The sequence below is a fragment of the Nomascus leucogenys genome, chromosome 19, assembly GCF_006542625.1.
Source record: "Nomascus leucogenys isolate Asia chromosome 19, Asia_NLE_v1, whole genome shotgun sequence".
In the NCBI taxonomy this organism is placed as follows: domain Eukaryota; kingdom Metazoa; phylum Chordata; class Mammalia; order Primates; family Hylobatidae; genus Nomascus; species Nomascus leucogenys.
In genome coordinates, this window is record NC_044399.1 from 1,283,163 (window position 1) to 1,412,451 (window position 129,289).

The 129,289-nt window shown below is 50.7% G+C and overlaps 1 protein-coding gene across 1 annotated transcript; it reads right to left on the minus strand.

The window, feature by feature from the left end:
- Window positions 1-45,883: 45,883 nt before the first annotated feature.
- PXDN (peroxidasin) lies at window positions 45,884-115,019 on the minus strand. Its single transcript, XM_030800562.1, has 24 exons — window positions 114,817-115,019; window positions 108,037-108,648; window positions 105,798-105,869; window positions 104,742-104,813; window positions 100,538-100,609; window positions 97,037-97,108; window positions 96,617-96,688; window positions 93,163-93,332; window positions 89,904-90,021; window positions 86,638-86,807; window positions 79,168-79,440; window positions 77,879-77,995; window positions 76,526-76,684; window positions 75,006-75,118; window positions 73,733-73,889; window positions 67,952-68,060; window positions 67,181-67,338; window positions 61,751-63,254; window positions 57,904-58,038; window positions 56,659-56,867; window positions 52,741-52,858; window positions 52,336-52,471; window positions 49,405-49,518; window positions 45,884-48,325 (listed from the first exon to the last, which is right to left on the minus strand). Exons 1-24 carry the CDS (start codon window positions 115,017-115,019, stop codon window positions 48,206-48,208), a joined length of 5,055 nt encoding a protein of 1,684 aa, XP_030656422.1. The 3' UTR covers window positions 45,884-48,205.
- Between the last annotated feature and the right edge of the window lie 14,270 nt (window positions 115,020-129,289).

Sequence of the window (129,289 nt, forward strand, 5' to 3'; positions counted from 1 at the left end):
AGAGCACTTCTCGGGAAGTAATCACCTTGGATCTCAGCAGCTGCACAGAGATTTGGGTGAAGGCCATCCCTTTCTGGCCCCAGGTCCCCTGCATAAAGGACTGACTCAGCCTCACCTGTCCCTAGGATGAGCCTGGCTGTCCCGGGGAGGTGAGGAGCCCCACCCCCTGCAAATGTGGAGGCCGGGCACACCATAGGTGTTTATTGGAGAACCTTTCTGCCTCCTGGTCTGCAATCAAGAAGATGCTCCTTAGCTCACTAGCTTCACGGACAAGTTCCAGAAGAGGAAGACCAGGCCCCCCAAGCTATCAAGGTGCCCGCGGTGACACCCAGCTCCTCCCCCACCCCCTTACTCCCAGGACGCTTCAGTCCATCTGGCTGTGCCCTGGCTGCAGCCCCGGCTCTTGGCCTCTCCTGGCTGCCACTTCTCCCTGGAAAGCTGAGACCTCAGGACTGGGAGTGGAAAACAAGGAGAAAGAATGTGGAGGTGGAACTTGGCAGAGGGCGAGGCCTGCCCTCCCTGTGGTCATCTCTGCCCAGCAGGCTGCCCTCCCCGCCCAGATTCCTATCCAGGCTAGCATCCCCACCCCTGGCCCCACCCACAGGGGCCTCCCTGGAACCTGCACTGTGGAGACTGGGGGAGACCGAGTGGGGAGACCAGGTGGGGAGACCAGGGTGGGGAGACACAACAGAACAGGGCCACCCCATCCCCAGGGAATCCTGGAGCTACACCCTGAAGGTGCAGCTTTTATCCTAATGGGCTGGGCTCCCACACAGATGTGGAGGCAGCACCGCCTGCAGCAGCCCTTGTCAGTGGCCATGGAGAGCCTGTCCCTCTGTCCTCCCACCCTGTCCCTGTCCCTACCCTGCCCCTCTGTCCCCACCCTGTCCATCTGTCCTCCTGCCCTGTCCCTCTCTTTTCTGTCCCTCTGTCTCCACTCTGTCCCTCTGTCCTCCTGCCTTGTCCCTCAGTCCCCACCCTGTCCCTCTGTCCCCACCCTGTCCCTCTGTCCCCACTCTGTCCCTCTGTGCCTCTATCCCTCTGTCCCCACCCTGTCCCTGTCCCCACCCTATCCCTCTGTCCCTCTGTCCGAACACTGTCCCTCTCTCCTCCTGCCCTGTCCCTCTGTCCCTGTCCCCACTCTGTCCCTCTGTCCCCGCCCTGTCCCCGTCCCCACCCTGTCCCTCTGTCCTCCTGCCTTCTCTGTCCCCGCCCTGTCCCTCTGTCCCCGCCCTGTCCCTCTGTCCCTATGTCCCTGCCCTGTCCCTATGTCCCTGCCCTGTCCCTCTGTCCCCCTGTCCCTCTGTCCCCATCCCTCTGTCCCCACCCTGTTCCTCTGTCCCTACCCTGTCCCTCTGTTCCCACCCTGTCCCTCTGTCCCTCTGTCCGAACACTGTCCCTCTCTCCTCCTGCCCTGTCCCTCTGTCCCTGTCCCTGCTCTGTCCCTCTGTCCCCGCCCTGTCCCTGTCCCCACCCTGTCCCTCTGTCCTCCTGCCTTGTCCCTCTGTCCCCGCCCTGTCCCTCTGTCCCTGCCCTGTCCCTCTGTCCCCGCTGTGTCCCTCTGTCCCCACCCTGTCCCTCTGTCCCTCTGTCCCCACCCTGTCCCTCTGTCCCTGCCCTGTCCCTCTGTCCCCATCCTGTCCCTCTGTCCCCACCATCCCTCTGTCCCTGCCCTGTCCCTCTGTCCCTCTGTCCCACCCTGTCCCTCTGCCCCTGCCCTGTCCCTCTGTCCCCCTGTCCCCCCATCCCTCTGCCCGTCCCTCTGTCCCTGCCCTGTCCCTCTGTCCCTCTGTCCCAACGCTGTCCCTCTCTCCTTCTGCTCTGTCCCTCTGTCCCCGCCCTGTCCCTCTGTCCCTTTGTCCCTGCCTTGTCCCTCTGTCCCCGCCCTGTCCCTGCCCTGTCCCTCTGTCCCCACCCTGTCCCTCTGTCCCTCTGTCCGAACACTGTCCCACTCTCCTCCTGCCCTGTCCCTCTGTCCCTGTCCCCACTGTCCCTCTGTCCCTGCCCTGTCCCTGTCCCCACCCTGTCCCTCTGTCCTCCTGCCTTGTCCCTCTGTCCCCGCCCTGTCCCTCTGTCCCTGCCATGTCCCTCTGTCCCCACCCTGTCCCTCTGTCCCTCTGTCCCCGCCCTGTCCCTCTGTCCCCGCCCTGTCCCTCTGTCCCCACCCTGTCCCTCTTCCCTACCATCCCTCTGTCCCTCTGTCCCCACCCTGTCCCTCTGTCCCGTCCCCCATCCCTCTGCCCCTGTCCCTCTGTCCCTGCCCTGTCCCTCTGTCCCTCTGTCCCAACGCTGTCCCTCTCTCCTTCTGCTCTGTCCCTCTGTCCCTTTGTTCCTGTCCCTCTGTCCCCGCCCTGTCCCTCTGTCCCTGCCCTGTCCCTCTGTCCCCGCCCTGTCCCTGTCCCTGCCCTGCCCCTCTGTCCCCACCCTGTCCCTCTGTCCCTGTGTCCCAACGCTGTCCCTCTCTCCTCCTGCCCTGTCCCTCTGTCCCTGTTCCTGTCCCTCTGTCCCTGCCCTGTCCCTCTGTCCCTGCCCTGTCCCTCTGTCCCCGCCGTCCCTGTCCCTGCCCTGTCCCTGTCCCCATCCTGTCCCTCTGCCCCTCTGTCCCTCTGTCCCCACCCTGTCTCTCCATCCCCACCCTGTCCCTCTGTCCCTGTGTCCCAACGCTGTCCCTCTCTCCTCCTGCCCTGTCCCTCTGTCCCTGCCCTGTCCCTCTGTCCCCACCCTGTCCCTGTGTCTCTGCCCTGTCCCTCTGTCCCCCATCCCTCTGTCCCCATCCCTCTGTCCCCGTCCCTCTGTCCTCGTCCCTCTGTCCCCACCCTGTCCCTCTGCCCCTCTGTCCCTGACCCGTCCCTCTGTCCCTGCCCTGTCCCTCTGTCCCCCGTCCCTCTGTCCCCACCCTGTCCCTGCCCTGTCCCACTGCCCCTCTGTCCCCACCCTGTCTGCTCTGTCCCTCTCTCTCCTCCTGTGCTGTCCCTCTGTGCCTGCCCTGTCCCTCTGTCCCCTCCCTGTCCCTCTGTCCCCTATCCCTCTGTCCCCACCCTGTCCCTCTGTTCCCACTGTCCATCTGTCCCTGCCTTGTCCCTCTGTCCCCGCCTTGTCCCTCTGTCCCCACCCTGTCCCTCCATCCCCGCCCTGTCCCTCTGTCCGTCTCTACTCTGTCCCTCTGTTCCTCTCTCCCCCATCCCTCTGTCCCTCTTTCTGTCCCCCATCCCTCTGTCCCTCTGTCCCTGCCAGTCTATGCCCCATGCTCATGGATTTTCCTCACAGGAACTTTCATTTTCACACAATGAACAAGCGAATGCAGCTCTGGGTGAGGGCAGGGCCCCACCTCTCAAAAGGACAACTCAGTCCTTCCAAAGCCTTCCATGGCCCCCACCGGATCCTCAGCCTGGAACCCTGGGTCAACAGTGCTCCCCAAAGCTCTCCAAGAGAGGCTGCCACCCCAGGGCCTGGACAACACCGCCCATTCCCCCTGCACAGATCTTCGCCGGCCAGAAGCCACCCTGGGCTCCACTTGGCTCCTGGACATGAGAGCTGGGCAAGGCCTTGAAGAGGCTCAGTCTGTTTCCCTGTCACCTACACCTGTGTCACCCACGTCACCCACACCCGTGTCCCCACACCCATGTCACCCACACCCGTGTCACCCACACCCATGTCACCACACCCATGTCCCCACACCCATGTCCCCACACCCACACCCGTGTCCCCACACCCATGTCACCCACACCGTCACCCACACCCGTGTCCTCACACCCATGTCACCCACACCCATGTCCCCACACCCGTGTCCCCACACCCGTGTCCCCCACACCCACACCCATGTCCCCACACCCGTGTCACCCACACCCGTGTCCCCACACCCATGTCACCCACACCCGTCACCCACACCCGTGTCCTCACACCCATGTCCCCACACCCGTGTCCCCACACCCGTGTCCCCACACCCGTGTCCCCCACACCCGTGTCCCCACACCCGTGTCACCCACACCCGTGTCCCCACACCCGTGTCCCCCACACCCGTGTCCCCACACCCGTGTCCCCACACCCGTGTCCCCACACCCGTGTCCACCCACACCCGTGTCCCCACACCCGTGTCCCCACACCCATGTCCCCCACACCCATGTCCCCCACACCCATGTCCACCCACACCCGTGTCCCTCACCCACACCCATGTCCCCACACCCGTGTCCCCCACACCCGTGTCCCCCCACATCCGTGTCCCCACACCCATGTCCACCCACACCCGTGTCCCTCACCCACACCCATGTCCCCCACACCCGAGTCCCCAACACCTCCAGCTCCAGCCTTGCTCAGCACCATGGGCTACACTGTGGCCTCTGGTCCCCTCGGAGCTCAACTGTACTTGGAGACGGCCCATGAGAGGAGGGCACACAGAGGGCATAGAGGGGTCCACGTGAGGACACAGGGGAGGGCCCTGCCCTGCCCGCAGCCCGCAGAGAGGCCCAGGAGGACCCCGCCCTGCCGGCCCCTAGTCCTGGACTTCCCGCCTTCAGAACTGCGAGGAAGTAAATTCCTGTGGTTCAATCCAAAGCCTGTGGTGTTTTGTCATGGCGGCTCCAGCAGATTAATACACATATCACATTAGATGTTACTATCAGGGGCCACAAGGCCAAGGCTGGACCCTTTATGACGAGGAGCCTGGGGGTGTGGAGGAAGAAGCATGGTCTGACGGTAGGTGGCTGAGCCGGGTCACCCCACAAATCCCCCACCCGGTGCCCCAGGCCTGCGCAGACCTGGGCAGAGCTGCTCGGCCCTTCCTTGGCTGAACAGAGCCTCTGCCTGTAGCCTGTGTGTGCAGATGCGTCGGTCTCCAGCGCCAGGGAGCGGCGTGTCCGTGACAGAGCAGACAGACCACGCAGGCCCAGTAGGAGGCGCCTGGTGGGTCCCATTTAGACACCCAGTGTGACTGTAACTGCTGGGTCTATGCTGATGTAAACTGCAAATCTCAGAAGAGTCCTGCAGGAGGGGCACAGACCACAGACATTGTGAGAACAGACAGCAGCCTGGCTCAGAGGGGACAGCTCAGAAGCCCAGGGTCTGGAGAAGGCAGGAAGTGCCAAGGGCCTTCCCAGGGGAGGGGCCCAGGCAATAAGGGGCTGTCCTTCTGGCCACAGCATCAAGTTGAACCAGCCCCGAAACTATATATAAGACAATGGAACCAGGGTGCCCATGTCAACCTGAAAACACAAACCTACTGGAGGTTCATGTGCTGAAGCCTGTCCAGCAGGGACCCTTTGGTGAAGAGTCAACCTAATGACGCCTCTCTCAGGGGTGGCAGTGAAAGGTGCTGTGGTCTCTGCCTTCAAAGACCCTCTGTCCTGCACCTGCAAGGCCCCTGCACAGAGCAGCTGAGAGGTCCCCGCTGCTCCAGCCACTGGCAAAGCTTCTGGTGCCCCTTCACTGCCCCAGATTTGCTTTGTAAAAAACCACCAACAGCAAATATGTTGAAAAAATCGCAATCCCTAGTGCCAAGTCTGACTGCCTGTGTGCAGAGAATTCTGAGGCTGGATTGGAGTCTTGAGTGAAAAACCCACAGAGGCAGATGAGAAATCTACTTTTGACTCTAACAAAGGTTCGTTGAGAATTTGCCACGTTCCAGACACTGTGTGAAGTGCCAGAGATCTAGGGGAGAACAATTCGAACTCTCTCTTCTGAAAGCATAAATTTCAGACAGAAATCCAGACAAAAACAATTTGTGGCCATTTTCTTTTTTCTTACTAATAAGGCCTGTGTTTGCTATTTCCCAGGCAGCAATTTGCACGTCTGAAAACCTGTCTTTCTCAGTCCCTGTTGCAGACAGGAATAGCCCATGTCATACTCTGGCAAGAGAGAGGTAGATGGAAGTTTTGGGGTGGGGTGGCTATAGACTGTCTTAAAAGGGGGACAAACCCAATCAACAGGCACCACTTTGCTCTTGGACCTTGTCTCTTCCTGCTGCTTGAAACGAATAAACAATGGCAGGAGCTCCAGCAGCCTCCATGACGACATGTGCACAGGGCCCAGTGCAGCAGAAACATGGGCCTGCCAAACCAGCCTGACACTCCCACCCCCAGATTTATGAGTGAAAAATGTATGTTTATAAAAGTGACTGTTCCTGGGGTTTCTATTGTAATAATCCACTCTCCTTTGGGAAATCAGCAGCTGAACTCAATCACTACCGTAACACGAGTAAACAAATAAATCAGCAGATGATTCTGCTTGGCCTAAATGCTGCAGAGGAAATGACCAGGACACAGAGCACAGAAGCAGGAGGAAGGTGACCAGGACACAGCACAGAAGCAGGAGGAAGGCAGCTTGGACCGGAAGGTCTGCAGGAGGAAGGATGCCAAGCAGGGCTGTGCAGATGGTGAGGGCCCAGCCGCAGACAGGCTCTCCAGGCAGAGGTCTTGGCAGAGCCAGAAGTTCTGAATCCTATCCAGCCACGTGCCGCCTGAGAAAGCTGCGTAGACTAGATGGCACCTCGTGCATGGCAGGGAGGTCAACGGAGTTGGAGTGGGAGAATCCCACAAGGCAGGGGCTTGTAGATCTGGGAAAAGATTGCAGATTTTATTCTTTAAGCAATAAGAAGTCACTGGGGCGCGTTGAGAGAAAATGAGCTAGCCCAGGGGCTGCCCCTTGAATTCTGGCTGCTGTGTTGGCCGGGATACCTGCTAGGTCTGCGGATGCAGGAGGTGCTGCTGCATCTCTGCCCTCCCTGCACTGGGAGCGGGCACTCCCTCTTTAGTTACAATGACAAATAACGGATCCAGGCCTGTCCAGTGTCCCCTGGGGGCACGATGCCTGCAGCTGAGGACCACTGCAGAATGTCTTCCGTAAAGAGAGGAAAGTCAGAGAAATGGCAGAGTGGAGGCAGGGACACTGGGCAGGTGCGGGGGCAGAGAACGTGGGGAGAAATGCAGATGTTCAAGATGCATCTTGGGGAAAATCCTGTGGAATTGACTGGTATGTTACATTCTGTGGTTATTAAGGGGACAAGCCTAAAGGCACCTCGGAGGCAGGCCTTGTTCCAGCCACATTCCATGGCCAGGCAGGGACTGCCTTGTGGGTGCTGGATTGTGAATGGGTCACATCTGTCATTTCCGGCCAGGTTAGGCCAGCTAGGCCGGTTGCCCACTGTGCACCTCTCCGGCCTTTGCAGAAGGAAGCCCAGTCGGCAGGACTCAGCTCCAGGCCAGGGACGGAGCCCAGGTCCCGGCAGACACGTGGAGGAGCATTTTCCCTGCGAACGCCCAGCCTGAACAGGAGGGAAAGACGGGGGAGCAAGCCTGCGGTGCGTGATGCTCGTCATTTATTTGCCGCAGCTGACAGCACACGTCCGCTAACCTGACAAACACGGACCCTGACCTCTAACTTCACACACGCGCCCAGGCTGAAATGAAAGCACCAGCCGGGGCAGGTGGAGGGCTGGAGGCGAATCCAGAGGTTCCTCGCAGGTACGTGGTGGCGACCCACTCCTCGGGTTTTCACAGGGAGACGTCAGGTAGTGGCTGGGCCTGAGGCTCGGGGGCCGGGTCTGGGCTGCAGAGATGCTCGGCGCATCTCCGGCTTTGCTGCGCCAACAAGAGCATTGCCTGCTGTATCCCCCGCGTCCTCATCCCAAATCCCAGATGAGGGCGCTGTGGCCTTGGCCACCCCCACACGGCGCCTGGGCTCGCATCTGGGAGGCGGTTTTCCTGCTGCACCACCAGGGTGCCTTGGCGCTGGGACTACAGGACGAGAAGCCAGCCCGGCCCGTTTGTGCGAGCGCGGCCCCTAAGCCCGCAGGCTGCTCTGCTGACCGGGGGAGAGTGGGAAGCGGCCTCCGGGTTGGTTCCCAGTGGTCCCAGCTGGGGGCAGAAATTCCATCTGTCTCACAACAGATGAGTATTCTCAAGTGTGGGAAAGCAACACAGACCAGAAACTTATCAGGGGGAGGAAAACTCCCCCTGATAAGATGCAAAGGAGCCGAGAACAAAAAAAAATTGGCCCAAGGAGCAAGCCCGGTTCAGGATAATTTCAGGATAAACTGCCCCAGCTATTGGCAGATGTTAAGAAACACTTCCAAGAACTCGAGGGCAAGACACACCAGCCTCCTAACAGAAACAGCACCCCTGCCCAACCGCACGCTGGAAGGTTCCAGAAGACCTTGGCAGGGCCAAAGACGTCAGTCAAGGTGATGGATAGCTCAGATAATCAATATTTCCCATCAAAAGTAGCACTTAGTAATAATTCCACATTCATGGGGATACTTTGGGCACAACTGGAGAAAAAGCCTTTGAGTTTCCTAACACTCACTATTGCCCACGAAATAGACATCACATTAAATGCAGTAAAAGAGCAAAAAAAAAATGGCTGGGCGCGGTGGCTCACGCCTGTAATCCCAGCACTTTGGGAGGCCGAGGCAGGTGAATCACGAGGTCAGGAGTTTGAGACCAGCCTGACCAACATGGTGAAACCCCATCTCTACTAAAAATACCAAAAAAACAAACAAACAAAAATTAGCCGAGCGTGGTGGCGGGCGCCTGTAGTCCCAGCTACTCAGGAGGCTGCGGCAGGAGAATCACTTGAATCCAGGAGATGGAGGTTGCCGTGAGCCAAGATCACGCCACTGCACTCCAGCCTAGGTGACAGAGCAAGACTCCATCTCAAAAAAAAAAAAAGCAAAAAATTAAAATGGTGGAGGGCAAAATAATTTAAAAAGTGAACAAACCTAAATGACTAGTTAGTTATTCTAACAGAAGGCAAACGTCACACTGTTATTACACCTTTCCTGTAAAGAAGCTATGCTCCATTGCGGTGAAAAAATGTGCCTGTGGTTTATAAACACAATAAACCTTAAAATGCAAAGTGGTGCCATGGCCTTCACGTCAGTATCCCTCAAAGTGTCTAACTCCCCAGGTGACGGTTCCAGGAGATAGGGGCCTCCGGGAGGTGATGAGGTCATGGTGTGGAGCCCCATGGGTGGATCTGTGCCCTTCTAAGAGGCCCCAGAGGGACCCTCACCCCTTCCCCCAGGAGAGGTCTGTGAAATAAGCAGTCCCACGGGACCTTGGTCTTGGACATCAGCCCCCAGAGCAGAGACGAGTGTCTGCAGCTCATAAGCCCCATCTGCTGTGGTTGTCACAGCTGCCGAGTGACCAAGGCAGGTGACAGAGGAAGCTGGATTCGCTGCACATCTGCTCCGTCCAGGCCTCTCAGGATGCCTGCAGCGTCCCTGTCCTCTGGGAAGAGCTTTTGCTATGAGGAAGAGCCCTGACACTCCAGCATGTGCTTTGCATAAAAGCTGCTGTCATCTTACAGACTCCACAAGTGACCAGCCCAGCCGCAGGCACTGACTCAGGCCGCCAGGTTGCTGCCCCTCCCTGGGGCTGTGGGCAGGCATCTGGCCACAGAGAATCCTGGACTCACTGCCAAGAGCCAGGTGCTGCCTGCTGGGACCCGCCAGGAGTCCTGTTCCCAGCCGAGCAGTGGGGCCTGGCGGAGGGGCCCAAGCCGATGGCAGGGAGAAGCAGAGACGAGGCCTGGGCCCCCACTCCCATCTCTGCTCCTTTGAACTGAGGTTTTGTCACTGGCAATAAGGGTTCTGACTCACACATCTGCTAAGTTGTGGTTCGGGCACTTAACATTTCATCTGAAGTTTTCTGAATGTCAGCCAAAGGCTGTCAGCTCGGCATCTAGAGCCTTTGAAGTCCGTAGGAATCTACAAATACAAGTTGTAGAGAAAGGAGGTCCAAAGAGATAAAGTGTCAAAGGACATCATAGTAAATGGTCTCAAACAAAAACCTCCAAAGACTGTTTTCCCACCATGGTACACTGACTCACAATGAACAAGAAGAGAGGGAATGTTGCTGAGCTTGGTGCTTCAGAAACGCCTAGAAAGGGAGAGGCTCCTGCTGGTGGTGCTTGAATCGAGGGGCAGCTGCTGCAGAGAGGTCCCGAGGGCTGGCCGCCATGCAAACAACCGCCGGGCTGAGCTGAGACCTGAGACACAAGGTCCCCTTGCTCCACGAGCACCCGGCGACCCGCCCCTGCACGCCCCAGCGCTCCTGGGCTGGAAGCCGCATCTCTCCAACCTCTGCCTTCGTCTTTTATTCTCATCCTCAAACAAGGCCTTCTGGCCTGCCTCCCTCCCACGGCCACCCCAGCCCCTTCTCATTCTGCTCTTCGCGAAGCCGCCAGAAGGTCCTTTAAACTGTGAGTGCTTCAGCACGGTGGGGTCCTCCCAGGCCTGTGGCACAGCACCCAGTGCCCCCAGCACACAGGCCCAGCCTCAGGCCCTGCACCAGGCTCTGCTGCCCCCTGGTCTCCCACCCCGCAGGCTAGCGTCCAAGACCTCAGCTCAGCAGACACTTCGCCCTCCAGGAAGCTTCCAGAGCAACCCTTGCTGCGAGCTTCCTGCCCTCTTCTCCTGGACACGCTGGGCAGCCCATCCCTGCACCTGAGCCTACTCTGTGATCAGGAGAGACATTTTTGTTTGTCCTACTGACCGGGGCAGACTTCGGGGTGGGGACAGTGGCTCTCGTCCCTGTGTCCACAGGGCTGCACACAGCAGGCAGGGGGCTGGCAGCCTTCCCGGAGTAGGGGCCCGTAAGGGAGGAAGCCCCCCGGGGCTCTGTGCAGGGCCCAGGGACAGAGCGCACGGCAGCACTGAGCTGCAGCCTCCGCCCAAAAGACTCATGTAAACACAGGCACACGGCACAGAGCACAGACACCTGCATGCATAGGCACACACACGGGCCATGGACATGCACACACAGAAACCATAGATGCACACACACATACAAACACACCACAGATGTGCACACACAGATCAGACACACACATGCAAACACACCACAGATGCATGCACACAGATCAGACACACACATGCAAACACACACACCACTTATGTGCGCACACAGATCAGATACACACATGCAAACACACACACCACACACGCGAGCACACAGATCAGACACACACATGCAAACACACACACCACAGATGCGAGCACACAGATCAGACACACACATGCAAACACACACACCACAGATGCGAGCACACAGATCAGACACACACATGCAAACACACACACCACAGATGCGAGCACACAGATCAGACACACACATGCAAACACACACACCACAGATGCGAGCACACAGATCAGACACACACATGCAAACACACACACCACAGATGCGAGCACACAGATCAGACACACACATGCAAACACACGCACCACAGAGGCACGCAGATCAGACACACACAGGCAAACACACACACCACTTATGTGCGCATACAGATCAGATACACACATGCAAACACACACACCACAGAGGCACGCAGATCAGACACACACATGCAAACACACCACAGAGGCACACAGATCAGACACACACATGCAAACACACACACCACAGATGTGAGCACACAGGTCAGACACACACATGCAAACACACACACCACACATGCACACACATGCATACACATTCACACAATCACAAACACACACACATGCAGAGATCATACGCATACACAGAGATCATACACACACAGATCACAGACACACGCATACACATGCGCACACACAGATCATATACACACAGGTGCACACGCACACACACAGCCTCCTGCCTTCCAATCTTCCTTTTCATGACGACCTGCAGCGCTAAGAGTCGGGGAGGTGAAGAGAGGCCTGCAGGACGGGGTGCAGAGGGGAAGGAGGGCACTGCCACTGCCCTGGGACACAGCAAGCCGGAGGCAACCACTGCCCCAGGAGCGGGAGGAGGTCCCTGTGGGGTCAGGGCTGAGAAGCTGGACACCAACAGTGCCTTTGGTGACGACCGCAGACACAGCTGTCCTAGGAAAGTGGGAAGCAGGCAATGTGGAAAACAGGCCTTGCTGACTCCTGGCCAAGGAGGGAGGTGCCGGGCAGCTGGCGATGGACACAGAGCACCCTCGAGTCTCTCATGTCCCAAACCGGGCTGGGCCCACAGCAGAAGCTGAGCACGTGGAGGCTGCACCAGGCACCAGATCGTACGCATACACAGAGATCATACACACACAGAGATCACAGACACACACGTGCAGGCACCAGCTGCGTGCCCCTGCACACCCTCTGGGCTCCCTGTTCTCGGCAGCATCTCTGGTGTCGAAGCTTCCCCTGAGTCTCAGAACCTCCAGGTGTTCCCTGGCCTGGCCCTGGGAGATCCCGTGATGCCTCCTCTGGTCCCCACTCCTCAGGGCTTGTAGGAGGCATTGGAGAGTCTGCATCTGAGCAGGTCCATGCTGTCAGGCTCCAACAGAACGAGCATGGATTTGCAGGCAGAAGCCCGGCTGTCAGCCTCGCTCGGTGAACTTAGAAAAGTCGTTGGGCAAACGTAACCTCAGAATCTCCTGAAAATGAGGATTGTCCTCAAAGTTGTTGACTAAAATCAGATCCGAGTTTACTAAGCCCATCAAGTTAGTTTCACTGGCTCATAAAGTTAGGCGAAGGCCGTCTGGGGGGTGGATGCGCCCTCCCAGGGCTGGCTGTGTCCCTCTGAGATGGAGCCTGGCACCTGGCTCCAGGCTCACTTTCCTAACTATGTAAAGAAATGGTCTCATCTCACCAGAGGACACCAGGGCCCCTTTCAGATTTGGGAAGGGGGCTTGGGAACTGCCTTCTCTGCTTCAGTAGGCGGTGAATCTGGTGAGCATCTCATTCCAGCTGCTCAGGCCATCAGCTTTGGAGCCTTTCTTGGCCCCTCTCTTTCTCTAATAAAGTTCACTTAACCAGTTAGAAATCATGCTGATTCTACCTTCAAAACTACAGTGCACGATTGTGGGGACTGAATCCCACAGCATTTCAGGGTGAGCATTAAGGAACAAGACACATTGTATGAGGCGAAACTAACAAGAGTCAGGAGGAGAAGAGAGGTGCTGTGGCCTGTCCCCCATCCCGTGTGGCCGTGGACAGTGTCTCCTGGCCAGAGGAGTTGCCACCTCCCTGATCCGGTACTACAAAGTCTCTTGGCAAAGACGTGGGACCATGGGGACAAGAGAAACACAAACAACAGTGCGATTCCCGTGTCTTCAGTGAGCTTGGCTGCAGCCCTCCTGGGGAGAAGCTTATTCTCCAGGCACCCAGGATGAGGCACTGGCTCAAGGTCACTCGCGATAGCTCTGCTCATGGCCTCTGCCCTCGGCTCCGTCACCAAACCCAAACCAGGGCGTTTCATTCTTTGGCTTAAGATAACAAAGCCTTCCTTCTCCACCTGCAGGATAAGCCGCAGTCTTCACAGTGGCCTGGGACGCCCTGGAGGGCCCAGTTGTTCTGTGCCCCGGCCCCTCTTCTTCCTGCTGCTCCCTGCTCACCCAGCTCAGGGGTCTCCCTGCCGCGGCCTTTGCCTGCCTCTTCCCTCTGCCGGCAGGTCTCGTCCACAGCTCTGTGCATGCCACGCTCCTCCGATCCCCCGACCACCTTGTTTAGCACCGCACCCAGCTCACCCCACCACCCTCCAATTCCCTGGGGCTCTCACCCTGTTCAACTTCTTTTTCCATAACACATATCATCTTCCAGCATTCGATATGATGTTCTTATTAATGATGCTTATTGTTAACTGATTGCCACCTGTCCCTCCACACCCACCTGACTAGAAGAGAAGTTCTCTGGGACAGGGTCTCTGTTTTGCTCACTGAGGCATCGCCAGTGCCTAGAGCATTGCCCTGAAAATACCAGCCCTCAATAAATATGTGTTCAAGGAATGAGAGATTGGACAAGTGCTGACTGACACTCCTGCATGTCAGGAACTGTGCTGGGCCCTGGGATGAGAGCTGGACTTTAAAAACAATACTGTGACTGGATGAGCCGCGGCCTGTGCCCTCAGGAGCCCCTGGTCTCGGGGAGGCATGGCTCTGTGTTGCTCATGAGGGTGGGGCTTATTCACGGAGCTGGGCCTGGGCCCCCTGGGGCCTATTCCTCCATCATCTGCTGACCATTTCCAGCAAGGATGGTCCGCAGTGTCGCATCTGCTGATGAACAAGCAGGGGAAGCGCGCTCTGTGTGTGTCAGACTCTTCCCAGATGTGGAAGATTTGCCTTTCCAGAGAAAACCCGGCTCATCAGCCTGCAAACCACAGCCCTGCAGGGATCCACAGGGCCCCACATCTGGAGGTGACGTCATTGTGTGTGTGCCCCCTAACCCGGTGACGTCAGGCCTGCTTGGTCCAAAGTCCAAGCCATAGGTGACCTGCCATGACCTCCTTAGCCGTTCTTAGGGAGAAGCCGTGACCCCACATGAGACCTGGAGATGGAAGAGGCAGGCTTAGGGCTTAGTCATTTGTTTACCAGGGTCTAACTAAACATGGTGCTGGGGAAACAGGCCAGAAATCCGAACAAGCCTCCTCCCGGCTTCCTGTCCAACGCTCCACCCGGAGGTGCCCCGAGGCTCCCAGACACTGCCCGTGGTGCCAGCTCCCTTCACAACTGCCCAACGCTCCACCTGAAGGCTCCCAGACACTGCCCGTGGTGCCAACTCCCTTCACGACTGCCCAACGCTCCACCTGAAGGTGCCCTGAGGCTCCCAGATGCTGCCCTTGGTGCCAACTCCCTTCACGACTGCCCAACGCTCCACCCGGAGGTGCCCCGAGGCTCCCAGACACTGCCCGTGGTGCCAACTCCCTTCACGACTGCCCAACGCTCCACCTGAAGGCTCCCAGACACTGCCCGTGGTGCCAACTCCCTTCACAACAGCCCAACGCTCCACCTGAAGGCTCCCAGATGCTGCCCTTGGTGCCAACTCCCTTCAGGACACTCGTTCCTCCACCTCCACTCGGGGGAGCCTCCTGCACTTGCCCTGGTTGTGTTGTGAGGCTTGGATTACAAATGTAAATATGCACATACAGAGAAGTGTCGACTACATGTGAACACACCTCTACAAATATCAGTTTATATTATAGATAATTGCATAAACATGTTCCATGTAAATATGTACTCTAAAATAATTACCAGGGTGGATAGGTAACCGTCTGGCCCAGTGCGCAGCAGACCCAGGGCCCCTGGTGCAGGCAGGAATTCCTCCTGCTCCCTGAACACCCCGGGAAAAACGGGATTCCCCAGGTGCCTTTCGAGAAAGAGGGAAGGTTTGGGTTTGCCAGGGATGGGCGCAGCCTCTTCAGCTCAGCAAAGCCAGGGAAGGCTTCACCGCGTGCTTGATTTCGGAGCTGGGCCTTCGGGGATAAATGAGGCTTTGTCCGCTGAGTATGGAGAGTGGGTGGAGGATGTCCCTGGCAGACACAGCCAAGTGTGGAAGGCCCCTGAGGCCTCAGGAAATGGAACCAGCTGGGCTGCAGAGGCGCCAACGCCAAGCTACGATGCCCCTTGTACTCATTCTTTGGACTCAGCAGATGTGAAGCAGGGAAATTGTGTAATGTGTTTTGCTTCTTAGAATGACCATGTGGGCAGCAGAGCGGAGAGTGGTTGGGAGCACAAGGTTCAGAGAGGCAAGAGGACACGAGGCAGTGGTCGGAAAGACAGGTGAGCACATTCTGCAGCGGGACAGAAAAGGTGGCATTCACTGAAATGAACGTGGGTTTGGAGGAGCAATATGAACGTAATTTAAAACGTGCAGGGATGGGTTTCTATGCCCAGGAGTGGGTGTGCAAGAACTGACCTCTGCTCTTTTTTCTAGAAGCCAACGACACCCTCCGCATGGGCGGAAACCCGCTTCAATCCCTGTAGATCCTGTCCCCGCCTTCAATCAGGGTCATGCCAGGTGCCCGGGGCGGAAGCCAGCATGAGGAGTCAGGGAGAGGGTTCCTCCCCACCCACCCGACGCAGGACGCTCTCAGCTGCCCCTGGGCCTGTGGCTTCGGGCCTCCTGGGTTCTCTCCGCTCCCTGGATAGCCCCTCTCATTTCCCACCCAGATGCTCACATTTCTTCTAGGCCAGCCTGCTCCTCGCTTGGCCCTCTGCCTCTTCTGCCTTGTACCTTCTCTTAAAGTGCTCTACATTCTCATAAGGATCTAGGCTTTTGGAAAATCACAGGCAAGCGGGAAAAAAAGCAGGACTCCTGAGCTTTGGGCCAGCTGTTTTCTCCCCTTTGGTGCTGAAGTGGAATCGGCCACCTCCTTACAAGGACGGCGTGAGAGGGGAGAGGGGAGGACCAGGAACATGCGTGAACCCGATAGAACAGAGGGGATGATGACCATGAGAATAATGGATTATTTACTGGGCATTGCGCTAAGTATCCCACAACCATGTCATTGAATCTGAAGATAATCCTAGACTATCATTATCTTTACAGACGACATAACCAAAGTTCAGAGAGGCTAAGCAGCTTTCCGAGAGTCACGCAGCAAATGGAGGCTGTGTGGAGTCTACACAGCTGAGCGCCCGCTCTGTGCTGTCAGGTCATGCTGCCCTGTCAGGTCACTCTGGGAGGTCAGCCCACCAGGCGCCAGGCGGCCGCAGGGGCCCCAGTTCAAGGCCCTTCCCCGCTCCTCCCTTGGGTCTCCAGTGTGCTGGAATCTCCGTCTTCTCACCATAACCTTACCCCATCCCTGGATTCTTCCCGAGGGCAACCCATGGGTGATATCGGTACAAAAAATGTCACCAGAAGGAATTAAGAAAAAACTTAGAACAAGATTTTAAGGAAGAAAGTGAATTTCCCACACCAAACCCCAGTATTACTGAACCACTTTTTGATGATGAGTCACCATCTGCTAAGTTCTCATCAAAATAGATTCCACAGATCCCATCTGCTGGGGCAAGCTGGGGAGACCCCTGCACCGTCCAGAGAGCCGAGGTGCTGCTCCTCCCCCAGCTCAGTGTGGTGACGCCCCCCAAGTCACAGGAGCACACGGGGTCATCGGCACACCCGGGAGCACCCTCAGCCTTGGTTGTCTGTGCCTGGGTTCACTGGATTTTCCACCAAATCGGCCAGGCTGGGGCTGCCATCGGACCCGTGCCTTCTGCACACAGATGCTGCCTGACGTGGTGCCTGACGCTCCAACGCGTCAAGTAGAGAGAATGTAACAGACGCGAGTGTGGGGTTGTTTTGATGGTCTGAATAAGCTACTGGCTTAGACCCCCTTAGGAATCAAATGTACTTGTTCTTTGTGTTTTCACTGTCAGGAAAATACATTGTAACCAGATTGGACAACAGGGTCGTCCAGCCTGTTCAAATTGTCGATAGAGGGTGTTGCGACAGCTGTCCTTCTGCCCAAGCTCTCAGTTAGTGAGCCCCCATGCCAGGGTGGAGCATCCGACAAGGGCACTGCAGGTCCTGAATGTGCAAACATGCAGAGGATACCCCCGCCGATCCCCATCCCAAAGACGGGGCCCTCCGTGGGCCCCGGGGGCTAAGCAGGGACGGCCGTGACAGGAAAGGCTGCACGTGCCCACAGAACTTTCCGATGAGCAAATAAGCCCAGACCTCTTGTCCAACAACGACATCTTCTTAGATCCCAGTCAGGAACCTAAACACACACACGCACACACACACACACACAGAGCTATAGAGCCATACAGACACAAACACACACAAAAACAGAGACACAGACACACACACACCTACGCACAGACACACAAACACACACACAGACACACACATATATAACCCACACACAGACACAAGCATACACAACCTACACACATACAAATACACAGACACACACACATACAACCTACATACAGACACACACAAACACACAGACACACACACCAACACACATATACAACCTACACACACATAGGCATACACACATACAACTATACACATATAATCTACACACAGACACACACATATACACACCTACACATACATATACAACCTACATGCAGATATACACCAATACAGACACACACACAAAAAACCACAGACACACATATACACACCTACACACACATATACAACCTACACACAAAGACATACACACAATACAGACACACACACACACACACAAAGATATACACACCTACACACACAGCCTACAAAGACACACATACAGATACACAGACATACACAAAAACACACAAAGACACAGACACACACAGACACATATACAACATATACTCAGACACACACCCACACACACACACATATACACACCTACACATACATATATAACCTACACACAGACATAAAAACCCACAAATACACACCTACACACACAAAGACACATATATAACCTATACACACAGATACACAGATAAACACATACAGTCACACACTCAATTATACACACATACACACACACAACAAACACACAAAGATACACAGACATATGCACAAACTCACAGACACACACCAAGACACATACATACACCTACACGCACACAAACACACACAGAGACACAAAGACACAAAGACCCAGATACACACACTTATGCACAGACACACATACAGATACACAGACAGCAGGTACATACTCATACACAGGCACAAAGACACACAGACCCATAGACACACAAATACACATTTTTTTAAATGCTTGTGCGTTGTTAACTCTCTGAGACTTTACGTGGACACTATTCCACGGGGTCTGACAGAGTCACCAATGTTGACACATCTCAGCTGAGAAGGGGCGAATGGACTGCTGGGCCTGCGTCTGGTACCCCCCTGGCAGACAGGACGGCTGGAAAGTGGAAGTGGATAAATGATTTTGTTTGTTCGTTTCTTCCACAAACACAGGCTGGCCACTTCCCGTGTGACAGGGACTCTGTGTGGGCCTAAGATAAAAACATCACGAGAGGCAGAGTCTGCTTCCAGGAATTGCATAGGAAGTGAGACAGAGAAGTCATTTCCCGGCGCCTGGAAGCCGCTGCGGCCCCACACGGGACAGCAGATGGGGAGACACGGCCTCCTGGCGTGGAAAACGGTGAGGAAAGCTGTCTGAGAGCGGCAGGAGGCAGTGCTGACGTCGCAGGCAGCCTGTGGCCCTGACTTGGGGACAAATAGCTCCCCCAGCCTGAACAACTTCAGCATCAACCATGTGTGGAATAGCTGTTCAACGGTCTCCACCGCAGATAATTCAATTCAGCTTAGCAGAGTCTGTCTCTTTAAGAAAGTGAAGAAGAGGGCAATATAATTTTTAAAAGTGACAACAGGCAAAACCTAGATTATGTGGAAAATACACTGGAAAGCGGCACCTCCTTTAAAGCAACGCTGGATGCCCAAGATTATTTCTGGGCATCATTCATTAGACAGGCACCAAACGCCGTCTGAGCAGCTGCCACCAGCCAGCCACTGCCCCGGGCAGAAGCTGCAGCACGTCCATCTGTCCATCCTCGGGAAGCCTCTTAGCCTCACATCTAAACACGGGGCACAACCCGGCCAAATCACCAAAACCCAGTCTGCGGACCGCTCACATTTCCCCGTGGTGTCTCAGGATGGGGTAATATGGGGGCAGCACTGGGAGAAAGTCCCGACAGCAGCGGACGCCAATCCGCGTTTCCCGCAGCGACAAGCAGGAAAAAGAGAAAAGAATTCTTGTCTGGCCACAGCCCTGCCTCATCCTCTGAGCATCAGCTTCTCCATCTGTAAACTGGGGCAGTCTGCTCCACCTGTCTCTGGGAGGATCTGTGGGAGGGAACGGCCAAGGGGCTCCGTGGAACGAAGGGCCTTCTTACAGACATCCTGCACTTAAGGTTTGCCCAGCTCACAGAAGGACCTGGCCGACCGCCACAGAGCTGAGCTGCAGACCCGGGTTCTAAGGCAGGCCTGGGTGATCCTGAGTCTAACTGTGCAGGTCTCCTTGTTCATCTGCCCACACTCTGAACTCCAGAGCGTGCTGAGTCCAGAGGACCCTGTGCCAAGTTCTGTTCAGCTCCCTTTATCACGTGTTCACTCACACTCCATTAAAACAGGGAACAACCCCTCTGCGGACTCCAAATTTCCCCCTCTGGGGTATTAAAGTACATGACGGGTAAGAGCTTGCACCAATTAATACAACAGCCCACAAAATGCTGAGGGAGGGTCCAGCCGCCCTCATGGACTGAGCGCTTTCTACACAATTCACGTTGTACCCAATCCTGGGCTACCAAGGAGTGCTTCTGACCAAATGTGGTGGGGAGCTCAGGGAAGGCTGGAGGCTCAGGCTGGAAAGGGGGGCGGAGGTACGCCTGAGTGTAAAGGACCTGAGAGGGAGGCACACCTGAGTGGGAGGTCCACGTGGGTGAGAGGTTCATCTGGGATGGGGGTCCATGTGGAGGGAGGTCCTGAAAGGAGGAAGGGCATCTGGGTGGAGGCAGGTGCAATCACAGGAAACCATCTTGGGGAGGGAGCAGAGTCAGGTCGTGTGGGACGTGGCAGGAGGCGCAGGTGCTGGGCTACACCCTGCAGTGCAGGAACAGGAAACGTGTGTGCACAGGGGATGGAAAACCCAACTGAAATGATCTTAAGTAAAAAGGGAAATGAGTCTGTTGGCTCATATAATGCAAAGCTCCCGGGGAGGCTTGAAACGACAGCTTGGTCCAGATGTTCAAAGTGTGTCTGCAGGTCCCAGGCTGTCTTCCTTTCTCCCTTGCTCCTCTCTCTCTGAAGTTTGCCATCTCTTCCCCATCTCTAGCCCCACATCTGCCCCAGCTTCTCCCCTCCACTTTTCTGCTCCTTCTGGATCTCTTTCCTACTCTCATCCTCATCGCCTTCACCTTACCCACAAGACCCCTCTCCACAGGTTGGCTCCCAGCAGATCCACATGCACGTTAACCTGAGTGTTGGCTGTCCCAGTAGACAGGGGTCTTCTGCTTCCTAAGACTTCCCCAAAAATTCCTGGATAAAAACGTGAACCACCTTTGGTGATGTGCTCTTCCTGGAGGCATGGCGGGGGCGAACATCCCCACCACAGCCACCTGGACTGAGAATAGGGGAAGACTGAAGTGTAGCTGCCAGGACACAGCCTGGCGGAACTGGGCACCCCGGCTCCAGGAGACTCAGCCAGGCATTCTTCGCAGAGATCCAGGTGGTAGAGGGCAGGGAGGGAAACCAAGGCATATCAGAAGGAACCCCAAGGAGGGCAGAGCAAGTCCGAGAATGCTCAGATCAGGCAGAGACCTTTCCCAGAGAGGGAATGAAGGAAATTTGGGGGAGAGAGGCCCTTGGGGTTGACCATGAAGGACAGGAAAGATGAGGATGGGCTCTGAGGTCACCCCAGCCACCAAAAGCAACAGAAAAGACCCCTGTGGCCTCACATCCTGTGCCCACAACAGCAGGGTTCTCTCAACCCACGGAAGTTCCCTGTGGACCAATCCAGATGTAGGTGCAATGTGTAGGCATCTGGGCAGGCAGAGAGGAAGGGAGCAGTGAGGACGCACCAGAGCTGCTTGGCCAGTCTTCTGGTTTGTCCAGGGACTGAGTGCTGCTGATAGGTGAGGCCACATTCATTTTTGAGATCTGCAGATGTTAAATGTTATTGATTTCTAAGTGCAATAAAGTTGAGTAGCACTGATCTAAAATACTTCCCCTCAGTCTGGTAGAAATACAGCCATTAGGGTTTGATTTAGAACCACCATTAGGAAGAATAATCAGAACACCAAGATCCTTTCTTTCCCGGCACAAGCAGGCTCTCAGCCATCGGGCATGTCATAATCTTGGAAGCTAAAACCCAAGCACATGGGCACTAACAAGTACTTCTGGGGAATTTTAACAGGAAACGCTCTCCCTCCCTGCCTCCACCCTTGGAGACACCACTTCTGCATGGGGGTGCTTTTCAGCTGGGGAAGGTGAGTCAAGAGTTTGACTCATTGAATGATTCTTATCCTTCCCTAGTTTATGTCTGATAATGGAGAGGGGATGATTAGTAACACAGATGCAAAAGCAGCCCTGCCTCGAACCACTTCTCAGAGACAAGTTCAGGCCAACTCTGCTCCGAACACAGATCCAGTTCCATCTCAACTCGGAATAAAGATTCCCAGTCCGGGTAAAGGGCACTCATCATCTTCTCACCGTTGCCTCTGTAGAAAGCACTTGCAAATGCACCTGCCACAGCTTCTCACCTCACACCTGCCCTTCCTCTCCCTCCGCAGGATGACACCCATCCCCTGGGCGAATGCCCCATGTGCCCTTGAAAACAGCATGTGCAGTTGTTGGGTGCAGTGTTACATGGATGCTGATTGGATCATGGGAATTGGCAGTACTTGAAGATCATCTAGGTCTTAATTTTTTTTTTCTAGTTATTTTGTCAATTGCCGAGAGAGGAGTATTAAAGTCTTCTGCTTTGTGAAAAAGTCTATTTCTCCCTTTAATTTTGTCACTTTTCATGTAATTATAATTATACACTGGTAAGTTGTGCCTTCCTGATGATTTTTCCTTTTATTACTATGAAATGTCCTTCTTTGTCTCTGGTAATATTATTTGTATTCAGTCTGTTTTATTGGTATTAACAGAGCCATCCAGTCTCCTGTGCCCAGTGTTTCCATGGTATGATTTTTACCATCTATTGAACTTCTCCCTGTGTGTATCTTTAATTTTAAAGTGTGACTCTTGAAGACAGTACTGGGGTTGTTTTTATTCGCTCAGTCTCCTTATAGTTAAATTATTTATTAATATATGTGTAATTATTAATATAATGTCATCATGGATACAATTTGGTTTAAAATTACCATTTTTTTCTGTGTGTCTGTTATGTTTTTGTTCCTCTGTCTTTCAGATTAAGTCTTTTTAGTATTCCAGGAATCTAAATTTATATTGCATTTTGCTGTATCTCTTTGAATCATTCTTTTAACAGCTGCTCTAATTATTGCAATAGACACATGTCGTCCTGCACAGTTGGCTTGGAATTATAGGACACCACTTCCTGTAGAGTGTGGAAAACCTGCAGCTGCACAGTCCTCCTCAGTGACCCTCCTGTCATGGATGTCAGGTGTTTTACATCTGTGTATATGGAAAACCACGCCAAACAGCATAAATTTTCCTTTCCGTGCTCACAAATTTTAAATAAGAGAAAAATAAGTAGTCTTTTATATTTGTTCTGATACTTACTGTTTCCACTTCTCTTTCCTCATTCCTAAATATCCAAGTTTACCCTGGCACTCTTTCCACTCATGCTGAACAAGTTCCATATGAAGACTTCCACTAGGCCAGGTCTGTTAGTGACAGATTCCCTGTGTTTTGCTTCATCTGGAACTAAATTTATTTTGCCTTCATCAGATGGATTTTTTTTGCTGGGTCAACCAAGAATTCTTGGTTGACAGTCTCCTCTTTTAACACTTTCAAGCTGCACCTTCATGTGCCAATTTCTAGAGCGAAATCCACAGTCACTCAAATCATAGCTCCACTAAATGTAACTGTGCTTTCAGTTTTAATATGAAATGTGGAACAGATGGAAACATGCTTTCTTTGAATTTTAAATTCTATGCTTACTGGCTAAGAAACACAATAAAAGTAGCTATTTTTTTTGTAACCTGTGAATATCAGAGAGACGGAGGAAGTGGTTCTTTCCTAACGTTGCTCAGCTGTGCCTGCTGAGGCTCGCCAGTGTGCCTTATTTACTGAAGCTCCTGACCACGCCCATCTGCTACAGCCACCCTGTCCCCAAAGCACAGGACACCTGCTGGCCCCTCCAGTGCAGCCCGCCGCAGCTGAGCCACCACAACTAGACCCACTGGCCCCTCCAGTGCAGCCCGCCGCAGCTGAGCCACCACCACTGGACACCCACTGGCCCCTCCGGTGCAGCCTGCCCCAGCTGAGCCACCACAGCTGGACACCCGCTGGCCCAATATAATGCAGCCTGCTACAGCTGGGCCATCACAACTGGACACCCGCTGGCCCCTATCATGCAGCCCGCCCAGCTGAGCCACCCAACTGACCCCTCCCCTCCATGCAGCCGCCCCAGCTGAGCCACCACAACTAGACCCACTGGCCCCTCCAGTGCAGCCTGCCCCAGCTGAGCCACCACAACTAGACCCACTGGCCCCTCCGGTGCAGCCTGCCCCAGCTGAGCCACCACAGCTGGACACCTGGCCCCTGCAGTACAGCCGCCACTGAGCATCACAACCACAGTTGTCCACTGACATCAAAACCCCGCATGGTCCTACCTGAGGCTTCAAGTCACGCTTCTTCACTCAGCCAAAGGTCTGTGCACCCGTCGTTCTGGCCCCCAGATTGTACTCCTTAAGATATGTGGCTGTTCCTCAACACTGGGGGAAGTTAAAGCCTGAGTTCAAAACCCATCGAGGCATAAGCTCAGAAGTCACACGAATGAAGATCGAAATGCAATATTATTACCAACAATTGATAGCAAAGAAAATGGCTTCTTCCTGGTTGCCTGGTGAGTGTTAGAATTCCCTTCCTCCACCCTGCGTCCCTCCGTCTAGATCCTGGGACAGTCCACCTGAAGGGAAGCTTGGGTCCACAGAGGTGACCTGTATTCATGATATTTGCCTCCTACCATCCAGAGAGGAGAAACAGAGACAGAACTCTTCACTGCTGAACCCCACCGAATGAGCAAGGTCCACAGCTGCCTCCTGTTACTGGGGAGGAGGAAGGATAAGCCAGGACCCCACCGAATGAGCAGAGTCCCCAGCTGCCTCCTGTTACTGGGGAGAAGGAAGGATAAGCCAGGACCCCACTGAATGAGAAGGGTCCTCAGCTGCCTCCTGTTACTGGGGAGGAGGAAGGATAAGCCAGGATCCCATCGAATGAGCAGAGTCCCCAGCTGCCTCCTGTTACTGGGGAGAAGGAAGGATAAGCCAGGACCCTACCGAATGAGAAGGGTCCTCAGCTGCCTCCTGTTACTGGGGAGGAGGAAGGATAAGCCAGGATCCCATCGAATGAGCAGGGTCCCCAGCTGCCTCCTGTTACTGGGGAGAAGGAAGGATAAGCCAGGACCCCACCGAATGAGCAGGGTCCCCGGCTGGCTCCTGTTACTGGGGAGGAGGAAGGATAAGCCAGGAGCCCATCGAATGAGCAGGGTCCCCAGCTGCCTCCTGTTACTGGGGAGAAGGAAGGATAAGCCAGGAGCCCATCGAATGAGCAGGGTCCCCAGCTGCCTCCTGTTACTGGGGAGAAGGAAGGATAAGCCAGGAGCCCATCGAATGAGCAGGGTCCCCAGCTGCCTCCTGTTACTGGGGAGGAGGAAGGATGAGGTCAGGAGTGACTTGGGAAGATGCCTTCTCAGAAACCAAAGTACAGCGGCATGCTGTGCCCAAGGTGACTTGCCTCTTGTCTTCGGGATAAAATGGAATCAGCACCTTGCCTGTGGGCACCTTCCCTGACTGGCTGCTCTCTCAGGTGGTGGCTGAGGGCTCTCAGTGCTCCAGCCCGTCCTCACCCATTTCCCCCGGATCTGCGGCCCAGCATTCCTCTCCCTTCCCATTTCTCCTCCTCAAAAGGCCATCCTCACCCTCCCCACCTTCCTCTGCACCAACGCCCCCGCTCGCCCCTCCGTGGCCCACGGGCTCAGTCCTCTCCCCACTTCTCACTGCATTGCCTGGTCTTGAGCTTCATCTTTCCCACCATTAATACCTCCAGTGCAAGGCTGTGACACAGATCCGCTCCTTGAGTAATTCTAGTCGGGCTCCTCTGAACTCTCCTCTCAACGGGGTCCTGATTTGGGGGCTTTTGTGTTCTTTTATGCAGTGTCTAATTTTATCAAAAATCCCACTAAATCATTTTAAGTGGAACCCCATGCCCTTGCTGCCTGGTCATCCTTGATATCCGACCAGTGCCCCATCCTCCCGTTGGCCTGGCCTGGCTTCTGTGGGACCCTGTTCGGTGGCTTACCCTGAAACTTCCTCCCCCAATTTTCCACCCACTGACCACCCCCTGCTCCTGGCTGTAAAACCCTACGTGTGTTTGTTGTATTTGGAGTTGACTCTGATCTCTCCCCACTGCAAACCCCATTGTCATGGTCCCTGCACCTATCCCAGTGCCCCCGGCAGTCCCATGAATATAGCCTGCCTTCCTATTTTTAAACAAGTTTCAGGATAACTTTTTTCATCAACGTTTGACAAAGAATCCGTGTTCAGTAAGTATGCGCTAGTGTCCAGTTACCAGTCTCCTTCCTACGGGCATCTCAGGGCAGGCCACTGAGGAAAGAGGCTCAGGAGAGGCAGTGATGAGGGGAGGAGATTGGAGGGGGTGGTTTCAGGGTGGAACCCAGGCAAGGTGCGGGCCCTGACTGGGGTGGGAGGACACAAGGAGACTGAGGAGGATAAGGAGTGAACAGCCTCCGTTTTACAAAAGGCTTGGAGGCCAGAGCCCCTTCCAAAGGACAAAAGATTCTGTTTTCATCCTCAAGGAATTCTGGTTTCAGGACTTCGTACCATGTTTAAAGAGGCTGGCCAAGTCCCCCACTCAGGGCATCATTTCTGTGTGAGATTTAACTGGGGGATGTGCAGAAAGAGACGTAGTTACTCTTGCGGTTTCCATGCAGAAAAAGACACCAGTCCCACCCCAACAGAGCTTTGTCCACGCCGGTCACAGCGTTTCTTTTATGATGTGTCCACGAGGCTGCCCACAGCAGCCCACCCGGCCTCGCCTCCTCCTGCTCTGTGTCCTTCTGAGGTGTCACAGGCATGGAACACACCACAGCCCATTCACTTGGGAGGCAACAACCAAGTTACCTGAGAGCTTGGGGGAAAATTACCAACGAAGAAACGCAACAAGGAGCTATGGGGTCCATTTATTAAAAGAAGAAATGCAACAGGGAGCTATGGGGCCCATTTATCTATTAAAAAAGATTCAAAACAGCAACAATGATATTGCTTGAGATGAAATCTTCTAACCTGTGCTTACCAGAATTAAAAACTATCTATATTCTAATCCACAATCAGAGAAAAGAAAACCTAAAAACAAAAAGAATCTATTATCTGATTGCAGGTGCCTTTTTGCAGTAAGGGAAACATGGGTCACTCCGAGAGCATTCCCTCTCATCGGGCCAGAGCTGCGGCTTCTTGAGGACTCCCTCCTGGAAGACAGCGCTTTGGTTATTGATATGCCTTCACATTTCACATGGTGACTTTAGCCCTCCCCACTCTGTTTGGGAGGCCCGGGGCTTCCCCATCCTCATCTCTCAAGAGGGCAGAGACCCTGTAGGCCTGAGACAGTCATGGGGGCGGAGGGAGCTGGGCCCAAATCCAGAAGCACTGGCCCTGAACCTGCCCTTCCCACTTTGCCATATTCAGCCTCAAGTCAGCAAAACCACACCCACACCTCCTGCTGGGAGAGGGAGGGACAGCTGGTCTCCCTAAGTCATCTGCTCTTAAAAGAGAGAAAGACAAAAAGAGAGAGGGAGGGAGACAGAGAGACAGACAGACAGAGTTCAGTAATTACCCATGCCTGTGAGCCAATATCACCAAATGAATAGAACAATCCCTACACAAAATCTGAGCGGATCATGAACTCCCAGGAGATGTTTTGGTAATTGAGGAGTGAACAAAGAAAACCAAGTTCTAACTGAGTTTTGAAACTGTTGGCTGGAAACGTCTAAGGAGAGCTAGCACGCTGGGTGGAGTCGCCGCCCAGCCTTCTCCCACTGGGGGTGTGGGGACCTTGTGCCTAAGCCGGGGCTCTGGGTTCCTGGGACAGAAAGGCAGGACCCACAGGGCTCTGGGTTCCCGGGACAGAAAGGCAGGACCCACGGCCCACGCAGCCACGCACACACAATGGCTCGTTTCAAACACAAGTTGCCAAAAGGAATTTTGGCTTTGTCTATGGGAACAATTATGTTTTAAAAACTGCATTTTCCCTCTGGATCTGTTCTAAAATGTCAACTTCCGTGAGTCTTTTACAAGAGGCACAGGCCTTTAGTATGAAGGCTACTGAATTTATCTCATCTTTAATAAAAGAAGAATTTGTTTTTGAAATTTAACAAGAATACAAATATCTTAATTATGTTACTTACTCTTGAAGGAATTGTAAACAAACAAAGAATGCGAAGCCTTCTACTCCTCAATTAAGTGTGACATTGATTGAAATACAATGTGAATGTTCTCACAATATAACAAATTACTTCAATCTGGATTTAACCATGCATCTCAGCTGCGATTATTGTTGCCCCCGCTGAGGGCAGAAAGGGGATGTGTTGGTAGGGTAGGGGAGAGGATGGAGAGAGCAAGAGAAAGACAGAGAGAGAGAGCGAGTCAGGCTCGCTGCCATTATGAACTGCCATCAAGTTCAGGAAATCCGCTCACACGTGAATGGCCCCACATGCAAATCAACCTGGGTTTTCCTCCAGGGCTGAGTTAGTTGGTTCTGTGACCTTGAGCAAGTCAGTTCCACTCTCTAAGTGGCACATCTTTATTGTGGAATAACAAATTTGGAAGGGAAGGGAGTGGGGCTCTACTTCCAAAATCCCTCGTTCTGGAATTGCCTGGCCTGAGAGGGGAGTGGGCCGAGGAGGGGTGTGAACCCAGGTTGCTGGGAGAGGTGAGGGGAGCAGGTGCTCCAGGAGGAGCCTCCGAGGGGAGGGCAAGTTGGGGTGGAGGAGGGCCCTTCAGGGAAGGGGCCAGGGGTGCAGAGTGCTGGGGTCTGGACCAGGAGATAGACAGTGGGGTCTCCCTCGGCACAGTTATGGAAGGCTGTGCTGCCCCTCCCCACCTCCTCTCATCATCAATGTTCTTCAAACTTTTACATCACCCAAAGGGCTCTACTGAAACACACATTGCTGGGCCCCAGCCCCAGTAATCCCCGCTTGGTAGGACAGGAGTAAGCATGAAGAAATTTGCATTTACAATCCCATTTTTAATAGCTACAAAAACAGTAAAATACCTAGGAACAGAGATAACCAGGGAGATGAAAGATCTTTGCAAGGAAAACTACAAAACACTGCTGAAAGAAATCAAAGATGATATCAAAAAATGAAAAAACATCCCATGCTCGTGGATTGGAAGAATCAATATCATTGAAATGGCCGTACTGTCCAAAGCGATTTATAGATGAAGTGCAATTCCTCTCAAACTACCAGTGACATTTTTTTTTCACAGAATTAGAAAAAGCTATTCTAAAATTCACATGGAACCAAAAAAGAGCCCGAATAGCCAAGGCAATCTTAAGCAAAAAGAAGAAAGCCAGAGACCTCACATTAGCGAGCTTCACACTACACTAGAAAACCACAGCAACCAAAACTGCATGTATAGGTAGAAAAAAGACACGCAGACCAATGAAACACAAAAGATAACCCACAAATAAAGCCACACAGCTGATCTTCAACAAAGCTGACAAAAACTATAAATGGAGAAAAGGCCCTTAATTCAATAAATAGTGCTGGAATAACTGGCCAGTCATACACAGAAGATTGAAACTGGACCCTTCCCTTTCACCATATTCAAAAATCAACTCAGGCCGGGCACGGTGGCTCATGCTTGTAATCCCAGCACTTTGGGAGGCCGAGGCGGGCGGATCACAAGGTCAGGAGATCGAGACCATCCTGGCTAACACGGCGAAACCCCGTCTCTACTAAAAATACAAAAAATTAGCCAGGCGTGGTGGCGGGCACCTGTAGCCCCAGCTACTCAGGAGGCTGAGGCAGGAGAATGGTGTGAACCCAGGAGGCAGAGCTTGCAGTGAGCCGAGATCACGCCACTGCACTCCAGCCTGGGCGACAGAGCGTGACTCCATCTCAAAAAAAAAAAAAAAAAAAAAAAAAATCCTAGAAGAAAACCTAGGAAATGCTCTTCTCTATATGAGTCTTGGCAAAAAACTTATGGCTAAGTCCTCAAAAGCAATTACTACAAAAACAAAATTGACAAATGAGACCTAATGAAGCTAAAGAGCTTCTATACAGCTAGAAAAAGTATCAACAGAGTAAACAGACAACCTACAGAATGGGAGAAGATACTCACAAATTACACATTCAGCAGAGGTCTAATATCCAGTATCTATAAGGAGCTTAAATCCACAAGCAAAAGACAAATAACCCCCGTTAAAAAGTGGGCAAAGGACATGAATGGACGCTTCTCACAAGGAGAAATACAAGCAGCCAACACATCCATGAAACAATGCTCAGCATCACTAATCATCGCAGAAATGGAAATCAAAACCACGGGCAGACACCATTTCACAGCAGTCAGAATGGCTTTTACCAAAAAGTCAAAAAGTAACAGATGCTGGTGAGGATGCAGAGAAAAGGATACACTTACACACTGTTGCTGGGAATGGAAATTAGTCCAGCCACTGTGGGAAGCAGTTTGGAGATTTCTCAGAGAACTCTTGAGTTGAACTACCATTCAACCCAGCAATCCCATCCCTGGGTATATGCCCAAAGGAAAACAAATCATTCTACCAAGAGGACACATGCACCCATAAGTTCACTGCAGCACAGTTCACAATGGCAAAGATGTGGATCAACCCAGGTGCCCATCACTGGTGGGTTAGATAAACAAAGTGTGGTACATACACACCATGGAATACTATGCAGCCATAAAACAAAACAAAATTATGTCCTTTGCAGCAACATGGATGGAGCTGGAGGCCATTGTAGTATGTAAATTAATGCAGGAACAGAAAATCAAACGCTACGTTCTCACTTGTACGTGGGAGTCAAACACTGGACGCTCACAGACACGGTGAAAGGAAAATAGATCCAGGGACCCCCAAATCACTTAGCTAAAGGGAGAAGGGAGAAGTCAAGCTGGGAACTGCTTAGGACCAACCTGCCTCCATTCTGTTCAAAGTCACTCCTCTGCTCACGGAGATAAATGTACATCTGATTGCCTCCTTTGGAGAGGCTCATCAGAAACTCAAAAGAATGCAACCATTTGTCTCTTACCTACCTGTGACCTGGAAGCCCCCGTCAGCTTCGAGTCTTCCTGCCTTTGCTTCGAGTTGTCCCGCCTTTCCAGACCGAACCAATGTTCATCCTACATGTGTTGATTGATGTCTCATGTCTCCCTAGAATGTATAAAACCAAACTGTGCTCTCACCACCTTGGACACCTGTCATCAGGACCTCCTGAGGCTGTGTCACAGGTGCGCGTCCTCACCCTCGGCAAAATAAACTTTCTAAATTAACTGAGGCCTGGCTCAGATTTTCCGGGTTCACAACACAAAGAAGGGAACAATGGAGAAGATTAGCAGATGATTTCAAAATGGTCGTCTTTCAATAACTTCAATAATTCAGGCTGGGGAGACAGGTTAGAGAGGGATCCTCAGCCAGAGTGGTTGGCTGCACAGAACAGATGGTGTCCCTTCCTGCAGGGTGGTTCCACCCCACACTTTCCCTCTGCCCTGGCTGCAATCAGGTGTGGCCCGAAAGGCAGCCCTAGAGACTGGAGCGTGGAGAGTGAGTGAGAGCTTGCTGACCCAGACTCCTTCTAGAGGAGTCACTGGAGCTGGCTGGCGTCGGCCCCTGTGCTGCCCTGGGGCGAGGTCACTGCAGAGATGCTCCCCAGGCAGCCCGTCTCCCCAGGGGTCTTCTTCCCCTGCCCCTTCAGGCCCCACAGCCGCCTGTTGTTGACCCAGAGAGTGCACCAGCCCTCGGCTGGGTTCCTTACTTCCTGCTCTGCCCATTGATCTGACGCTGTCCTCAAGCCACACAGCACCAGGGCGCTTTCGTCTCTCCTGGGATCCTGGCTGAGACCAGTTTCTTACGGCTCCCTGCAGATCGGAGTAGGGTGGAAGGACTTGCCCTGTTGCAGGTTAGGAAGCTGCCGAGCGGAAACCCAGCATCCTTGCTGAACCTGGGGTGCTGCTGGCTGATCTGGGATCCCCCAAACTACCCGGGCCTCAGAATCACCTGGGGAGGCTGCTTCAAATGCGTATGCTTGGGTCCCTCCCAAAACCAGAGTCAGAATGTCCCGAGGTGGCACTCAGGAGCGTGGGCCTTGTTGCCGCCATCCTCTCCTCCCCCTTGGTTATTTGGGAGCCCAGATCTGCCTTCACTGAGCCCTGTGACTGGGACGTGCCCTGTGACTGGGATGTGCCTTGTGACTGGGACGTGCCCTGTGACTGGGAACAAGGTCACTGCTGTAGCAGGGTCACTGCTGTCTCCCTAGCTCCCAGCACCTCTGTGACCCTGCACGGTGTGGGCGCAATGCGGCCCAGGTCCCTGTCACCCACTGCTGTGCACCAGTGATGCTGCCGTCAGAAACGGCCCCACTTGGGCACAGAGACGGCTGGAAACCCTGAACTCAGCAGTTAGGTTTGAGAACAACAACAAAAAAGAACACAGTTGAAATCCTCCAGCTGATCTTCCTCACTTTGAAGAACTTTGAACTTCTGATAAGAAGGCAGCCTGAGATCAACGACGACAGATCCATTGATTGGTCACGGTTCAGTTCTGTCCCTGACTTCTGTGTCCTTGGAGGACCTGGGCCTGGTTCAGTCTGTTCCCACTGGGAAACCTTCTTGCTGTGCAGCGAGCACCAGGCTGGCAGGTGGGGACCCTGGCCCCCGTCTGCACCCACCTGGGGGCAGAGACACAAGGCCCCCTGCTGCTGCCAGCCTGGGCTTCTCATGGGTGGTGGCTACTCACGGGGCTGTGGGCCACTCCTGTCCTCACACCCAAAGCAGCCTTACACCCAGGCCAGGCATCCTCAGTCTGGCAGAGTCACTCCCAAGGGGGCAACATTAGCTCGTGGGTGGACAAAAATTCTTGGCCATTGCAATATTTGTGATTCTCGGGAGGGCCAACACATGAACAGGTTTATAGTTCCTGTGTGGGGTCAGAAAAGGAACATTCAAAAGAAGATCTTAATAGTAGCCCCTAATGGCTGCACTGGGACCCACAGCTAATAAAACCAAGGCCTCTAACCTCAAGCTGGTCTCTTGCCCATGTCACTGGGGTTTGTTAAATATTTCACTGGCAGGTACTGGTCATAAACCTGTTTATCATAAACCTGTAGAATAAAGACAGGAGGGAACCAGTCTCCCTGTAGCCCCCACTCAACTGCATACAGAAGGGAACCAGTCTCCCTCCAGCCCCCACTCAACGGCATACTTACCTTATCGTGTGGGCAGTGCCACTGAGCGCGCATCAGAATCTCAGGAATGTCACGGCTGCTTCACTGCTTGCCTCTCCCACCTTCTGGGCCACACACATCCACCTGTTAGAAAATGTAAGTGCACGGTGCCTCACGGAGCCTGCTTTGAGGTACTCTCAGTGGACACAGAGTCTGTGTTCCTGGGCTTAAGTCCTCCAGCTTGGCTCAGAATAAATCTCACCATGACTTCCGTCAGTTCTAGTGCTTGCTACTCAGCTTTGGGTCAACAGTGGTATTATAATATTATAATTTCATTGCAGAGGTGAGGGCTTGACCAGGAACATAATGTCTAAAAATCCTCCTTAGCAGAATAATAATGAAAAAATGGTAAGGAACACTCTCGGCACACAGGCCTGTGAAAACTGGCAGGTGAAACTCATTGGCCATTCTTGGACTAGATCATGCAACAAATACATGAGAGTTGCTCACGACGTGCCAGGTGCCTCCCTTGCTGTTGGGGGTACAGCAGCAGGTGACATTCTCGACAGCTGAGAATCCTGGCGATTCCACCTGAGGCTCCTCTCCAACCCAGCGTCCAGGTTCCAGACACTTCCCACCCAGAATGTCCAAGCCCAGCCTGGTGCTTTCCATTGCAGAGCCTGGGGGCGGCAGCTCAGGCCCTCTACCCCTCACCCCCCAGTGACGTGCCATCAGCTGGAGCTGCCAGCCTGAGAACTCGGCAGCCCTTGGGTGCTTGGGAGCACAGCTCTGACATGGTCTGGCTGTGTCCCCACCCAAATCTCATCTTGAATTGTAGCTCCTATAATTCCACATGTTGTGGGAGGGACCCAGCTGGAGATAACTGAATCATGAGGGTGGTTCCCCCATCCTGTTCTCATGGTAGTGAATAAGTCTCATGAGATCTGATGGTTTTCTTTGTTTTTGTTTTTGTTCTTTTGAGACAGCATCTCACTTTGTCGCCCAGGCTGGAGTGCAGTGACACAATCTCAGCTCACTGCAACCTCCGCCTCCCAGGTTCAAGTGATTCTCCTGCCTCAGCCTCCTGAGTAGATGGGACTACAGGTGCCCGCCACCATGCCCAGATAATTTTTGTATTTTTAGTAGAGATGGGGTTTCACCATGTTGGTCAGGCTGGTCTCAAACTCCTGACCTTGTGATCCTCCCACCTCAGCATCCCAAGTACTGGGATTACAGGAGTGAGCCACTGCACCCAGCTGATCTGATGGTTCTATAAGGGGAAGCCCCCTTTGCTTGGCTCTCATTCTCTCTTGCCTGCCGCCATGTAAGACATGCCTTTCAACTTCCGCCGTGATTGTGAGGCCTCCCCAGCCACGCGGAGCTGTGAGTCCATTAACCCTCTTTTTCTTTATAAATTACCCAGTCTCAAGTATGGCTTTATCAGCGGCATGAAAGTGGACCAATGCAAGCTCCAAGGACAGGCGGGAGGAGGAGGCCATGTGGCATCCAGAAAGAGCAAAAGGTAGCTCTGCGGTCAGTCAGGTCTGACTGGGTCCCTTGCTGGATTTCCATCTTTTGTGCAGTTCAGTGATTGATGTAAAATGTCGTCAACTCAAACTGTCACGGCTCCAGCAGGGAACACACCGGTAAGGCCCAGCAGTCAGACAGGATGTCATCACACAAACAACTCGGCAATGCTGCTGATGAAATAGCCATCTCACCCTTTCTGGGGGTTACAGCCATCCTGGTCACCTTCCTCCAGTCACTCATTTCTGTCCTGATCAGTGAAGCTCCCTGAAGCAGTGACATGTCATTTGGTCAAAGGTCCATTGCCGATTTGGGGCTGTAATTGTGCTAAGTCTGGGGATAAAGAGGTGAATGAGACGCTGACCCAGTCTTCAAGGAGCATCACTTATTAAAGGGGCTTTCATTATAGAACTAAAGCTCCCTTTGCACAATGATGACCACATGTGCACCACCCTGGGTGGTCCGCAGGAAGACTCGGGTGATGCAGGATCCCAGGCAGGCGGCAGTGTGGGCCGCGGTGCACACAGCAGGCCCATAGGTCTGCTCATCTGCTTCCTGGAGTCTCTGCTAACAAGAAAAAGATCAGTGCTGTGAGCCAGTCCCAGGCGTGATGATCTTCTCAATATTCTAGAAGGCGATGGAGGGATCCGTCTTATGTGACTGCCACTTTGGGAATCCTGCATTTTAGAAGCCTTGGCCTGAAGCCTCATTTCTGTTGACAGTGCGTAGACATCCAAATGCTCTCTTATCTTTCCCCATCAAAATCTTCTCTCCAGAAAGTGCCCTAAGAAAACAAACACATGCAATGGCTTTGACCAAATGACTGTATCATCTCCCTCAGAGGAACAATGCAATGGCTGACTGTGTCTCTCTCAGAGGAACAATGCAATGGCTGACTGTGTCATCTCCCTCAGAGGAACAATGCAATGGCTGACTGTGTCTCCCTCAGAGGAACAACGCAATGGCTGACTGTGTCTCTCTCAGAGGAACAACGCAATGGCTGACTGTGTCTCCCTCAGAGGAACAATGCAATGGCTGACTGTGTCTCCTCAGAGGAACAAAGCAATGGCTGACTGTGTCCTCTCAGAGGAACAATGCAATGGCTGACTGTGTCATCTCTCTCAGAGGAACAACGCAATGGCCGACTGTGTCTCTCTCAGAGGAACAATGCAATGGCTGACTGTGTCTCCCTCAGAGGAACAATGCAATGGCTGACTGTGTCCCTCTCAGAGGAACAATGCAATGGCTGACTGTGTCCCTCTCAGAGGAACAATGCAATGGCTGACTGTGTCATCTCTCTCAGAGGAACAACGCAATGGCTGACTGTGTCTCTCTCAGAGGAACAATGCAATGGCTGACTGTGTCTCCCTCAGAGGAACAATGCAATGGCTGACTGTGTCATCTCTCTCAGAGGAACAATGCAATGGCTGACTGTGTCTCTCTCAGAGGAACAATGCAATGGCTGACTGTGTCTCTCTCAGGAACAATGCAATGGCTGACTGTGTCATCTCCCTCAGAGGAACAATGCAATGGCTGTGCATCCTGACTGCATGGTGCATCATCTCCTCAGAGGAACAATGCAATGGCTGACTGTGTCATCTCTCTCAGAGGAACAATGCAATCTGGTGTCTTTCAGAGGACTGAATGTGCTTGTCTCCCTCAGAGGAACAATGCAATGGCTGACTGTCTCTCTCAGAGGAACAATGCAATGGCTGACTGTGTCATCTCCCTCAGAGGAACAACACAATGGCTGACTGTGTCTCTCTCAGAGGAACAATGCAATGGCTGTGTCTCTCTCAGAGGAACAATGCAATGGCTGACTGTGTCACCTCTCTCAGAGGAACAATGCAATGGCTGACTGTGTCATCTCTCTCAGAGGAACAATGCAATGGCTGACTGTGTCGTCCCCCTCAGAGGAACAATCTAATGCTGGCACTACTTCAGGCATCTCAGGTCAGTGAATGAGGCTGCTCTGGGGTCTCAGGACATAGTAAGCCAGGGAGGGAGGTGGCAGAAGCCCCAGTGTACCAGCAAGGCACGCCCTAAGCAGGGGTTGGGTGGGTGTGGATGATGCCAAATGCACAAAAGCAAGGCTAATACACAAAGTTTAGGCCCCCATGTGATGGCTTGCAACTGGGCAGATTGGATGTCATGCAGCTTTGGGAGCTGCGTCCACGTGGCAGCCATAGTATGTTTGTATATTTATGGTAAGAGTTTTCCGGTCAATGGAGGTCATGGGTCTGGATTAGGGGGATTCATCACAGTGACGTCTGGGCTAGTGGAGCTGCTGCCGTTCCTACCCAGTGGCCTTGAAACCAACTCCCCTGTAGCTGACCCACAGTTCCCCCTTGCCTACAGAGTCCCCTTCTCTCCTGTCTCCTGCTGGCTTTCACCTGACACCTTTATGCTCACAGGACACACTGCTTGCCCCAGAACTCCTCTTGGACCTCTCCTCCACTTCAGGGAGTGGAAAGGAGGGTCCCCTCTTCCCCTGCAGCTCTGGGGAATCCATCCCCAACCTTGATGTGACACAGGCTGCCTGTTGAGTGCTCCATTCAGATGCGCCCCCTCTTCAGCCCTGCCAGGGGCTTCCCCAGGCCACTCAGAAAAAAACGGTCACCTTCTTTGAGGCTACTGGACCCTGCTTAGCTGTGAAGACTCCCCTAGAGCCCTGAGGCCCTTCCACCTGGGACAGGATGTCACTGTCCCCTCCAATGGCTGCCCCAGCCCTGTTCCAGGGCTCCTCACTGCCAAGAGGTTTTCTTCACTTCCATGAGGAGCAAGAAGCCCCTGTTGTGTGCTCCTGAGTGGTCCCGTGCTCTCCTCGCCACATTCATCACACAGCCCAACACGTCACTTGTCCATCTTCTCTTTCTCCATGCTCCTTAATGGAGTAGAACCCAGCACGGTCTCTACCTAGTCCACGTCTAGGCTGCCTAGTCTATACGCAGTCTATATCCGGTCAATATCTCATCTATATCCAGGCTACATCTAGTTTATAAGTACCTAGTCAATATCCACTCTACATCTAGTCTATATCTAGTCTACATCTAGGCTGCATCTAGTCTATATCTAGTCAGTATCTCATGTAGATTCAGTCCGTCTAGTCTGACGTACCTAGTCAATATCCACTCTACATCTAGTCTATATCTAGGCCATATCTAGTCTATTTCCATCTATATCCAGGCTTCATCAAGTCAGTGTCTGTATTTCATCTATTAATACAGGCAGTCTACATCTAATCTGTATGTATCTAATCAATATCCAATCTATACCTGGTCTATAGCTAAGCTATATAGGCTGCAAACCTGCATAGCTGTACCCAGTCTCCATCTAGTCTATAGTCCACATGTAGTCTATACATAGTCTATATTTAGCCTATATTTGGTCTGTATTGACCGTACACAGTCTCCAGCCAGTCTGTATCTAACCTGCATGGAGTCTCTGCCTATTTTATGTCTACCTTGGTCACAGAGCTAGGAGCTTAGAGCCGGGCTCCAGGTAGCTGAATGAACAAGTGAAGGAAGAGATGGCAAGACGAATGATCGTTGCCAACCTGGACTTGCTTACAGTCTCTGCCACTGAGCTGAGGTTACTCTAGTGCCCACTCATGCTGACAGCACGACGATGCCCCAGGCAAAGCTCTAGCTACCTCCACACACGAGACCAGGGAGGCATTTATCCACAGGGTCCATAAGACAAACAATTCTGGAGCATCCAGAAGAGCCGTTTTCCCCAGTTATCTTCACAGATGACGGAGCTGTGGCCCTCGGACCCCTGAGAGGGTGGGACCTGCTCTTTCTTGGCAGGGAAGGGGTTGACCCTGCCGGGATCTGGGTGCAGGACACGGCGACTCTGCCCAACAAACCACCGCCGCCCCTGGCAGCTCAGACGGCTGTATCCTTTTTATTATTTTTTTTCTTTTTACTGACATTTATTTTGTTCAAATAAAAGATACTGTTTTCTCTTTTTTTTGAGACGGAGTCTCCCTCTGTCACAACCTCCTCCTTGTGGGTTCAAGCGATTCTCCCACCTCAGCCTCCAGAGTAGCTGGGGCTACAGGCACAAGCTACCACGCCTAGTTGATTTTTTTTTTTTTTTTTGCATTTTTGGTAGAGATGGGGTTTCACCTTATTACCCAGGCTGGTCTCATACGCCTAAGCTCGGGCAATCCTCCAGCCTCGGCCTCCCAAAGTGCTGGGATTACAGGCATGAGGTACTGCACCTGGCCAAAAAATTCTTATTAGGTAGACAATTTTATAGCTGAAAATTGAGTTTCAAATGAGTTACATAATTTGTCTGGGCTCAAACAGCAATTAACAGGAATGGAGCTCACCCAAATCTCACGGCTTCAGGTGCATTATTTGCAAAAAGTAGACTCTGTGACCATCAGGCTACAGATTTTCACTTTAAAAAGTCACGGAGCCGGGCGTGGTGGCTCACGCCTGTAATCCAGCACTTTGGGGGCTGAGGCAGGCAGATCATCTGAGGTCAGGAGTTTGAGACCAGCCTGGTCCAAATGGTGAAACCCTGTCTTTACTAAAAATACAAAAATTAGCCGGGTGTGGTAGTGGGCGCCTGTAATCCCAGCTACTCAGGAGGCTGAGGCAGGAAATCGCTTGAACCAGGGAGGTGGAGCTTGCAGTGAGCAGAGATCGCGCCACCACTGCACTCCAGCCTGGGTGACAGAGTGAGACTCCATCTCAAAAAAAAAAAAAAGAAAAAAAAAAAAGTCACGGAGCCACTACCGAAGTAGGACGGGGACAGGATCCGCCATGATGTAGAGTTAAGGTAAGGATGGTGGAGCAAAGCTCACCTGGGCTGTGCTTGTCCCCAGGACTTGACGTCTAGCAGGGAAGAGAACTGCGCTGGGGGCGGTGGGCAGAGACTCCTGGTGAACGGTAAAGTCCGGCCCAGGCGCAGGCCTCACGGCTCGAGCTGGACGCCTTCCTGGAGATTAGTCACCGTGGATCCGGCTGTGGGCAATGGGGAGCTAGGGAGATATTTCAAGGAACAAGGATAGAGGGGAGGAGAAGACAGGCTGAGCAAACACAAAGACAGGAAAGGTGTGTTTGGAACGCCTGGGGGAACTCAGCCACTCAGGAAGGAGGGGTGCTGGGGAGGCCTGTGCGCAGGGCCTGGGGGAACTCAGCCACTCGGGAAGGAGGGGTGCTGGGGAGGCCTGTGCGCAGGGCCTGGGGGAACTCAGTCACTTAGGAAGGAGGGGCCCTGGGGAGGGCTGTGCGGCCGTTTCTGGAAGGCTCCCGCTGGGCCCAGGTGCACCGTCTTTTATAACCACATTCCTGGCCTCTGCAAGGCTTGAGCTATTAGCCACTGACCTCTAATTGCCAGATGTTCTGGGTCTGACGCGGCTGCTTCTCATCATAACTTCGTTGCCTTTACCTTCAGGCAGTGTAGGAAGTCAGGGAAGAGGTCCAGAATCTTCTCTTTTCCCTGCTGCCCGAAAGCATGAGTGAGTCTCTGTGTTTTTCTAAAAGTAACTATGGGATGTGGGGGAGGGTCTCTCAGCCTGAGGGCTCTAGGCGCAAGGCTGTGCTCAAACCACCAGGAAAGGAGAATTCAGCTCCTGTGCCTGAGCGAAGCTCTTTGATAGGAACATCTCAGGTTATCTGTACAGCAGACTCACAAGGTGGACGGTGTAATTCTCTCTGGTTTACAAAGAAAAAAAAAAGATTTGGAAAGGTCACATGAGTTGGTAAAGACCACAGAGCTAATAAATTGCAGTCATTTTATTTCAAGCACTCAGGTTCCTAAACTTACCTGATTTTGTCTTTCGGATGCGAAGCTTCCAATGATCTCTGCAATTCTATCCGTGTTTCAGGGCCAGCATGGAACAAATCAAAGTTTTAATTCAAGGTAGACGTCGTTTCTCTACATTTGGTAAAACGAAGAGAGTACCCGACTCAAGGTCAGAGGCAGTGGGTTCGAGTCTTGGGTCCAGCAGTTCCTGACGGCAGGGCATGGGAGGCAGGGCACCGAGGAGTGGCACCGAGGAGTTAGAGAGAGGCCGTGCGTGGCCACAACACAGCGTCAAACATCCTGCTCCCTTCCCCTACACACCCTGAATCATAAGAAATGATGACCAGTGGTCATTCTCTGAGTTAATTTCTGGTGCAGTAATTTTTAAATAATACAAACATGAATGTTTTCCAGGAACTTCCTCTGTAAACAGGTGCATACTAGTCACCCAGCCAGGCTCCATTCCTACGTCCTGATGAGTTTGCTTCTTGAGGACAAAACAACAAGAAAAGCAGTTTGCATGCTGGGAAGGATGCAGACAATTCTAAAAGCATGTGATGATAACGTCATAGAGTTACTTAACTTAGGGCTTTTTTTTTTTTTTTTTTTTTTTTTTGAGACGGAGTCTCGCTCTGTCACCCAGGCTAGAGTGCAGTGGCGCGATCTCAGCTCACTGCAAGCTCTGCCTCCTGGGTTCATGCCATTCTCCTGCCTCAGCCTCCCGAGCAGCTGGGACTACAGGTGCCCACCACCACGCCCAGCTAATTTTTTTGTATATTTAGCAGAGACGGTATTTCACCATGTTAGCCAGGATGGTCCACTTACAGCTTTTAATTGTGGGTTAATAATCATTAAGGAGGTATGTTTTTGATAAAACACATTGAAGATAAAATTTTCCCTATAACTTAAGATTATGCTCAAGGTCAGAAAAAAAAATAATAATGAAAATCTGAAGATTTCTATTCCTTCTCTTCCCCAAACCATGGTAATGGAAAAGCCACACCAATTTACCGTCCATATCTGAACAGGCATTGCAACTGATAAAGGGGTACACAGTCTCCTTCCGTCCTCCACAGCACCAAACCAGTAACCGCAAAGCGATTCCTGATAACTGTGGTTTCTTGGCGGTATTGTACCAGACCATAAGGGTGACATTCAGAGTTACGATGGGAAAAGGATCACTTTGTTAAGTTAGGGACACGTTCACGACATAACGGGAACGACAATGGAGATGTTAGGCTTTCAGCCTTGGCTTCCACCCTCTGGAGTCCCCACAGTTGGAACAAAGAAAACCCAGATACTGTGATGGTGAACACAGACCAAGTTACTTTTAACAAATCCCACAAACATAAAAACAGTCATTACTGGAGTTTCAGGAATCTTCCAGATTCAAACATGCTGACTGTCAATATCCCCAGGTTTGGGATGTGAGCGTATTTGTTACCGTAAATATAAATGAAAGTAAACCTAAAATGTGAAGATTTTAAGCACGAAGGCTTAACACTTAATACATGAAAACCAAAACTGCAGTGGCTGTTTGGTGCCTTTGTTATAGCCACTAGGACTTGTTAAGGGCAACCCATCAGCAGGACTGAGCTAAGAAGCCATGACGGGGCATGCTTCCTCACAGTGGTGTGCAAACCGGGGTGGATACGGGCAGGCTGGGGTATCGGGCAGGTGCAATGCTCACAGCTGTGTGCAACAGTGCATGGGGCTGGGCTGACGTTGGATGAGCTCTCATATTGTTTGGTGGCCTGGTGCAATGTGGCCAGCCCTCTAGGACCACTTTTCCTCATCTGTAATTACAGGATAATCTTAAATCCGTTCAAGCCGAGGATCCCAACTGGTCACATGGTGGGGACTTGGATAAACTTAAAGCATGTGATAGCTTAGGAATAGATGACTCTTTTGCAAATACACTTTGCTCACTCATCTATTCCATCTCCGAGATTCTAGAGTGTCATGACTAGAATTGTGGGCAGTGATAAGTTGGTTTCACAGGAAAAACTGTTGCATAAAACTCAGTGGGTGCCAATCAGATGCCTTTTGTCAGAAAACATTTGGGAAGTTCACTAAACGCATGTAAGAATCTTTTGGTGAATCCTTTGACAAACAAAAAACCACAGGCACAACTCATTTTATGCTTTGATTTATTGCACTTCACAGATACTGCATTTTTTCTTCTTTTTTCTTTTCTTTTGAGTCAGTCTCTCTCTTGTTGCCCAGGCTGGAGTGCAGTGGTGCAATCTCAGTTCACTGCAACCTCCACCTCCCCGGGTTCAAGCGATTCTCCTGCCTCATCCTCCGGAGTAGCTAGGACTACAGGCACCTGCCACCACGCCTGGGTAATTTTTTAGTATTTTTAGTAGAGACAAGGTTTCATCATGCTGGCCAGGCTGGTCTCGTACTCCTGACCTCTGGTGATCCACCCGCCTCGGCCTCCCAAAGTGCATTTTTTTTATTTTTTATTTTTTACAAATTCAAGGTTTGTGGCAACCCTGTGTAGAGCAAATCCAATGGGGCCATTTTTGTAGTAACGTGCTTACTTTGTGTCTCTGGCACATTTTCGTAATTCTTGCAATATTTCAAACTTTTTCATGATATCTGTTATGGTGATCTGTGATCAATGATCTTTGATGTTACTATTAATTGCTTTGGGCCCCGAGTGGGTTATTCTCCCTCTCTTCAGACCTCCCAATTCCTTGAGACATAATAATATTGAAATTAGACCAATTAATAATCCTACAATGACCTAAGTGTTCAAGTGAAAGGAAGAGTCACATGTCTCCCACTTGAAATCAAAAGCTAAACATGATTAGCTTAGTGAGGAAGGCATGTCGAAAGCTGAAAATGGCCAAAAGCCAGGTCTCTTGTGCCAAACAACCAAGTCGTGAATGCCAAGAAAAAGTTCTTGAAGGGAATTAAAGGTGCTACCCCAGTGAACACACTAATGATGACACACAATAATAAGTGAGACAGCCTTATGGCTGATATGGAGAAAGTTTGAATGGTCTGGATACAAGGTAAGTCAGACACAACATTCCCTTAAGCCAAAACCTAACGCAGAGTAAGGCCCTAATTCCATTCAATTCTGTGAAAGCTGAGAGTGGTGAGGAAGCTGCAGAAATAGATTCTGAAGCTAGCAGAGGTTGGTTCTGAGGTTTAAGGAAAAAAGCCGTCTCCACAGCATAAAAGTGCAAGGAGAAGCAGCAAGTGCTGATGGAGAAGCTGCAGCAAGTTCTCCAGAAGCTCTGAGATCACTGATGAAGATGACTACACAAAACAACAGATTTTCCATGTGGACAAAACAGCCTTCTATCGGAAGAAGATGCATTCCGGACTTTCATAGCTGGAGAGGAGAAGTCAATGCCTGGCTTCAAAGCTTCAGAGGACAAGGTGACTCTCCTGTCATGGGCTGGCACAGTTGGTGACCTTAAGTTAAAGTCAATGTTCATTTACTTCTGAGAATCTTCAGACCTTTAAGATTTATGCTAAATCAACTCTGCCCGTGCTTTATAAATGGAACAACAAAGCCTGGATGACAGCACATATGTTTATACCATGACTTACTGAATATTTTAAGCCCACTCTTGAGAACTACTGCTCAGAAAAAATCAATTATCTTCAAAATATTATTGCTCATTGACAATGCACTTGGTCACGCAAGAGCTCTGATGGGGATGTACAAAGAGATGAATGTTGACACAACATCCATTCTGCAGCCCATTGATCAAGTTATAATTTTGACTTTCAAGTAAGAAATCATTTCATTAGGCTGTAGCTGCCATAGATAGTGATTCTTCTAATGGATTGGGACAAAGTAAACTGAAAACCTTCTGGAAAGAATTCACCACTCTAGATGCTATTAAAATATTTATGATCCATGGGAGCAGGTCAAAATATACACACTAACAAGAGTGTCTGTTAAAAAATGTTGATTCCTGCCCTCATGGATGACTCTGAGGGGTTCAAGACTTTAGTGGAGGCAGTAACTGCAGATGTGGTGGAAATAGCAAGAGAATTAGAAGTGGAGTCTAAAGGTGGGACTGAATTGCTGCAATCTCATGATCAATCTTTTTTTTTTTTTTTTTTTTTTTTTTTTGAGATGGAGTCTCACTCTGTCGCCCAGGCTGGAGTGCAGTGGCAGGATCTCCGCTCACTGCAAGCTCTGCCTCCCGGGTTCATGCCATTCTCCTGCCTCAGCCTCCTTGAATGGATGTGGAGTTGCTTCTTGGGGATGCGCAAAGCAAGTGGTTTCTTGAGATGAACTCTACTCCTGGTGAAGATACTGTGAACACTGTTGAAATGACAACACAGGATTTAGAATATTCCCTAAGTTTATGTGATAAAGCAGCAGCAGGGTTTGAGAGGACTCCAATGTTGAAATAAGTAATTCTGTGGGTAAGATGCTATCAGACAACATCCCTTGCTACAAATAAATCTTTCATGAAAGTAAGACTAAACCAATGCGCTAAGCTTCATTTTGTCTTACTTTCCGAAACTGACGCAGCCACCCCAACTTTCAACACCCAGCACCCTAATCAGTCAGCAGCCATTAACACCAAGACCCTTCACCAGCAAAGAGATTGCAGCTCACTGAAGGCTCAGATGATTGTTCACTATTTTTAGCAATAAAGTATTTTTAAATTAAGGTACATTTTTTAGACATAATGCTTTTGTGCATGTAATAGACCATAGTATAATGTGAACACAGCTTTTATACGCACCGGGAAACCAAAAAAATGTATGACTTGCTTTGTTGAGATAGTCACTGATTGCAGTGGGCTGGAACTGAAGCCACAATATCTCCCAGCTATGCCTGAATTTATGTCGTTTGACATATAATTTTGCACACCAGAAACAGATATTAAGTGTTAATAACAAAAAGCAATAGGAATGTTTCAATGCATTCTGCATATTATTAAAACAAGATACATACGGTTAACTTTTGCTAGTTTTGCATTAGGCATTTGATTTAAATTAAAATTGGTATATGGCATTCATTCCCTCGTGACAGAAAAGCACCTAATCTGTCTTTTGTTGCTTGAGGAGCGTTCATCCCAAGTTCATCAACATTCCATGAAAGCAGCTCAATTTCTCGTTCTAATTTTGAAATGATTTGGCAATTTTAACAATATAATATTTAATTTTCATTAATATTTCATTTTTCTCCTTACATAGACGAGTAGTATTTTTTCCAGGCCCTATAAAGATGCCCTCAGATCCATTCCAGTTTCCTTTAAAGCAGCATCCTCTCTCCCACCCAACCACAGCCTGAGGGGCTCAGCAACTGTCACATGTCATCCCGACTTCTGGCCCCAGAGCCACACATGGCTCAGGCCTGGAAAGGGAGTGTCGGTCTTCCGTGCACTGTGCCCTCCTGACCTGCACTCTTGCTTCTGGAGAAGCATCTGCCCATCACAGACACCTCGGTGTGTGAGTTGCTTGTACATCCCTCTCTGACAAAGGAATGTCCTTCTCCACAGCTCAAAAATTCCAGGAGACAAGGGCATTTATTTGCCACAGGTTTTTCCCAAGAGCTCACTCCCACCTGCCACAATTCAGTCGGGTTAAAGCATCCCGGCTGCTTCGGAAAAGGAAGTCAACTTTATCTCATATCTTTATCTAATACCTTATTTTTAGTAATTTTTTCACATTTAGTCACAAAATGATTAGTGACTAGGACAGTTCTGGGGCTTCTTCCTGGACCTACCTCCTTCCCTTCTCAGGCTTTTCATCTCACCTGGAAAAGTTTTAGCCTCACGTACTGGTTTCAGGTAAAAAAAATAAAGCCATTCTCCATTTGAAAATGTGACCCATTTATTTGAACTGAAAGGCATCATTACAAAGTGCAAACATTTCTTTGGTAATGAACTGGATACAATGGTCATAAAAAAGGCATTTGGCTGTCGGAGCAGTTAGAAAAGTAAATAAATATGTACATTCCACTCCTGTCACAGCGACCCCACACAGTGGCTGCTAGACACGTTCACCCAGGCACTGCCCGCTGTTCTGATTACAGAGAGTCTCAAACTGGTGATTCCGCAGACATTTTGGCTTGAATTACAGAATTTTTTTTGGTAAATCACAGTCAGCTTCCCCCTTTGGCTTAGACAACACAATTCCTTGTGACTGGCCCAGACCGCACGTTACGCGGGCGGCCACGGGTGTGCCGCCTCAGCACTGAGACCGCAGAGGCCGCCAGGGCACGTAAGAGGCACAGAACACTCCCAGAACCCAGCATCTGCTGTCATCTGAGTGCCTGAGCAACTTACATAACCATCAGCTTTTAGACGAACTTACACATTTCCTATTTTACAGAAATCTCTTCCACAATTTGGTCACTACATTTGACTTGCTATTTCAAAAGAAGTCCACATGTCATGAAACACCAACCAATTTTTATCAATCATTTACCAATATGAGGCTAAGAAGTCAAGACAACCATTTTTACAGATAAAACACATGAATCCAATGACCTTCCTCTCAGCTGAAATGCTGCCTCCGCCACAGCAACTTGGCCGGCTCGTGCTGGAAGGGTCTGGGCGTCTCTTTGGGAGGATGTGCACCTGGAACACGGGTCGTGCACAAATCACACCAGGCACTGTATGCGCCCATCCTGTCAGAAAGAAGCTGGCCTCCCCCACCCCATGGAAGCCATGACGCCATACCCCAGTGCTGGACACCTGCCACCCTGAACTGAAACGGCCCGTGACGTCAGGGGCTTCCTCCTCCACCACCTCAGCTGGGCCTTACTGCGGGCAGGTGGCCCGGACCTTGGTGCCTCGTGTGCCCAGCACTGTGCCTGGCACACGGTGGGTACTCAGGTCAGCGTGCTGCACTGAAGCTGTGTGTTCGGGGAAAGGTTGCTCAGAACACAGATCGCTTTGCATTTGGAGAACAATGGAAGGTTTTGGTCAATTAAAGAGAGACCATGAGGTATGAGAGTTGATTTTCACTGACTTCTAAAAGAACTTTGCATAGTGGAAATGGTTTCTGTGTCACATCTAATACCTAAAAAATGGACAAAATTTCATAAAACATCATGCATTTTAAAAATACAAATGAGGTATAGGGATTCTTTTTTTTTTTTTTTTTTTTTAACGCACTCACACAACCTGAAGTTAGACAGTTGCCAACACTTGAGCTCCTCCTCCCTTGGGAAGAGCCATCCGGAGGCGGCTCTTGTTCAGGAAGTGGACGCAACCGGGGCCGGCTGGGAGCGGCGTTGTCAACGCACACGCTTGGCCCTCGGCAGGTATCAGATACACAATGGGATGAAGGAGGATTTTCACATTTGGTTCACAACTAGGCAGTATGTATGCAAGTGACAGCTGAAAGCAAACCTGTTTCTAAATGTGGCTTATGAATGTTCTAATCAAGTGTGGAAGGAGCTGACACACGGAGAGTCACAGGCTATACAGCTGCTTCGAGCAGCGGGAATGTTTGTCTTGGGATTAGATGCTGACGTGTGGTGAAATGTTACAGAGAGTCCAGAGGAAGGAGGAGCTCGGAGGTTCCCAGGGAAGAGGCCGGGGGCTTGCACTGCACCCCCAGACAGTGTCCCTGTGAACACTCTCATCAAAGGTTCTGTTCCATTTGCCAAACACCAATTTTCTTTTTAAACATAGCTTGTGATGGAACCCCGATTTCGGTGAGCCCCTCTGGCAGCTCCGAGACTCACCCCATCTGCGGGTGACAGGTCTGCTGGCTCCTGGCATCCGAACAAGGCAAGGCTGACATATAGAGGTATCCTGCTTTATTTAAAAAGAAATGGTGTTGGGAGGCAAAATCAATTTAGGCGCCTAAATGATTCAACTGTGCAATTTAATAGTAGCACCAATTTTTCATTTTAAAAGAATTAAATAAAAACCTGAGAAGTCTAACGTGAAGCTAGGACTCCTGCCTGCTTCCTTTCGGGCACCTGCTCTGCCTCCTCCTCCGCAGATGCTCCGGTTGGAAGTCTCCTGCACTGCCTTCTGTAACAGCACCAGCTGGACGTTGTCATGAAATGTCACGAGTTCTGGGTGTTTCCTGGTCTGCAGCCTGCAGCTCCCTGCCATCGGCCACCTGATCTCACGATGGCATAGCAGACAAACTCCAAGGAGCCTCCCAGGAGCCTAGGGCTTTTCCTCCGCCCTCTTCTGTAAGCAGACTGGACAGCAGGCCCCTGGGATGTTCACAGGGACAGCACAGGTGGCAGGGGGGCAAGCTTCCACGAAGCAGGTGACCTGCCCGTCCTGGAGAAGAGAGACGGAGCACACCCTGTCAGCTCTGGGATGGCCTTCAGGTGAGCGCAGCCTGTCAGCTCCGGGACAGGTGTCAGCCGCGGCCATGAGTCAGGCTTTGCCCCGAGGCCCCTGCCTTGCCTGCTGTGCTTGCCCTGTGGGCATGGGTTTTGTGGTTCTCTGAGGATTTCATAGTTGCAGACAGGTACGAGTTAATGGGAGCCCCCATAACAAGTCTCCCTGAGGCTCCCGTCCCACCCTTCCATCCATGCCCACGGTCCTCTCACCCTGAGGGCCAAGACCACCAGCTGGGCACATCCTCCCACCTCCCACCTGGATCCCCTCGGACTGTGTCTGGGGGTGGGCGTTGTCACGAAGCAGGATGGGACTAGAGAGAGGGGGGAAGGGACAGGGCTTTGCTCTTCCCTGGTCTGCCCTTCCCAAACCTGACCAGCTCAGGGACACTGATGCGCCCTCTCCCAATGGCCATGGCAAGTGAGGTGCCCGGGCTGGCCCGCTGTCCTCACCATCCTGCCTCCTCACACTATGCCCCAAACTTTCCACGAAGCCTGGTTCCGGCCAGACGTCTGTCCATTGCTGGCACCAGGGCACCCTCCACCTGCCACCAGTCTCCCTTCTGCAGGGACCCCAGTGACCTCTGTAACACCCCCAGCCCTGATGGGAGATGGGACAGGGCCAGTGGTGGGCAGGTCAGTGTTTACCCACCAGCTCTGCAGGGAGGAGCTGATCTGCCCCATTCATGGGTTTCCATGGCATGAGTATTCCTGCCACAGCTGGTGGGAGGTGAAGCCAGTACACACAAGCAGCCCCAGGTGGCCCTGCACAGAGTAGGGGCTGCCCGCCCTCTGTGGGGTGGACCATGCTGAGGTTCTGGGCCTCCTAGCACGTCCTCTGCACAGAGAGCTGGGCTTGCCTGGTGCTTCTTTAGGAGTGAAGGAGGGATGGAGGCTGGCACAGGTGGGCGGGGAGGGGCCTGGCCCTGACATCTGGGCCACCAACCTGAGTGGTCACATGGGACTCTCGGACTTGGGTATACCTTAAGGCATGAAGACAGACCCCCCCATACTCACTTTGCATTCACAAACGGTGCATGCATCCTTTTTCCACTTGGTGTTGTTGGCGTGAGATTCACCCCCGGCATCCACGCACTCTGTGGTACTGAGCCGTGATTCAAGTTTCTTTATCTGCAGCAAAGCAAAGAACATTCATTCATTGGCCACTTCAGAGTAACAGCTTGGCTCTTGTATTAAAAGATGTTATTTCGCTGAAAATAATGCCTTAAAATAAACAACATTTGAGGGGAATATTTCTGAAGAACTTTTACAGAACCTCCAATGTCCTTATTAGACTGGCGGCGGCTGGCCAAACGCCCCAATAGAAGACGTCCCCACCAACGTGCTGTCAAATAAAAACCTTAGTCACAAAGGCGACATTCTCAGAGGACTGTGGGAGCAAGATTCAACCAGATGACAAGAACGTCCTGCACCTACACTTCCACCAGAACAAACGATGATCACTCAGAATCCCCAGAGTCAAGTCTGCCTTATTTTCCGAGTAACAACACCACTAGCTTTTCTCTGGAAGCACGGGGACCCATAACAAGGTGCCCTTTCCAACTGCTGTGCCATGCACAGGGGTAGCAGGAGCCTCCTGGAAGGGTCTCCTTCCTCAAACCCTCTCTTGCATCTTGCAGGGCCGGGGGGCAGACAGGGTGACAGTGGCCGGAAATGCCTGGGCCATGAGGTGACCTTGGGAAGAGGCCACCCACAGCACAGCTCCAAGCCGCAGCAGGGACCCTGCACTGCGGAGGGTCCAGCAATCTCCACGAGTGAGAGAAAAGTAAACTCGCACCTCATTAAAACCATCCTGATTTGGGGTTTTCCGTCCCTTGCAAGTGAACCTAAACTGTCAGTGATGTCTGAAATGAACACAAATTATTTATCATATATATCCCAATTCTTCTAATAAGCCTTCTCATAAAGCATGTTCAGCCACAGGTAAGGCTGTCTGCTTTGACCGATCAACGATGGCTGTGAATAACTTCAGCAAGTCACCCACTTCCTCATTTCAATTAAAACATCTTCTTTGATCTCCTGTCAGCCATAAGTGTGTGGTTCCCAACCTGCACAGCAGCAGTGTCTCACCTATGCACACATCATGCTGAAAAAGGTGGACGTCCCCTCACCGTACCATCTGCATTTCATAATGACAGCTGGACATCTAGGACCTAACTAGCCAAACAGTTACTCGCTTTGGGAAATGCCTCAGATACAGTTTCCAAATGAAAGCCATCTTTCCTGCATGCCTCATTCATTAGCAGCTGGCACTTAAGTTACCAAAGCTTAGAACTTTCTAGCTGAAACCATGGGAAAAAAAAAAAAAAAAGAGGGAAGCCTCAGGAACAGTGGCACAGGGGCCAGAGAGCACTTAGGGGTGGCAGCCAGGACGGTCTGCAGAGGTTCCAGGTGACCTGCATGTCACCTCTGTGTCTGCGGCTGACCTGCTTTAATTCACAGCCAGAGAGAAGCAGTGACCACGCCGGCCCATGTGCACCTCAGCAGCCACCAAGATACACGAACACCTCTGCACACACGCGGTGCAGGGAAATGACCACAGACAGCACACACCCTGTGCTGTCGCCGGCTGCAAACTCACAAGGAACATCCGCATTTCTCAGACCTAGCGCTGCCACCCAGGGAGCTGCCCGTTCATCCTGAGGGTGGAAGGGAAGTCCAGCATTGTGGACAGAATCAACAACATGGGAGGGCACAGGGCGTTGGTATTTGCAGACACAGGTGGGGTGGCTGGTCCCCCTCTGCCTCTGCTCTGCTGTCCAGGGTCACCTGTGCACAAGGCCTGCCCTGAAAGACCTTGGGGTTCACAGACCCCCCTCCCCAGTGGACCCCCCAGGGCACCCAGGCCCCAGCACGGACCCCAAGGGTCAGCCTGGGTTTTTCTCAGCTTCTCTCCTAGTGCCAGGGGGAGCTGAGTGAACACTGCATGCTGTCCACTTGGGCAGCTGCCAGGGGATGTGCACCCGGTCTCTAGGCTGCAGAAGGAGGAAGACCTGCCACGTGTTGTCCACTCTGACAGCTGCCTGAGGACTTGCACCTGGTCTCTAGGCTACAGAGGCAGGAGGACCTGCAGATGCATGGGATGAGGGGGCAGGCAGAGGAGCAGTCAGGGTACCTCTCCCTGTGGCTGGGGGTTACCTTGGGGCTACACTAGGAGATGACGGAAGTTTCTCCCAAACCTAAGGGCTAAGAGTCCTGTGAGTAGGAAAGGAGCTGTGTTTACAGATTAAACGTGCTGCAGACAGCCAGGACCTGCTCACCCTGGGAATCGCATCCACACCAGCGGAGTGAACGCACTTCCTTTCATTTAGCCGTAGATCTCAATCTCCACCCCCTTACGTAAAATCCCAGAGATAACCCCCACCGCAGGCTCTGGAGAAAGCAGAAGTAAGTTCCCGGGATAGGAAGGAAAGGACAGAACTCATTTCCACAGAGCCCCAGAGAAGAGCCCCGTCTGAAAATCCCTGTGGTCGTACCACAGACACCAGGACGTTCCGCACACCCGGAGAGGCTGGATCAGGCATGGAGGGCTGACCTGGAAACGCCTCCTTACCACGCCCTGGGAGAGATGATTCAGTTATTCCTGAATGAGAGGCTTAAGAGCAGGACTTCATGTTTGAACTCTCCTACAGCACCCTAATCCCGTGTTCCCTCCAGCAAGGTCACCTGGCTGGCCGTCCCACGGCCGTGACACAGATTGCCCCTGCCCGGTGACCCCCATCTGCTGGGAAACCCAGGGACACCAGTGGCACATGGCCCAGCCCGACCCAGCATGCAGAAATGACACTCCCAAGGCTCCAGGGTAGGGGTCCCGTGTGGGCAGTTGAGCAGTCGCCTGGGAATAAAGCGCTATACCCGGAAGGTTCGGGCAGGGCTATGCTGCTGTGGAATCTTGGAGGCGGGGACACAGGCCCCCAGGCACCTCACCTGTGTTCTGAGGTCTGTGATGGTCTTCTGCATTTCCAGAACAAACTCTCTGAAGTCATTTGTCCCGGGTGCATCTGAGCGTGTGCTGAAGGCTGAGGTGTTGTTGCTGAGATATTCCCCCTGTCTCCCAACACTGTGGTGAGGGGAAAGGAGGAGGAGGGAAATATAACCTCGGCAGGTCACGGCGGGTCTCATTTCAAGCCTTCCTGGGTATGCACCGCCCCTGATGCTCTGAGCGGGCAGCACAGCAGGACGCAGGCTGCAGCCTGGCCCCCAGTGCCCCGGGACGTCCCTGCCAGGACCATCCTCGCCACAAGCCCACAGCAGGATGCCGGTCCTACTGCCCGATGCCCGCGGTGCGAGGGCCCCTCTGCACATCATTTGACCTCAGAGACCACCATACCTGGGTATTTCCGTGGTCTTGTTTTCTTGGTCGGCTTGTCCTCCTGGTAGCTGAACTCAAGCGACCGTCTGCCTCGGAAATGATAGGAAAAGGCATTGAACTGCCCCCTGGTCCTACAGTCTAAAATGGAAGCACAAAGCAGAATGTCAGCTCTGAAGGCTCTGACCTCGGAGAAATTAAGCACATCCTGCCAACTATGAACAGTCCTCACTGGCTGCCCGTGGAGCAAACTGTGGCACCTTTCAGTCAGGCAACCTGGCAGCTGGTCTGCGGCTCTTACCCTCTCCTGGTCTGAGGGGCCAAGCCTCTCTCCACCTGTGCCCCAGCCCGCGTGACCTTATGGTGCTGGCCGCCCTAAGGACACTGAGGAGGCCCACCACACCATCTAACCGCACCCTCGCTGAGTTCCCTCCACCCACAGATGGAGGCTCAGGCACTCTGCCTCAGAGATCACAGTCTGCTGTTTCTGGGGGTCCCTCTCTTATGGCCAGGTGACAATCTGCACTCTGGAATGGAGTGCCTTAAAATTATGCTACACTCCTTGCGTCATACTGCCAGCCCCACTGTCAGACAAGAGGTGGCCTGACCCTGCTTCTCCTGAATGTAGCCCAAACACCTCCCTGCCTAGGTGTGGCTTCCTTCTCAACCTGTGGTGGGCTGAGAAGCCCTCAATGCTATGCCTCACCTGAGCCCCAGGTGAGTGAGGGGCCCTCAGTGCTGTGTCCCTCCTGGTCCCTGGGTGAGTGAGGGGCCCTCAGTGCCGTGTCCCCCCTGGGCCCTGTGGACACACTATCTAACGAAGTGATGGGGTGTTCGGTCTGTCTTGTACATCATCCTCACCCAAGAAAGCTGTGGCAGAGCATGAAAGTGAAGGGCAAATATGGACCTTTGCAAAATGCTAATGTCTCAGGAAGCCACTGGAGTAGAAATTCTATGAGAAGAGAAGAGGCACGTGCCGCATAAACCTCAGACCCCATGCTAGCTTTCCTGTCTCCCTTGAAGGGCGGCCGGCTCCTTCTGGTCTAGCATTTGCCTGACTGGCTGGAAAGAGTATCTTCAAGACAGAGACCTAAAGCTCCCTCTGCCCCCACAGCAGAGCCCATAAACAGTCCCACTGAATGACCCACTATTTATTTCCACAGTTAACTATACAGCTTCTGAGTAAACCCAGCTGGCTGGACCCCTCGCTTATTCCACCCACAAATCGTCTCAGGAGCACAGAAGAGCAGAGTTTCTTAAAACTCCTGGGCACACAAATACATCATAAAACAGCAGCTGCCTCCCAGACTACCGCAGCCCCTCCCAGCAACACCTGGGGTAAAGAATGAGCCTCACTGGCAGGTGGCAGGTCCACCCAGGGCTGTGCAGGTCTGGGGTGGGTCCCCGGTAGAATTACAGGGCGACAGGGAAGCAGCAGGGCCAGGACACGGTCCCAGGCACTGTGGGGTCCCTGCCAAAGCACACACCAGCCCCAACCCCAGAACTCTTTGATGGGACCTCTGTCCCTCCAGGATGGCCGTCTCTTCCTCACGCCCCAGGGCACGGCTGGGCCACACCTGCCCAGCGACCTGGCCTGCACCTGCTCTGTGCTGCCCAGGCTGGCCAAGCCAGGAGCAGGCTGGCTTCCTGGACCTAGTGCAGACCCCACACAGCACTTGTTGTAGGCATCAATGAAGTGAATGATGAAGAGTTGCAGCTCAAGGACGTTCGCTTTAAATGTGTCTTTTTATTTTTTTATTTTTTTGGGACAGTTTTGCTCTTGTTGCCCAGGCTGGAGTGCAATGGCACGATCTCAGCTCACTGGAACCTCTGCCTCCCGGGTTCAAGCGATTCTCCTGCCTCAGCCTCCCATGTAGCTGGGATTACAGGTGCCCACCACCACGCCTGGATAATTTTTGTATTTTTGTAGAGATGGGGTTTCACCATCTTGGCCAGGCTAGTCTCAAACTCCTAACCTCAGGTGATCCACCTGCCTCGGCCTCCCAAAGTGCTGGGATTACAGGCATGTGCCACCGCCCAGCCCCTAGTGTGTCTTTTTAAAAAAGTTTAATTGAAAAGTAAATAGCAATTGACATTTGGTTCTGTCAAATCTGAGTTCTGTTTTCGTATTTTTCTGCTGTATTTAGATATGTCTTTTGGGGTAAAATAAAAACAGGTAAAGCTTATCAAATATTCTCTAAGCTGTGTCAGCTGAATGCCATGCCTGGTATTTTAAGAGGGAAAAGTATCCGGAAGAAACAATGTCAGTGATTGCTTCAGGCAGCTAAGCCTCTCCCACAGTGCCCTGAGAGGAGGAGGGGCTTGTAACATGAGGGGAACAAAGACTGGCTTTAAAGATGAAGTCTTTCAAAGGACTTTGGATTTTCTTAGCAAAAGAACAGAAAACCTGGCTGTACTTCTTAATAAACAGCTAACAGGGGCCTGGTAAAGTTATCAGAAAATGGGTTTTTGTATCATTGGCTTTTCCTAATCATTTTCAAGAGCACAATTTTCTACAAACAGAACAAATTTTCTACCATGCTTGTAGAAAAGCATTTTGAATTGGATAAACCAGTGAGGATATAAAACAAAAACAAAAACAAAACAATAAAACAAAAAACAGATATAAGTTTCCAACAGATGTAATAACAAGCATGTAAATAATTTGGGAAATTGGGTACCTCACAAGCATAATTTTATTTTTTATGTGAATTCTCCTATCATATATACTTCCATGCATGTGTGTGTGGGTGGTGGTGGGGGCAGATGAGGAGGCAGATGCAGAATTAGATCACACACACCCCCCACACACGCCCCACAGGTACACACACTCCACACACAGCCCCCACAGTCGCACACAGACACACAGGCATACACTCTCTAAGAAGAAGCTGCTAAAACACAGCTCTATTATCAATGCAGATTTCAACGCTTACTAAATTACATAAGATCTTGGCCAGAACTATTACTTCAGGAAAAATGAGGTGGTGGATAATATGTGTACAGTGTCTGAACTTTGCGTGTCTCTTCTTAAACTACCAAGTGTCCACAGACACCACAAGCTCCAGAGTGCCGGGTGAGGGCGGGGTCTGGCCCCACCTCCTGGTCACGCTCACCGCAGGTCCCCAGATCCCCCCATTGTGGTGGGCACTCCACAACTTGGGTTCTAAACATCCCCAGTTTGGTATTTTATGGGACTCTGATCATAGTTTGAATAAAGCCAAAATTATGTTCAAATTAGTAACGGAAATGGAGGTTAACCAAGACTGGGAGTTAGGAATGCGAAGCAGGAACTCAGCCAGGAGAACCATCGCCGCGCACAGCAGGCCACTGACGCCTCTGCAGGGAAGACGGACCTGGCATGCCAGGGCACGAGTGGCGGGGCTGTGGGATTGATATCAGGGCGTCCCTCAGCTACAGGGCCCACCGCCCTCCCGCGCCAATCATGAGACCACCTCCTACCTGCAGGGCTCCTCACAAGATATTTTATAACAACTATCTTCAGTCATTTACATTAGAGATACTTAGAACATTCAGATTAATTTTTAAGAAAACCTGATATATTTGATATGCTTCTTTCATATTTTGATTTTCGTCTTTTATCTGGCTACACAAGTACTGGAAGCTAGACATACATTAGGTTTTAAGGAAAAATTAGGGGCACACCGTGCTGAAGTCTGGGTTTCTGTTTCTCTTAGTGTTTTAGTTATGACGAATGTTCTCCCACAGCACTGCCAATTCCTCAGAATCATCACCTTTGTTTATACTTTTGGCTCCGCAGTCCATCTCAGCATGGATACAGCACAATTTAAATCTAAAGCTCAATATTTTGTTTTCAGTTTTCAAGATTAGGATGACATCTGCAGGTAATTAAGCACCCACCAAGCAGTCACCAAAACCAGGGGTGAAAAAGGAACAGACGTGGTGCCTCTGGCACGCACCTTCACAGCAGTCCTGCCACACCCGGAGGTCCACCCTGGGGATCTCGTCACAGCTGCCGTAGCCGTGAGGGAACTCCGCCACCCTGAACACGTCGCTCTGCACTCGGGTGATGTTGTCCGCATTGTCGCACAGGATCCTGGCCAGCGACGTCTGCTTGATCTGAGTCAGCTGGGCCGGGGAGAACACCCCGGGGTTCTCATACCACAACCTGGATCCCCCAAAATGAAAGCAGGATCAGAGAAGGGTAGGAGACTCACAGGTCACCAGGAGCTGAGTTAAAATCTCCCCCTTCTTAGTTCACAGCAATACAGAAATCACTAGGTTTGATTAGGTGTCACTTAAAAATGGACTCACACACTGCTCACATCCCCTACTCCATAACAAAACCAAAGGCAGACAATCTGGTATAAAAATGACAGTGTTAGCCAGGCGCGGTGGCTCACGCCTGTAATCCCAGCACTTTGGGAGGCTGAGGCGGGGCAGATCACGAGGTCAGGAGATTGAGACCATCCTGGCTAACATGGTGAAACCCCGTCTCTACTAAAACTACAAAAAATTAGCATGATGTGGTGGTGGGCGCCTGTAGTCCCAGTTACTCGGGAGGCTGAGGCAGGAGAATGGCGTGAACCTGGGAGGCGGAGCTTGCAGTGAGCCGAGATCGCACCACTGCACTCCAGCCTGGGAGACAGAGCAAGACTCCGTCTCAAAACAAAAAACAAAAAACAACAACAACAAAAAAACGACAGTGTTAGCTCTTCTGACTAGCAAGAAAGACGATGGGCAACTTAAAAAAAAAAGCTGGTATGGCAGTTATTTCAGATCTGCTGAAATAGTTAGTAATAGGTAGGGTCTGCCTTTCTACTACATTAAAGTAATAACAGTAGACTAGAGATAAAACAAAGATCTTGCCCAAAGCCCAAACTCCTCTCAAGTCCCACAGAGGTTAAGCTGTATGGACTGTCCAGTAGGTTTACAGGAAGAGAAATATTCCTATAAATGAAGGGGTGGGAAAAGCATCTTTAAACCTGGTGTGGTTGAGTTTTGAGGCTGCAAGGACATGTTAGCCCAAGGCGGTGCACAGAAGACACCAGGGCCTCAGCGCCTTCCTCATTCTCAACCGGGGACACACAGAAGACATTAAGCCCTCGTGCCTCCCTCACTCTCAACCAGGACAGCTCTTCTCCTCTGGAGTCCCTGAGAGGGTGGCTTAGGAGCGTGCTCCCCTTTCTGGTGCACGTGCTCACCTGTCCCCATCTCGCAGGCGCTTGAACTGTGTGCTGAGAAGACACATCAGCGTGGGGCCCAGCCGGCTGCCAGGCACCAGGTCCTCCACCATGAGCGCCGGAAACAGGTCGATGTTGAGTGTGGAGCCATACAACCTAAAAGATGAAGAGAAAACTGAAATTTACCTAACAAAGCTGCACGTGGTAAAAAAAAAAAAAAATACAGCAAATATAAAAACAGTTCTTTCTATCACTATTTTACATTATTTAGAATTTTACTTAACAAAGAAAATATTTACTTCTTTGCAGCATCTCTCCACAATGCTTTAAAGGATTTTCCCTACTTTCTGTTATATATGTGAGACACACACACACAAACACATTTATTATAACAAATTTAGAAAAGCCAAGAAAACAAGGAAGAAAATTTAAGCCACACCTTTTCCTACTATTCAGGGATAACCACACTTAACATCATAATGTATACCCTTCCAATCTTTTTAAAATAAACATATCAACAATAAACTACATATAGCTAAATGTATATAGTTTATGGTTCATGTTTATTTTTAAAAGTATATACTTTTTTTTTTGAGACGGAGTCTCGCTCTATTGCCCAGGCTGGAGTGCAATGGCACAATCTCGGCTCACTGCAAGCTCCACCTCCCGGGTTCACGCCATTCTCCTGCCTCAGCCTCTCCGAGTAGCTGGGACTACAGGCACCCGCCACCACGCCCGGCTAATTTTTTGTATTTTTAGTAGAGACGGGGTTTCACTGTGGTCTCGATCTCCTGACCTCATGATCCGCCCGCCTCGGCCTCCCAAAGTGCTGGGATTACAAGTGTGAGCCACCGCGCCCGGCCAAAAAGTATATACATTTTTAAAGAATAACATTTGATTCTACTATATATTGAAAATATATTTGCCATAAAGAAAATATCTGCTAAGCAAAGACAGGGCAAAAAACTTAGGTTTATATGTTCAAGAACAAACATTTTCATTGACTTCTTCCAATTCCTCAGAAATATAGGCTTATAAGCAACATGTCACAACTTCTACTACAAATCATCTAATCTCATCTTAGAACTCGACTACGCAGCAGATGATGCCTGTTTCAACTGCTATTCAAAGCTCTACTCGATTTTTAACATATATATATTCTATAATTCTCACTGCCCTTTTCTACAAAACTCAAATCAGTGACCACCAGCTGACCCCTAGGATCAAGAGAGATTTTGGTGCTTACTGAACAGGATGCACACAGGGCTGTGTCCTCAGTGGCCATTGGTCTTACCGTAGAATAAACACAATTTCATGTAAGCTAGCATTTAGTCTTTCAAAGACAGACAAATTGTCCCTTTTTCTTCTAAGTTCAATGACATTCAGGCTGAACTTCTAGCTCTAAGATGTCCCCCGGGAGTGAAACTTGGTAAGGAGGACCCTGGCGGCATCTGGTCTGTGGCTGAGGACAGCACACTGGGGCCACCAGAAGCGTCCACACCTTTTCCCAGAGGACCCCTCCTGCCCCAGGTGGCTCCTGCTCTGGGTGCCTGCTCTCTCCTGTCCCCCACCGCTGGGAGGGACCCACCGTCACGGGGGCTGAAACAGTCACATTCCTTAGGCTCACCAGAGTCTAAAGCCTCCACCTAAATCCAAGGAGCTTCCTCCAGGGAAGAGACCTCGCAGTTCCGGAATGTCCCACAGCTGGGGATGGGCAGCAAAGGCGAGCCCAGGCCAACGCCACGCCATCCACTCGCCGTGCGGCCGTAAAACACAAAGTAGATGAGAACTACACAGTCTCTAAAGTCTGCGGAAGGCAACCCCTCTGCCCTGTGAAGTCCTCGTGGCCCCATGGTCTCCGATGGTCATGGAACTTTTCTCGTGTTTATGTTTCATTTCCCCTTACTCAGCAGTGGGCTGAGACAGGAAAACATAAAGAAAGAGACGAGGGGCTCAGTGTGTGGGTAACGTCCTTAACTTCTTTACCAGGGGCCTAGCACGCAACACAGCCGCGGTCCACCCAGCACTGGGCTCCACATCTAGCTCTTTGAAATGTTTTGAAATAAGTTTGGCAAAAGAGAGAATCAACTGGGAGAGTAATCTGTGTCAGTTTGGACAAGAACAAAGGAGGATATTTAAGCACACAAAAAACACAGACAGTTCACATCAGTCCTAATTCAGCAAAACCACGATAAAAAATTACACTGGATTAATGGACTGCACACACATTTCCAAATGCCAGTAATTTAAGAGCATTATTTAAATGAATATTGGAACATATTAAACTTAATAGGACATCATTTAGTCATAACTTACAATAAATTACAAGTAAAAAGTCACTTTCCTTTAGAAGGCACAGGTCAGATCCTAACAGGGTATGTCCTAACTTCAGTGTTAAGTAACTTAGGAGTCAACTGCAGAGTCCAGAAAATACAGGAAGACAGTCTTAAGAAGAAAGGGTTTTTCTTCTTTTTAAAACAATGTTTTTGAATGGGAATAACATGTCCCAATACACAGTGACCTGTGGATCTGATTCATAATCCAAGGACTGAGAAGAATCACAATGGGAAAACACTGATGAGCAATTATTTTATTTTTATTTATTATTTTTTTTTGAGATGGGGTCTCACTCTGTCAGTCAGGCTGGAGTGCAGTAGCACGATCTCGGCTCATTGCAACATCTGCCACCCGGGTTCAAGCAATTCTCCTGCTTGGCCTCCTGAGTAGCTGCGATTACAGGTGCCTGCCACCATGCCCAGCTAATTTTTGTAGTTTTTAGTAGAGGTGGGGTTTCACCATCTTGGCCAGGCTGGTCTTGAACTCCTGACCTCGCGATCCACCTGCCTCAGCCTCCCAAAGTGCTGGGATTATAGGCGTGAGCCACCGCGCCTGGCTGCAATTATTTTTATTTCCTTAAAATACAAAAAGCAAATAAACTGGTAGAAATAACACGAAAAAAGGTAGTGAGTAAAAGATGTGAGTATCTAGCAAAAAGGAGAGCCACTGAATGTCTCCACTTTGGGGAATTCTGAGTTAATGAGAACCCCACTGTGGCACCGAGTCCTGGGAAGGGGACTGGCTAGGGACCAGGCAGCCCTCATCCTACCCCAGTCCTAGGCCTGGGTAGTGCTGTGGTCGCTGCTTTGCCTGTAAAACTTTGCCATTTTTGCCACCCCACGTGGTCCGAGGTGCCCTAATCTACCTGGCCAGCTTTCCTTGTCTCAGGGGTGACAGCGTCCCATTTTGCCTTTGTGGCAGGACAAGGAGAACCGCACCCACAGGTGATCAAGGCTGTGGCTCAGAAGCAGTGCCATCTGTGGCAGTCATGGGCAGGTGGCCCCACAGGCCTGGGTCTGGGCGACACAGTGAGTATGGAAGATGCTACAGGCCAAGCCGTAGGGGCTGGTGGCCCCAAGGGCCGGGATCTACAGACACCAAGCTCTGCCTCTCTCTGCCCCTAATACAACAGCAGGAACCTGAAGCTGCCCAACAGCCAGAGTGTCCGTTTTGGTGTTTTCTGGTGCAAATAGTGTATTTTTCTCTGCAGTCAACCCCTCTGCCAGAAAAGTATAGCTCTTCTCTAAGCTGAAAATGCGCCACAGCTCAGCAAAGCTCCTCTCTTGGAACAAAACAGGCTGGCGGAACAGCCCTCCACTGTCCATCCACCCCTGGCTCTGCCCCTCCCCAAAACCACGCAGCCACGGGAGGCTGCAGTTTCCCATCCTGACCTTCACGGACTTGACCTTCACCTCACCTCTGCACGACACGAACAAAACTCACACACAGAGACAAATAACACACACACCACAGTTCAGGTGTTCCAGGTGCCTAGGTACACGAGCCATTCCACACAGCCTCTTCAGCTCACCTTTGCAGTTTCTCCCGGATCTCAGGGTTTTTTATCTCATTTTTCAGGTCCTCGAACGTGTGTGCTGCCGACAGGTTGCAGTAGACCCTGTAGTCGTGGTAGGGCGGGATCCCGTGGTCCCGGCCGCGCTGGATGTTGATGGCCGCCAGGTCCAGAGCCACCGTGTGTGCCATGGAGAACAGCCGCTCCGTGAGCTCCGTGTTCAGCAGCTGCGAGGGCACACGCATTTTCCCCGCCACCCCAAACAGCCCCCTGAGAAGCGGGTCGATGCCGCCCTCATTCACAATCCGGAAGGGAGAGAAGAAAGCTTTGTGAAGGGGGAGGTGACCTTGTGCAATCGGCTGGAAGTTCTCGTCCAGCCGGTAAAGCAGTGGGTTGACGAGTGTGTGGCCAAACCTGAAGGCCGCGGTGGCGAAGGCGTTGAAGATGCCAGCATTGATGCCGGGGTCGTAACCCTGGTACTCTCCCAGCGTCCTCATGCCCACCTCCCCCAGGATCTTCGGCAGCCAGTGCTGGTAGGTGATGTGCTGGATCTCCGCGCCCACGATCTTCCTGGTCTCATAGTAGATGGTGTCGCCGTCCCAGTGCGGGTTCAGCTTGAGCAGCTCCGTGGCGATGCGGTTGTGCTCGCGGAACCACAGCGTGTGCATGCTGGTCAGGCCCAGCTGCTCGTTGGCGCGGTGGTCCCCGGCCAGGAAGCAGGGGATGGGGCTCTCGTTCTCGTCCCGCATGCACTCAGTGGGCGGCCCGGTGGCGAAGGGGAGCAGCGGCTTCCCGGAGCGCTGCACGATGCCCTGCCGCAGCAGGCCGCGGTGGCTGGCCAGGTCGCGGATGCTGCGGGCCTCATGCTCCGTGCTGCCGTACACGTTGGATGCGTCGATGTAGGAGGTGAGCTGGTTGATCTGCTCCCGCGGGTACACGGAGTTCATGAGCAGCGAAGTCATGCCGCTGCCGCACACGGGGCTGGAGCGCACGAAGAACATGCAGCGGGCCCCGCTCCTGGCCCGGGAGTCATTGGAGGGGATCGTGACGGAGAAGCAGGGGGGGTCGTTGCTGCACACGGAGCTGCAGTGCTGTCCGTCGGAGAAGCGTGCCTGGCTCAGGGCCACCACCGTGGAGTCTAGGTCGTGGTCCAGGAACTGGCCCCACTGCATCAGCATGTGGGTGAACTGCTCGTCGGGGGTGACGGTCTCCGTCCCGATCAGGGTGGTGGATACCAGGCGCGGCATGGGAAGTGCATGCCCGTTGTACAGTCGGTGGGGGTTGATGCCCCGAGGGGTGTTGAAGCCATTCTCGTACACGGATTTCAGCAGGCGCTCGAAGGCGGTCAGCGAGGCGCCCCACATGGGGTGCTGCAGGTTGTTGCAGGTGCCGTCATGCGTCCGGTACTTCTGGTGGAAGCACATGTCCGAGCAGTTGTTCACGCGCCGGTGGGCGGTGCAGCCAGACAGGTTTGCGATGAGGTTCAGGTACTGCGGAGACACCAGGTCGTTGTAGTGGTAACCTGGGACATGGAGAAAAGCAAGACGGCACTCAGTTCCCCTGGAGGATGTGTGAGGGCCCGGCACCCCTTGGCACCTCTGCCGCTGACATGGGGCTATCTACCCCCAGCTCATGAAACCTGTTGTGCGCCATGCAACGAGCGCTTCCTGCTGGAAACCTGCTCACCTCCTGTTCGGTAAAACTGCTCCTCCCCTCCTCCAGCCCCAAACACAGGTATTCTCTCCACCGCCCCAGTTTCTGGGCCCTGTCTCCCTTCCCCACTTAGCAGTCTCATGGTTTCAACCAGCAGCTCTCCTCTGGGAGACCCCTAACTGATGGAGCCCGACCCACGTTGACCAGTCCAGGCTGACGCTGTTCCAACTTTAAACGCCCTGTGTAAGAGACAGTCACCACACCTCCACACGAGTGCACACCATCAGTCTCCACATGCCGCCGAGCAGGGCATTTCCCGACACCTGTCACTGCACATCTCGGTCCACTGAGGCTTCATGCGCTTCCCCCAACGTCCAGAAGATTGCCACTTCCTTTCACGCTGCCTCCAAAACGTTCCTAGCCCCTGTGCCCTCCTCTCCATTCCTCTGGCAGAATCCTGGGACTGATTTCCATGGCACTGGCCTTCAATTCCAGAAGGGCTTCCTGCCTGGTGAAGGCCATCCACAGGCCCTCCCCACAGCAAGCGCGCCCTCCCACGAGTCTCGCACAGGCTCCGGCTAGGTCACCTTCTTGCTCAGAGACCTTCCAACTTTGCCCACTAGCTAAAGAAGAAATTCCAAACATGGTACCCTGGGCTGTCACTCCATAGATGAAAGAGATCTTCCTAAGTTCAGCTCCTAGTCTTCGCCTTCAAGACACCTGCTCCAAGCAACAGCTACTCCACGTCCTGGGGTCAGACACCCTCAGATCTCTGTGTTCGCCAAAGTGCTTCCCCCACGTATTCATACATCCTAGGCCTTCTTCACCTTCCTCAACACTCCTCCTTTCCAGGCACATGTCATGCCTGCTGAAAAGCTACACATGCACACACACGCATGCTTAAATGTTTTCCACTCACACATGCACACACTCACATGCAAACATGCTTACAGAGCCACACTCACTCACGTGTGCACACACTCACAGAGTTCCAAGCCATCACTGCCTCTTTTTTCTAAAGTTTCTCCAGCCCGTTTCTGCTTGTCGAGATCACAGGTATCACTATGGGCACCTTTAAAGAAAACAAAAGACAGCCCCTTTTCTGTGGGGAAGTGGTGTCCAGAACATCCACCCAAGAATGCACAGAATGGGAAGTGAGGCATTTTCCAGGCTGGGGAGAATAAGTCAGAAACACACACCCTGGTGTGTTGGGTGGGAAAGGCCTGTGCAGGGAACATGAGCCCCGGGCTCCCCTCAGCCGCTGGTTCTGTTCTGTCTGACTTTTCCCAGAGGCTGAAAGGGTGAGCTGAAACATCTGGCTCTATTTTCACAGCTACTCTTAGGAAGTCTCACAGAATTATCAATCCTGAACATCCATAGAGCCAAGAAAGCAGAGCGCCAGGAGGAAAAGCACTTCCTCCCGAACGCCTGGCTGGGCTGCGGGGCTGGTCTCTGGGCTTTCCTCCAGAACATTCACTTTTTCCATGGCGTTAGCCATTGGTTCAGAGGCAGACCAGACCCGCCAACCAGAGCAGGTGGCACTGACCCTGGCCCCAGTTTCCCAGGACTAGTTTGCCCACATCTGTCCTCACCCCATGCGGAGTGGTCACCCATCCCGATGCTTGAAAATGCATCAAACCATGTTACTTCTCTGCAGGAAACCCTGAGGTTCCCATTTCATACAGAGCCAACAGCATATCCTTGTATTTGCTCCCAGGCCCTTTCTGGTGGAGCACAAATCTCCTTGACTTTATCAGCCCTTCCCCACCCCCTTTCCAGCCACACTGACCACCTGCTGTTCCACTGTGCCCCAACGGGCACCACCTCCAAGACCCTGCATGTGTGGTCCCCTCAGATGCTCCAGGGAGGCCCCCTCGCCCTTGTGGGGTCCCTGCTCACATGTCACCTTCGCCCACGGGGAACAGCACCCCATCCCACCCAGGGCACCACCCACCTCCCGCCTGCTGGTTCTCTCTGGGTCACTCGCTTGGGCTTCTTACGTGCAGGGGCCTCTCTGGTTTTCTGTCTGCATTTCTCTGGAAGGTCTGATCTTTGAGGGCTGAGGTTTTTATTTCTTCCGTTTGTGGCTGTAGGCCCTGACCCGGGACAATGACTGGCATAGAGGGTGTGCCCTGACAGGCAGGTGGAACGAACAAGTGAAGAAATGAGTGCCTGCATGTGCATCGAACTGCTGCTTGGGTAAACAGCAAATGTATAAAATGATTTCACATTGTTGGGGTGATTTTACTCTTTCCTTTCTGTCTTTCCCTGAGTCTAAATCTTTCTATAATTGGCATGTAATGACACACAATGGACATGCAATTCCTCACAAGGAACAACTTCCAACAGACTGGCTTTGAGGAGACGTTTCCAGATGGCTTTATTTCTGTGGTGGCGGCAGAACCCACTTGCTGGGCTGCCACAGTAATGTTTAAAGATCTGATCCTGTAACTAAATGAAGAAAGGTGGGAGTAGCAAGAAATTACACTTAGTGACTCCCTCGTCATTCTCTGGAGACGAGAACATGGCCTTTCTACCAGGAGACTGGCACCAGGGACTTGGGAAGGGGCTGGGACCCCACATGCCTGGTACCTCTCATCCTAGTCTCCCCCTGCACCTGACAAGCAGAAAGTACCCAATAAATACTTGTTGAAATAACAAAATGGGCTCTGATGCTTCTCCCCAAGAATGTGCCCGGGAGGTGAGGCTGGAGTTTCATCCATCAAGAAAAGCAAAAACATCCAGAGGCCTCCAACTCCAACACTTCCTGCCCCGCCCCCGCCCCCAGCCGTGAGAGGCCAGGAGAGGACCAGGAAGCAGGAGCTGCGGAACGCACAGCTTCACATTGGCTGGTGCTTGGGCTTCAGCACCAACAGGGCTCCAAAACCTAACAGGACGGGGCCGGCTCAGAGCAACACTCTACTCTGAAGACGGGGATAAATCACCCTACAGGTCTCAATTCCACGTCTCTTTCACTCAACACTTGAAGAACATCTTTTGCCCTAATTGTAAAATATGTGCTCATCGAAGACAATTTGGAAAACTGAGAAATTATAAAGCAGTTCTTTCATCCCACAGGGACAGCTATTGTTACATTCTCTTCCATGCTCTGTGTGTGTACGTGTACGTGTGTGTGTGTGTGTGTGTGTGTGTGTGTGTACAGAACCGTGAGTAACCAGCTGCTGCTGAAAATGATGTTTTTACATAAGAAAGTCAGGGTCCTCTATGGGTTCATCAATAGTACAACTACCAGCAAGGACAATCATGACATGTAAAGGCATCTGTTATTCACTGGGCAACGGCAAAGTGCCAGAGCAGAGTGAGTGGGGGACAAACCTCCCCCAACAGCATTTCCACACCAGCCCGAGGTGATCTCATCAGCTGGTTTCACAGACCCGGGACTCTTCAGAAAGAGCCCTCCTAATATGCATGGCACCGCGTTCCCAGGACACAACGTCACTCAGGGAGTAGGCACGCCGCCAAGTCCTCCCTTGCGGCTCATTTGTTGCAGAGGGACTGGGCTTGCATAACCCACTGGGGGCAGGTGGACCTGCTGTAGCCTGACCAGCACTCCAAGGGACTTCACATCCCCCAGAGATTCCTATTAAACCAAAGTGAGAGCGACAGGGCTGTACGGCTCAAGAGGAATCACAGTTTAAGGAAATAATTTCACAGTTCATAAGCACAGTGGGAAAGAAAATGCTGGAACTCTTCCCTAGGAATGTGACTTAACTGAGGCGTGTTCAACCCCATTACTCAGGCCATGGAGGAGGAAGAAGAGGCTTTGGCACTGACTTGTTCCGTTGAGGTCGACCATCAAGCCATGCTGCACGTGCTCCTGAATGAGCTGCAACGTCCGTTCAAAGATTTCTCCCGCCCGTGCCTGTTCAACTGTGTAAGGATCCCTCGGATACCGGAACAAGGCCAGCAAATCATTTGGAGAACGAGGACGGCTAACCAGAGTTTAGGGAGAAAAAAAGGAAGAATGAAACAAATTACTGAAGATAAAATTCATAGTACCCAAAAATATAATCATTGCTATTAATATTTCTACAGCTACTTTCTACAACGTAATGTACTATACCTTCCTCATCCGAAGTGGGAGGCAACAAAACAAAAACAAAACAAACAGACAAAAACCGGAAGACACTAAAAACAAATAATTAATTAAGTCAATAGAGAAAATCACAGATATTGCACTTCACATAAGATGCAGAAAAACTGCTTTGGAATCAGCAACATGAACAAATACACTAATGACTTTTAAACTATTTGTTTTTGCCAAATCATTTAGTCATAAGCCAAAGGAATGAGTTGAAATTTTCAAAAAATGTTTTGGTTGTGGATCATAGCCAAATTCTATTTGAAAAGCACACATCCTTCTGTTATTTCAACCCCCAGAAAACTCAGATGCCATGTTGTTCATGATTTTTAAATTAAACCTGTTGGTCATCAGATATCAAATCAAAATTTGTATACTAGAACTGCATGCATTCTTTAATCACTCCCACCTTCACCCTAAAGCTCAGTGATGTGAGGGTCAGCGTGTTCACAGCCCCACGATACCTGTCAAACAAATGTGTTCGGGTTGAGTTTATAGCTCTGTCAACAGTCGCAATCGCTTCCACGATGGAGGTAGCTACAAACGGATCTCCATTTCGACTGACGTCAGGAACTAGGAAAATACAAAGTCGCGTATTACCAGGAAAAATACTGCACAATTACTCATCAAATGATGTCTAGACACTACATCATTTAGCCACAGGGCATACTTTTCTCCAAATGTTATTTCTATTTTTCAAACCCAAACTCAAATTATTTTATCACAAATTCTACTAGAAGCTGTTTCAGACAGCATGAAAATTACAGACCTTAGCTTTTGAAATCATGTTATACCTAAGAAGAAGACAGGAAGTAGTTATAACATGAAGCATGGAAGATCTTACGCTACATGTGACAGCATGGGGGAGGCGTGGACTGAGGCCTCCCTGTGTGGCCAGCCCAGCAGACAAGACGTCTGCGGAGACACCTCAGTGTGCAGCAGATCTCGCCCATTCCTCTCACCAAAGGCCACAGCCTCCCTGGACTCCAGGATCCTAACCCACTCCCCTCTTTAAAGACCTGCTGCCTCCATGATCCCATCTTCCCACCTGTGGACTTGTATTATTACACAGGGCAACTCCCTCCTCACACACACCACACACACACAATCACATTATACACACAGGCGCACACACACCACCTACATAGAACATTATACACAGACACACACACTATACATAGCACATTCCACGCACACCACACACAGATCCATACCACACACGCACCACACACACAGCATATTATATACACGTCACATTAGACACACAAACACATACCACACACACATCACACTATATACACAGGAACACATACACCACCTACACAGAACATTATATACAGACACACCACGCCACACATAACACATCACACACACGCCACACACAGATCCATACCACACACGCACCACACATATAGCACATTATACACACACAAATCACATTATACGCACACACCACACACATCACATTATACACACACATCACATTGTACACACACATCACATTGTACACACAAACACACATACACCACACACACAAATCACATTGCACAAACACGCCAGAGGTATGCACCACTCACTGCACATTATACACAGACACACACACACCTGCCCCTCCTGACAGAAACCTGCCCCTCCTGACTGGGACCTGCCCCTCCTTACCGGATCTGCCCCTCCTGACTGAAACCTGCCCCCTTCGGACAGGGACCTACCCCCTCCTGATACATCCCACCTACATAGCACATTAAACACAGACACACGCCACACATAGGACATGATGTGCACACCACACACAGATTATATATGCAGATACACACAAAAATCACACATCCATCACACTACACTCAGATACACACCATATACACATCACATTAGACACACATACACACCAAATACAACACACCCAGCACCTTATAAATAACACACACAGAGCCCACCAAACATATAAATACACATGACACTATACACACAGATACACACCACACATACTCATCACACTATATATAAACACACACATACACAGCCACACCACACAACACACACAGACATACACACACCCCAAACACCACACAAACACACAACATACACAAACACATCAAACCAAACACAGAAACACACACACACAGAATCACACAGCTTATCTACCCCTAAAGTGACTGCCCTCTTTCTAGCTCCCTCTTGTCATTCTTTTCTGCTTAATAGTAAGTCCCTAGTTGATATTTTACCAAATAATATAAACTAATTCCAACCAACTTTTATTTTTAGTGATGAAAACAGCTCTAACCATCTCACCCAATGACATGAACCCCAATAAATCCAAAGCTGATTTCATTTTTCTTCAACATACACAATCTTTTGACAGACGCTGACACAGCCCAACACACCCTTACAAAAAAGCTTCTTTCACTTGGCTGCTGGGACACAGCCCTCTGTGGGGACCTGCTCCCTCTTGACAGAGACCTGCCCTCTCCTGACAGAAAGCTATCCCCTCCCGACAGGGAACTGTCCCCTCCTGCCTGAAACCTGTCCCCTCCTGAATAAAACTGGTCCCCTCATGACAGAGACCTGCACACTCCTGACTAAAATCTGCCCCCTCCTGACAGGGACCTGCCCCCTCCTGACAGGAACCTGGCCCCTCCTGACTGAAACCTGCCCCCTCATGACTGAAACCTGCCCCCTTTGGACAGGGGCCTACCCCCTCCAGCCTCAGACCTATCTCCTCCTGACTAGGATCTACCCCCTCTGACTGAGAACTGCCCTCTCCTGACTGAAACCTGCCCCCTGCTGACAGGGACCGACCTGGCCCCTCCTGACTAAAACTTGGCCCCTCCTGGCTGGGACCTGCCCCCTCCTGACAGGGACACGAACTCTTTAAACTGCAACCTACCCCTCCTGACTGGGCGGGGACCTGCCCCCTCCTGACTGAAACCTGCCCCTCCTGACTGAGACCGAGTCCCTTCCCGATTAGGAACCTGCCTCTCTTGTCTGGAACCTGTCCCCACCTGACAGGGACCTGCCCCCTCCTCACTGGGACCTGCCCCCTCCTGACAGGGACCTGCCCCCTCCTCACTGGGACCTGCCCCCTCCTGACAGGGACCTGCCCCCTCCTCACTGGGACCTGCCTTCTCCTCACTAGGACCTGCCCCCTCATTGTGATTTGCTTTCTCCTTGTCTCTTCTCCTGAGCACTCCATTTCAGCTGTGGGCTCGCTCTCTCTCTCTCTCTCTCTCTCTCTGGGTCAGGTCAGTCCTACCCTTGCTCTCTGTTACCGTCTCTGCATGCATCCCCTCTCAGTGTCTTTTTGCTCATCCTGCCTTGCCCACCAGGCCTCTGATGCTGGAGCTCCAGCACGGTGACCCGGTGTTCTGTCCTCTGCAGCATCTCCCTGCGTGGTTCCATTTCACACTGTTGTCTTCATATTCCCAACTTTACACCATCGTCCTGACCTCTCCCTGCAGCTCACTTCATGGCTCTCACCAGCCACTCCAGACTTTTCCCTTTTCCATGCTCAAACAGGACTCCCCCATCTCTTCTTCCCCAGGCCGGTTTCTCCCCAACTGTCTCTGGGTCTCAATGGGTGACATTGGCGGACCCCGGCAGTCACCCCACAGTGCAAGCCAACTATTGCCAGGCCCCTCAGATCTGCTACTGGCCGCAAGCCCAGGGACCAGCCCCGCAGACCCCAACTGCGGGCCTGGGTGCAGGCACTCCTTCGCCCACTTGGCCTGGCACCCTCCGCTGTCCTCCCGACACCTCGCCCCGGACCCTTCATCCACAGCCCAAGCCGAATCTTAGGAAAGTAGACCAGCTCACGGTGCTCCTCTGCTGGGAACTTCCTCATGGCGTCCCGGTATGTCTGCAAGGACAGTCGCACTCTGCAGCCCGGTCAGCACCAGGACCCCCCAAGACTGCCCTAGCCCTGTGCTCCCCACCCCCCCGGCATCAGGCTCATTCTGATCCCAGAACCCCACCCCTCTACTCTCCTGGACCAGGCTGCTCCCTGCCACTCCCCATCTCCCCGTGGCTCCTTCTGTTCAGAATTCAATAAGCAGGTGAGTGCTGACCCCCTCTGCTTCCCCCTCCAGCCCATGCTTTGCCCTGCGGTTCCTCACGGACTCCTCACTATCTGAGCATGACTGCTCATCTCACTGCTTCTTACTCATCTCTCCACCAGGATCTAACTCCATGAAGCCGAGCGCCTGGCACACCTGGCTCAGCACTGAGGACAGAGTCCAGCCCACGAAGGCATTTGCTGAACGAATGACCAAGCTGTAGCGACTATTGGTGATAACTGGGCCAACCCGAGGGCCCTTCTGAACCATCTTCTTACGACATGTGTTCACACAGAGCTATGGATGGACACCTCCAGCCTGATTTACTTCACCGCTAACAAACATCACAGGCATGTGGATTAGGTGAGCTGATTGGCTATTCTGCATATTTGAGGTATGTACACATGGACAACTCAAATGGCTGAAAAGAATTTCAGCTAGGCAGAAACCTTACTTTTTGGAGTGTATCTCAGAGCCCAAATTTACTAATTTTTGGAATGCAATATTTTTATGCCAATAGGTAGATAAATGAGACATACAATTTTATATAATTTTATGACTCTAACATTTCATTCTTATTAATGGTTTAAGTTGAATTTGTTTTTCTGTAAGCAATGATCACAGAAAAATAATCCAAAAGCATTTCTTTATCTACCTTTTTATAAAAAGAAAAGGAATCCAACCATAATATTAATAATGGTATTTTTGGGGGATGGAATTATGGGCAGAGATTAAATTTCAGATGTAATTAATTCATGTTAAGGTAGCATTTTTCACACAAAAAACAAATATTAATTTAAAATAATCCACTGGTTTCTAAGTTTCATCAACTTAATTTTACATCAACTTTACATTCCACACTCTACATATAATGGGAAAGTAAGGTCACTTAAGACTTTTCCTAAATAATTCTTAAAAGTCTTTGAGGAATTCCCTTACGGTTCACATTTATGTCAGCCATGTCCATGGCACTGAGTGGGGTCACTCTTCCTGTTTGTTAACAAGTCCCATGGAGAAGGCGGATCAGTCACAATGAGAGTGGATAAGGCAAAAATAGAGGCACAGTGGAGGCCCCGGGGACAGCCAGCGCCTGCGGGGAGTGGGGTGATGGCCAGAGGGTCCTTTACCCCGCGAAGGGGGGTTTGTGCGCATTCTCAGAGTGTTGTTAACTCTAGGGGGACAGAGCTGGAGTGGGGAACACACCTCTGATGAGGCACAGGTTTGGGTCACACCGTAAAGACTCCATGCAAAGCTAAAGGGTGTGAGTGTCACCCTGGTGGCCACAGGAGGCATGGAGAAGGGTCAGGGACACATCATGGGCATCATGGGGTCTGTGGGTTGAGAAAGAGGGGCCAGAGTGACCCAGGCCTCTGTTACAAGAACCCAGACAAGGTGCCAAGGGCCTCGGGGGAGTGGGATGGAAGTGGGGGGGGACCAGGATGCAAACAGGCAGATGCAGGCATGGAGTCAGGACGGCTCTAGGACCACCGACTGGATCTATGTAAGCTGCCTACGAGCACCTAGAGGTTCCCACTGAAAGATGCTTCCAGAGCATTCCTGGCCAAAGCCCGAGGAGAGAGAAACCGCAGCTAAGGAATCAGAATCTCCAAGCAACCACATTTGCCAAATTGTAACTGTAAAATACACCCGGTCATTTCTGGACAGATGTGGACGACCCCCGAGCAAAGCTCTGCCCAGTGGACGGGCTGCAGGGTAAGACGTTGCCCAGTGGACGGGCTGCAGAGTAAGACGTTGCCCAGTGGACGGGCTGCAGGGTAAGACGTTGCCCAGTGGACGGGCTACAGGGTAAGGCGTTGCCCAGTGGACGGGCTGCAGGGTAAGGCGTTGCCCAGTGGACGGGCTGCAGGGTAAGGCGTTGCCCAGTGGACGGGCTGCAGGGTAAGGCGTTGCCCAGTGGACGGGCTGCAGGGTAAGGCGTTGCCCAGTGGACGGGCTGCAGGGTAAGGCGTTGCCCAGTGGACGGGCAGCAGGGCCTGCAGGAGCCTGAGTGGAGGGGAGGGGCTGGTGAGCAGCCCGGCCATTCATCAGGAGAGTGTCCCCACCTGGGAATCAAGGATGCTTTGTCTTCTGAATAATTCTGAACAGCCTAAGCCAATTGGCCTGGGACCACACTAGGGGCCTGCGGGCTTTCTCTGTGGATACCATGTGGGTAGATGTGGGCATGTGGCATCTTACCGTTCACACTGAGCACCATGCTCACCGAAGCCGACCCGATGGTGTTCCGGGCCACACACTCATAGCGACCTGCATCTGCGGGGCCAACGTCATTGATGGTCAAGAATCCTTCAGGGCTGATGTGAAATTTTCCACTTTCTGTCACCTGAACCCCATCCTGGAGCAAAACAGAATGAAAACGGTATTAGAAATAAGACTAAGAAGCAGAAGTTATCTGACCTAGGGTTGGGGGAGGGGAGCCATTTGTTAGCATTTCAAATGGAGAAGCTCCCAGGCTGCGCTCAGATCCATCCAGGCCTGGAAAGGGAAGGAGACGTGGTCAATTCTCCCAATGCCAAGCTGGCGAGATAAACTCTTCCCACATCTCATTCTTCGGGAGAACAGAGCTTGATAGCTTGAGGCAAGGATGATTTTCCACAATGAGAAGAGGTACCAATGATGACTCCCTTAGACACCCGCTATGGTGGGGGCCCTACAAAGTGACCTAGGAATGTCTCAGAAACAGAGGGCACTGGCGCCGACGGCAAAGAAGGATTCAGAGGCAGACACAGAGGGACAGGTGACCTCCCAGCTGAGGCAGGAGCACGAGCAGATGCCTGGGGTGTGTGCGGCGAGGAAGGAAAGGACGCATAGATTCACAGGGCGGTGCAGGGATGCAGGTGGAGGACGGGACCATCTCCACTGAGCACTCTCCTTCCATGGGGACCAATGTGGCCGGCCCTGTGCTCCCAGGAGGGATTTCACAGAAACACAGGTCATGGTGTGTGAGTGCTACCCACATTTTCCTACTGAGCTTAATAAAAACAGCAAAAAAATGAAATAACGATGAAAACCCTTCCTTATTGATGATGAGACCATAGTTCTATAAGAGGGTTTTTCTTTGCTTTTGTTATTGAAAAGATTAAAGAAACGGAATGCTCCAAGTTTGTTTTGTTCTTATTAGTAAGGATGCCCTGAGAGTATTTTTACCTCAAGGCTTACGATCTGAATGTTTTTCTTTCTGCTACAGAAAGTCTATAGAGGAAGTGGGCAGGCGGCAGCTGTCCAGCCCATCACACCCCACAGCAGAGGGGAGGCTGGGGCGTGGGCACTGGCCCGCCTACCTTGTTCCAGGTGGTGGGTGGTGTGGGTGCCAGCCCGTCTACCTTGTGTCTGGGTGGTGGCTGGCTCGGGCACCAGCCCACCTACCTTGTTCCAGGTGGTGGGTGGTGTGGGTGCCAGCCCGTCTATCTTGTGTCTGGGTGGTGGCTGGCTCGGGCACCGGCCCGCCTACCTTGTTCCAGGTGATGGCTGGCTCGGGCTCGCCCTGGGAGCTGCACGGGAGCTGCACATTGGCGCCCACCTCTACCGTTGTGTCGCTGGGAATGCTGGCAAACACTGGGGTGACTGGAAGGCAGATGTAGAAAATCCAGGAAAATGAGTCAATTACATCAAAAAACTTCAGAAGAACAAAATCCCCTGCCCTCCATCAGGCCCACACAGGGATGCTGGGAGCTCGCAGTCAGTTTCAGAATGGGCCCTTCCTCTGCCTCCCAGCGGCCTCTGTGCAGGGCAGGGGAGCCTGAAAGGTCCCAGGGAAGATCCGCCCGCCTCCCAGGGCAAGGAGAGTAAAGCGTAACCAGTGTCTTCCCTGCTCAGAGACAGACAGCTGCAGGGCCCAGGACGGGCTGGCTGCCATGTCCTCCAGCCCCCAGCCCCTCATTGATGGTGGGGCAGTCTCAGCCATATGCTGTGCCGCAGGGCCCACAGAGGACAACAAGCTCTGGGGAGAGCCCGACTCTCTGAGAAGGAAACAGAGGGGAGCTTCCTCCTCTGAAAAAGCAGGAGCACGGCTGAGTGCCAGGATCTGGAGAGCCGCTCAGGAATCCCACCCCCACATTCTCTACACAGGCACCCAGAGTCCTGCTAGGTCAGGGACGCAAAGGGCAAACCCAAGAAACGCCGAGCCAATCTGGCGGGTCGGTCATCAACAGCCTACTGGTAACAGGCAGAGGGAAGCCCCTTCTAGAGGTCCGCACAGTCTCAGGACATCCCCAAAGGGACACAAGGAAATCCAGCCCTATCCTCCCCGCACAACATCTCTGCCTCGCTCCCCATGGGCCCCACGACAAGCTCAGGGTCTGTGGCGACATGGATTGCTCAGCTCTGGGGGCCACTCATGCTAACACTGGAGTTAGCATAGTACACCTGCAACACGGGGGCTGGGCCAGGGGCCTTCGCTCTTGCAGAGGCCACAATCAGTGCTACGCTGACTCTGTCAGGAGGGACATGAGGTTGCGGGGATTCTTCTCATTGGAGAGAACAGGCAAAGGCGACATCCAAAAAGAACAAGAGGAAGACCAGGGTCCAAGGATGAGCAGGCAGATGGGAGAGAAACCGGATTTGGCCTCATGACACATCATCTGGGGTCTGTGCCTTGGGAGCTGACTTGATTAGACTGTGTTACTTAAATAACCACCCTAGAAAGGGCAGTTAGAAATACACTTTTCTAAAATAATCTTAATTAACCAAGGGAAAAAAAAAACTAATAGATTTTACTTTAACAAGTCAGTCTTAACCAAGTTAAAAACAACCATCACTGAAAAATAAGCAAATGTTTTCACCCGCTAAAGGGACAGAAATTGAATGAGCTACTATGCAGACACCCTGGGGGCGCAAGCACAATGACAGAAATGCAGAGAGAAGAGCCAACGCTCTGTAACGAAGAGTAATACTAATGTCAGCTGCAGAATCTGTGTCTCCTGATAACCGATCTGAGAAAATCAATTCAGTCCACAACCTCCCGGCACCTACCTCTGGGCTGCACGGTCAGGTGGGCCACGACCTTCTGGGAGCCGATGATGTTGACAGCCTGGCATTCGTACTGGCCCTGGTCGTGGAGGGCAACTCCGGAGATTCTAAGTGTTCCCGATGACAGGACCAGGTGCCGCCGGTCCACGGAGAGCTGGCTCCCTGCAAGGGTATGGGTCCGTTACACTGGACACTTGGACGTATGCAGAACTCCTGCTCTCACACTGACAGCGTGATCACACAAGCTTGTCTCCACCTGGGTCAGGCGCCGAATAATTTGGCCTGGCCCTGCATAAGCAAATCTTTGCCTCCCCAGCAGACACCATGGTGATACCTGAATGTCCCCACACCCATAACTCAGAGAGAGGGGCTGACAGGGGCAGAGAACAGAGGGAAAAGCACTACACAGGGAGCCAGGAGGACATGGGGACTCGGGGAGTCCGAGGGGGGCGGATGGCCAGCTGGGAGAACCGGGGAGAGGATCGAGCGCTGGAGGTGACGAAGAGTCAAGTGAGGCCCCAGCATGTTCCTTTCGGGGATAAACCTCTCCTGTTCTCGCCCATAACTGCCTGAGAAAAGGGAAGTCCAGGGCGTGTGATGCAGGCACAGGCCTCCTCCCCAAAGACTTTCAGGAGCCCTGGGTGGGGCCCCTCAGAGGGCTGAAGGGATGGGCTGGCCATTTAGTGCAAGCTGGAGTGGCCAGGAGGTCTCAGGGTCACTGCTTGCATCCCAGGACAGGAACAGGAGGTCTGCGTAGCTCCTTCTCCAGCAGTTTCAGCTCCTGCCCTCACCCCAACCCCCATCCGGGCTGTGCCTTTATGCAGTAACGTGCCCAGCGACTTTCCCATTGAAGGAAGAAGGCTAGGACTGTAGGCAAAGAATGTGATGAAAGGTCATGACGCAGAATGGGGAGGTGACAGTGAGGGCTCTGGGAAGCAAAGTCAAAGCAAAAGCTGTTCATCTGTTTCAATATATTCCATGACTGTTTCCAGTCAAAATTCTATCCTCCATGCAAATAGATTCCTTCAAGATGCTACTTAAAAGCACATCCTAGAAACTATCTGAAACAAGGCAGGTGTGAGGGAGTCAAAGGCAGGAACCCCAAGTCTCTTCTATAATGACAGAGCTTAAGCGTTTCCTGCCATGATGTCCATGAGGGACGGCCATGCATGGACAGGAAGCCGCGGGGGATGTGCAGACGCCTCTGCATTTCCCAGTGCCTTGGTCCTGTGGAATCCAGTCCCAGCTCAGCCCTGTCCAGAACATGCTGGGGTTCCCTGGGCACAGTGGAAATGTGTGCTTCCTGTGACTGTGGCTGCGGAGGGAGCAGGCAAAGGGCCGGGGCCTGGCTCTTACCTCCCTTGGTCCAAGCGATGACAGGCGGCGGGTTGCCCTTGGCTTCACACTGGAAATCCACGGTCTGGCCCTCGATAACGACTCTGTCCTGAGGCGTCACAGTGAACTGAGGAAGAGCTTCCGGAGAGAAAGCATGCGAAACAGGACATGTAAAAGACAGCATGGGGTAAAAACGCCACCAAGAAAATGACCACAGTCTTGGCAGACACCTGACCATTAGGAGCAACATCTACAACGAAGAGTCAGAAAGAGGCAGAGGGCACAGGAGAAGATGGGAGCGAAACAGAAAGAAGATGAAGGACGGGTGTGTTTTCAGCATCACCCTGGAAAGCACACAAAGACTGTTCAACCACACCGCCAGCTGCAATGCACACGAGGCACAGATGAGGCCACACTGCAGCTCGTGGACACCAGGCCAACTTACAATGATTCCTCTCAATCCTCACCCTAGATTAATATTTGCAAATGCTTAAAAAAATGCCATCTGGTACAGCTGTGTATGATGATAGTGGTTATTATCACTGGATGAAAAACATAACTTACAGAATAGTATTGTCTGGTATGATTCCATTTTTATAAAAGTAACAGCCACAAAAAAAGTAAATCCATATAACACAGTTGCATTGCTGTACATGCAAAGAAAATCAGAAAGATTCTCGACAGATTGCCAGTGAGACAGGAAAGGGTTGAAGAGAGGCTGGCAGAAGGAAATGATTTCTCTATCTCTAATATCATGTCTACTAATTTATCTTTTGCACTTCTGTATTGTTTGAATGTTTTCCAACAAACGTCCCACTTCACAAGGATAACTCATTTTACAGTCAATTAAGCAATGTAGAAATCCATGGCAGAAGGCGTAAAACGATGAATACTCCCAGGAGATTACATCCAAAACTGATCTTAGGGAAGGATTCAAAGCTGGCTGCAAGGTGTATCAACCACCTTACTGCACACGTGCATGCATGCGTGCACACACACACACACACACACTCTCTCTCTCTCTCTCTCTCTCACTTATCTGACAGACACTCCTGCCGGCCAGGTGCTGGAGGTACAGAGACACGACAGCCAGCACACAAAGCCCATACTACAGAGCCTTCTGTTCCAAAAATCTACAAATTGCAATCATCTGTATTTAGTCCAATGGGAGTATAATGGATAAAAATAAACCGAGTGAAGTGGACAGGGCAGAAGATTGTATGGAGCGTTTGTGGGTACGGCAGTGCGAGCTGGTGGAGGGGTGAGGATGGGGCTGAGCCCTGGCTCTGGCACAGAGGATGGATACCCACCCTGGACGATGATGAACGCAGTGGCATGGACGCTGTCAAGGTTGTTGGTCGCAGAGCACGCATATTCTCCGCTGTCCTCCTGGACGACGTTCTGTATGTAAAGCCCGCCAGAAGGTGTGATGTTCACTCGCGGGTCGACTGGCAAGGGCGTGCGGTCACCTCTCGTCCAGGAGATCCGCGGCGGGGGGTGGCCTGTGGCGCTGCACTCCAGCGTGACGCTCTCCCCAACCAGCACCTCTGTATTCTGTGGCTGGATTACAAAAGTGGGTCGAGCTGTCACAATTAAACAGAAATTCTCAATTAATTTCTCCCGGTTTGAAATGGTTTTTGCTTGATTTTTCCTATGTCAGGCTATTAATTCTATTTACCACCAAAATAGGCAAAACAAACACAACGTAGCTGCATATTTTCTTTTTAAAGAAATGTGCAGACAATAAAAATGGTTCACAGCCTCGGGTCAGACAAAATGCAGGCCACCTGAGAAAAGTGAGCAACCATGATTGGTTAGGAAGAGCTAATTAGGAAGCGCTTTTTCTTAAAACATGTGCTGAACTCCATGGAGCGTTCTTATTTCTAAATAAAATACATTATGTCAATCTTGTTAGACCTTGCTAGTAGCTCTTATTAGCACAAATTATTGTTAGTGAAGTATATTTAGAGTATACCAAAATATCAAATTTACTCACAAAAAATGCAAATTAAAAGCAAGCAAGAAATAATATTTTTCAAATTTAAATCCAGAAAAAAAGTCCATACAGTTATGAATGTCTTTCATGCGTGAGTTTGTGTGGAAACAGAACTCTCCCACGCTGGCAGTGGGAGCACACCCTGGCCCAGCCCACCTGCAGAGACGTGGCAATGCATGCCGACACTGAAGATGTGCACACTCTATTGCCCAGAAATTACCCTGCCAAACAAAAGCTAGCAGAGGACAAGAAATAACTAAGATTAGAGCATAACTGAAGGAGATAGAGACACGAAAAACCTTTAAAAAATGAATTCAGGAGCTGGATTAATTTGGAAAGATTAACAAAATACATATTTTGTTAATCGGTTTGACAAATGGATTAGATAGACTGCTAGCCAGACTAATGAAGAAGAAAAGAGAGAAGAATCAAATAGGATAAAAAATGATAAAGGGGATATCACCCCTGATCCCAAAGAAATACAAACTACCATCGAAGAATACTATAAACACCTCTACACAAATGAACTAGAAAATCTAGAAGAAATGGGTAAATTCCTGGATATATACACCCTCCTAAGAGGGTATTCAAATAGGAAGAGAGGAAGTCAAATTGTCTCTGTTTGCAGATGACATGATTGTATATTTAGAAAACCCCAACATCTCAGCCCCAAAACTCCTTAAGCTTATAAACAACTTCAGCAAAGTCTCAGGGCACAAAATCAATGTGCAAAAATCACAAGCATTCCTATACACCAATAATGGACAAGCAGAGAGCCAAATCATAAGTGAACTCCCATTCATGATTGCTACAAAGAAAATAAAATACCTAGGAACACAACTTACAAGGGACTTGAAGGACCTCTTTAAGGTGAACTACAAACCACTGCTCAAGGAAATAAGAGAGGATACAAACAAATGGAAAAACATTCCATGCTCATGGATAGGAAGAATCAATATTGTGAAAATGGCCATACTGCCCAAAGTAATTTATAGATTCAATGCTATTCTCATCAAGTTACCACTGACTTTCTTCACAGAACTAGAAAAAACTACTTTAAATTTCATATGGACCAAAAAGGAGCCCGTATAGCCAAGACAATCCTAAGCAAAAAGAACAAAGCTGGAGGCATCATGCTACCTGATTTCAAACTATACTACAAGGATACAGTAACCAAAACAGCATGATAGTGGTACCAAAACAGAGATATAGACAATAGAACAGAACAGAAGCCTCAGAAATAACACCACACATCTACAACCATCTGATCTTTTCACAAACCTGACAAAAACAAGCAATGGGGAAAGGATTCCCTATTTAATACATGGTGCTGGGAAAACTGGCTAGCCATATGCAGAAAACAGAAACTGGACCCCTTCCTTACAGCTTATACAAAAATTAACTCAAAGATGGGTTAAAGACTTAAACATAAAACCTAAAACCATAAAAACAGTAGAAGAAAACCTAGGCAATAACATTCAGGACACAGGCATGGGCAAAGACTTTGTGACTAAAACACCAAAAGCAATTGCAACAAAAGCCAAAAGTGACAAATGGAATCTAATTACATTAAAGAGCTTCTGCACAAGAAAAGAAACTATCGTCAGAGTGAACAGACAACCTATAGAATGGGAGAAAATTTTTGCAATCTCTCAATCTGACAAAGGTCTAATTCCAGAATCTACGGAGCTTAAACAAATTTACAAGAAAAAAACAACCCCATCTAAAAGTGGGTTAAGGATATGAACAGACACTCCTCAAAAGAAATTTATATGGCCAACAAACACATGAAAAAAAAGCTCATCATCACTGGTCATTAGAGAAATGCGAATCAAAACCACAATGAGATACCATCTCATGCCAGTTAGAATGGCGATCATTAAAAAGTCTGGAAACAACAGATGTCGGCAAGGATGCAAAGAAATAGGAACGTTTTTACGCTGTTGGTGGGAGTGTAAATTAGTTCAACCATTGTGGAAGACAGTGTGGCGATTCCTCAAGGATCTAGAACCAGAAATATAATTTGACCCAGCAATCCCATTATTGGGTATATACCCAATGGATTATAAGTCATTCTACTATAAAGACACACGCACATGTTATGTTTATTGCAGCACTACTCACAATAGCAAAGACTTGGAACCAACCCAAATGCCCATCAATAATAGACTGGATAAAGAAAACGTAGCACATACACACCATGGAATACTATGCAGCCATAAAAAAGAATGAGTTCATGTCCTTTGCAGGAACATGGAAAAAGCTGGAAACCATCATCCTCAGCAAACTAAACAGGGACAGAAAACCAAACACCGCATGTTCTCATTCATAAGTGGGAGTTGAACAGTGAGAACACATGGACACAGGGAGCGGCACATCAAACATCGGGCCTGTTGGAGGGTTGGGGGAAAGGGGGCAGAGAGCATTAGGACAAATATCTAATGCCTGCGGGGCTTAAAACCTAGATGACAGGTTGATAGGTGGCAGCAAACTACCATGGCACATGTATACCTATGTAACATACGTGCACATTCAGCACATATATCCCAGAACTTAAAGTAAAATTTAAAAATATATATATTCTGCTAGAAACTTAATCCATAGATATTTTTACAAGCACATAAAATGTCATATGTCCAAATGAATTTTTGTTTGGGCCAGACGTGGTGGCTCATGCCTGTAATCCCAGCACTTTGAGAGGCTGAGGTGGGCAACCGCCTGACGTCAGGAATTCGAGACCAGCCTGGCCAACATGGCGAAACCCTGCCTCTACCAAAAATACAAAAATTAGCCAGTATGGTGGCGCACACCTGTAATCCCAGCTACTCGGCAGGCTCTGGCAGAAGAATCACTTGAACCAGGGAGGCAGAGGTTGCAGTGAGCTGAGATCTTACCACTGCACACCAGCCTGGGCAAGAGTGAGACTCTGTCTAAATAAATAAATAAATAAATAAATAATTTTTGTTTTCCTTTTGCCCTGTTGTTTCTTCAGGTCAACCATCCTTATCCGCCATGCTAAAATTCAGAAAGCTCCAAAAATCATTATTTCTTCATAACTTATTTGTTTGCAAAACTGGATCTATCTAGCATAAGGCTACTTATAGTCTTTATTCTACTTTCTGTGAATATCCATACAGTTTGCTATAGGATATTAATACATTGATTACAGGGCACTATCCCAGACTCTGCTGACAGTCTAAACTGGTATGTGGATTTTACACTATGCTACCCTTCTAAAAATTTCCCCAAGTTTCTGGATATCAAAAGACATCTGGCCCAAAGGCTTTTGAATAAAGAATACAGAACTGTGATAGCTAAAGATTTGGAAAAAAATCTAAACTCACTCCAAAAGAGAACTCGTTAAATAAATTATGGTGCATTTAGATCATGGAATTCTATGCAGCTATAGAAAGAAAGAGAGTAAGAAAACTCATGTATTAAAAGGGAAAGACTAGAAAGATTTCTAAGATATCATCTAAGAAAAATCACTTGCCTCAAATATGCTTACATTTTTTTGTATATAGATAGGGAAGAAACTACTAAGCATTTTGGGAAGAGGGGAAGGGAACAGGAATTGAGTGGACAATGAAAAGAGCCAGGAGGAAGACTTTCTACCTTTTTTATATATGTTAATATGTAAGCTGGGTTAATCAAATATTTAAGTATAAATTATAAAAAATACAGAAATGACATTTAATATTACTATTTCTATCAGAATAACAAACTGGAAACCATGAAGCTACTCACAGAAGTACAAACACCAAAGTCAAAGTCAGCCTTGAGGGCATTTGCAGACCCTTACAACTTAGATTTAGCCTTAAGAGCCTCATGTGATACAGAAGACAAGACACAGATCAACATAGGCCCATGAAGAGAAGTCCAACAGAAAACTGAACAGCAGCTGCATCCCCACAGTGCTGTACCCTTGGCATGAGAAAGAACTAACTTCAAAACCTGCCTGCCCCACCCAGGGAACGATGCCCAGTAAAAGAGAGAAATAAATCTCATTCAAGTATTGTTCACCAAAATCTGGTCCTCACATGAGCTTGCTGCCCAACTCCCCCCACATCAGGCAGAAGGAAGGTGATCCCCAACAGAAGAGCTGAGATGAACAAAGGAAGGACAAAGGAAGTGGGAACCACGCGGATGCATCCAGACAAACACTGGGAGAACAAAATAATAATGTTTATAGGTTAAAAAAAAAAAAAAAACAACAGAACTAAGCACAGCAACTCAGAGGGATGAATGCACGTTACAGGGGAAGGTTATACTAACTTTAGATTTCGGCCATTTAAGAATGCATTTAAAATTTTCTAGGCTAACCACTAAAAGAACAGAAATGGGCATATAGTGTCCAAACTAGTAGTGGGAGCAAATATGAAAAATAATTATTTCCAACTAAAGAAACATAGAAAAGTTTGGACAAACAGTTCAAAATACAAGGTAGAATTTATAAATCTCGTATTGTTAACTACAATAAACATATTTAAATGGATTAACTTTAAGAAAAACTTAGGATTTTTTTTTAAATTTCTAGCTCTATGTTATTTATATTAAACATCTCAAACATATGTACGTGAAAAGGCTCCGAGAAAAATGGTGGGAAATGACACACCTGACAATACGAATCAAGTAGAGGCTGCTCTATTTATCTTACAACAAATTTACCTTGAAGCAAAAAGCACTGATAGAGATAGAAGTGTTACTGATCAAAAATGTAATTCATCAGAAAGATTAAAATTGCAAACTTTTTATATGCCCCTAATCACAGAGCTTCAGGATACTCGGTGCGATACGCCCCTTTATGGCCCACGGAGACCTACATGTCACTCTATTCCTATTACTATACATTATTACCATAGTCTGTGACAGCAGTTGGCCATTTTTTTCTGTAAAGGGCCAGACTGGTCCTGTTTTAAGTTTTGAAGGCCACACAGGTTTTGTTGCTACTACTCAACTCTGCCATGGTAGCTTACAAGCAGCCATAGACCTTGCACAAAAGAATGAGTGTGGTCATGCTCCAAGAAAACTTTATCACAGACAATGACGCCTGAATTTCCTCTAGCTGTCATGTGGTCGTAAGACATTGTTCTTCTTTCAAAAGTTTTGATCATTTAAAATTGTAGAAAAGTATTCTTAGTTCATAGACCTTAGGAAAAACAGGCAGTAGGCCGGTGTGAACTGCAGGCTGCAGTGCGTCAGCCTGGCCTAGGCTTCTGGGCTTCTCAGGGCTGGTTCCCCCATGCTGCAGTGACTCCCTGTGCACTGGATGGCAGGAGACTCTTCATGTGTATCTGAGGGAGCTACACCCACATGCTCAGACTAGTATACTAAATAGGGCTGTTGTTCCTGAGAAAGACACAATTCAGATCAAAAGGAGTGAAATTTGGAACTCTCTAGCCATAAAGAGCTGGCTAAACATTCCTGTCCAGGAATCAATCAAACTACAAACATAGTAACTCTTCCTAAGTAGTTCATTACTCATAATCCATGGTTGTTCTCCTTTGTCTATAACATATACTTAACAGTACCTACATAACTTTTTCTCCCTATTTTGTGGATTTTTTAATTCCTTAAAAATAGAGCCCATACTCCTTCTATGAGCAGCGGCTGTGTCTTAATTTCTCTGCACAGGCCCACAGCACTCTGAATTTGGAAAGATGCTGAATGCCTTATGCTAAAAATGTGGAACGTTGTTTGATTAAGGGCTTTGATTCAGCAGTACTATATCCTTGGGCTTTCCTTTGAACGGAAATGTGATAGCCAGGAATTCTCAGTCACTGGTAACCGTTGATTGTGTCTATGCTGGGATGTACCAGGTGATGCAGAGACCAGGCCAATTAAGGAGCTGGGATTTAAACAAGAAATACCAAAACCATTTACATTGCCAAACAAAAGGTTTTATAACCATAATGGCCTGAAATACAAAATACCAGGGAAACAGCAACCCTGGCATGATTTGTGGCTGAAGCTAACGGCAGCCAGAAGGTTTCAGAGAGGAAGTTACACCTGCAGCCTCCCTGGGTAAGGGCTCCGACTCTACCGGCTTCTGCACAGGGGGACAGGCAGACCCGTCCAGAGGCGTGAAGTGATCTGCATCATTTCCCAGAGCCGTGGTGGGTACACCCAACGCCTCACTCCGCTGTTCTGCAAGGGCCCAGCTCCTCTTCTGAGCAATGGCCATGGATAACACAGGTGGATCAGAGCAGAGTTTGCAACCTGGTGGGGCCCAGATGGATGAGAGGCCACAGCTGGACTTGATGCAGCTGAGACAGTTTTTATATGTTTTAAATTTAGGTGCCATTATCTTAAACATGAAAATATTGGATAAAAATCTAGATTTGTGGTTTCTTTTACATAATCCAAACCCTTAGCAAAATAGAGATCTTGTTACCACATGGCAACAGCTGGCTGTGGCTGAGTAGCTGTCCCTTCAGATGGCGCCTGGGGGGTGGGGTCAGTGCGTTAAGGTGTGGCACAGTCTCTCCAGGTTCCCAAGGCCCTCTCTCAATGGGCTGGGCTCACAGCATGGACTGCCCCGGCTGTGTGGACTATGAGTGTGTCCCCAGATGAGGGGCTAACTGGGGACCACAGCACCGCTCACGGTTCATCTACGACGCTGCGCTTTGAAAGCTTTGTGAGCCAACCCTGGTATTGGAGCTTCAATTTCAGACTTCAGTGTTCATTCTTATTTTACTGAGTTGGGGTGCAAGGAAAGGAGAAGGCAGATAGTGGGGGACAACAATTCTGGATGGAATCCAGGTGTGAAATGCCCACCACATACCTGGAGACCCGAAGTACCTGAGGGTCACCTCGTGCGTCTTCACCTCTCCGGCCACGTTCTTTGCCATGCACTGGTAGATACCCTGGTCCGTCTCCTGTGTGTTCTGGATCATCAGGGTCCCGTCGTCCAGCAAGTTTAGGCGGGAATCTGTCTTCATGCTCAGCTCATTACTACAAAGACAGAAATTTGGTCTGGTCAAGTGTTGAAAGCACAAAGACGTACCTCACCCATCCCCAGCACAGGAGTTTCCAGCCTTGCAGCAGGCACATCAGAACTCACATGAGGAACAGCTCACCTTCCAGGGTCTCCTCCTTCCTGGCAGCCCCTGACCTAACAGGCAATTCTGAAAAGGGGACCGTGTATTTGCACCTCTCATTCGCTCAGGTGCTTATCCTTAGTATTCACGTGTTCAATCTATCTACACGTTTTACAGTGTTCCTAATTCCAAAGGAGAAAGCAATGAACAAAATAGAAAAAATTCCAAGGAAACGTTTTCTTTTGTTTCTGGTGAATTAACTAAAAAGGGTAGAAACATTTTTACATTACTAAAAGCCAAAGATGTATCTATGTGTATTTTATTTTTTTATTTTAGAGACAGAGTCTCACTCTGCAGCCCAGGCTGGAGTGCAGTGGTATAACCATTGCTCACTGCAGCGTCAGCCTCCTGGGCTCAAGCGCTCCTCCTGCCTCCAGCTCCGGAAGTGCTGGGATTACAGGTGTGCACCAGACCTCTCTATCTGTATTTTAACAAACAGTGCCTGCAAGCTGCTGGCTGGCCTCCCTCTGGGATCTGGGAGGAACCTGTGGCGCTGCACCATGAAGAGGCCAGGACACGGGTGACCCCACCTTCGCATGGCTCGGTCAGTCCTCGGGCAGCAATGACCTCCCCTGGGGCCATGCCACATCACACACACTTCGGGCAGCCAAGAAAAGCTGCAACACCTGTACCCCAAGGCTCAGTCCTGCCGCCTCTCCCCCTCACCCCCCCCACCTGTAACTTCACTTTAGTTCCCTTTATGCAGAAGCAGGTAAAGAGGAGACAGGTGACACTGGATGCCACTGGATGCCGCTGAGATCCCAGTCTATGGCACGTGTGAGGACAGAGTAACAACAGCCAGGCACGGCGCCCTCTGAGAATGCAGATGGGCCTGCAGAGAACTCCTGCTTCCAGATCACCAAGACAGACAAGGCCTCTGAAACAGAAACCCACTTTCTCAGCGCACGAGATTCAGCATCTTCCACGCGATTTTCCTAAGGAACCTGTGGAGCCTGGACCAAGCTGGGTCGCTCATGCAGGTGGAGCAGCACCAGTATTGTGCAAAAGCACTTCCCCACGACCGCCCTCAGAAACCTGCCAGCGCGCAGCCAAACCGTCGGGGACGCTCTCGAAAGACCAACGCCCACCTTCTCCCAAATCTTCCTCATGCTCTCCTCTGCCTGCCACCAATCCCCATCCTACAATCTGTCCTTACTCACAGGGCTTGCTGGATGGAAGCAACGTCAGCTTAGGCCCCATAAACAAGACTCTCTCTGATGTGGCCCAGTCCCCCTCCCAGAAACACGGCGAGCCAGCAGGTGAGGGTGGCCTGCAGGTGACTCTGGATGCTAGGTAAGGCCGGCCGGCAGGTGAGACTCCAGCTGGTGGAGGGCAGAGCCCAGCACAGGTCACCAGGCCTCAGGGCTTTGGCTCTAGCTCTGCCATATTTAGCTGTGAGATTTCAACTGCGGGCATCAATTTTTTCTTATATAAAATGTAGGTGTGACGGACTGGGGCCAAATTTATGATTCCCTGACTTTTAAATGCACACAACATAACACTGCAGAATTCCTCCAGTGTTCTCTGCATTTTAAATCTCAACTTGGGAGCCATCCAAGACAAGAGCTGTGAAGAGAGTGACGGCACCTTACAGGCTCCTGGTCCGGCACTGCAGCCAAGGTCAACATGACCTTTCAGTCATGACGATAACAAAATCTAGAGCTGGAACAAGCCTCCCATGTCCTCTTCAGCATGAACACATCTTCCCATTCTGTTCCTGACAACCGGGGACGGCCAGCTCCCTGCTTCTGTCCATCTCTTCTATAAACACCGCCTTGCCTGAGAGCCAAGCCCAGCCCGGTTTGCCCCTGGAGTCTGGAGCAATGACTCAGTCTGTGCCTCATCTATCTGCCCGAGTATCACCGGGCTCACATCTCAGACGCATCCCTCTTGCTCCCTCATGACTAAACATGGCCAGAGAGGAGCAGCGCAGGAGCGCTGGGGCTGGGCCGGCAGGAGGAGCTGCTTCAGAAGCTGTCCTCACACAGGCAGATGGGAGAAGCCAGGACACGGTGGCTTTACTTCAGGATTTTCTTTTAAGGATTTCTTTCAAAAGGTCACTTTGAAAGTGCTCCACTCCAGCTCAGCACCCTCAATGATTTGGCCCCAGGTGCCTTCCGGCAATCTGACCTCATTCCCACCTAGGCCTCTCTGCCCCTGCACCACGGGTCCTGCCCCACCCACCCCCCTTGCACGCCTTTCACTTCCTCCCATCTCTCCCCCTAGACTCCATCACTCTTTAACCAACACAGCCCCAGCTCACAAACCCAAGTGGGGCAGGGGTGCTCCCCACACCTGGGCTCACAGGTGGGGCTTGCTGCCAGGACACATGTGATGGTCAGCTGTAGGACTTCCCCCTGTCACCCTGACAGCCCACAGCCGGGGCCGTCTTAGCCTTAACAGGCCCACACCATGTTGTGGACCCAAGGGGAGACTTTCTTCGTTTGGGAGGCAAGTTAGATCCACACGGGAGCTGAGCGAACCTGTGTCAGCAGCTGCACGGCGCTCCAGGCTCCTGAGGACGCCGTCCCAGCAGAGGTCAGGGCCCCTCCCGCACCCACTCAGGTTGGTCACAATGCCCCAGGTCAAGGCTGCCAACAACAGTGACCAGAGCAAACAGGCTGCTGCCAGAGGTCAGCGGGCACGGAAAGAACCACCAGCATGCTCTCCCTCCTCCCACCGGGCAGGGCCGCAGTGACGCACTGCCCGGCCAGGGCACCCCTGTGCTGCCCAGGAGAGAGTGGGGAAGGGGCCCCAGCCGGCAGAAACATCGTCACACCCCCTGCCGTGTAAGACCGGAAAAGGCGCGGAAAGTTTCTCCTTTGTACTTTTCCCTACGTGGAGGAGGCAGAGTGGACGTGGGCCTTGGTGGGGAGTGAGGTGTGGTTTGGGTGTCTGGGTATAACTCCCAGAGATGTGCGGGGGACATTTCTGTTTGGCCCCAACTCACTTGTTTCGCAGCCAGATGATCTCAGGCTTGGGGTTGCCTTCGGCTCTGCAGGTGAAGTACACGGTGTTCCCCGAGGTCACGTCTGCGTCCTGGGGCTCGGAGGTGATCCGGGGCCTTTCTGTGCCCAACCAGAAAATGGAAACCTTTTTAGTCTAAACCATGACATGAAAATAAATGACAACCCACGCTGAGTTCTCTGTGTCCAAGAGGAAACCACAGATGCCCAAAGGCGTAATTCAGCCATAAACATCCCCCACAAAAGTGCCAGACTGGCTTCTCTACAGCCCCGTCTACGGTGCAGATCTCCACGATGTCTACGCCTCAGGGCGCCACGTTCTGAGCACCCAAGAGACAGGCTGGCTCAGAGCTGGGTAGACGAGCCCCAAATGACAGCCTTCGGCGTCCCCTCAAGGCCCTTCGGGAAAGCCAAACACCTGTGCAGAGTAGATACGCCACGGGTCACTATTTTCAGTGAATGAAAGACAAAAAATAGTACTCTGTAGCTAAAGCGTCCCTGAAAGAATAAGTCTCTAAGGCCGGGCGCAGTGGCTCACGCTTGTAATCCCAGCACTTTGGGAGGCCGAGGCGGGCGGATCACGAGGTCAGGAGATCGAGACCACGGTGAAACCCCGTCTCTACTAAAAATACAAAAAAATTAGCCAGGCGTGGTGGCGGGCGCCTGTAGTCCCAGCTACTCGGAGAGGCTGAGGCAGGAGAATGGCGTGAACCCGGGAGGTGGAGCTTGCAGTGAGCCGAGATCACGCCACTGCACTCCAGCCTGGGTGACAGAGCAAGACTCTGTCTCTAAAAGCACAGGCAGGTGGCAGGCACCACAGCTGGAGCAACTCCCAGCCTCCCTCCTCCACAGCTGCCTCCTCCACAGCTGCCCCACCTCACCCTCCACCCTGGGCAAGGGGAAGAATGGCCTCTCCCGCCTCCTGCGTGCCCGTGACTCCACACGGCTTCCAGGGGCCACCCGAGGGCTGACGGCTCCCAGGCCTTCCTCGAGGGCTGACGGCTCCCAGGCTCCCGTCCCTGGCGGCTGCTCTGCAGCTCCAGGCCTGCACAGGGAGCAGCCTCCTCTAAGGCTCCCTTCAGCAGCCATGAGGGAACCACGCTGAGGGCAGGCCTAGGCTTCCATCTCTGCCTCGTCACCTCAGTGTGCGAATCTGTCTCCATGCACATTCTGTGAGCATCACAAGAAGAAAAACACAACCACACACAGGTGTGTACAAGTGAGTGCCTGCAGTGGGGCAGACACAAGTGCGGGTAGGAGTGTGTGTGTGTGTGTGTGTGTGTGTGTGTGCGTGTGCAGTGGAGATGGCTCTGCTCAGCGCTGCCATTCTGCCTGGCAACCACAACAAAAGCCCTCGACCCAACTTGGGGCTATCAGCAAGGGCTCCTCCAGGATTGCCTCCTTCCGTCTCCCCAGCATTGCACAGCCCAGGTCAGGAGGCTGGGGGGCTCTGCCCAGCCCTCCCTGTGCTCCCACGTCACTCTGGGAACCGTGCCTCCTCTCTCCTCTGCGGCACTAGAGCCCTTGGCTTCATGGAGGTTCTCACTACTCAGGCCTTAGCCTGGCCTCCCTGCCTCCCTCACACACTCCCCGATTCCCTCTCCCAAGGAGGGCTGCCAGAAAGCTCCTTCTAGAATATAAACATCATCCCAACGTGCCGTAAACCCTCCCATGGCTCCCCATCACCACACAATCAAAATAAGCTTTCGCTGCTTTCTTCATTATTTAGGCGGAACAACCCTGCAGACGTCCTAAAACCCACCTAATTGTACACCTGAGGGGTGAACTGTCTGGCACGGGAACAATGCCTCCATAAAGCTATTATAAAAAACAAGAATAATCACTGACAGCCAAATTGGAGTAAGGAGTAAAGTATGACAAGGTCTCCAAGGGCACAACCTCAGCACTGTGATTACAGAGAGGCCGTGAGTCAGTTTCTTGGAAAGCCATCTGGAATGAACACCCATAGGAGCATTAGCGGCAACGACAGGGCCTCGGCTGATTCACAGGTGCTGGCACAGCTCCACAGAGCTGCCAAGTTGAGCAACACAGGTCCCTGGGCCCCCCTGAGCACCGAGGGCCCTCCCTTCAGGGACGCAGGTGGGGCAGCTCCATCCACTGAGGGCCGTTTCTGGGAGCTGTTGACAGCCAGTGTCCTGCAGAGCTGACGGCGGAGTCTGGGTCCGGGGTGGGGAAGCAGTGCAGGCAGGTGGCTGACAGGGGTCTGGGCCTCTTGCTCCCCAGGCTAGAAACCTGAGTGGTGCAGTACCCCCAGCCATCAGGCCCGTGATCAGTTCCATCTGCCCCTGCCATAGCTCCAGCAAGAACTGAGCTAGAAGAAACTTAAAAAAGAAAAACTATGTATTTTTGTCCATGTATTTTTGTCATATTACAAAACCATCACACAGGGAGATCCTTTCACCTTACCAAAATAAACAGCCATGTGTGCGTGTGTGTATGTGTGTGTGCCTATAAATGGTGTGTGTGTGGTGAGTGTGTGGTGTGTGCGTGTATGTGCGTGTGTGTGGTTTGTGTCTGCATGTGTGTGTGTCTATAAATGGTGTGTGTAGATGGTATGTGCGTGTGCATGGTGTGTGTGTGGATTGTATGTGCATGTGTGTGTGGCTGGTTTGTGTCTGTGTGTCCATAAATGGTGTGTGTGGTGTGTGTGTAAACGGTGTGTGTGTGGATGGTGTGTGCGTGTATGTGCCTGTGTGTGGTTTGTGTCTGCATGTGTGTGTGTCTATAAATGGTGTGTGTGTAAATGGTGTGTGTGTGGATGGTGTGTGTGTAAATGTGTGTGTGTGGATGGTTTCTGTCTGTGTGTCTATAAATGGTGTGTGTGGATGGTGTGTGTAAATGGTGTTGCGTGTGTATGGATGGTTTGTGCCTGTGTGTCTATAAATGGTGTGTGTGTAAATGGTGTGTGTGTGTGGATGGTGTGTGTGTAAATGGTGTGTGTGTGTAGATGGTGTGTAAATGATGTGTGTGTGGATTGTATGTGCGTGTGTGTGGATGGTTTGTGTCTGTGTGTCTATAAATGGTGTGTGTGGATGGTGTGCGTGTAAATGGTGTGTGTGTGTGTGGATGGTGTGTGCGTGTATGTGCCTGTGTGTCGTTTGTGTCTGCATGTCTGTGTGTCTATAAATGGTGTGTGTGTAAATGGGGTGTGTGTGTGTAAATGGTGTGTGTGTGTGTGTGTGTGTGTGTGTGTGGATGCTGTGAGTGTGTCGGGCCACTCACCACAGTTCAGCTCTTCCGGGGTGATGGTTGCCACTGATCGTCCCTGGATGCGTCTGGGATATTCACAGGTGGCTGCTGCCTGCGCGTTCCCTGACTCCGCGTAGGTTTTCAGCAAATCCGCCAACCATAGGATTTCACAGTCGCAGTGAAGTGTGTTTGAGTCCAGTCGCCTGTGGGAAGGAAGATGCAGCCGGTGAGACGCGGGGTGGGTGGGCTTGTCCATCCGTCCATCAGACAGGGCTTCCGGGTCCTGCGTCGGGAAACATGTGCCAGGCCTGCCGGGCTCGCGACATGGGGACGGGACACGTCTCATGGTGGAATCTGAGCCCCAGTGCCCGACTCAGGGAGTGATGTCGAGACACACACATTACCGGAAGAGCCCGGGGGTGCACAGTGCCCCTCAAGGCACTAACTGGAGAGGCGTGAATAGCATAGGGCTGGTGCACACCCAGGCATCGGGTGTCGAGTTCAAGGCGAAGGAGTGTGCCAGCGGCACAGGTCAGGGAAGTTTGTGAAGGAGACGGGAGGGAACCACTCACAGAAATCAGTAACATGAAAACCACAGCCACAAAACCACCACTGTCACTCAACACCCATCATCGCGGGCAGGACAGTTCTACATCATCTCACTCTGGCCTGAGCCTTCCCAGGGAGTGTGGGAGGGGAGGGCTGCATCTCCTGGCTGGGGTTCACACCTAAGTTTCCTGAGGTCCAAGCTGACCTGGAAAGTTTCTAGTGAGTGGCACATCCTGTCCCAACAAGGGCAACACGGGTAGGAGGTGCCTGCACCCTGGGAAAAGTGTTGTCTCCGCACATGGGGAAGAGGTTATCTGGGGGACAGAGGAGTTCCAGGTAGCAAACACAGGCTACAGGGCAAGGGCTGGAAGAGGCTGGCAGCTGGATGTGAGACAGCCAGGTGGGAAGGGGTCCCCAGGCCCTCCAGCCGGCCTGCGCACGGGGAGGGGTGCACACTGGGGTGGAGCCCACAGAGGACTGTGCCATCTGCAGCGGGGAGAAGCCTGGCCCTCCTCTTCCTGGGTGGAATTCAATCTGTGAGGCAGAAGCCCACTGGCAGGAAACTCACTCTCTTGCTTTGCTAAGGGTCTCTGTTTCCCCCTTTTTTTTCCTTTTTGCCCAATAAATCCCATTTTTCTCACTCTTCAGTCTGCGAGCCTAAATTTTTCTGGCCAAGTAACAAGGACCCCATCTTTCGCTGAACTAGGGAAAAGTCCTGCAACAGACATGCTCACTATTAACCCTCAATGAGGTGGCCCTGGGGCACCCCCGAGATGGGCATGGGATCCCGAGAGGTGCTCCCCAGGGCGGCAGGGTGAGGGCATCACTAGGGACCGAAGCTGGCTCCAGGAGGGGAAGGGGAGGCTACATCTCCCATCCGAGGTTCTCCCAGACATGAGCCCAGAGGGGACAGGAACACAGAACTGGCCTCACGACCAGAATCACCCTTTCCCCCATGAGCAGGTGCACAGCTCTCAGGTGAGGAGGCTGTGAGGGGGACAGTGTCAGCCACGTGCCCAGGGCACCCAAGCTGTGCCCACAGCTGAAGGTCAGTACAGGACCACAGGCACATGCAAGACCCGGATGGTCACAGTTAGGTATGTGGCATCTGGCCAGTCGGTCCTGGCAGAGCGAGCTGCTCAGGGCACCCGAGGAAGCACCGGACCCCCAACCTTCATCTGCTCTGAAGCAGAGAGGGCTATTCAGGAGGTCTGGAGAGGTGGGGCAGCTGGTGTGGCCTCCTCGGCCTGGGGCCCCTCAGGGACGTGAGGTTAGAGACTGCTCCGAGCAGACAGCAGCCAAGACACAGCGTGCTCTCTTGATGCAGCTCTGTAAATCTATCACAGAATCTCAATCTGGGGTTGTAGTGTTTGAGCAACTTTAGTAAAGTGAGCAAACAGGAGAGGGGGACCTTGCCAGACACCCAGAGAGAGGCTGAGAACAGAGAGAAGGCAGCTGTCAGCATAATCCAGGCTGTTACCCGTCTGCCCTAAACTTGTCTTGGCTACTTTCTAGAGCGTTTATCTGGTGATTTCTTTCTACTCTCTGTTATCTATCAAATATGGAAGTATTCATCCCATCTTCCTACCCAGGATGTAGTTTTTAGTTCGGCTTGTGGTATCTTTATCCTAAAGGAAAAAAAAAAATCACAAATAGTTCTGAAGGTCTATGTTTTACTCCACTTTATTTCACTGAAGAGATAAAACAAACAGCAGAAGACCACTCTGGAGTTAGACTTGTCTCGTGGCATTTTCTGCTTCTTTCTAGGTCTAGCTCACTGCATACACTCAGTAATATCTAACCGAAAATAACGGCTTCAAGACCATGAAGGAAAACACAAAAAGAATGTCACAACTTTCTCCAACAGTATTAAAATGCCTTCATTACAAGAAATAGCTCAGTATAAGCAAAAAGTATATTTGGAAGCCTTAAAAAAATGGGTGGAGGCCGGGTGCAGTGGCTCACACCTGTAATCCCAGCAGTTTGGGAGCCCGAGGCGGGTAGATCACCTGAGGTCAGGAGTTCAAGACCAGCCTGGCCAACATGGTGAAACCCCGTCTCTACCAAAAATACAAAAATTAGCCAGGTGTGGTCACACACACCTGTAATTCCAGCTACTAGGGAGGCTGAGGCACGAGAATCGCTTGAACCCGGGAGGCAGAGGTTGCAGTGAGCTGAAATCGAGGCATTGCACTCCAGACTGGGCAACAAGAACAAAACTCTGTCTCAAAAAAAAAGGGTGAAGATCAGCCTCCTTAGTATGCTGTAGAAAGACATAGAATACAGCACAGAGGTTCTTTCCACACTGGTTTTATTTCTACCAGTAAAATATGCACTGGAATTAAAAATTAATTTGATGAATTTAAAGACAATTTTTTAAAATGTTGGCTGGGCATGGTGGCTCATGCCTGTAATCCCAGCACTTTGGGAGGCTGAGGTGGACAGATCACATGAGCTTAGGAAATCAAGACCAACCTTGGCAACATGGCAAAACCCTTTCACAAAAAAAGAAAAAAGAAAAACCAAAAAAAAAAAACCCACAAAATTACAAAACTTAGCTGGGCATGGGGGCATGTGCCTATAGTGCCAGCTACTCAGCTATCTGGGAGAACTGCTTGAGCCCGGGAGGCTGCGGCTGCAGTGAGCTGTGATCGTGCCACTGCACTCCAGCCTGGGCAACAGAGCAAGACCCTACCTGAAAACAAACTTTTTTAAGTCTTAATTGCCTATCAAAGGATTAACTACTTGCCACATGGTCTGAGCCACATGTTTTCCATTTTGCTCTCTAATGGATTCAATCCACCCTCCATATATTCGCATTCTTTCAGAATCAGATTGTTAACAACACTTCACAATACCTGAAAAAGAACCAGGTGAATGGATAACAGAGAGAAATAAGGCTTTGCAGCAAAGGAAACACAAAAGGTATTATACTCACAATCTCTTCATAGATTCCAAGTGATTAAATGTCCCTGGAACTAAATGTGTAATCCGGTTGTTATGCAAAAATCTGTTGAAAGAGATTTTATAACAAACCAATTTTGAAAAATATTTCTTAAAATGTGTAGAAAAGAATATAAGCAGTCAAATATATACCAGCTTTTAAAAAACTCAGTGATTACATTTATTTAATACAAATGAATCTGAAAACAAAAGAAATGGTTTTTCCTATTTTATCAACACTCTCAATTAAAGAGAAGATTATAAGTCCCATTTCCAAATCGTTAGACTAGAAATATGGACTTTATATTGAAACAGTTTTCAGGTGTTTGGTAGATATTGACCTTAATCTAACCAAGCCAGTGACTGAGGCCTGGGCTCTGTGAATGGAAAGGCAAAGGAACAACACACAACTCACAGCCTCTCAAGCTTCGGGAGTTGCTGGAAGGAATCTGGGTCCAAAGTTTCTATCTGATTAAAGTGCAGGTATCTAGAGGAGTCAAAAGAAAAAAAAAAGTATAACTTACAATTTATTTTCTTAGATCTAGATTTTTGCCCAAATTTTTTTCCAAGTCATTTCAAATTCAGATATCAATAGACAGCTCACCCACTAGACTTCCTACATTGTATGAAAAATACATAAAATTATCAAATGATTCGATAAATACAACTGAACACTAGGCACAGATGTCCGCCCTAGTGACTGGATAAGGGCGAGGGAGGCCTAGAGGTGCTCACTGAGGTCCTTGACACCGCATGAGAAGGGCAGTGCTGGCCTGGCCTGACCCAGCCGTTTTCGTTTCCAAAATATATGGAAAAAAACAAAAATCCAAAGGATAACTTTAATGATAGCACATACATAAATAGGTAAATACCTTCACTCAAATCTTTTAACTCGTGTATGAATTTGGCAGGGGCATCACCATATACTTTGACACAGAGTATATTATCAGATACAAAGATATCCTTCAAGACCACAAAGGAAACACAAAAAGAATGTCACACGAATTTCTCCATCAGTCCTGAAGCATTAAATAAGAGACCATCTTTCCTCGGGTGTCATTGATTATACAGAATACCCAGTGTTTCTATTTCTTTCCATTTAACATGTCTCCATACTTCCACAATTTATACCTTTTGATATAACTCATTCCTTCTCATTTTTCCTGAATACGAAATTTCTCATTTTGAAAAGTGGGTTTTTTCCTCTTAAGTCAAACACAAAGTCAGTCTTCTCCCTGGGGTGCTCTGCTGGGAGACCCCTCCTGCCCACTCAGGTGTCCCCTGCAACCAGCACACATTTTAAATGACTACTTCTTCAGGAGGCCGAAATGCGTACGGCAGCAGCATGCCAGCGTTCACAGGTCTTCGTAACTCCACAGAAAGGAAGACTCCTCAGAAGGCACGCCTGAGAATCAGGTCTGTGGACATTCTGAGATTACCGTCACCACCAGGGCTACACTGGCCACACTGAGTCTCTGCGGACACCTGCAGCCGGAGGGCACCCAAACGCAGACTGTCCCTGCCCCTTGCCCTGGAACAGGTCTGTGCTCAGCACTCCGTGTACGAATGGGAAACGGGAGGGAAGGGAAAACTGGAGCAGGAAGACAAGGAAAACCGCCGTGGGTGAGCGTGACGGGCGGGCACCTGACGCGGGGGTCCCGAGGACGGCCGAACCCGACAGAATCCCTGGAGCCTCGTCTCTGCCGGGCAGTGTGCTGACAGAGCGCCTGTGGTTTTTTGGGGTCCTTGGCCTTTCGCAGCCCATGGCAGTCGGGGACCGATGTGAGACCCAGGCACCACCAACACACAGTAGCTGTGAGCTGCTCAGCGAGGTTTCAGTGCAGGCAGACAGGGGTGGAGTCCCCCAAGCAAAGCCCAGAAGGATGAGGAGGCACTGACCGAGGGAAGGAAAGGGGGGGATTTCAAGCCCCACGGAGAGCGGTGGGCGTAAAAATCCCTCCACCCAGACTCTGCAATGCAGGTTGGCCAGGGGGACGGCTGAGCGGGTGGGACTTGGCACCTGCTGCACAGGTGCTACGGGAAATGACGGTCCAGAGTGCACCAGATCTTAGAGAGGCCGGGGCCCCGGGCAGCCTGGGGTGTCCTCCACCCCTCCCTGAACAGTTGAGGAAACAGGACCAAAGACAGGAAATGGCTCCCCAAGTACACTGAGGTCATCACTGAATTCAAACGCATGTTTCCTGACTGGCCAGGTGTGTTTTCTGACCTGTGTCCACAGCTTCCCAAGGAGGCTTTCTGGATCAGGGACACTCAGATCCCCCAGGACTGCATCCAGACTCCAGGGCACTCCTGCATTCCGGTCTCCCAGTGTCACCAGGAATGCATGTTTTCAATAGCTCAGGGCTGTAGAGCCGATCCAGGGAAGGGGTGCAGTTCGCCAGGGTCCGGCACAAGCCGCCCTCCCTGGACACACAGGCCTTTGACCAAGTCTGTCACTGAGGTCTGGTGGACTCGCTTATGCCCTCCCCAACAGCTCCCTGCCCGAGGAGGGGGTCGGGCTGCCCTCAGGCTCACTGTACAGTGTTTAATGAATGGAATCCAAGCCGCAGCACCAGAGACCGCAGCTCACCTACCCCTGGGTGCTAAAGGCAGCCTGGCCAGCTCAAGAAGCCCTCCCCGTCACCCAAAATGTCAGCGAACATCTACTTGGTGATTCACAGATGCCCTTCCTCATTCAGCCTCGTTTCTCCCCTGACTTGCCCTTTCCTTCCTTAAAAATAACACCGGACTCACCCGGCATAAAGCCAGATGAGGATTTTCCGAACCACTCAGGATCGAAGCACTGTCTGCTGTGAAGGTTTTCTCACCCCCACTGAGTGAAGCGCTTGTTGGATATAAGAACTTGCTCCTTTGCAAACTCTCCCTACATCTGGGTGTTCCCTGGATACCTCCATGTGTTTCTGCAGTGAGCTGCACTGTCGTCCTCTGTAGAGACAGACCTCTTCCCAAATCTGCCCATGCCCTGTCCATGCTCACTTGAATCAACACACACTTTCGGAAACATGAGCACTGCGGGTCCCCAGGATGCACAATTCCAGAGCGGTCTCTCCCCGCACCGCTTGGCCTCAAACTCTCTGATGACATCGCTGCGTCCAGTCAGCCAGTGACCCGTGACCACAGATCAGCAGCTGTGGCAGGAGGACGTCACGCTGCATCACAGCAAACAGCTGCTTTCATCCACATTCCTAAAACCGTGACAACTTGCAACTCCTCAGGAATGGGCTCAGCTTGCCGAGTGAAAGGTGACCGGCCAAGCAAACAAACCAGGACAAATCCTCCTTTTTACCAGGAGATTGTAATGAAAAATCAACATGCTGACTTCACAGCAAAGTACGACTTCACGTGTGGCCAAGGAAACTAAGAGCGTTTCATGACACGCGGCATACACTAACTAGAACTACAAGGGAAAAAACGTTTTCTCCAAAATAATGGCATCACAATTGAAGAAATTCAGCTTCATGTGTTCACAGTCGTAAGGAGGAACAGTGAACGAGGCAAAGAGCCCTCTCCTCCCCGGGCACCCTGGATGTCTCCCCTACGAAGGATGCCTCGATCAGACTTGTGCGCCTGCCTGTCTCTCCTCTAAGTTGTGACAGGGATTCCATCGATCTTACTGTCCTTGGTGTCAGGAGAGCATGGCCCAGGGCCTGGTGCCACCGTAGGGAAACAGTGATGCGTCCTGAGGGGTGGGTGGAGGGCTGGCTGGGTGGAAGGCGGGGCGGAGGGCAAATGACTCGCCCATCCCTGTTTTTCCGTCATCATGCACGTACTCCCCGCACCTCAGGTAGCATAGTCATGCATCATGCAAACAGCTAGCTCAGTCCACTGGTCCCTACAAGAGGAAAACAGCCAGGCGGCATCCAAGAACTAAAGCACGAAGAGAAGGGGCACTTACAGTTGCTCTAGAGACGCAAGGCCCTTAAATGCTTGCCTGTCAATTGACTGGATCTCATTCTTGTACAGATAGCTGAAACAAGAAACATTGGGAGCATTAGCACACAGACAGGAGGTCAAACTTCAGACGGAAAAGAAGAATTAAATTGACACGTGGAGAGTTTTACAATTAATGACTGTATTAGAATGCAAACAAACCATCTGCACGGTGAGTACAGTGCCTGTCCCAAGAGCTTCCCTTCCCTCAGATCTCAAGGGGGCTAAAAGCATCCGGTGCCAACTGAAGGTGATCAAACCCCTGCGACGGGTTTTTCAGGCAACTCACAGACCTTAGACTATGGCTAATGAATTGCTGACAATACATTTGCTTCAAAGCCTGAAGAAGATAAAAACCATTTTCCACAGGCATGTATAACGCATTGGTTGTAAGATTCTATAACTGATACTGATACATCTCTAAAATACCTAGGAATAATTTGGGGAGTGGACAATATGAACACCGAATGCGTCTTGAATAACTCACCCCTAGAATCCCATTCTTAGAAAACAGAAGTGACAGAGGCATATGGGGAGAGCCACACAATTGGCCTGGCGCTTGTCTTTGTGTAAAATGGTAGAAAATCTCAATAGAAGAATCCTATTTCCTAAAATGTGAACTTGGAACGCCAGCGTCCATAAATGAAGCTCTGCTGAATGCCCACACTTGCTCACTCCGCACCGTCTGGGGCTGTGCTGGCGCTGTGTGGCAGAGCTGAGTGGTCCCAGTAGAGACTGCGCAGCTCACAGAGTCCTGGTCCTGCACAGAAAACACTTGCCAAGCCTGACCTCACAGATGGAAGATGAAAATTTCCACACCAAAGTATCACAATTCCAAAAAGAGCCACAAAACCACGTGCATTGTGCCTACCCATCTCGGACATGACTCGCCTTCAGCCAGCTTGCCTCACAACACAGCTCTAGGCCAGCAGCTTGGAGGACCCCAAGAAGGCTGTGAATCTGTGTCTGTGCCCAGACACGGGGAGACCTGCCACTACCGTTTCTTAGAATCCCTGGGCTCCATCTCTGACATAGGCAGATGGGCAAGTCAAAATCCACGCTTTTCCTACTTTTCAAATTCAGGCAGACACGTCTCTTCAAAATTGATTACTTATGCCTGGGTTTCACCTACTTGCTCCACTAAATAAACAACATTTTTTGTCTTAATGCTTATAATATTACATAATTCATATCCAGAAGGGCCGAGTGTTTGAATGTAAGTTAATTAATAATATCTGGTGCAGGATCCAGTTTAACAGGACCAGCCCTGCTAGCCTTACTTCTTACAACCCATCTAAGTGGCTCTCACGTCCTCCCTCCATGCAAATGTGCAGAGCTGACCTCATCAAGAGTGACAAGCCTTAACACGAACCACCCAGAACTCCCCAGCGACCGAGAGCCCAGTGCCCGCAGCAGAGACCTGGCAAGGCCGTTACTTCTCTAGGCCGCATGCGTGGGAATCCTTGAACTTCCACGTAATGCCTGGGCCTCAGTTTCCTCTTCTCTAAAATGGACAGAAGTCATTGAAAGTAATATGTGTATATATATATAAAGCTCTTACAATATGGCCCCTGCACACATTAACTACTGCTCACATGGGAGTCGTTACTATACTTCTGGAGAAGGCAAGTTTAAATGTAATTTTCTGTGCCCATTTCTTTAAAAAGAAAAAAAGTATCAATGAGAACATTGCTTTAGACGCATTTTAAAAAATGAAAGGGAATCTTTTTAAAGAATACACAGGACAACTGAATCAAACTAACATGTATGAATGTGTGTTTATAAAGACATTGGAATGTAATTTGTTTTCATAAGAATAGGTGAGTATTGGCTGGGCACGGTGGCTCACGCCTGTAATCCCAGCACTTTGGGAGGCCAAGGTGGGTGGATCACTTGAGGTCAGAAGTTCAAGATCAGCCTGACCAAAATGGTGACAACCCGTCTCTATTAAAAATACAAAAAATTAGCCAGGCATGGTGGTGCACGCCTGTAATCCCAGCTATTCAGGAGGCTGCGGCAGGAGAATCCTTTGAACCTGGGAGGTGGATGTTGCAGTGAGCCGAGATCACACTAGCGCACTCTAGCCTGGGCAACAAGAGGGAAACTCCGTCTCAAAAAGAAAAAAGGGTGAGTATTGATCATAATAATAAATTGTGATTTTCTACTTCATCATAGAGTTGACCTTGAATGAGTCCTAACTGTCTCAAGAAATAATTTCATTAAGCAATGTGAACTAAAGGGAAGGCTTATGCCTTACTAGAAGTAATTGGAGTTCCAAGAAATAAGAACTACTCAACCTCTGCATATACTTTGGTACTGACTCAATATAGAAGGCTGAAATAATCAATAAATTTCAGGAGCGTTCTCAAGCATTTAGGTTGTACACAGTTTAAATCACAGAATTTAAGTCTCACACAGTTTCCTAAATCAGCACTTATCAAATGTACTCCACCAATGAGAGCTGAGAGGCAGAGGCTGCAGCTGCTGTGTGAAGCGGTCCCCGGGCCTCTCTGGACGGCTTCCCTCCTCTGCCATGGTCTTTAGTCCGTTTCTAAGTCATGACCCACGGCCCCTTCACCACCAGCCTGTGCTTCCTCCACCCCAGTGATCTGTGTCCTCCACCGCCAGGGACACCACAGTTTGTTATAGAGGGAGAGAGGGAAGAGTTTGGAGTGTGGGCGCTCAGAGCCGGCTGTGCAGCAGATGAGGGTTATTGAAAAGAGATCAGTGAAAATAGAGCATCCCCAACAACTCCACTTTGAACATATTTGCTGAGTGCATACTAAGCTGCTCTTAATAATTCAAAACCAATGACAAAAAATAAAATAAAATATCAAAAAACCTGTTAAACCTATTAAACACACATATACACACACAAGGAATGCTGGCTATCAGCTGACTGGATCTACTTTCCAGGAAACAAAAGCCCTCTTCTGGAACTTGCACAACATTCGAAATGCCAAAAAAAAAAAAAAAACAGGGTAAATAAATAAATAAAAGGTCTGCCTCTCATTTTAGAAATGTGGGACAAGGCTTCGTCATGTTTATATGAAATTAAAAATTAACATCCTATGCCACAATGATGGAGGGAAAAAGGGTGTATGTAACACTGACAAATATCTCACAGAGGGAATATATTTTAATAAACAGAGTTAAAGGTAGCTCTGTAATTAATAGTCACAGACACAGCTAGAATTGAAACAGATTTCAGAGTATACATCAATAATAACAAGACAACTTTGTTTTAAAAATCAAAATAACTAGAGCATTAGGACAAATACCTAATGCATGTGGAGCGTAAAACCTAGATGACAGGTTGGTGGGTGCAGCAAAGCACCAGGGCATGTGTAAACCTATGTAACAAACCTGCACGTTCTGCACAGGTATCCCAGAACTTAAAGTAAAATAAAATAAAATAAATCAAAATAACTTAAACATGTTTAGGTTCACATATGATAAAAATTTCCAATAAAAATGGCTGAAATAAATAATTTTTATTAAAAATAGCTCTCTTTGGAAAGTGACTAAGTCTTAAAAGAACACTCTTCTAAAAGCACATGACACACACTTCTACTGTTTTCTTCACCTTTCCAATTTTATAGCAAGTATGTGTGTGACTGAGACTAAGCCAGCACTTCCCAGGAAGCTCATTTTCTAAACTGCAAAACTGACCTCAACGGGCAGAAGATGTGTTACATGAAAATAAACAGATTAAAATCAGTTTTTAAAAGTGAAATAAAATTTAACTACACAAAAATAAGAGACGAAATCACTTAGCGGGAGGCAGGAAAACCTTCAGGAATTAGTGACATTCCACCGGGGTTAGTTATTTCGATTTTACATGTCACCTGCAGCTGTCAAGGCAACTGGAAACTATTTTGACAGCTGATATTCTGCAACACACCTGTCAGCTGTTCATATCGGCACCTCACTGGGTCATCACTTCCCCCTCTAGAAGCATCATCATTTCCACAGCGATTTTCAGAGGCTGTGCATTTTAATTTCATGCAATCCACTTTACTAGTTTACTCACCTTCTGAAAATAAAATCTCATTTAAATGAATATATTTACAATAACTCATAAACAGCACGAAATTTAGCTCTATTTTTAAGTAATCTAAATATGGATACCATAAGCTTTTAGGTTAAAGAACTGATCATTCACTTACAGATATTTTAAATTTTCCAAGTCTTCAAATGCCCCACTAGGTATCCTCTTGATCTGATTATTATTGAGAAGCCTATGAAAGAGAGTCAATAAGAATTTTAAAAAACAACAGAAAACAAACTTCAACGTTGTGTTAAAACATTCCGACAGCCTTGGAAAAGGTCACCTAACAATTCAGTTACAGACCCGCCATCAGCATTCAATAAATGCTGAATTTGCAGGACAGAACACAGCTTTCGCGTTTAACCATCATGATGAGAAAGTGGCTCAGCAATGGTGTCCGAACCACTCCACAGTTCCTACCTTTTGATACGCTGGAGAAAATTCCTTCTCTCCTATAGAAGGGAGTTTGTGTCTTTATCCTGCTGTCTCTTAGATTTCCTATTTTAGGACTGTGACCAGTGCTAAGGCAGTCATGGTGGGAGGGTGGTCTGGGCGGACAGACGTGCCAGGAAAGTTGGGCCCTGTGGCCCGGGCAGTCCCACGGTCCCCATGACCCTGCCCTTACACCACTGTGCTCAGTCCTGGTGCAGAAGGGAACCAGCTTCCACTGCACTGGGCGTCGCCTGCAGAGCCTGAGGTCTGCACAGCAACACTGGACCTGGCCCTGCCTGCTCCCTCCCGGCATCATGGGACTGCCTTGAACCCTCACTTCAGTCCACTCCACACTCAGAAGAAGCACTGTCCTGCTCAATCTTGCCACAGCGGAGGTGCAGGAGCACACAGAGGTCAGCCTGACCCAGCAAGGGCAGAGTGATTCTGGAGCAAGTGACCCACGTGAAGGCCAGGGATAAGCTCAGCGGTCAGCATGGGTCCCAGTCAACATGCAACGGACAGGCACACAGCCATGAGACGAGAAACACAGTGGCCACACTCCTGGCACTCACAGTCCTGGCACTCACAGTCCTGGCATTCAGGGGCATTTTCCAGCCTCACTTTCCTGCTCCACTTTTCCCCACCCAAGCTCACTGATTATGGATGATGAGTTCTACCTACAGGTAAATAAGGTCATGATTTCTATTTTTCTATTAGCTTCCAATAGAATATTTCCACTCACAATGTGTTCAAGTTCCTCAGCCGCCTGAATGCCCCAGGTTGGATCTCTCTGATTCTGTTAAAGCGAAGATCTCTGTGAAGAAACAAGAAAGGTATTATTACGTGAAAAAAAAATCTACAAACATCGCTACACCTTTGCTGTTCTTAGTCAGTTTCAAAATGGTGACAATGCATTTAAAATATTAAACCACTCAGTTCACTCCTTAAATGAATCTTCTTTTTCACTGAGGCTAATAAGTGTATGAATATTTACCTGAATGGTGGAACAACAGTATCACATTACAGAATTTTTAAAAACAGTAATTATGGGGAGAAAAATTACATAAACTACCTAAACACCCTATCTTTGGCAACCCACTGGAAAATGTCGTGTCGATAAGTCTTAGGATAATAAACATAGGTTAGGTTTGATGACATTCAAGAAGACAGTCACGCCATCTGTGCAACTGAGTAAACACCTCAGAGTTCACTCCAGTGATTTCATGAGCTGGAATTCGGCTGATCCTTAGTCAACTGTTACCTTCATGAGATTTAAACTGAATGTTCCAAAGCCACAAAGGTGAATTCAGCATGCTAACTGCAAAAACAGGCTTTCTCACATATGGGTTTTATCCTAATGGTTCCAAACAGGTATTTTCAGTAAAGTTAAACGTCCACTGTTAAGGCAGTTATTTATTTCTATTTCGGGGGTGGACAGAGGATCCAAGTAGCCCATGAGAGACCAGAGAGTATGCCAGAATCAACACAGAGACTGAATCTGGTGCTGGAAAGAGAAACACTTCAATTCCTGCTGATCTGATGCTCAGGCAGAGCAAGCTGGGAGGCCCCAACCACGGAGGCCACGGGCCTGTGGGGCAGCACAGGCAGCCAGGTCAGAGGCCTGAAGGCAGCGATGGGAAGTGCAGACTCGCAGAGGCAACAGAAAGACCAATTTCTTTATCAAATACTCTTAGAAAAATTAAAATTACTGGCCGGGCACGGTGGCTCACGCTTGTAATCCCAGCACTTTGGGAGGCCGAGGCGGGCGGATCACGAGGTCAGGAGATCGAGACCACAGTGAAACCCCGTCTCTACTAAAAATACAAAAAATTAGCCAGGCGTGGTGGTGGGCGCCTGTAGTCCCAGCTACTCGGAGAGGCTGAGGCAGGAGAATGGCGTGAACCCGGGAGGCGGAGCTTGCAGTGAGCCGAGATCGCGCCACTGCACTCCAGCCTGGGTGACAGAGCGAGACTCCGTCTCAAAAAAAAAAAAAAAAAAAAAAAATTAAAATTACTTACTCATAGGTCCAATCCCTTTTAATATTGTCCAGTAGGGATTGGTATGGGTTGAACTGTGTCTCCCCGAAATCCACATGTTGAAACGCTCACCCCCAGTGCCTCAGACATGACTATGTTTGGTCATTAGGGTATCACAGGTAAGGTCAGGGCATTAGGGTATCATAGCATAAAATGTTTATAACCTTCCAAGGAATCTGATTATCCTATGCCAATGTAATCACTGTCAGTAGTTTGTAGAATTGGTTCTAGTTTATGGTTCAATAAGATACTTCAAAAAAAGTATCTGTGTCACTGACAGCAACAGTGTCCAGCCTAGAGGTCAGTGAATGAAATGTGTCCCTCCCAGCGCCGCCCCCATGCTGTGGGTCAAGCTCTCCCGGAGAAGAAGGGGAAGGCGGCTCCCCTCTGCCCACCTGGCCCTCCTGGCCATCATTCCATGCTGTGCCCTCACACCCGGGTTCGCTTTCCTCAGCGATACCCACTGTCCACCAACAGTCTCCTCACACGCACCCTCCCCCTGCACCGCTATGCTCCTTTCCAAACAGATGAGATTTTAATTCACATTCATATTCAGAATATCACTAGTGGCTCCACGTAGGAGCTGCTGAAAGTCGGAGGCATCGAAACTGGGAGGCGGTGCTGGAGGAAAAGACACGGGAGGGGAAAGCAGCCATCCAGGATGCCCACTCACTCACTCACTCACGCCACGCGGAAAACACAGATCAAGTACAGATAAGGACAGAATTCGGACCAGCTGCAATGTCGGGATAAACAAACGATTGCAAAGAAGCTCCCGTACCTGAGACACAGCAAGCTGAGGGGCTTCCCAGCATTTGAACAGGTAAGAAAGGCTGTCCTGGAAGGCTGAGCCACGCATCACAGCTTAGAGCAGAAATCAACTCCGACCACATCTAATCCAGAAACCAAGCTGCTCCTCAGAGCAGAGGATGGAGTGAGCCCCACTTGTTCTGGCTCCTCGTTGCCCGTGGGAACCCACACTCAAGCCACAGAGGAGGCAGCGGCAACAGTGTGGAAGCTGGAAAACAAGATGTGGACTTGGCTCCTGGAGGCTGGGAAGACAGCAGGAAGAGCCACAAAACCACCTTCCTGACATGCGGGCCTTTCCCCAGATCTGAAGTCGGTGCCACCAAAACCTCTAGAGTGAAGGACAGAGAGGTTGCTGTCCCATACACGGCCCCTGTGCCCTGCTGGACAGAGAGGTGCTGTCCCATCCACAACCCCGTGCCCTGGGTCTGAGCACCTGAGAGGTGGCCTAGAGTGATGGACAGAGAGATGCTGTCCCATCCACAACCCCGTGCCCTGGGTCTGAGCACCTGAGAGTGGCCTAGAGTGATGGACAGAGGTGCTGTCCCATCCACAACCCCGTGCCCTGGGTCTGAGCACCTGAGAGTGGCCTGAGTGATGGCAGGGGGTGCCTCCACCCGGCCTGGCGAGCACTGGGGGCCTAGAGGATGGCAGAGGGCGTCCCCCACCCCGTGCCTGGTGGCACTGAGGGGCAGAGTGATGGACAGGGGTGCTGTCCCATCCACAACCCCGTGCCCTGGGTCTGAGCACCTGAGAGGCGGCCAGTGTTGAGTAAAAGTACAAAACTCACACTGGACCTCAGGGACTTCCTACAAACAAATCAACATAAATACGTCTTCGATCAAATTTTATACTGAGTGCACGCTGAAACGTAAAAGTTTGGCATGCAGAGTTCAATAAAACATTTTTTAAATTGACTGTTTATTTCTAGTTTTTTCACCAAGTGACCAGAAAATGTTGAATTACATAAGTAGTTCTCACCATATTTCTGTGCGATGGCACTGGTCTAGGTTAAGGGGATCATTTCACAACCTGCTCACAGCAGTTAGACCTCCCACCATGTTCTAAGGCAGACCACCAAAAAGACTTCTACTATGGAGAGGGTAAAACAGACGGTCCCCTTTACTGCAAAGGGGGTTATCTTAGAAGACAAAGTGAAACAATAAAAAAAGGACCAAATTGAAATTCTAGAACTGAAAAATATAATAGCTGAAATGAAAAGCTCATTGCATGGACTTAACGTATTGAATACTGCAGAGGGGAGAGGACTTGGGAGCTACTCAACATTAGAAATGATCTAATCTGAGGAACAGAGTGAAAAAATACTCATACACCAATATTTATACACACACATATTCATCTGCATGTGTGTGTGTTTACATTTTCTGTTTGATACCACAGCACATGAAAGGAGCTAGAAAGATTGTCACCAAACCGCAGCGTGTGTTTGGGGTGGGCTGACTTACAACACAGCTACATCTGCACACGTTACTGGAGGGGGCTTGGAGCTGCCTCAGAAACCCTCCTGCTCCAGAGCAACAGAAAGGGCAAAGGGTCCAGGTTCTTGTGGCTCCAACCCCAAGAGACAAGCTCAGGGCACGAAGACACCACAGACACAAGAAGCCAATGTTCGTTTCAAATATGAACCCCAACTTCAAGGTCATGAAGACAAATGCAAGGGCTGCTTTTTGCCTTTTCTCACTTGCGAGACTCTAGGGAGGTCAGGAGGGGTCTGTTCCACGGCACCAGTGCTTGGGAGCCTGTTAGAAAAGCAAATTCTGGGCCCCACCCCAAATCTCCAGAATCAGAAACTCTGGGAGTGGGTCCCAGTAATGTGGGTTCTAGTAAGATTTCCAGGTGATTCTAAGCAAGGTAAAGTTTGGAAGTCATTGTTCTTCGGCAATGCTGAAGATATAATGCAAATACACACTACGTATATTTTTAAGTGTGCGTGTGAGGAGATACAGGAAAAGAATTTGCACACACATGCAAACTCATAAACACTAGTAGCAGGCATTTGCTTCCTCTGCATTTCTTCCACGTCTGATCCTTAGCTTACTGGTCATCATTGACATACAGCTTACAATAAATGTAAAGCTAAACTCTCCAATTAAAAAGTACTTAAATTTAAGTGCCACATATAAGTGCTCCCCACTTTACAACTTTTAAAATAAGCTTCGCACATGTCTGGGCAGAATAAGACTGTGGGGAGGCATTTGATCCCTGCATTATGCACCTACGTATGACTCAACAACTTGACAAACAGAATTATTATTTTAACAATCATAATAAATAGTTCTACAAATAATCCTAACTGGGGGGAAAAAAAACTTCCCCAAACTTTAAAGATTGAAAGAGCACTTCAACAAGCCTTCCTTGGCCCTTCCCTGGGGCTCCGTGCTCCCACCCCGTCCTCCTGCAGTGATGTCTCCCCAAGGGGCTGAGGGTGCTGGAGAGGGACCCTGGCAGATGTGGCAGCATGGCCCTAGCTGTGCGCCACATGCCAATGAGCGGGCCACTGGGTCACCTGCCCTCCGCAGCCACAGGACCCTTCTCCCAACAAGCAAGGGGCTCTGGCACTCCCTCCATGAAATAAGTTGGCATGATGAGCATGGAGACAGATTCTAGAAAGTTCTGGGAAACCTGTAAGTGGCGTGATTACTAAAGCAAGCGGAACACAGATGAACACTGAGGGCTAACATCAGACAGGGCGTCCATGAACTCTTGCTGAAACCAAGGCCAAAGCCCCAGGAGACTGCGGTAAAAACGCCACACCCCCGCCTGGGTAAGTGTGAGGGGTGCATCCCTTCTAAAGTCTGGGGCCCTACACCATAAAGCACCAATGACAGCAAGCAGCAGTGAACAAGGCCACAGAAGGACGATGAGTTTGTGTGTAAAAAGTCCTTCATAAACAGCAAAACTCTGTAAATACCCATCGTGAACATCTCCTGCAATTCCAGTGGGTCTTGTCAGCTCATTCGCTGAGCACACGAAGCATGGAGCTGGGGCAACCTCTGAGCTAGGCAGCAGCACCTGCACTTGGAATAGGTGCATACAGGGAACCCTCGAGAGCTCCCAGAAATGAGGACCGTAGGGCAAGGTCACCCCCTGCTTCAGAGTGACAAAGGCACATCCTGGGAAATGGTCAGGCACACTAAGAGCACATGAAGGTGGCCGACGGAGGGAAGGGAGGAGAGAATGAGATCCAGGTTAGAAGAAATCCGTTTCCTGGACAAACCGGAATTTAGAAACTAAGAAAGATCAGGTAATTTGTCTAAAGTCAGTCAGTCTGTAAGTGGCAGGACTAGAAATGCAATTAGAGTCAGCCCAGGGCTCTTCTCTCAGCATTAAAATTGCTCTCACTGAAGGCATTTCAAGAGGTTAATCCTCCCTGGTAAAATTCACCAGACTCCGCCACTTACATTCAAGAGTTCTCCCAAGTGTTAGAGCAGAGCCGCTGCCTCTGACCTACTTAGGGAACGTGGACGCCAACACAAGCCCTCTCAAGTTTAAAGAGAAGCCTGCAATAACTATTAAGCATGAACTATGAATTTTTCAATTTACAGTCTCAAAAACAGAACACAGATACATTTACATTTTACATTTAAAAAGCAAGTGAACTTCAAGTCAAGGAGTTTTAGGGTAGTTTTCGTGTTTCCTTTTGTTTTGCTGTAATGTTCCCATTATTCTCAAATCTTAATGTACTAACAATCCTACCAGGAAAAAAAAAACGTCAAGAATTGTAGTGTTTGGAACGAAACATCAAAGTACAGGTTTACACTCAATATCAACAAAATCACAAGTCACTGCAGAAACACAGAATAGTTGAAGGTTAGAACAAAGGGAAGCTTGGAGATCCAAGTTTTAATCTAAGTCCCTCCAGGGATTTTCGCCATTAGCTTCCCTTTCACAGTAAACTAAAACGCACAGATCACTCGGTAATGCTTAATTTAATCATGACAAAGTTATGAATTCTAAAAAGCAGTCATTAAAGATCGTTTTATAAAGCTTATTCTATTATAATACCTTCCATAATACTGATTTTTAAAATAAAACAATCTTGACTTTTCCCATATGCAAGTCTCAAATGCGTTTGAATTCATTTTTAAATATAAAAAATTAAGAATTTGGCTAGGCACAGTGGCTCATGCCTGTAATCCCAGCACTTTGGGAGGCTGAGGCGGGCGGATCACTTGAGGTCAGGAGTTCAAGACCAGACTGGCCAACGTGGTGAAACCCCATCACTACTAAAAATACAAATAATTAGCTGGGCGTGGTGGTGGGTGCCTGTAATCCCAGCTACTCGGGGGAGGCTGAGGCAGGAGAATCCCTTGAACCCAGGAGGTGGAGATTGCAGTGAGCCGAGGTAGCACCATTGCACTCCAGCTTGGGCAACAAGAGCGAAACTGTCTCACCAAAAAAACAAACGAACAAAAACCAAAACATATAAATAAGAGTTTGGCAATTTGCCAACAAATTCGAAGTTACACACTATACTGTTCAGTTTGAGAACCAAAATTATCTCAATTATGGAATGAAAATTTCAGGTCAGAGCATTGAAATGTAAGAAGTTACTCTCATGATGGGATGGGAACTCTTGCCTTTCATTCTTTCTTGCACTAGTCATGTTAAGACAGGGCTCTGTTTCTAACTAACAAGAGCCAGGGTTACCTGCAAATATTCCCCACAAGCTATGCATTTCAGAGGTGAATTGTCTTTTTCTCAATATATTTTTATTATGACTTTATCTTTATTGTCTAAATTTTTATTTTTATTTATTTATTTTTTTTGACACAGAGTCTCACTCTGTCGCCCAGGCTGGAGTGCAGTGGCGCAATCTCAGGTCACTGCAACCTCCACCTCCCAGGTTCAAGCGATTCTCCTGCCTCAGCCTCCCAAGTAGCTGGGATTACAGGCGCGTGCCACTGCGCCCAGCTCATTTTTGTATTTTTGGTAGAGACGGGGTTTCACCTTGTTGGCCAGGCTGGTCTCCAACTCCTGACCTCAGGTGGTCTACCCACCTCAGGCTCCCAAAGTGCTGGGATTACAGGCATGAGCCACCACATCCAGCCATTGTCTGGATTTTTTTTTTTTTTTTGAGTATTTTGTGCATCTTAACATGTTACCTAAGAGTTTTGATCACATTTGGATCACAATGTTAAAAATTATCTTGAAGCTAATGGCAGAAATATCATTTTAAGCTCCTCATGAAGGTACAGGATCTCGATATGAATGTGCCTTCCTGAAGTAAATCACGGCGATGATGTTGTGGTTCTTTGTCATTTGTGTTGCTCAGCAGTGAGAACGCACAGGATACAGCAATGCAACCAAGGCCGGGCACAGTGGGAGGTGGAGGTGGGTGGATCACTTGAGGTCGGGAGTTCCAGACCAGCTTGGCCAACATGGTGAAACCTGTCTCTACTAAAAATACAAAAAATTAGCCGGGCCTGGTGGCGCACACCTGTAATCCCAGTTACTCAGGAGGCTGAGGTGGGAGAATCACTTGAACCCGGAAGGCAGAGGTTGCAGTGAGCTGAGATGGAGCCACTGCACCCCAGCCTGGGCGACACAGCGAGACTGTCTCAACAACAACAAAAAATCAATACAACCCAAAGGCTCTTAGACCATGCTGCTTCAGAGGGGCAAATATGCAAAGTGCTTTACTGATTTTAAAGGTTGGAATTATAACTGATGCCACATGCCCTCTCCCAGGATGAATACATGACAGAAGCCACCACCCTGGCCCCACTGGGAAAGGCAGGAGGCTGAGTCCTATCTCCCCATCCCAGTCTTGCTGAAGGTGGGAGGCTGGGGGAGTTTGAAAAGCCACATCCCAAAGCCAGGCCATGTGGTTTTCCATTAACATTTGCCTGACCTAAAATCACTTCAGTGCTTCCTACTAAGGACTGCCTTTCGTCACTGAAGGAACACTCAGAGCTTGTGTTCTGAGAGTTACAGATGGCACTGCTTTACCACAGGGTTGAGTAGATCCATGCACTTGGGTTGAATGTCAGGAAGTCTCACGTGGCCCACTGAAGTCCGTGAAGGATTAGGACTTCATAATGTACTCCATTCTGTACTTAACAGATGTGACCTGAGGCACCCATGCAGGCAGCCACAGTGACATGAAGGGCACGGACGAGTTTCAAGCCTGCACACCGGCAGTCGCAGGAGAAATGGGTGCCCAGAGTGGAGGGCAAGGGTGTATTTTGAAGGAAGAGTGGATAGGACCACTGAGGTGGGCTGTGTGGTGTGAGGGAAGCCTCAGGATGCCCCTTACTTCCCCTGTGCGTGAAGGGGAGCAGCAGAGAAGCGGGCTCAAGGTGGGAGGTGCGGAATGGGGTGGGGGGTGCGGGATGGGGTCAGGGGCGTCCAGCTGTCTGGGTCCAGTGCTAGTGCTCATGGCTCCCTGAGGCCCCACTGCTGCAGACTGAGCATTCGCACCCCGTCAAATTTGTGCTGAGACCTAATCCCCAAGGGATGGTGTTGGGAGGTGGGGCCTCTGGGAGGTGAGGAGGCTATGACGGTGGTGCCCCCAGGGTGGGATGACTGCCCTTATGAAAGGACCCTGAAAGCGGCCTTGTCCTGTCCACAATGTGAGAGGACACGAGGAGAAGGTCCCTTCTCTGAACCTGGGTGGCCCTCAGCAGACACCCAACTGGCTGGTGCTTGATCTTGGACTTCCAGCCTCCAGAGCTGCAGGAGTGAATTGGTAACTGCTGCTGTGTTTACAGGCTGCCCCGCCTATGGCTCCTCAGAGAGGCCTGAATGGAGAAAGACACAAGACGCCCACTAATACCATTAATGAGATCAAGTTACCTTAGTCAGGACCTGCCTGGCACTCAGCTAAAGAAACCTGGCCTCAAGCCTTTGGCTGTGAGGGTCATTTTTTGTGGGATCCCGGAGTATCGCAAATACCTGAAGGCAAAAGGAGCAGAGGAGGCTTGAGTGGAGTGAAGATCTATCTTGGCTTCCAGGCAATGGGAAGTGGGGGCGGGCCCATCCTCTCTCCCTGCCAGGTGCCGCCCCCCTCCCCCCGGCACAGGGTCCCCAGTCACCGAGGCTTCCTCCAGGACGCAGGGAACAGCCTCGGCCTGGGGCAGGCCCCACCAGGGCTGCATGGACGGGGGCCAGGAGCTGCTCCGAGAGAGAAGGGGAGACAGAGGCCGCCTCTCCTGCAGGTCACAGATGCCACCCCAGTGACATGTGTGAACCCCAAATATCTGAGACAGGTCTCGGCCAATTTAGAAAGTTTATTTTGCCAAGGTCAAGGACATGCCCATGACACAGCCTCAGGAGGTCCTGACGACAAATGTCCAAGGTCTTCAGGGCACAGCTTGTTTTTCTTTTGTTTTGTTTTGAGAGTCTGGCTCTGTCGCCCAGGCTGGAGTGCACTGGCGCGATCTCGGTTCACTGCAACCTCTGTCTCCCAGGTTCAAGCAATTCTCCTGCCTCAGCCTCCCCAGTAGCTGGGATTACAGGTGCCCACCACGACGCCTGGCTAATTTTTTATATTCTTAGAGATGAGGTTTCACCGAGTTGGCCCAGCTGATCTCAAACTCCTGACCTCAGGTGATCCACGCGCCTCGGCCTCCCAAAATGTTTGGTTTTATATATTTTAGGGAGGCACGAGACATCAATCAATATATGTAAGATTAACTTGGTTCAGTCTAGAAAGGTGGGACAACTCCAAGTGAAGGGGAGGGCAACTCCAGGTGAAGGAGGGGACAACTCCAGGTGAAGGGGGGGACAACTCCAAGTGAAGGAGGGGACAACTCCAGGTGAAGGAGGGGACAACTCAGGTGAAGGAGGGGACAACTCAGGTGAAGGAGGGGACAACTCCAGGTGAAGGAGGGGACAACTCAGGTGAAGGGGGGGACAACTCCAGGTGAAGGAGGGGACAACTCAGGTGAAGGGGGGACAACTCAGGTGAAGGAGGGGACAACTCAGGTGAAGGAGGGGACAACTCAGGTGAAGGGGGGACAACTCCAGGTGAAGGAGGGGACAACTCAGGTGAAGGAGGGACAACTCAGGTGAAGGAGGGGACAACTCCAGGTGAAGGGGGGACAACTCCAGGTGAAGGAGGGGACAACTCAGGTGAAGGAGGGGACAACTCAGGTGAAGGAGGGGACAACTCCAGGTGAAGGGGGGACAACTCCAGGTGAAGGGGGGACAACTCAGGTGAAGGAGGGGACAACTCGGGTGAAGGAGGGACAACTCAGGTGAAGGAGGGACAACTCAGGTGAAGGAGGGACAACTCAGGTGAAGGAGGGGACAACTCAGGTGAAGGAGGGGACAACTCAGGTGAAGGAGGGACAACTCCAGGTGAAGGAGGGGACAACTCAGGTGAAGGGGGGACAACTCAGGTGAAGGAGGGGACAACTCAGGTGAAGGAGGGACAACTCAGGTGAAGGAGGGACAACTCAGGTGAAGGAGGGGACAACTCAGGTGAAGGAGGGGACAACTCAGGTGAAGGAGGGGACAACTCAGGTGAAGGAGGGGACAACTCAGGTGAAGGAGGGACAACTCAGGTGAAGGGGGGACAACTCCAGGTGAAGGAGGGGACAACTCAGGTGAAGGGGGGCAATTCTAAGAGGGGAGGGAGCTTCCAGGTCACAGGTAGATAAGAGACAAATGGCTGCACTGTCTAGAGTTTCTGATTATCTTTTCCAAAGGAAGCAATCAGATATGCATGTCTCAGTGAGCAGAGGGTGGCTTTGAATACAATGGGAGGCAGCTTTGCCTTAAGCCGTGCCCAGCTTGACTCTTCCCTTTAACTTAGTGATTTGGGGGTCCCAAGACTGACTTTCTTTTCATACAAGTCTTGGGAAGCAACCATTATCACATTATATTAATAAAAGCAGATGATGCATTATCCGTCAGTGTATTCTGAGGATGTCATGAGAGGATGCACACAGGAGCTAGTTAGTAACCAACTAAAAATTAACTGAAGTTACAGAAAAAAAGACAACAGTATAAGAGCACAACCCCGATGTCACATGGCATTGCCCATCAAGTGAGAGCCCTGAGGGCAGAGGGCACGTCTGCACACATCCCAGTGCCCTGGGCCTCCCCTGAGGGAGAGGCAGACCGGCTCAGCTCACTCCCAAACCCACATGACCCATGAAGACACTCCTTCCACGAAGGCTGGGGTTGGGAGGGGTGAGTGTAGGAGGCAGCCACGTGCCACTCCCCATGAGCCCAGATGCAAGGTGCAGCTCCCCATGACCTGGGATGCAGGGTGCAGCTCCCCACGACCTGGGACGCAGGGTGCAGGGTGCAGCTCCCTATGACCTGGGACGCAGGGTGCAGCTCCCTATGACCTGGGACGCAGGGTGCAGAGTGCAGCTCCCCACGACCTGGGATGCAGGTGCAGCTCCCCACGACCTGGGATGCAGGGTGCAGCTCCCTATGACCTGGGACACAGGGTGCGGCTCCCCACAACCTGGGATGCAGGTGCAGCTCCCCATGACCTGGGACACAGGGTGCAGGGTGCAGCTCCCCACGACCTGGGATGCAGGTGCAGCTCCCCATGACCTGGGACACAGGGTGCGGCTGCCCATGACCTGGGACGCGTGGAGTGTCACCAGCCCTTTTGGAGAGTTTCCCGCGTGGAGTGTGGGGCTACAAGGAGCAGTTCTCCGTCCATTACGGCCTCCCCCAGGCACTCCAGGCTCCCGGGCAGGGCCGCTCAGGCATCCATGTGGCTTGGACACCCCTCGAGGTTACTGCTTCTCTGGTCCAGCTTCTTCAGGGTCTCCAGACCTCAGTCAGAGCAAGCACTTGGATCCGACGGGATGCCGGATTCCAGTTCTACCCCGTCCTCCGATTCCTGGGCTCTCAAACCCAGAGACTGTCCCAGCGTCTCCGACCTTCAGTGAGAGTTAGGAGCTCCTGGGTTATTCTACGAAATTGGGAGCTGGTCTGTCCGGCACCTAAAGATCTATCTGGGAGGGTGGGGCTTCCCTGTCCCACTGGCAGCCTGGTATTCACTGGGTCACGGTCCTGCCTCCATGTCATATCAAGTCCTCCAGGGAGCAAGTGCAGTAACAACTGTTTAAATCACAAATCAGACACGGTCTCACTGCAAGCCACAGAATCTTACATCCCGCTGGCATTGCCAGAAGCCAATCACCTGCCCCACTAATAATACAACCTGAGACCATGCTGCAGTGTTTACCAATCAGCTCTAAGCATCACCTGTCCCACTAATACAACCGGAGAGCACGCTGCAGTGTTCACCAATCAGCTCTAAGCATCACCTGCCCCACTAATACAACCTGAGCGCACGCTGCCTTGCTCATCAATCCCAGATGCCTCACTCACGCCTTCTGAACATCAAACTGTCAAATCGAAGTAATCAGAAAGAAATATAATTGTGATATGTCTGACTTTTGTGTAAATAATCAACCCACACTTTTCACCCAAATTTTTGGAAGCACGAGGTTGCCAAAAGCCTTCCAAATGGAACAAAAGAAATCCCTGCAGAGGGGCTATCAGCTGTCAAAGACACAATAACTGCGTAGAAGAGGACAAAAAAGGGGACATTTCCCTGCACAAGGCAGGGAATGAACACATTCTGGGTTCTTCATTAAAACTTGGTGCAGAGGAGAGATTCGTACCAAGGTGCCTAAAGCGACAATCTGCAGATATCCTTCCCCTAGCAACAATTCTGGTGACTTTCTAAAGGGAAGAAAATCACCAGCGTTTAAGAGGAACCCATTTAGGATCTACGTTTTACCACACTTAAGTTAGCATCCTAAGGGCTAGAGAGGAACTCTTAAGTCACTGGGAAGTTACACAAAGCGAGAGAACGGAAACCAAACGCAGGCAATCCTCAGCGGAGCTCTTCTCCAGCTGGAACAATGAGCTTTGTCCCGGGAACAAGGGGGGCACGCCCAGGCCTGGAAGCTGCAGGATGAATGGGACTTCTCAAGTTATCCACCCACCTCCCCGCCAAGTAAACCCGGGAGCTGGTGTTTGCTTTGGAGCTGGCCTTGCTTGAGTTGAGATCCTGGGGCTGGGCTGGCTGTCGGCATGTGCCCTGGCGCTGGGCCACGTCTCATCACCCACCCTCTGTCCCTGCCATTGTTCTGCAATTAGTTAAGAGGGGGAAACATGCTTCTTACAACCCAGCAGGACGCTTTAGCCGACAAAGCTCCTGGATTTAAAACAGATTCGCCCTTTCATGTTCCAGAAGCTCCTCTTTGGTCTGGGCCTGGAGTTTGCCCCCGAGGCCCCCTGTGGATGGACTGAAGGGCTTTGCTAAATCCCACCCAAACACCAAGAACCCAGTGAGCCTCCACCCTTCGCAGGAAGCCTCTTCCTGACTAGAATGACAAAAATCGTAAGAAGCCCAAGTGATTCTCAATCCTCCTTTACAGAGGCAGGAATAGAGGCCAGGGAGGTTCCGCCCTGACCCACGATGGCAGAGGAAGGGGAGAGGGGTCCCTGATGCAGTCATGCACCCAGAACCCCCGACTCGCTCCGCAAGGAAGAAACAGTGAGAGCTCCCTGAGCTGCCCTCACCTCCAGGCGCGGTGTGACGGAACCTCCTCTCCCAGGCATCCCAGTTGCACCGGCACTGGGCACACCCAGTTCATAGAAACGGGGCCATCTTTTATGGTATTGATTTGGATCACCTCCCATCCTGTCTGAGACACAAATCACCAAGAGCACATGGAGTCCGGTGTGCCCGGCTGGGTCCATTAAAAGCCTTTCTATGTGTACAGGTTTTATCAAGTAGTTTTTTTAGGAGTCACTGATGATGCAGCATGCTGGCTCCGAAACACAGTCCTGCAGCGCCCTTGACCATGGTATATCGCCCGATTTCACAGACAGCACGGTGACAGGCATGATCTGCTGAGGCTGCCAGTTCACCGCGGGACGGAGCTGGTGGCCGGTCTTCCCATGGGAGCTAGGCTTCGCTCCCTGCGCCCTGGCTCTGATTCCACCCGTGGAACGGCAAAGAACATCTCAGCCCCAGTGCTCGCCGCTCACTCATTGGTATTAGCGGCACATCAGCAGTTCATGGGCAATGCTGACCACAAGTGCAGGGACCATGAGCACCGCTGTTCAGTGAGGAGGAGGCCAGGCGTCAGCAGGTGACCACGGTGCCCGCTGCAGTGAAAGGCTCAGGAGGAGGCCCGGGAGTAGCTATGGCTGCAGGGTCAGAGAGGGCCCCAGAGTGCGCTGCTTGATCTGGCAAGGGCAGGGTGTATGTTGTTTGCTGAATGGACACTGCACGGCCCCACGGAAGACGGGGTGAGGAAAGGGCCTCTAACGGAAGCCACAGCGGGACTGGGGTGCAGCGGGGCTGGGGTGCAGCGGGACTGGGGTGCAGCGGGGCTGGGGTGCAGCGTGCCTAGGGGACAGCCGGAGCCAGCTCGGAGCTTTCCTTTCTTTATCTCAAACACTCTGAAGGTTCCAAAGTCAGGGCCATTGAACAAGATGTGCTCCTGACGGCACTCCCACTCCGCACCTGCCTGGCCCTGGGAGGCCGGCAAGGTGGCTCCCATCGGTCCTCCCGCTGTCACCCCCATGCGGTGGTGTTATCAGGAGGGGAATCTTTGGAGGCCGCGCACTTTAGATGAGGTCCTGAGAACAAGCCCCATCATGAGACTCATGTCCTTGTAGGAAGAGGAAGACATCCAGAGAGCATGTGCCTCTTTCTCCACCACGTGAGGACACAGAGAGAGGGCGTCATCTGCAGACCTGCAAGAAGCCCTCACCAGAACCCAACCCTGCTGGCATCTTTGATCTCAGACTTCTAGCCTCCACAACTGTGAGAAAATAAATCTGTGATTCAAGCTGCCCCATCCGTGGTATTTGTGGGGCTGCCCGGGCTGCCCAGTGCAAACAGCACACACTGTCTCCAAGCCCTTCCCGCCGCCCAGCCCACCAGAGGAGCACACGCAGCTGCGGAGAGGAGGACATCTGGGTTCCTCCAGTTTTGCACGATTACAAATAGCCCTGCAATGACGAGCTTTCGGTACATCCCATCTGTGATGCGTGTTAATATACCTATGAAAGAGGTTCCTAGAAATGGCACTGCTGTGTCAAAGGAGACACACGCCGAAGAACAGCTGCCGTTTGCTGCTCACTTGCTAGGTGTGGGCCACTTCTATAAATACAGGTGTTGTGCAAGCCTGAAGGACAGGAACTTGCTCAAGTCTGACCGTAGCACATAGATCTACAAAGACCCAGACCCAGGCCGCTGGGGGCGCAGCGTTTCTGGGGGACAGCTGGAGACAGCGGCACATTGGTGGTATTAGAAGGTGAAGCCTTTGGAGTTGACACACATTAGATGAGCACCCATTCTACCAGCATCCACTTTCCACCAGCACCCACTCTCCACCGGCACCCACTCCACCAGCACCCACTCCACCAGCACCCACTCCACCAGCACCCACTCCACCAGCACCCACTCTATGAACACCCACTTCACCAGCACTCACTCCACCAGCACCCACTCCACCAGCATCCATTCCACCAGCACCCACTCCACCAGCACCCACTCTACAAACACCCACTCCACCAGCACCCACTCTACAAACACCCACTCCACCAGCACCCACTCTACAAACACCCACTCCACCAGCACCCACTCCACCAGCACCCACTCCACCAGCACCCACTCTACGAACACCCACTCCACCAGCACCCACTCTACAAACACCCACTCCACCAGCACCCACTCCACCAGCATCCACTCCACCAGCACCCACTCCACCAGCATCCACTCTACGAACACCCACTCCACCAGCATCCACTCTACGAACACCCACTCCACCAGCACCCACTCTACAAACACCCACTCCACCAGCACCCACTCCACCAGCACCTGCCGAACCACTAGGCTGAATAAAAGGAGGGCCACCTGCAGGACCCACTGGGGGAAGGCTAGTGCTGGTGGAGGCTCTCTGGCGGTGATGACTCCCCTGAACAGCCAGCTCCCACTGCATTTGGGAGCCACGAACCAAATCCTCACTCAGAAGGTCTGGGGAGATCTCAGCTCCCTATAAATAGGGGCCTGGACTTGTAACGGCTCTCTCAGGAGGCAGGAGGCTGACCCAGGAGCTCCTTCTCGTCCAAAGCTTTGCTTCATTCAACCAGCGGCTCCCGTCTCAGCTTCCCAAGACAAGATGTCAAGTTAACTCAACTCTCAAGTAATCATCCAGTAAATTATTTTAAAATTCTTGTCAATGAAAATGTTGAGGAATCTATATCGATCAAGATCAAAGAGGGTAAAAAAAAGCCATTTTTTCTCTCCAATTTATATAGACTCAGAAAAGAACTGAGATAATATTAAAAGCATAGGACAGAAAGCTATTTCCAAAGAAGACTGGGAAATAAATCAAAGTATTGACAAATTGAAAGGAAGAACGTACATTATAATTTTTATTATGATTTTAGGTTTCTGAGTTTAATCAGCAAATGTAAAAATGTAGTGATAATATTTAAATATTAGGCTTCTCTGGGATTTAATGACAATATCATTTTCTTCTTAAGGTGATGTTTCACGTTTTTTGTAATGCATCATGTCATAAAATAATTATAACACTAAACCTTGTTTTACTGGGTTCAACTTTTTATAATCAGCCCATAGAGAGACTGTGGAAGACAACTGTTGGGAGGATCAAGTTGAAATGTCAGGAGCCTGGTTCATGTCAGATCACATAACCAACAACATTCCAAACAGGCAGAAAGGGGAGAAGAGTGGAAATCTAAATTTGCTAAATTCCTCTTCTTCCCAGCAGTGAATCCCCAGGGACGGCCTGAAGTAGAGGAGGTCACACATGGCGGCCTTGTCGTGGAAAAGCGGCCAGCAGCAGAACTAAAACAAAAACGGTCGGATGAGACTTGGGGGTGGGGAAACTGTTATTCTTAGTTTTAGATTTTTTTTTTTTTTTGGAGACGGAGTTTTGCTCCTGTTGCCCAGGCTGGAGTGCAGTGGTGCAACCTCGGCTCCCGGCAACCTCCACCTCCCAGGTTCAAGCGATTCTCCTGCCTCAGCCTCCCGAGTAGCTGGGATTACAGGCATCCGCCACCAGGCCCAGCTGATTTTTTGTATTTTTACTAGAGATGGGTTTCACCATGTTGGCCAGGCTGGTCTCAAACTCCTGATCTCAGGTGATCCACCCACCTTGGCCTCCCAAAGTGCTGGGATTACAGGCGTGAGCCACTGTGTCCGGCTATTTTGGAGTATGTCGTATATTTTTTCTTAAAAAGAATACTCCTTTAATTAAAAGTAAATGAATGAGTCACACAGGTGGCCCCTGGTTCCTAGACCTGGTGATCTTGGGGCCCGAGTCCCCAAGCCGCTGCACGAGGACCCTGCCACCCTCCCATCTCTCTCACATCACAAGCAGGGCCCTCAGGATTCAGACACGCTCCCCAGTGCCTTGCAGAGTGAGATCTAAAGCAACTCTAATTTTCTGCACCAACAATCAATTACCGCAGAAGAAAGAAGGCTGAGCCTCTCCCTGCTACAGTTTTGTGCTGTGATAACTCAGCCTGGCCTCCGGGCTTCCATCCCTGCGAAAAGAAGCAGGTGGATCCGACAGGAGGCACCCGGGAAGTCTGCGGCTCAGAGGTCTTCCTGCCTCCAGTCCAGAGCAAAATCCCCACCTGGAAAACCCATTCCAGACTCCTGCGGGTGACTGCAGGCTGGGGAGGATTGGGAGGGGCACCTGCCTCTGACAGGAGAGCCCTGGGGGCTGCCTCTCCCCACTGGCCACTCCAGTGCCAGAGGCTGTCTCCCTCACGGCCCAGGGTGGCTGCACAGGGGCTGTGCCTCCAAATGGACCCCGGGTGGGCGGGAGCCTCGGTCCCCCCGAATGCTCGTGTGCTCGGGGCCTTGGTGTGTGCTCCTGGTACTTGCAGCCGCTCCAGTGCCTCCGGAGCATGGGGGCACAGACTGAGGGGCGCACCTGAGGCCCCGGGGCCCCGAAAGGTGAGAGGCGGGCAGCCAGGCAACCCCAGTGCAGCCTGCTCCAGAGAACTGCATCTCCCGGTAAGTGTCCTGGGGTGTTCACTGACCCCGTTTTTTTGGTATTGCTTAAGAAGAGACACAAGAAGAGAACTTAAGAGTGCCTCAGCAGGCGGGAAGGAGCTCCCAGAGCCGGGAAGGCACAGGCTCCCAGGCTCTCCTGTGCGGGCCGGGCATGTGGGTCGCAAGGGACAGCGAAGTTTCATGTCACCCCGAAACATGGCCCAGCCTGGGCAACCTACGATAATATTGGGCCTTGGCGGCTTTGGAAATGGCCTTCGGATAAACAGCTTCAAGAAAGCACATCCGTCACCTTTGGTGACTTCCCCGCCACAACACCATCCGCATCCAGGATACTGTTTTCTTCGACGACCTCATTTATTGCTCTTACACCCGCACTTGATTATTATGGATTTACACGTCACACCCACAGCACCCTTGGGTAGGTAGTTGAGGGGCCAACCCCAGCCCAGGTCAAGCCCTCCAAAACCCCAGGAGCCATTCTTGGGAAGGTTCCCCTGTCCCCCGATGGTCCTGCACCCTGGCCCACTCGCTCCCATGCCTTTGAGAGGAGAGCAGGTCTTGCCTCTGCCAAGAAGACGGGGCTACTGTGGGAGCAGGGACCCTGCCAGTTACACCTCCTAGAACTTCCAACCCCTTCCTCATCACCACCAATCCTCGCCCAGCAATGACCGCAGGTCCACGCTCAGGGAAATGCCCCTCCCACAGCAGGCCCAGTGCGCCTGTTCCCTAAAAGGCCAGGTGGGGACATCTTTGCTTGAGATGCAGATCGTGGCCTTGCAGCTCCTGAATTCTGTCTCTGCAGCAGGAATGCGGCCACAGAAGATGTGGCCCGGTGGCTGTGGCCAAGCTCCGATAAGCTTTTATTTATGGCGCTGAAATTCCAATTTCATAAAATGTCCACATCATGAAATATTACTCTTCTTTTGATTTTTTTCAACCATTTAGAAATGCAAAGTGCACAGCTCTTGGGCTGGACAAACCAGGCATGGGTCAGATGGGGCCCTTGGCCAAGGGCACAGGAAGTAGGGGGTCCCTCTCCAGGCTCTGGGAGCCTGGCCTGGTGCCCCGTCTTGCTCACCCTGTCCAAGATTAACCTATTTCTAGCATTTATCTTTTGGGAGCATCAGGTTTTAGGCCACATATGAACACACCACCCATTAATACAAAGCCCCCTCCCCCATCCCCGGGTTACAAATAAACAATACAAATCTGTTTGTTCATGCATATAGAGTTTACTCTTTGGGAAAAATAATCCAAAACTTCTTCCATGGGTGTTAAAAAATAAAATCAGTATTTTTCCTGCCTTCCAGACAGAAAAACTTGGCCAGTTTTGTGTTCCTGCAAACTTCTTCCAAGGCCATTTCATTCTGCCCCAGAAAGACCCTGCTCCGGGGTTAGGGGCAAGGACAGTGGGGTCATGAGAGGGGAAAGAGCCGACGGTCATCTGCAAAAGAACCAGGCACGTGAAACAACTGCAGGAACTCCACATTTCCCGCTAAGTATGTCCGGGAAAACACTGCAGGCCGTCATCTGTCTAATTAGAAACAGCCACAAAAACAGCGACGGCGCGGGAGCCAATTCCCAGCAGAATCATGCAAATGAAATCCCAGATGAAGAGAAGTGGGAACTCAGCTTCTGCTGAGAAACTAAACGCCTTCCTGTTATGAAAACAGGACACAGGTGCAAATAAGGGGCTGTATCTTCTAACTTAAGGAACACGCCACGGTGCCGGGCGGGTGTCGTCCCCAGCATCCCGGAAACACCAGAGCAGCTCAGCCACAGGGCGGCCGGCTCTCAGCGGAGCCTGGTCTCCAGCCCTGGCTTGCAGCAGCCAAACAAGCTGCAGATGGAAACAGCCAGGGAAATGCAGAGTGGCCCACTTCCCAGGCTCTGCACACAGAGACCAGAGCGGCAGGTAACTCATGGAAAGGCCTCACCTCCCTGCCCAGCCCAACCTCTGCAGGATGAATATCTTCCATACTCAGGGTTAAGGTACTTGTCCAGGGAAACCAAAATGTGTGCATATGACACAGACATAGTTTTTTCCAGCCAACAATACAGCCCCTCACCCAGCTGCTCTGAGCAAGTGTTGGTCTTTTCTAATTTGACAGCAGGTGGTGGAGTGTTGGCCGAAGACAAGGCAACAGGCAGGCCAGGGGTAGAGTCTACCTGTGCCACCTGACTGGCTGTGGCTTCCTGGACAGATGCCTGAGCCTCTCTGAGCCTCAGTGTACGTATCTATAAAACCAGGGTGGCAGGCCGGGCACAGTGGCTCATGCCTGTAATCCCAGCACTTTGGCAGGCCGAGGAGGGTGGATCACCTGAGGTCAGGAGTTCGAAACCAGCCTGGCCAACATGGTGAAACCCCATCTCTTATAAAAATACAAAAAGTAGCTGGGCATGGTGGTACATACCTGTAATCCCAGCTACTTGGGAGGCTGAGGCAGAAGAATCACTTGAACCCGGGAGGCAGAGGTTGCGGTGAGCAGAGATCATGCCACTGCACTCCAGCCTGGGCAACAGAGCGAGACTCCATCTCAGAAAAAAAAAAAAAAAAAAAAAACCAGGGTGGCAACATCGCCTGCCTCCCAGGACTGCGGCAAGGACCGGATGAAATAAGAGGTGTACAGTGGGAAGCTGGTGGTTCAGGAGGACCAGCGTGGGAGGCGGCGGGCAGGCTGGGCAGAGAGACACCCTCTACCTGGGGCAAGGGGTTGGCATGGAGGCCCAGTGTGCAGCATCCTCCTCGGAAAGAGACGGGCACCTCCAATCACGTGGTGGGGCCCACAGTGAGGTCCTGTCTGGGTGGGGCCTTATGCCCTGGTGGTACCTCTCACGCCCTCCCAGCCCCTTCTCCATCAGCACAGGGATAACCGCTCCAGACACCCCTGTTTGACCCCAAGGACAAACACAAGGGGCTGGAAAATGATGAAAGGACGCCCAGTTCCACTCCTTCATTTCACACCACATGGGCCCAGTTCCACTCCTTCATTTCACACCACATGGGCCCAGTTCCACTCCTTCATTTCACACCACATGGACAGGTTCAGATAAGTGGGTCCCTGTGCCTAAAGTCACACAGCCCAACAGGGGCAGAGAAAGAAGGGGTCGCTAGCCTCGCCCCCATCCAGCCCCATGTCCCCAAAACCCTGCTCCCTGACCCACTCTCAACAGCCCCTTGGTAAGCATGATCTCTGCTGCGCTCAACACTCCCCATTTTTAACTTGGCTAAGGTTTGTATACGGATGGGAAGACAAATCTGATGTAACACAGCCATCGATCTTAAAACGCTAAGGCCTCCCCAAATCTGACGTCTAGAAACGCTGGCCATGAGAAAGCTCCCTCACTATCCTCTCGGCTGAGGCCACTCCTGAGAAAAAAAGCCTGCTTGGCTGGTGAATTCTTGGCCTTCCCCTAACAATAGATTAATGCCTAAACTGGCTGGTGGAAAGTCTGACAGGAACAGGGATTCTGCAGCTGTCTGTCCGCCATTCAAGGCCTCTTTGTTCTCGGTTCTGCGGATCAGTCCAAATGCCTCTCGCCCGGGGCTATCTGATTCAACTGGGCTCAGCAGCTTTTCCTGACTGGTAACCACACAACCAGGAAACAATGGGTCCACACACAAACGGAAAAGACTTCACACACCCCCGAATCTTTGTAAACGCCTACTGACAAAAGAAAAACTTGCAACAATAGACTCACCTAATTTACCCAATAGATGAAAAGAATCAGGTCACCAAATTGTTGATGTGGGAAACTTATTTCTAGAAGGTCTTCTAATAAATGCAGACAGAATCACAAAATAGCCGATCCTGAGCCTGGAACCACATGGACTACTCTACTGACCTGCAGCACGGACATCCTCTACTAACCTACCCTACTAACCTACTCTGCTAACCGACCACCCAAAGCTATTCTACTAACCAACTACCCAAACCTGCTCTACTAACCTACTCTGCTAACCAACCACCCAAAGCTACTCTATTAACCTACTTCACTAACCTACTATCCAAACCTACTCTACTAACCTATTCCACTAACCAACCTCCCAAAACTACTCAACTAACCTACTCCATTAACCTACCATCCAAACCTACTCTACTAACCTACCACTCAAAGCTACTCTACTAACCTACCCAAACCTACTCTACTCACCTACTCCATTAACCTACCGCCCAAACCTACTCTACTAACCCACTCCACTAACCTACCACCCAAACCTACTCCACCAACCTACTCCACTAACCTACCATCCAAAATGATATGGTTTGGCCGTGTCCCCATCCAAATCTCATCTTGAATTCCCACATGTCGTGGGAGGGACCTGGTGGGAGGTAACTGAATCATGGGGGCAGGTCTTTCCCCTGCTGTTCTTGTGATAGTGAATAAGTGCATGGGAGCTGATGGTTGTATAAGGCAGAGCTTCCCTGCAAAAATTCTCTCTTTTTGCCTGCTACCATCCATGTAAGACGTGGCTTGCTCCTCCTTGCCTTCTGCCATGATTGTGAGGCCTCCCCAGCCACATGGAACTGTAAGTCCATTAAATCCTTTTTTCTGTATAAATTACACGGTCTCAGGTACCTTTATCAGCAGCATGAAAACAGACTAATACACAAACCTACTCTATTAACCTACCACCCAAAGCTGCTCTACTCACCTACTGCACTAACCTACCACCCAAAGTGACTCTACTAACCAACTACCCAAACCTACTCTACTCACCTATTTCACTAACCTACCATTCAAACATACTCTACTCACCTACTCTACTAACCTACTATGCAAACCTACTCTACTCACCTATTCCACTAACCTACCACCCAACTCTACTAACCTACTCCACTAACCTAAAACTCAAACGTCTCCACTAATCTACCACCCAAAGCTACTCTATTAACCTACTCTACTAACCTACCACCCAAACCTGCTCTATTAACCTATGTCACTAACCTACCACCTAAACTTACTCTACTAACTTACTCTAACTTACCACCCAAACCTACTCTTTTAACCTACTCCACTAACCTACCACTCAAACCTACTACGTTAACCTACCACCCAAAGCTACTCTAACTTACTCCACTGACCTACCACCCAAACCTACTTTATTAACCTATGCCACTAATTTACCACCCAAACCTACTCTTTTAACCTACTCCACTAACCTACCACCTAAACCTGCCACACTGTCTACCACACCATCTACCACACTAATCCAACACATGAATCTACTGTACTAACCTGCCACACTCCCCGCCCTGCCACACTCACCCACTCTGCCCATCCATCCCACAGGGAGTCCCGAGCCCCTCCTGTGAGTCACCCCTTTTGTCTGGTGTCCCCACCCAAAGGAATTTAAGCCCAGAGTTTTAGGAG

What these genes read in the sequence shown, in the direction of transcription:
- PXDN (XM_030800562.1), bottom strand. Translation starts at nt 115,019, where the DNA reads ATGCAGCCCTGGTGGGGCCTGCCCCAGGCCGAGGCTGTTCCCTGCGTC. An exon ending in GCAACGAGGAGCCAGAACAA is followed by an intron (nt 105,870 to 108,036) that starts GTGGGGCTCACT and finishes GTTTCTTCACAG; the next exon opens with AGATCTTCGCTTTAACAGAA. An exon ending in CTGAGGAACTTGAACACATT is followed by an intron (nt 104,814 to 105,797) that starts GTGAGTGGAAAT and finishes TCTCTTTCATAG; the next exon opens with GCTTCTCAATAATAATCAGA.